Genomic DNA, 144,179 nt, shown 5'->3' with positions numbered 1-144,179 from the left:
ATCTTACATGACTAATGTCTTGATAAGAAGAGGAAATTTGGACGCAGACATAAGCACACACAGAGGAAAGGTCATGTGTAGACAGAGGGGAAAGACAACCATTTGCAAGCTCAAGAGAGGCCTCAGAAGAAACCAATCCTGCTGACACCTTCACCTTGGACTTCTAGCTTCCAGAACGTGAGAAAATAAATTGCTGTTATTTAAGCTACCCAGTTTGTGGTACTTTGTTATGGTAACCCTAGCAAACCAATACACTCCATTTTATAGATCAGGAAACTGTAGTTTAGAGAGGTTAAACAGCCTGTCAAAAACTCATAGTTCGGTTAATCATTTACAGTAAATTATTACACTAGTAATTCCAATACTTCAATCCAGGCTGCCTCTCGCCCTGTATTACCTTCCTCATGAATTAATTACAAAATGCTCTGCAATTGTGCTATATTATTGTCATGTGAGAATATTCATGAGACTATGTGTATAAACTTCTTCAGAGTTAAGCAGTGCATCCGTGGGCTTACGCCACCAGGTTGTAGCTGCCCCAGGCCATTTCCAGATGCCCACGTCCCTTCTCCCTCCACCCCATCTGCTGCCTTTCCACTCCTTTCACACCTCCTGTCAATTTCCTGAATTGCAAGCCCATTCAGAAGATTGTGCAAAGAGGGGAAAAGATGATGGGAGTAGCCTAGAGCAACAAGTGAGCTGCACTGGAGTACTTGGAGGTGCATAAGGGAGAGGATGCTACTGCAAGTATTAAGTTCCTGAAATGTGGCCATGCTGGAAAGACTAAGGAAACAGTGAAAGCAACAAAAATGTTCAATTTTGTTCTCAGTTCAAGTACCAAAGATTGAAATTGTACAGTGCAGTAGGGTTAAAAGACTAGCTGGAAATGAGGAAATTTGGTTACAGTCTCTCAGATTTGTGGATTCCCTATCAGAAAATGGACAAATTACTTTAATTACTGGGCTTACCAACAAAATGACTGTGATAGTCAACATTCCTCTAGCTCTAACATTTACCGAGATTTTTAGCTGACACTGTAATTCTGTGCTTTTTCATGGGAGTATAAAATTGTACCCCATGCTTCAGCGGCCATTTGAACCTCAGTGTCAAGTTTTGATGCTCAGGGGGAGTGAGTTTTTAAAAATAAAAAATGATCCCAACTGTAAAAGTGTTAATCTTATTTCAATTTCTATAAGCTAGGGGAAATTTGATTTGTTTACTTATTTAGCTGTAGCCATAGCAAGTTCCATTCATTTATTCATTGGTTAACCAACATTGAAAGAACACCTACTATGGGCTAAATACTTACTAACTATGCCTACCCTTAGGAACTCCTGGTCTTTCTGGGATACAAAAACTATACAGCATGAAAAATGCTAGGGGTTGTGTTAGAATACAGGTAAATTCACAGTGGCATGGGGCCTATGAAAGGGCAAAAAGGACACCTAGCCCAATCATTGTAAGGAAAATGAATTGGATTCTATTAAGACAAAAGGAGTAATTTTCACAATGTCCCAGAGAAGGTTAAATATACTTAAGGAATCATAAAAAAAACAGGAACTCAGTTTACCAAAAGGGCTGGGTGTGTTGACCACTAAATCGTAAAAGACTCTCCTATACTGCTTATAAATGAGCCCAAACACAGAAAGCAAATTCCATTGGGTTTTTTTGTTACTGTTATGAAGATTTGTAAGAGGTGTGAAGCCTGTATATAAATCCCTAGTACTTACTATATCCTACCTTGTTTGAAATCAAACATTCCTAGAATCACAAAAAAATTAAATATTGAAAGAACCTGATAAATCAGCTGGTTCAACTGATTACTCTTAGGTCTCACAACAGCAGAGCCAAATCTAGATCCTAAATATCTGGACTCCCATTTCAATGTGTTGTTGCTTTTTCCTTCTGAACCTGCCTGTACTTCCCGCCAGTCTATACATAAACTGTAGGGAGTGAAGTCAAATGTTCTCTGTCATACAGTTAATCAAGCAATCAATCATTTAGGAGGCTTGCCAGACCTCTGAATGGCTTGGAATCAAGCATCAGTATATGCAAGTTGTGCTGCTGTATATATTTAGCTTCTTATTCCTTACTCTGAAATACCCCTTCTGTTAGAATTGTCTGGCCTGGAAAGAGCCGTGAATGGGCACAGTGGATGGACATTGCAATAATTTCCCCAGAGCCAAGAGAGGAAGTAGACAGTGGCTGGTGACACCTTCCATTGATTCATGGCTCATTCAGCAAACATTTCATGAGCATCTAATACATGCCAGGCACCGTCCTAAGCAGCATCAATGAAAAATTGAATAACGGAAATAAGAGCAGGTCTTGGTCCAATGGTGCTTATCTATTGAGCAAAACAGACAATAAGCAAAGAAACAAATATACGAAATATACGTAATTGAAATGTCAAACACTAATAAGTACATGACAAAGGTTCAAAATGCTGGAAGTGAATGAATTCTGAAGGAACAGAAAGTGCAGTAGGAAGAAACTGTAATGACTCACTTCCAGAAAAGAAAGCTATGTGAATATATTGAAACTTTCACATTCACCTTCCCCTGCCATGGAGTCATTCTTAGAAACGTGGTGGGAAGAAGAAGGCACTCTGAAATTTCTTCTGGAGTGTCAAGAACTGCCCTATTAACTCTTATCAGACTGGTTTTTAGAGACATCAAGCACTCTTTCCCCGAGCACCCACCACTTTCTTCCCCAAACATAAGATGTCCCATGCGTTTTCATACTACTGGGCAGTATTCATTTAGCATTCCTGGAAGAGTTCACAGTTCCCTGTGAATACATGATTTAAATTAGAGACCATCCCTTCCCCAAACACCCAAAATACCACATAGAAAATGTTGCATTAAATGTCAGGGATTCGTTGAAGACCATCAGTGATCATTTTCCTGGAAACTCCTCTGAAAAAATAGTATTTTTCAGTATGAAGAGGCATAGGTTCTAAATGGCTTAGGCATGGGGACCGCAATACAAGAGTTCTCCAGTTTAAGCACTGCCCAAGTTCAGAGACCTCCTGGCCAAAGAGCTTTAGGTAACCAGGCTGCACTGCTTAGGGAACAAAATTCACATGTGTAACCAGAAGCACTGTGTGTTTTTTATTGTTATTATTAGAATTTATTGGGGGTGATGTTGGTTACTAAAAGTATATATGTTTCAGGGATAGAGTTCTATAATGCATCATCTGTACATTGTTTGTATATTCACCACCCCAAGTCAAGTCTCCTTCCATCACCATTTATCCCCCTTGACCCTCTCTTACTTCCCCCATCCCTTTTCCCTTAACCAGCAGTACTGTTGACTGCTGGTTATTAAAGACCAAATAAAAGTTCAATCCTGTTTATTTATAAAATAATTTTAAATGTACATGTGAAATTTGTTGCACCTAAAATGCACAGAATTAATACAATGAAATCCTTAAAACATTATGTTTTATCAAAATATAATTATACTAGTAGCCCGTTTGCACGAAGATTCCTGCAATAGACCTTCATTCACCTGGCTGCCTGCACCAGTTTTCTGCCGGCACCAGGGACCCAGGCCTTGGCTGTGGCCACCGCCTTCTGCCTTTTTCAGGGTCGGGGCTTGGCCCCGGGCGGTGGCCTTGGGCTCGCCGCACCCAGCGTCCCTGCTACCCATCACAGGAGCCGACCCCCAGTGGTTTCCTGCGATCGGTGCAGGCTCCCCGCTGGTGCCCAAGGCCCGAAAGCCTCAGCCCCTGGGACCCCCCGGAGCGGCGGGAGGGGCGGGAGGGGCCCGGCCAAGCCCCCCCAGGTGGCCGATCGACCCGGAACCCCCGGGAGCGGCAGCATGAGCCCGGCCACGCCCCCCCGGGGTGCCCGTGGGCCCGGCCACGTCCCCCGGGGTGCCGATGGCCCCAGGCACCCCCGGGAGCGGCGGCATGGGCCCGGCCACGCCCCCCCCTGGGGTGCTGATCGCCCCAGGCACACCCGGGAGCGGCGACATGGGCCCGGCCACGCCCCCCCGGGGTGCCGATCGCCCCAGGCACCCCTGGGAGCGGCGGCATGGGCCCAGCCACTGGGCACCGCCATCTTGATCTTCTCAACGGCGGATATGCCACCCGGAGTCCCACCCCCAGCCTCCTGTCGGCCCAATCGTGGGCATAGCAGAGGTGTGGTCAATTTGCATGTTTCTCTATTATAAGGTAAGATATTATACATCCTATCTAATAAAGAGGGACTATGCAAATTGACCATCACATCATCACAAAGCTGGCGGCGCCCATAGCCACAAGATGGTGGTGCCCAGTCCCCTCAGCCCAGCCGGAGTCCCCCAGTCTTTTCAGCCCCGCTGAGAGGGGGGAGGTGGCAGGCGCGTGGTGTGGCCAGACCCGCTCTCAGCCCCCCAGCTGCCCAGGGCTGGCCCAAGGCTCAGGCAAGCCTTGGATGGCGGCTGCCACCAGAGTCCCACAGTCCTTTCAGCCCAGCCGGGGGGTGGGGGTGGGGGGCGCCAGGCATACAGTGCGGCTGGACCAGCTCTCAGCCCCCCAGCCACCCAGGGCCAGCCCAAGGCACAGGCAAGCCTTGGATGGCGGCTGTCTAGCCAATGCCCAAGGCACAGGCAAGCCTCGGATGGCGGCTGCCCAGCCGCCCAGGGCTGCCCGAAGCTCAGGTAACCAGGGCCAGCCGAGGCTTGTGCTGCCGGCAGTGGCAGCAGCAGAGGTGTGATGGGGGCATCACTTTCCCCTGATCACTGGGTCACCTTCCGCCCCTGAGGGCTCCTGGACTGTGAGGGGGGCAGGTCGGACTGAGGGACCCCCCCCTCCAGTGCATGAATTTTCATGCAATGGGCCTCTAGTATAGCTCATAATTATGAAAGCCTACCCACATATTAGAATCACTTGGAGAGTTTTTAAAAACACGCTCAGGCCCATATCAGACCAATTAAATCAGAATTTCTCAGGGTGGGGCCCAGGAATTGGTGATGTTTAGAGTCTCCCCAAATAATTCCAATAAAGAACCTGGTTGCCACTCACTGATTTAGAAGGGCTCACTGATCTTCATTTATTGCAAATCTGGTTTTACTGAATTAAGAAGAAAGATACTTAAAACTAAACCCAGTTCATGATAGAGTTGTTTATCTGAACTCAAAGTCCAATAATTCTAATGGTTTTTAATAGACCTAACATTTCACAGAATATATGAAATATAAGAAAACGTATCAATAAGTAGATCATTTGTTTCCTTAGGTAGATCAACATAAATATAAATACCTGTGAGCAAAGATTCTTTCTACTCCTTCTTGGAATTCCAGTACCTAGCATAGAGCTTGGCACATAGGATGACTTAATGAATGTTTGCTGAGTTAACCACACCATTTTGATCCTTCCTTCATCCATCGAACATTATAGGGAAGAAAATGTCATGATCACTCAGTAGGTGTCTAATGGGGCATTTAACTGCTCCCTAGAGAAGCAATGTGGTTGAAGTCATTCTCTCATTAAAATATTATCTACCATGTGCCAAATAGTATAGTTGGTGCTGGGAATGATAGTGATAATGATAATTTAATCCTTTCAAAATCATTTTTGACATCTTCTTTTAGACAATTATTGGAACTTAGTTCCAGGAAGATTCAGAGATATTCAAGATCACAGAGTTAGAGTATGTATGGCAAAGGGTAAAAATAAGCTGGAATGCCCATCTTCTAATTCCCAATGTGGTGGAGAGCAAAGTGTGTCACTTTTATTATGTGTAAATTTAAAGTAATGAGACTAATTTTAAGAGCAAGTAATTGTGTAAGAAAGAGTTCACAATAGGTGTAAACCTCCATAGAGGACCTTTCCAGTTCTCTCAGTTTTGTATAAGCAACTGTGGGATTAGAAGCAAATTTTCTTTCATGTTTGGGTTGAGATAAATTTTGTATTTAGAGCAAATAATATCATATTCTGTGCAAATGTAAAGAAAATTGCCTCTGAGACTCTAGGAGAATAAGTGAGGTAAGTAAGGCAAAGAGTGATTTGAGACTGGCACACAGATTTAAGGAAAATAGAGAGAATATGTTGATTTCAAAACTTAGTCTCTTCTCATATAGATTATTATAAGAATGTAAAAAATTTGGGAAGGGGGCGCCTTGTAATTGCAGATACTAATCACTTCTGTGACCTCATCTCCTATTATTCTTCCTCTCATTGGGTATTCTCCAACATCTCTAACCTTCCAACCACCCCTTAGGAGAGCCAAGGTTGACCCTTCATTTCTACATGAATTGTCTTTGCCCAACTTTTCATAGGGGCATTTCTTCCCTCTCAATCTCTGCTTGTTAGTCCCTTGGTATTCCCTCCCAGAAAGGACTTTTCTGCCCACTTTCTCTGAAACTGAGTTCCTGGACCCCAGCCTCCCTTATGCTCCTAGCTCCTACACTGCTCTATGAGTTTCTTCTGAGCACATACCACTCCTAGGAACTATTTTATTTCCTTGTTTACATAGTGTGTATGCTCTGTGAAGGCAGAATTCTGCCTCTTTTTTTATTGCTGTGTTCTTTTTTTTTTTTAATCCTTACTGGAGGACATCTTTAAAGGGAGGGAAAGAGAGAGAGAGAGATGTGAGAGAGTAACATCGATCAGTTGTCTTCCATGTGTTCCCCAATTGGGGATCAAACCCACAACCCAGGTATGTGCCCTGACCTGGAATCGAACCAACAACCTTTTGGTGCATGGGACAATGCTCAACCAATTGAGCCACTCCCACCAGGCATCATCACAGTGTTCTTTTTTTTTTTTTTCATATATTTTATTGATTTTTTTACAGATAGGAAGGGAGAGGGATAGAGAGTCAGAAACATCGATGGGAGAGAAACATCTATCAGCTGCCTCTTGCACACCTCCTACTGGGGATGTGCCCGCAACCAAGGTACATGCACTTGACCGGAATCGAACCTGGGACCTTTCAGTCCACAGGCCAACGCTCTATCCACTGAGCCAAACCGGTCAGGGCAAACACAGTGTTCTTGTCACTAGAACAATGCCTGCTTCACGGCATTCAATACTATTTTAATATTTATAGTTGGTGTTAGGAGGGAACGAAGGCAGAAAGGCACACAGATTCAATGGCCAACATATAACACTAACGTTCACGCAAAGGTACCATGACTTTCCCAGCTGATTGGTATAAAATAAAGATTAATAAAACCTGACCTAGTCAGTTTTGCACAATGGTTAGAGCAGTGGTCGGCAAACTGCGGCTCGCGAGCCACATGCCGTTTGCGGTTTGCCGCTCTGTTGACTAATGAGTTTGCCGACCACTGCTAGGGAAAAACACTTTAAAAACATTTTATTAATGTACTAATGTCTTTAACCTGAAATCAAAACTTCTGGGTAAGGCTAATGCCTTACAGCAGTGGTCAGCAAACTCATTAGTCAACAGAGCGGCAAACCGCGGCTCGCGAGCCGCAGTTTGCCGACCACTGAGTTAGATTGTCAGCCTGCAGAATGAAGGATCTCCGGTTTAATTCCAGTCAAGGGCATGTATGTTGCAGGCTTGATTCCTGGCCCTGGTCAGGGTGCTTGCAGGATGTTTCTCTTCCACCCTCTTGCTTTCATTCTCTCTAAAAATCAATGGAAAAAATATGTTAAGGTAGGATTAAAGAAAACAATAAAAAAATTAATAAAACCTACAATTGTCAAGGGCTTAAAAAGAAGATTAATAAAATCTACTATTGTCGGACTCTAAATTGGTGCAACCCTTTGAAAGATGGGATTTGGCAGTGTGCAACAAATTTTTAATATGCATACTTTTGACCCATAAATTTATTTTTTCATATATTATCTTGTTAATATAAATAACATAAACCAATAATAAAATGTACATCGATGTTTATAGTAGATTACATGTAATAGAGGAAAACTTTGAAAAGTTTTTAAATGCCCATCAATGGTTAAATAAATTATAATACATAGAAATAGGAAATACTGAGTAATTGTTAAAAAGAATGAGAAAAATCTAAGTGGACTATTATAAGATAATATCTGTGATATATTGTTAATTATTATAAGTGATATATGGAACTCTATATCTATTAGTGCATAGAAAATATTTGTAAGAATACTATCCAACTGTCAACTATGTTTACTTCTTGGTAGCAGGACTGTGGCATGAAGGTGGCAATGATGGAGGAATTTACACATTTTTGCAATATCAATTTATGTTGTTTTAATTTTTAATTTATTACAATTTGTTTTAAATAAAAGATTGATGGCCCTCCAAAAATATCCTTATCTTGTGTTTCTTGAGAAAACATAGCTTACCTTGGTATCAGATAATTTTTGTCAAAATATAATTGTTAGATTGGAAGCTTCATGAGGACAGAAAGCCTATGGCCCAGGAAGGCTGCTCAGGCTCCAGATACTAGTCATGAATTCCATTTATCAGGAGGAAGACAGTGGGAAGAACAGTATGCCTATACCCTTTAATAACATTTCTAAGATATTATAACTATAGTCTTATACCCATTGGTTAGAATTTAGCAAATGGCAACATGAGATGGGAGGATAATTTATGTTTTCCCAAGGTAAAAATCAGAATTCATATCTATAATAATAAAAGTGTAATATGCTAATTAGACCGGACGACCTTCCGGATGAAGCTGGGGCTGTGAGGGAAGCGAGGGTCCCGGGTGCCAGAGGGAAGCCAGTGCCGGCAGCCCAGGGAAGGAAGGCCTACTCTTGCATGAATTTTGTGCATCAGGCCTCTAGTCATTAAATAAAAGGAGAAATAATATTAGGAAACAATTAACAGTCTTTATCAAAGGTATTTAAATAAATATCCAGTAAATAATTCACTAATACTTTGAAGTTTTCCATCCATTAAATGTTTATTTTTGGATTTTTCACTAATATTTATATTTAGATATGTCAGAGGTACAATTATAGGCTGAGAGCAACATAGAAAAAAATCAGAAAAAAAAACAAAAAATTTATGGAAAAGATGTAAATTGCTAAAAATATACTTGCAAAGCCTCTCTCAAATGCTCAAAAATATGATTACATAAAATGGTATATACGATAAAATTTCATTTTAATGCAATTTTTCTTTGTTGTGAGCCAATTTTATTTTGACCAAATGACACATTAATGTGTAATCCTGCATGACTGTGTGTTCAGACACTGAATGTGATTCACTGGATTTTATGTCTACTTTATAAACAAAGTGTACACCTACAATTAAATTAAAAAAATAAAAGGACAAACATCCTAATAGAAAAATGGACAAAAGACTCTACCAGGTACTGCACAAAAAGGGATATCCAGATGGCAGATAAACTTATGAAAATATGCACAGCATCATTAGTAATCAGAGAAATGATGCATATTAAAACCACAAGGAGATACCACAACATACCCACCAGAATGGTTAAGTTTACAAAGATGGAAAATCAAGTGTTGACAAAGTGGTTGAGGAAGTGAACAGGAATGCTACTAGGGGCATAAACTGATACAACCACTACAGAAAACAGTTTGGTGGTATCAGCTGAAGCTGAATATGGGCACAGTCTTTGACCTAACAGCAATTCACAGCCATAAATGCATGCACATGCTCATCAAAAGACATGCACAAGACTGTTTATAAACCCCTATGCATAATAGCTAAAACCTAGAAACAAATGTGCATCAATGGGAAATAGATAGTCATTGTGGCACATTCATACAAATGCATATTATATAGCAATAAACAAATTGTTGTTAAATCAAAAAATGTGAATGAATTGCATAAACATAATATTGAGAATTTTTTTAAAGCAGGAACAAAAGTTTTTATTTTTAAAAAAATTTTATTGGTTGATTTGAGAGAGAGAGAGAGAGAGAGAGAGAGAAACATCGATTTTGTTGTTCAACTTATTTATACATTCATTGCTGGAATCCTGTATGTGCTCTGACTGGGGATTGAACTCGCATCCTTAGCTTGGGAATTGGGACAACTCTCTAACCAACTGTGCTACCTGGCCAGGACAGAAGTTTTTTTCTTCTTTTAATATATTTTTATTGATTTCAGAGAGGAAGGGAGAGGGAGAGATAGAAACATCAATGATGAGAATCATTGATCGGCTGCCTCCTGCACGCCCCCTACTGGGGATTGAGCCCCAAAACCAGGCATGTGCCCCTGACCAGAATCGAACCTGGGACCCTTCAGTCCACAGGCTGACGCTCTATCCACTGAGCCAAACCAGCTAGGGCAGAAGTTTTTTCTATGGTGGGATTCAAGTTATGTAAAGTTCAATACCAGGACAAATTAATCAATGGTGTTGGAAAGCAGATTAGGGTTATCTTTTTCAGGGAATAGTGACTGGAGGAGGAAGAGGGAAGTTTCTAAGGAGCTAGTATTCTTTATTATTTCTTAATCTGAAAACTGACTATACAGGTGTGTTTACTTTGTGCCAATCCATCAAGTTGTAAATTTACCATTTGCGTGCACAATTCCGTATGACTGTTTATACGTCAATAAAAGATTTTTAAAATAAAAGGTTTCCACACTTTATTTGTAGCAACAATCTCATTGCCTTAGGCATTATACCAAAAGGTTGTGTGTATATAAATTACATATCCTTTTACTAGCACAGGAAACTATTAAAATCAATATTTTTATATTACACCTTAGAGAATTAAGAGGTAAAATTACACAGTGATTTATTCAGAGGTACAAATGGGAACAATAATAAATGTTTATTGATTTTAAAATTATGAAGGCTTGAGAATTTAAATCAGAGTTTCAGTATGCAAAAGCAATTTATTTGTTCAAATGACCTTGATATTTATGATTAGCTGGGAATTTGATTAAGCAGGGTTATGTGTATGTCATTATCTTGCAATGTGAAAGTGTTTCCCCTATCTGCCCCCCCCCCCCCCCCCCACCCGCTTGGTGTATGTGTCCCGGGTGTTCTGGGCATGTCCTTAACATTATAAACTTATTTGGAAAACTATGCAATGCTTAAAATCCAACTAAGTGGGTTACATCTCCATCAAAACAATCAGAGGAAGAACCAGAATTAAGTGTTAAGAATCTGTCTAGGCCAAGAGACAAAATCTGCACTGCCTGAGTTCTGGAGAAATCTTTTTCAGAGGATAAAATGTTTTTTTGTTTGTTTGTTTGTTTTGTTAACCCCCCTCCTTTCTACCCCCCCCCCCCCCCCAAAAAAAAAAAAAAACTAAAAACAATCCTTAGGACTTCAAGGTCTAGAACAAAATGTTTTGTTAGGTCTTCTGGGTTTCAGCATGTTTACTCAGTAATTAGATTTAAATTTAAATCTACATCGGTCACAGCTTTGAAGGATAACAGAAGCCACACAGTGCAAAGAGCAGCATGCATCGAGGCACCTTGGAGGGGAGGGAAGGGAAGGGAAGGGAAGGGAAGGGAAGGGAAGGGGAGGGGAGGGGAGGGGAGGGGAGGGGAGGGGATTCCTTAGACCTGAGTCCAGTAGGCTGCTGTAACAAAATACACAGGCTGGATGACTTATAAACAACAGACTTCTATTTCTCATCATTCTGGAGGCTGGAAGTCCAGGAGCCAAAAGATTCCGTGTCTGGTGAGAACTTGCTTCCTGGGTCACGGATGTTCTTCCGCTCTCCGTGTCCTCACATGGCAGAAGGGGCAAGGGGCTCTCTGGGGCCTCTTTCGTAAGAGCACTATCTCAGCCGGGAAGGCTCCACCTTTGTGATTTAATCACCGCCCAAAGCCCCCCCCCCCCCCCCCCCCCGCCCCCCCAATGCCATTATATTGGGGATTAGGTTTCAGCAGATGAATTTTGTCTTGGGGGCGTGTAGGGAAACACAAACATTTAATCTATTGTACTTGCCATACTTTTTCAAATTTAATGATATATGTGATACTTCTGGTCAATTACCCCTGACATGATAAAAACCCACAAAGTCACAACTAAAAGGCCCACCACCCAATTTCTTCAAAATGGCACTAATGTTTTGAATGACCGTACTATTTCACCATCTCCTCCCTCAGGGAGTCCAGGCCTCTCCTTAGGTCCCACACTTTAGACACACACACAAACACACACACACACACACACACACACACACACACATGTGCACGCATGCAGAGAAGGTATATGAATCAGACTACAAATAGAAGTGGTTATCACTGAACTGATGGACTATTATCTGACTTACTGCCAACCAGCTTTTTACCTTTGCAAAGTCCAGGCCAAGATTTAAAAAGAAAAAAAAAAAAAAAGGAGACCTATATACATATGTCTAAATATTTAAATGTTATAAATCAACCTAAAAAATGTTTTGTCTTCCCATTTTTACAAATATTACTATCACAGTATATATTTTGGGCTCACGTGCCTGCGGGTGGGCTGGGGAACTCTGGCTCAGGAGCCTGGCCATGAGCCCCTGGGACCACCCACCACGCCGGTGGAACAGCACTGGGCAGCATGTCCTTCCTGGTGATGCAGACGCACAGGGAGCAAGCCCAGCCTTGCAAGCACATTTCAACCCTCTGCTTGTACCATCTTAGCTAACTTCCCATTGGTTAAAGCAAGTCATACAGCCAAGTCAAGAAGGCAAAGAGCACATTCTGTCTAACACAAGGCCACGGTAAAGGAATTAATAGATTTTTTTACTAGTGCAAGGGAAGATTTTAAATCAGTTATTCTATCCACCTCACTCAAAGGCACACTTCTTCCTATTCTATCGCATTACATTGGCCTTGGAAATTGTGCCTAGGCTATTTTCATGGCATGTCCTGGCTCTTTTAAAATTTGTTGCTTGGGAAAAGGAGTAATCTTACAAAAACCCATTGCAAAATAATGTGTCACCTTTTGCAAAATGATAAATAAGTACCAAACAAATGTTTGGAAGATGAAAAATGAATACACTTCAGCTTGCAGTCTATCATGAAATAATGTTTCCTACTAATAGATGTCTACTATCTGACTCAACAGTAAAGGGCAAACCCACAAATAATGGTAAAATAGCTAAGAATGTGTAGAGTTGAGCAATATAAGCTAGGAGGATAAAGAAATCACAGCAAATATTCCACTTCTTTTTTTAATTTTTATTTTTATTTTTGAGAGAGAGAAAAAAAATTGATGTGAAACCAAAACTTCAATCAGTTGCCTTCTGTATGGTCCTCTACCTGGGATTGAGCCCACAACCCAAGCATATGCCCTGACAGGAATCGAACCAGCAACCTTTCAGTGCATGGGACGACGCCCGCCCAACTGAGCCACACCGGCCAGGGCAAATGTTCCATTTTTAAATCCACATTTCAGGCAAGCATATATTTTGTAGTAAGATTTTTTTTTTCCAAATAATTTCCAGGAAATTTGTGAAAATCTAGATGTCTTGCCATGCTCTGCAGACAAAAATTTTTTAGAAAGAAAAATTTTAATATTAACATTTTTAATTAATCACCAAGCAAAAGTTATTTACAATGAAATTCCTTACATGAATAATATTTTTTCAATTTAATTCAAGTTTAATTCTGAGTATGAGTTTGGTTGTTGTTTTTTTTTGACACAAGGTAGTATCTGGCATCATAGAGTTTAGAATCCAATAGACAGGTTAAAACACACCATAGCTGGAACACAGGCATAAAACTAACTGACCATGTTGCTTATGAGAAGTGATGAGACAGTTTGTAGTATGTGTCAAACTATTGTCTTCCACTACATTGGGGAGATTACACCTTCCACCTCTTGTAATATCGGACATAGCTATGTGACCAACAGTGCCCACCCTGTGGTTGAATTATACAACCCCGCCCTATTGGCTTCAGGCATGACCATATCATTTGACAAATACCTTCTGGCAGGAAAAGTGGTATGTCCCTGTGTTGATAAACTCACTGCCAAGGTGGAGATTTGGGTGCCATTGTGTGTGGTTCTACTGTGCTGTTTTCTCTCTACGGTGAGACTGCTCACATCTCCCATCAATACTGCTTCCTCAGTTTTGGTCATAAGATGTTGTAGAACAGATGTTGGCTGACCTTTGATAAACCTGTAATGAGAGTGAGGAAAAAATCCTTCTTGTTTTAAACAATTGCTTAAGCAGCATAACAGCAGCACAGTATAGCCTAACCTTACTGCTCTAGAAGTAAGTTTCTTATTGATCCCAAAGTGAAATGAGGTACTACCAGAACAAAACTCAAAACACGTGGTATTAGCTTCACTGCCTGGGTATGGATAGCAAGGAATCTTGTTTGCAGTGAGAAAATGACCCTGGTTATGTAGTGGCAAACTGAAATAACCTGGAAAAAAGATGATGTACCAAATGAGCTTGTGCCTTTAAGTGAAGATATAATGGTAGTACAATGCCTTGGTTGCTATTGGTTGTGTTTGATAAGTTACTACAAGAAAGACATGAACTCAGAAAATAATAGCATAAAAGCAAGAGTAATAGGAAATAGAGTACAGAAATTTTGGGACTTATAGTGTTGAAAGATGCAACTGTTTCTCCAACTGGTAAAAGATTGAGCCAAAAGAGAGAGCTTTGGCTGAAAAAGACCAATTAAAAAGGAAACTCCAGTCTGACCAGTATGTCTCAGTGGCTGAAAGTTGACCTATGAACCCGGAGGTTGCAATTTGATTCCTGCCCTTGGGGGGTGGGAGGGGAGCAAACAGGAGGCAGCCGATCAATGATTCTGTCTCATCATTGATGTTTCTATCTCTTCCACTCTTTCCCCTTGCTCTCTGAAATCAATGAAAATCTATACTTTTAAAAAAGGAAACTCCATGGGAAGGATAAAATCAAGGATATGACCATAAAACTCATTTTAAAACTTCTGAATCAATTTAGAGAGCAAACAAAATTCCTTGCAGTTGGCCTAATAGCAGAGGAAGAATGGACTAAAGGTGTGGCTCCCCTATGAAAATCTGATAGGCTTAAAGTGTCCACAATTAACTTTAGAGAAAGAAGCAGGCATCCAAAATAAATGTTGGTGTGGGTATTGGTATAAGGAACTAAATGAAATCAACTAGATAAGAATAAGCCATGTCAGTTTTTAGAGAGTTGTACTCCAAAAGATCACTCAGTCTGGACTAAAAAAGAATGATCATTTGAGACATACATGACTTGTAGCCCTTAGCTTTCAATGGACAGTGTATCAGTTGAGATTAATTCAGGAAACCAGAACCTCTATAAGTATTATAAGGAATAAGAGATTTAATATAGTAATTTGAACTTACCTAAATGTGGTTGGAGCTTGGAAGTAGGACTTGAGGGGTCAGAGAAATAGTCACTAATGAGTGTATCCTGAAGCACTGGATAGAAGAACAAGTTAGGACTTGCAGGAAATACAAGAAGCCTGTGCATCTCACTGCCAGAGAGAGACTAGAGGACCTGCAGAGGAGGGGCTGAGGGAGAGTTCTGGGCCAGCCTCTGTGGGCCTATATTCGGAATTGGTGGACTTGAGGCAGCTATTGGCCAGTATAGCTAGCAATCAAGATGAGCTGGAGCAAGAGCAGAGCACAGGAGGCCCACCAAACATCTCTCATGTCTGACCATCAAAACCCTCCAACAGTAGTGTCCTCTGCTCTCTTCTGCTTTCCAAATCTCATAGAAGTTCATCTAACTGGCCAACTTTCTCCTATGCCATACACAGAAGGGGACTCTGAGAAATTAGTTTCCAACCTTAAAGAAGAGTCCAGGTGCTAAGGCAACAATAGACAATTTAGCACAGAAGGAAGCAGGCTGAGAGGTTTCTTAGCCCCAAGGAGATCATATTCAGATATGCCCAAGGATGATAATGGAAAAGGTAGGAAGAAGATAGAGCTAAAGGTTGGAGAACACGACAGACTAAGAATCTACTTACAGGAACAGAAACTAGGGTGTACACATGGAACAGTGCCCCCTCCAGAGAAAGAAGAGCATCTTGCTCAATGGTATTACAAAATGTCTATGGACCAGTAATTGCTCTGTGCCTCCCATTGTTCTCCTTTCCTGATAGCAGGGATTACTCTTGTTGTCCTACCCCTATTCTTTTAACTGGTTAGTGTTCAACTGGTCTCATACATTTCTTTCAATTTGTCAGGTGTTAGCAAACTATAATATACAAATTTAATGTAAAAATATAATATAACATATATAAAACAAATATATACTATATTACATGATATAAATAATGCCATAAATAAATATTAAATTTTATATATGTAAAGTATATATTTTCCTATATAATAAAAGCCTAATATGCAAATTGACCAAATGGCAGAACGACCTCCAGAACAACCTGTTGCTATGACACACACTGACCATCAGGGGGCAGACGCTCAATGCAGGAGCTGTTCCCAGCCCACAGGCCCCAGGCCAGCCAAGGGAAGTGCCAGTGGGGGCCCCCCCAATCGCCCCGCCAGTCGTCCCACAGATCAGCCCTGATTCCCGGCCAGGCCTAGGGAGCCTACCCGTGCACAAATTTCATGCAATGGGCCTCTAGTATAAATATATTTAATGATCCTTAATCTCAAATCTAAAATATATAAATGTTACGTAAATTATATATAACTTATGTATTTAAATTTAATTTATTGTATAAGATTTATTTATAATAAATGATGACAGATTTGTTTTGTGTCTTCTGCCTATCTCCTTAGTTCCAACTGAAAATTTGAACATGAGAGTTTTCAATTTGAATGGAGTCAAACTAGAATGTGTGCAAAAATCACTACAAAACCATTTCTGGTGAAACAAAATAGATTTTAAGTACCTATTCACTGAATGAACATAATAAATGATATGCTTATGTCAATAGTGTCAATGTTGCCTATCAAGGATGCCACATTTAATTAAATATCCAGAGATTTACTGAGAGGATTTTATAACTGAAATCAAACGATACAGTAAGCTTTGTGTATTCATTTTTTCTTATATGCAAAGCTAATTACAAGTAAAAACTTTATCCAGCTTTGGGTAGAGTCACTTAGAATTCAGAATCAAGAAACAAATTTAGGGAGCTTCATGTGTATTGTCAGCAAATGCCTTGATGAATTGGAATTTTTAGAACACAAAAAGTGGATATAGAAGTTTAAAATGGTACTTGTATGGAAAAAAGTCAAACATATTTCTTGGGGTGGTGAACACAAAATACAATATACAGATGATGTATTATAGAATTGTACACCTGAAACCTATATAATGTTATTAACCAATGCCACCTCAGTAAATTCAATTAAAAAATAATAAAAATTTAAAAAATGCCAAACATATTTCTGTTTGCCATATACTTCAGCAATTTTTAGATTTCAGGTAGACTCCAAGTTTAGATTAAGGTTAAAAGTCATAGTTTTAATGACTAAATCTTAAGTCACCTCTGAATTATAAGGGGACAGGGCCCACCACATGAGGAAAGCAGTTTCAGTCACAAGGAAATCTTCCTTAGGTTTCCTTCTCCGAACACTCTTCTACTTTTAGTACATATATACAGTTAAGCACTGGTAGTCTGTAATATTTAAATATAAATTGTTTAATAAACTCTTAGCTCTTTGAGCTCAGAGATCCTTACTACATTTTCATTGTACCATCCACAAAACCTAATAAAGGGCAGAGAACAATGTGCTGTTCAATACATGTGGAATATTAACTTAGATTTGTGAGTCTTATAAAGTATTATGTGCACTAAAATAACAGCTGGGAAATTTAATCTAGAAACAAAGATTCAAATGGTTTTTTAATGGAGTTTCTTAGGTCCAGGAATCATATCTTTCTCTTCATAGTGTTGTAGGAGTCCAGCACAGCACAGGGATAAACAAATACACAGTAAATACATTTTAAATAAATGAATGAAGTCAGATCAGTTCTCTGCTATTTGTTTAGAATATGCTGAACCTCAGGAGAGACCTTCCCCACTGTTACGCATCAAGGAAGGCAGGCTTGTTCCAGGCACCTTCTCCCTGCCGGCACAAGCACAGATCTCGGGTTCTGTCCTCTCTCCTTCTCCAACGTCTGCCACCTTTGCAAATCTGGTAGCTGATGAGTTTTCAGTGAACCTTTCCAAAGACACTTGAATTGTCAAAATCCTTTCTATAATCCAAGTAGAGGATGTGAATGGTAGACTTTAAGCACCAAACAAACAGGTGGTCATATTGTGGGGTGTACACACATAGGTAAGAAAATCCATTTAAAATTCTGTCTCCAAACCTGAATGAGATAGGGGCCATTGTCTCCATTTCCAAGGTGAGAACACGTAGAATTTATTGTGAGTTTCTCAAAGTGTCCTAGACTGGTAGTGTTACCATCACCTGGAAACTTGTTAGGCAAATTCTTGGGTCCAAACCGGACCTGTTGAATCAGACTCTGGAGAGGGGCCCAGCACTCCGTGTTTGAATAAGGGTGCTAAAGTTTGAGCACCACCACTTCAGAGAGTCTAAATGATTTGGTTTGCCCAGGGTCACACACAGATGGGAAAGGCAGAGCTGGGATTTGAATCCAGACATCCAGTGCCAGTCTCACCTCTATTGCATCCCACTTCCTCATGTCAGAGAGTCCTCTCCCACCGCCTCAAAAGGCCATCCCTATCCTAGAGTTGAAATTCAATGAGGAAAAAATAACTCCAGTTCAAAATGAGCCGCGCAATCTCAGAATTTCAAAGAATCAGTTTATACATAAAGCCCAAAGAAGTAAATATACAATTTTCCTGATTAAAATAAAGCACATATAATGTTTTTTTTCCTCAAAAAATATAGAGATCAAAGTAGAGCCTTACCACGCATTTTATTCAGTGCTTTATTTAAAATTTCTCTTCATGGGTCTCAAATATAACTTTTTTCTCTTTATCTGATCTGATCCTGATAATGCATAGATACTTAAGAAATACTGTAGTTTATAGAGTTCATGGTTTAGATACATGTAATTTGTCTCCTAGTTAACCATTTTTCCTTCCTTGACTTGAACATACCTATATAATCCTCTAAGAAGAGAATGAAAATTTAAAAAAACTCTGAACTGGCTTTGTTGGAAGTAGCATAGCACATTGATTGATTGGAGACCCTGAATTTGGCATGAGAGTCACCTGGGTTTGATCCAACTTTGACAATTTATTATGTCGGACAATTTATTTAAGTTCCCTATACCTCAGATATTCATCTAAAGTGGAAATAAAAACTGCACCTCCCTCACAGAGTGGCTGCAAGAATTTTATAACACAATGAAACACTTAACACAGTTCCAGAACATAATAAAAGCTCAATAAATGCTGGCTTATAATTATTAATATTATTAGCCATGTGAGAATGCTACAACTGAGCTTTAGGTCTGTCATTTGCACATATATTTAATTATTCAGGGTGTTTCCTTTCTTTATGTCATGCTTTACAATGTTCTGTAGAGCTGTTTTGATTTTCAGTAGCTATTTCTTCAACATGTGTTTCATCTCCCTGATTATACAAACCCAAATACTCATACACCCACTTATTCCCATGACTCAGGTTGTAATAGTCATGGTCCATAGTAGGGACCTCTTTACCAAAGCTGATCATAGGAGTGATGATTACTTTGGAGGACCCTATTTCTGAAAGTATCGTTGCCACCCATCACAGGAATTCTGTCATTTTTAGTGCTCATTTTATTGTATTAGATCAGTTCTTCTCTCTCTATATTCCACCTTTCACACAAAATGCTACTGTAAATAGATAACTTACTAACCATCAGTGTGAATAAATTATCAAACTGGATGACAGAAGTGAGGTCCTGAGTGCATTGCATTCTGCTGGGAAAGAGAGTGACTTGAGGTGGGAAAAGCAAACCTGTGCCTTAGACATGAGTCTGTAAAAGGTGGCAAAGGCCTTTACCTTTGCATTAAAATCAACAGAAAGTTGCAGAAGTATTTTTTAATGTATCTTTTAATTTTTCAATTACAATCGTTATACAATATAATATTAGTTTCAGGTATTCAACATAGTGACAGAAGTGTCTTTCTATATACACAATTTAATTTGAAAAATGTTAGCTCCATGACCTACCCAGGATTAGGGTAAAAATATTGAACACATATATCTTCAATCATATACATAACAGTATCATACAGGTAACCTATAATTAGCTTAGGCAAACCCCAAAATACATACATGCATACATACATACATACATATATAAATGAAAGAAAGATGGATATGGATAAATAGATGGCTAGATGATGATAGATGGTAGATGATAGCTAAATAGATAGATAATTTCACATACAATGTACCTCCATGAAATCTTTAAGCAGAACCAAACACACAAAGATTAGAAAATTAAAATTAAGAAACGCATTACCAACCTTTTCCCCTACACATATTAATCCAATAACTCGGTCTGGTTGGCACCATAAAGGTACAGAATTTAGGTAAAAGTTCAATGCTAACTATGAGATAAACAATGGTGATGGTCAATCTCAGTAGAGTCTCTTTTGACAGTAAGGAGTCTGCATCCTCATTAAATTAGCTGACTTACCATCCCAAAGTTGCAAAGTTAGCATCTCTACCCTCCCAAAGCCATCCCTATGTAGCATGGCCAATTACACTCAACAAGCATCAGCATGCGTGGGCTTTAAATGCTACACTCAGTTACTGTAGATGAGTTGGGCACGTTTCCAATGCCGTCCTAAGAATGAAAATAAACATATATTCAAATGAGGATAAACAATGACCTAATGGGAAACTTTCAGTCAAGCGTCTGGCAACCAGTTCAGACTGGCACCTTGATCCCTTTCAGTTTCATCTGTCCCTCCCAGTCAGTGGAATGAGGAGACACCAGTAAAGAGCTGAGGAGGGGAGGGGAGTGGTGGGCCTTGCAGAAGTCCAGGTGTTTTGCCTAAATACTGATTATGACAAGTACCCAACAGTGGCAGGCATTCTATCTGCAAAAGCGTGATAGCTCTATCACACCCTGCTTGTTCAAGCAACTCCAGAGGCCCCCTTTTCATCCTCAGCTTGAGGCAGATCTCAATGGGCTGAAGGAGTATGAGAAACTGAGATAAGTGTTAACTACAATTATAGAGATAGGTTTGAGCTGCTGTAATTAGGGTTGTCAGCGCTTCTATTAACCTTTGCATTGCCAGCATTTTCCCACTTGGCATTCCAAGGGAGCAACAGCATAGCATTTAAATTAGAAAGGAACTTAAGCTGCTGAGTTACAGGCTCATGAAAAGAGTACAAATGGCCAGCAGTAGATAGGGGCAGTCTCTCCTGAGCTGCTAAGCGAGTAGAGCAGGGAACAGGAAGGTTGGCGAGAGTGGCTCCCACACCACGGGTGCTTGTGTTCTTGGATGTTGAAATGGTTTCTGGTGATGAGGTGGACTTATAACTGTGTCACCTCAGAGAATTCAGGCACTGGGAGGATCTCAAGAATTCCTGGGGGACTTGGCTTGGTCTGAGTTAGGTTCCCTGACCAAATATTTTTTGGTTCCCTGACCAAATATTTTTTTTAAACAGTGTGGAATCATGATTTTCAGGCCATTTTGAAAACAAAATATACAGAATTTGTTTTTTTTATTATCAGTGGAGTTTAAGAACTCTTTGAGTTTGTACTCATTATCTCATTTAACCATCACAGTCATCTATAAAATACATAGAATATGTATTGTTAGTGAAGTTTCTTTGACAGAGATTGAAAATGAAAAGCATAGTAAGTTAATTCCAAGACCAACCCAAACCTAGCATATTGAGTAATATCCAGGACAGATCACATTAGTCCTTACCACTAAGGCCTGAAAAACTAAAGTACCTTTCCTTCCCTGTACCACAAGCAGCCCTTTGCTGCTTAATCAAAAACATAAAAGAAAAAGCTCTGGGTTTAAGAAAGCTTAACATAATCACCATTAAGAAATATGTATCAGGTATTTTATATGTAAAACAGATCTTTTTCTTTACTAACCTGTCCTAGTGCAGTATCTGAAAATTTTTTCACTAAAATTCTTGGTTACTCCTATGCTATCCAGCCTGAAATTCTGTTAAAACTAAAAAACAAACAAACAAACACACACCAGTAATATTTCTCCAAAAAACAAGATTCTGTAATTCCTACGTACTTGAATTGCTTCAAATACTCAGGCATAAAAGTAAAATGAATACTACTGCCACTATCTTTTCACTTCCCCGTCTGATTCTCTTCTCTCAAAAGCATTTTGAAATGGCACCAATTTGAGTTCAGTTGTTTTTCTTTTCACTAATATGTTAAAAAATAATTATGTTCAATTTTTGTTCATCTAAATCTGTTCAGAATGTTTTCCCATCAAAATTTAAGGCCAATTTCAAGTCCATCTGTCCCAGTTACCTGACTGAGGTTTGCAGCTCTGCATCAAACCAGCATAGATTGGGCAAGTCTGAATTGATTATCAAGAAACCCAACGCTAGCCCTGGGCAGTGTTACTCAATGGTTGGAGGGTTGGCCTGCACACCAAAGGGTCTTGGGTTTGATTCCGGGTCAAGGGCACATACCTGGGTTGCAGGTTTGATCCTTGGCCAGGTCATGAAGCATGCAGGAGGCAATAAATCGATGTATCTCTTTCACCTCTCTCTCTCTCTCTCTCTCTCTCTCTCTCTCTCTCTCTCTCTCTCTCTCTCTCCCCGCTATCTCTATCCCCCCCTTCCTCCTTCCCTTTCCATTCTCTCTAAAAAAATCAGTGGAAAAATTATCCTCGGTTGAGGATTAACAAACAAAACAAAACAAAAGAAATCCAAGGCTAAATTTTAAATGGCTTTGGGCTAAATTAGTGATTCCCAAACTTGCTGATGATAAACATAACCTTGTGATATTGTTAAAAATATAGATTTTAAGATTTTTTCTGGAATTCCTAGTTGTAAGAAGTTTTCCAGGTGAATATTATGCTCAGTTAATTTGAGAAACAATTGTACTAAATATTCCTTTAAAGTGTAAAACAAACATAAAGCAGACATCTTGGTTGACTTTTATTTTAAGATCTTAGGGGTTCATCTTAATTCAAGAAATTGAAATTAATTTATGTCCATGGAACTTAAGAAAATAAGAATATTATGAAATATGGCTATTATCCACTGTGCAACATACTTTATAAAACTTGGGTTATAATTATCTCTGTGGGCATCAGTGCTTTTTAAAATTTGTATGTCACAAGCAGCTAAGCCAGGTATGGCACTGTGCTTGGCATACAGTACTTAATAAATATTTTTAAAATGAAGGGAGAAAATGACTCAAGTCCCCACCCCTCCATAAAGTCCTCACCCATCTTTTCCAACAACCTGCAATATTATTTTCCTTTCCTCATATGCCTATTATAAATATAGCTTGCTCCACCGCACAATGTACTTGATCCAATTATATTCTATTGTTCCTGTAAGGCAGCACAATGTAGTAAAAAGAAATGTGTATTTAGATTCAGACACACATGGACACATTTCTTATCTTCTAGCTTGCAAAATGAGGATATGCTAAGTATCTCACCAGTTGTTGAGAGGATTAAAAAATAACATCCCAATTATATGGTGATGGACGATGATTTGACTGTAGGTGGTGGTCACACAATGCAATATACAGACCATGTATCATAGAAATGTACACTTAAAACATATATGATCTTATTAAACAATGTCACCCCAATAAATTTAATTTAAAAAGGAAACAGAAGGGAAAAAAAGAGTAATATCTGCCAAATACTAGATTGTAATCTATTTGAAGGCTTGAATCTTTCTCTTCACAGCACTTAATACAATGCCAAGGTCAATGTAAGAGCTTAGTTTCCACCTTCTTTCCTTAAATAATCTACAAATCCCTCAAAATTATGGACCAAGTCTTACACTTGTTTATATTCCCTTGCCCTATCTACTTCATCAGTTATACTGAGCACATAATATACACTCAAATAATTATTGAGTTAGAAAGAACAAAAATAAATGGCACAGGAAAATAAGAGACAAGGAAGAGAGACAGAGCACTGAAGAAAAACAGAAAAATACTTTTTTAAAAACTACATATGCTAGAAAGGGTTGCCTTATTCTCAATAATCCTCCCAGGCACCACGAAATGAGCCCTCAGTGCAGATCAGAATTCTCATCCTGATTGCCAAGCAGGAGCTGTTTCTCATATCAACAATTATTTGCAATTTTGTTCACGTCTAATAGCTCAGGTTTCAGAACCAAACTAAATGTTTGATTTTACCTACACTGCACATTGTTCTCTCTGAAATGCAGTTTTGCTAACAAGCCATCTTTGCTTGTTAGCAAAGTTCAAGGTTTCTTTCAAATATAATTCATATATTTTTAATCTTTAAAGTTAAATGGAAAATAAAAGTAAGAATTATATACTATATGTGGACCAGAATTGTCCACATTCTTAGTCCAAAGAAATGTAGAAACTGAAAACAAGTGGGAAAAGGTTTCTCAGGTGGCTTTCATTAATTAATCTCAGTATTTTAGAACTAAAAAGCCATTAAATGTCACTGGGAGTGGCTTCATCCTTTACAGATGAGAACCCCAAACTGACACCCAAAGAAATGAAGTGACTCATCTAAGAACATATGAGTCAAAAATTCAAAGCAGGATGATTAATTTATATTTCTAGAAATGTTATTGATTTTATTCATTTTATATTCATAAGTGATCTTAGAAACTCCCAAGTCCAACATCTCACTCCCAGATAGAAATACCCAATACAACATTCTTGATGGTGCTACCTGAATAGCACCTATGAGAGCTAATCACTCCCTCACAGCCATCTCATTCAACTTGTGAAAATTCATTTTTATATCAAGCCATACTTTCCCTTCTTCTACCTGTTGTTCCTAGTTCTAATCTGTGAAAAATGGATTAATTCTACTCCCCTTTCTCTTTTTATTTTCACTGTTCTTTCAAGCATTTATTATATTCCAAACTTACAAATATTTCATGACCTTGGACCCCCCCAGATATTCTTTAGTCCATATTGATGTTGATGAGAATGATGGTGATAATGAAGGTGAAAATAATAATGAGAGCAACATATATTTATTGGTGCTTTTTATATCTCAGACATTTAGAAAAATTTAGCATTTCTTATCTCTGTTTCGCTCAGTGCTATACCAACAACACCTAGAACAGTGCCTGGCATATATCAGACATTCAATAAATATTGGTGGACTAAAGGAAATATCATCAAAATTTTTTGAAGTAGGCATGATTATTATATAAATTCAAGTAACTGTTTTCTTTATCATTATTCCATCTGATTAACCAAGAAACAGCTTGATTTTCTTTGCAGAACCCTAAAGAGGCTCAGAAACTAGTGATACCTGGTACCCCTTTAACAGAATGTGAATGTGGGGCTGAAAAAAGGAAAATGTATTGAAAATATTATTAGAATTCAACTCTTTATCCTGCTCAGATAGGTGATGGAAGAGGAATGCAGCTTTATTGGTGGCGATGGTGAGCCAGAAGAATACTGGACTGGAAGACATTGGGCATGGGGAGCCATGCCATTCCTCAGTCTAAAATGAGAAAGTATTGTGTCTTCTATTTCCAACACGATTCAGATGAACATTTCAAAAACATTTTTAGAGTATTAGCATGTGGAATATAGACCTGGTTAAGCAGCTTAGTAAAAAAAAAATTAATGAAAATGACAAGTCTGCATTAAAAAATAAACTGCTTAATGACTAATTTTTTAATTGGTTCTAGCCTGAGACCTTGTGTAACAAGTTTCAGCCTGGAGAAAATTTTTATGCTGCAGTTATGAACCTCTAATAATAGAAGATTTAATGAAATTTCAAATAGGCCATTTATTGTAACATGCCAATATAATAGCAAGAAGATTAAAATATGCCTAGCCTAAACTAAATAAGTTCAAAACAGCTTAAGTACTTTGTTTGAAATTAAACTTTCCTAAGTATATATTTTGATATGAAATCTTGAAAAGTTAAATACTGAGACAGATAGCAAAAGAGTTTCGTGACAAATTATGGAAATATGCCTGAAAAGCTTACTTCAAATATAACAACTTTGCAGCCATATGAATTAGAAATTAGATCAAACATAAAATAAATTGGGGATAAGACAGTTGTAGTATGTGTATATTTTCAATTTCTTAATGCTTTTTGAAAGAAATTTTTGTGGAAATGTGATTTCTTCAGATAAATTTGGAGATGTTTGTGACTTTAAATTTATTTTCCACAAAAATAAGGTTACAAAACAAGAAAAGGTATTAGAGTGTTGTTATTGAGAGTACTGAGTGTGTAAACCTTTGGAAAAGCAGGTGGTGTATAGAGGGAGCTCATTCTGAGGAGATAAGAAAGGATATGGGTGGTAATAGCTGCTGTGTTGTTTTGCTTAGGGGGGCACAGTGCTGCCGGAGAGAATAATATCAATTCCAGCCGTATTGTGGGGTTGGTATCAAAAAGGCTTGCTGGTGGGCCCTGGCCAGTTTGGCTCAGTGGATAGAGTGTCAGCCTGCGAACTGAAGGGTCCAGAGTTCTATTTAAATCAAGGGCACATGCCCGGGTTTCGGGCTTGATCCACAGTAGGGGGCGTGCAGGAGGCAGTTGATCAATGATTCTCTCTCATCACTGATGTTTCTACCTCTCCCTCTCCCTTTCTCTCTGAAATCAATATATATATAAAAAGGCTTTCTGGTGGGCTAGATGTGAGAGGTGAGAGGACAGGGAGAAATGAAAGATGATGAAGAAGTTTCTGGCTTGAGCAACTGACAAAAGATGATGCGATTTACTGAAAGCAGATTGGGTAGGGTGAACAGGTTTGTGGGGTGTGGAATCACCTGTTCTGTTTGGGACTTCCTAAGTTTGAGAAGCTTGTGAGTCATCCAACTGGTGAAATCCAGTAGGATGTTGAATGCCCAAGCCTGGAGTCATCGCCACTAAATCAACAGCAGTGAACACGGCGTTGGCCAGGGTCAACATGACCTGTACACAGAGTGAGTGGCCACCCTGAAAAAGGTGTGGCATAGTAAGAAAAGTCTTGAAAAAAAGTAAGGAAATTTAGATTCTTTTTTCTCCCCTTCCATTATTTAGACATGATATTCATTCTGTCTAGAGCTCACAATGCTGCAATTGTTTATAATATCCAGTCTGAATTCAGAATTCCGGGGTCACTTCTTAACTAGCTGCATAACTTTAGAAAAGTATCTAACTTCTCTGTGTTTTGATCTCACCTAAAGAAAGGGATGTCGAGTGCAGGCAGATTGTCAGGGCTGGGGGCAGGTTCAGTGCAGGCTTCTCCCTGAAGCTGGCTTGCCCTGTTAGAAACAGCTGCTAGGCTCTGGTTTTGTTTCTGTTTTCTTCCTCTTCCTCTTCCTCTTCTTCTTCTTCTTCTTCTTCTTCTTCTTCTTCTTCTTCTTCTTCTTCTTCTTCTTCTTCTTCTTCTTCTTCTTCTCCTTCTTCTCCTTGTCCTTCTCCTTCTCCTTCTCCTTCTCCTTCTCCTTCTCCTTCTCCTTCTCCTTCTCCTTCTCCTTGCCTTCTCCTTCTCCTTCTCCTCCTCCTCCTCCTCCTCCTCCTCCTCCTCCTCCTCCTCCTCCTCCACCACCTCCTCCTCCACCACCTCCTCCTCCTCCTCCTCTTTCTTCTTTTGAACACAGTTAGCCAACAGGGGCTCTTTCTTGGTACGTGTCTTCTTTCTCAGGGTCCACACATCTTTGCTTTCAAATTCAGTGTAGGTATCTACCGTGTCAGTAACCAACTTTGAAACTTCTGTTCTTCCCTTTTTCACTGGATTTTAGCTTACACTTTAAAGTTCCTGTTTTTCACCACCAATTCACATCACCACTAGAAAATGTAATTCTAAATTATTGCTTTTCTCATAGATAAAAGAATTTCATGGAAAGCATTAATTTTTAATACTTTGATATTATTTAACCATCAAAACATTGAATATAAGAAATAAAAATTTAAATTACTTGGATGGCCAATAATATAAGCTTAGGCAAATTATGATAAAATAGTATTCCCCAATTAAAAATAAATAAATAAAAAGGGGGTGTCATTAAACTATTTCACAGAGTTGTTTTGAGAATTAAATTAATGTTTGCACACACACACACACACACAAACATCACTTAATTTTATACCTCAGTTATAAATGCTATTTAAGTGTTTGTTGTCATTATTATTATTATAAGAAAAATTAGTCCACAATAACAATTTTAAACTTTATCTATTGATAAAATCTTTGTGCAAAATAATATGCAGAAACCTAATATGTAAAAAAAATAGTAATAAATAAAGACAGAATGGCTGTAGCTGGAAGATAGGATCTGGACTAGTCTGCCCACCCCCCACTTCCAGGTTAGCACTCTTCCTTCCCTTTTCCACCATAGCATTCACTGAGGAAGATCTGTGGAACTTCTGAACACCAACTAGAGATTCTTTCAAAACTGTGAGAAAAATAAAGATATTTTCAAATATACAGGGAATAAAGACTCTACCGTTCATAAATCCTCACTAAAAGAACTCTGGGCTTTGGCAATAAGAAAAGTGAAGCTGGGAAGTCAGTCTATCTTACAAGAGTGATGCTTCTTGAAAACAACCAAGATGGCGGCATAGGGAAACACCTGTACTTGCTGCCTCTCACAACCACATCAAAACTTCAACTAAAAGACAAAACAATTATCATCCAGAACCACAGGAAATCTGGTTGATTGGAAGTTTTACAACTAGGAGGAAAGAAAAAAGAACATTGAGACTGGTAGGAGGTGCAGAGGTGCGGAAGTGTGGCTGGCAACTGTGTGCACTGTTGTTTTTTTCAATCGGGAGGGAGATACAAGCTCCTGACTGCTCTGAATTCCAGTTCCAGGTGAGACTCTAGGGACCCAAACGCATACGGGGAGAAACTGGACTGTCTGGCATTGGGCCAGAACACGAGGGCAGCTTTCTCACAGAGGTGCTCGCAGCGATCATTGTTCTTGCACGGGGCCCTGGGACACAGAGACCCAGGGACTTCTCCGGGGCAGGGAGGACTGGCAGCCATTGCTGTTTGCTCTGCCCTGGTGATTCCCTGAGACCCCTCCCCACCCAATTTACAACTCCACTCAAGCTGTGCCCAACGGCTTTTGCATATGAATGGCCTGCCTTTTGCAACCTAAAACCTAACAAACTGCAGCTGGGTCAGAGAGCTCCAAAGCTTCCAAAAGAAGGCCTAAGGCCCTGCAGCAGCAGCCTGCATTGCTTCACAGCTGGGCCTCATCTGGGCACTTCCAAACCCCAAACAAAGAGGAGGAATCTGCAGATCTCTCTGTAGCTCCTGCTGGGTGGCCCCAGGCAGTGGCTGACTTTGCACCTCCTTGGAGATCCAAGAGCCAGTGTACACAGTGGTCAGTGTGAGACCATACCAGACTACAACTCTTCACATCCATAAGTGACACACTCAAGGGGAAGACTCAGTGAGCACCAAAGCCCCACTGAAGCAAGTCTTGCCCCAGAAGAGTGTCTCCTGGACAGCAGCACTTCCATTGTAGACACAACTGGTCCTCACAGCCAATTGGCCTGGAGATCAATTCCTCCCAGTGATACCAACAGCAATCAAGGCTTAACTATATTACAAGACTGTGCTCACAGCCCACGAAGGGGTGCACCAAGAGTATCCACCTCAGGTAATTGGGGAGGCTGAACCACTGGGCCCTATCGGACACATAGCACACAAAGCCACTCTATCAACTCAGGGAAGCAACCAAAATGCGGAGACAAAGAAACAGGTCACAAATGAAAGAAATGGAGGAAAGCAAAATACTGGATATAGAGTTCAAAACCACGATTATAAGGTTACTCAAGAATCTTCTAGAAACCTCCGAGAAATTTAGTGAGACCCTCAAGGATATGAAAAAGGACCAATCAGAAATTAAGCATACACTAACTGAAATAAAGAATAATATACAGAGATCCAACAGCAGATTAGAGGATCCCAAGAATCAAGTCAAAGATTTGAAATACAAAGAAGCAAAAAACACTCAACCAGTAAACCAAAAAGAAAAAAGGATCCCAAAATATGAAGAGAGTGTAAGGAGCCTCTGGGACAACTTCAAGTGTACCAACATCTGAATTATGGGTGTGCCAGAAGAAGAGAGAGAGCAAGATATTGAAAAACTATTTGAAGAAATAATGACAGAAAACTTCCCCTACCTGGTGAAAGAAATAGACTTACAAGTCCAGGAAGTGCAGAGAACCCCAAATAAGAGGAATCCAAAGAGGACCACACCAAGACACATCATAATTAAAATGCCAAGGGCAAAAGACAAAGAGAGAATCTTAAAAACAGCAAGAGAAAAACAGTTAGTTACCTACAAGGGAGTATCCATAAGACTGTCAGCTGATTTCTCAACAGAAACTATGCAGGCCAGAAGGGAGTGGCAGGAAATATTCAAAGTGATGAACAGCAAGAACCTACAACCAAGATTACTCTAGCCAGCAATGCTATCATTTAAAATTGAAGGGCAGATAAAGAGCTTCACAGATAAGAAAAAGCTAAAGGAGTTCATCACCACCAAACCAGTGTTATATGAAATGCTGAAGGGTATTCTTTAAGAAGAGGAAGAAGAAGAAAAAGGTAAAGATAAAAATTATGAACACCAAAGTGACAACAAATACATATCTATCCACAAGTGAATCTAAAAATCAAGTGAATAAAAAATCTGATGAATAGAATAAACTGGTGAATGTAATAGAATCAGGGGCATAGAAAGGGAGTGGACTGACAATTCTTGGGGGGAAGGGGCGTGGGAAGAGATTGGACAAAAGTCTTACACCTATAGATGAGGACAGTGGGGGAGGGGAGTAAGGGCATGGGGTGGGGTGGGAACCGGTGGAGAGGTGCTATGGGGGGGGGGGGGGGGAAAGAGGAACAGCTGTAATAATCTGAACAATAAAGATTTATTTTAAAAATAATAAAATAAATTCAAATAACAACAACAACAAAAAAAAAGAGTGATGCTTTTTCTCCACTCCTTATGTTTTATACCATCTGGAGGGTCCTCCACATGAATACCAATCTTGGCCTTCCTCACCCCACGCGCAGCTCATTCATTCCTCTGAGGAAAAGGAAGTTAAGGTGACTGGAAATTTTGCAAGGAGACACTCGGCTTAATTAAGTAGTCCAGCCCCTTCTTCTCCCTTTCTGCTTGGGATATAGGCTGTATGTAGAGAAGTAGCTTATGGGGCAAATGGGGGCCAAGGGCGGGGCGGTCTGCCTTGTCCAGCACTGCCTATGACGTGGTTAGTATGACGTCTAAAACTGCTATTAGGAAGCCCACTTGTCCACCAATGGGAAATTTTTCCAATATCAGCTCTATTGGTAACAAAGATCATATTTCGGTCCCCATATGCCTTATAATTTTGTTTTATTTCTCAACTGGTTCCTTACTTAGCTGAGGAAGAAGTATGCTATTTAGAAGACCTCTTTGACAAAGTGTGGGACAAAAGCAACAACTGTGAATTCAGAAAAGGAACACATACATTGGCAAATCCTTGAGCTAAGAAAGATCCAAATCACAAAAACAAATGTGTTTATCCTAAGGAAATTGGATTTTATCCTATGTTAAATAACAATTCAACCAATTACATTTGAAGATCTAATTGGCTTTACTGAATGATTCATGAATCAGGCAGCATCCCATGTAGCAGATAGAAGGGGTTCTGAGGAGTTTTACAAAATGGGAGGTTTTTATAGGCAAAAGGAAGGCGAGACAAGGAGGTTAAAAGAGTGGATTATTTCAGGCAAGGTCACCTTTTTTTAGGGTATGGCAGGGGGTCTTATTACTTCACTAATGTTGATTAAGAAATTCTAGACCGATTGGTTTAAAGTGTCACTTCTGGGAGAGACCGAAACTGAAATTAGGTTAAGTATTAAGTCTTGGTGGGGCTTACCACAAGTGACTCCATTTGGGGTCTGTTGTTTCTTTTTAACTGCAAGGAGATAAAGGCCACTTTCAATCTAAAGTAGCATGACTAAATTAGTATTTTGATTATCCTCTTAGTTGGGATCAGCTAGAAGGAAGAAGAGAGCACTGAAAATAGGATCAGGTTAGAAAGAGAAAATGACATTTTCTGAAGATCGAATTCTTCTGCTTATTTTTTTCTTCTTTTTTTTTTTAAAAAAAAATTGTTCAATTAGTCCTAGCCTGTTTGGCTTAGTGGATAGAGCGTCGGCCTATAGAATGAAGGGTGCTAGGTTTGATTCTGATCAAGGGCACATACCTCGTTCGCAGGCTCAATCCCCTGCCCTGGTTAGGACACATGTGGGCAGCAGCAACCAATCGATGTGTCTCTCTCATATAGATGTTTCTCTCTTTGTGTTTCTTCCCCTCCCTTCCACTCTCTCTACAAATCAATGGAAAAATATCCTTGGGGGAGGACTAACAACAACAAAAAATTGTTCAATTAAAGTTGACATTCAATATTATTTTATATTAGTTTCAGATGTACAGCATAGTGGCTAGACATTTATATAATTTACGAAGGGATTCCCCCAATTAGTCTAGTACCCACCTGGCACCATACATAGTTATTACAATATTATTGACTATTTCCCCTATGCTGGACTTTACATCCCCATGACTATTTTGTAACTACCAATTTGTACTTCTTTATCCCTTCATTTTTTTCACCCAGACCCTCAACCCCTCCTCCCATCTGGAAATTCTCCTGCTGTATAACCTTGTCAAAGTCTGTCTCAAATGATGATGTCATGTTTTTCCAACCTATTGTCTAATTTTGAATAACTGGCCAAGCAATCAGATAAGCAAATCTTGAACTGTGTTAGGGATCTTTATCACAATATTTCAAAATATTCTTTGCAACTTTTCATTAAAAAAAAAAAAAAAGTATGAGGGCTGGCCGGCGTGGCTCAGTGATTGAACATTGACCCATGAACTAGGATTTTATGAGTTCAATTTCTGGTCAGGGCACATGCGGGCTGGATCCCCAGTGTGGATCAATGATTCAGCTGATCAATGATTCTCTCTCAACATTGATGTTTCTATCTCTCTCTCTCCCTCTTCCTTCCTCTCTGAAATCAATAAAAATGTATATATATGTACATATATATTAAAAAAGAATGAAGTACTGTTTCTCTCAGAACTCCAACGTTTACATTTTCATGGAATACCCATGATACATCATTCAGAAGTTTAAAAGGCAAAATATTATTAGTCACAAAGTGATGGCTTAAAAATTAAAATTTGTGGCTATAAAATAGACCATTTGTTATTCACAAAATCAGCACAATTATTATATTTTGATACAAGACAGATACATACTACACTGTGCAGTTTTTTTTCCCTCTCTCTGGAGACAATTTTTTAGCAATGTCAGAGTAGGTCAAGAGCTAATGATACCTCTAGGCTATAAGCTGACACTTGGTTCCTAACCTTTCTGAGTCTTCTATTATGTCATTCCTCTGAGCAAGACACTTCTATCAGACCTAAGTCAACTGATTTTGAGCCTAAGATAAAGTTACTAGTTTCTGCCACAAACATATATTCAGTTCCATGGTCATCTAGCACTGTACCAAGCATTGGGTATTCAGTAAGTCCTCACTTAATATCATCGGTGAGCTCTGTAACTTTTAGTGAAATGGCTTCTAACAAAATCAATTTTACCATAGGTTAATTCAGTGATTTTTAACCGGTGTGCTGCAAGAATTTTTAAAACATGCAATGCCTGACTATTTAAATAACAATAGCCAACACAACAATAGCCATCTGGTATGAGTGAATCACAATTATACCTAAATTTTTGTCAGATTAACAAAAAATATGTTATATTTTTATGTGCCACAGAGTTTTAATAATTAGTTTATGTGTGCCATAATATGAAAAAGGCTAATTGCTAAAAGCAAGAATTAAGTTCCTATAGCATCTCATCAACATTATAGTGAAATGCCATTGAACGAAAAGACATTATCTCAGGGTCTGCTGTACTGGGATGAGCAAGCAATACATGATACAATCCATGTTTCCAAAGAGCTTTCAGTCTCCTGCAAAGATCAAAAGCACAGAAACAGTTGTTATAACAACACCCCCATTCTCACTTCCTAATGGTTCTCTCCATCAAAAAATCCCCGACATTTTCCTCTACCTCAGGAGAAACTTAGTTGGGAAGAAACAGAGCAAAGGATACTCACATAGCTAGGAAAATCAGACAAATCAACTGGGACAATAACTGTCATCATCAAATTGCCCGACCTCCAGGCAGGGTCACTGGGATTTCAGTTCTTCACCACTTTTGTTATTGTTTGTTCTGCTGTGTTTTTTCCATTCATCTGCTAAGTGTTCCCCTTCTTTGTTGACTACATTCATCTTCCCAACAGGGTCCTCTTTTCCAAAGTCTAGCTATTTCCAAAGTCTAGGTATTCCCCTCCCCACAATCTCTAGGAAGCATACTATATTAATAAGGAAATTCTTTCAGCAATCCTACTAGGAATAGTTGAAACAAACAAAAATTTGTCTAAATTTCTAACTAGAAAGTTCAAACAATGAACTTCAGGCATGGCTAAATCATAGTGCTCAAATTATATCCTCAAGGGTTTGACTTTGTCTCTGTTTTGCTCTGGGCAAATTCTCCTAACAAAGTGGCAAAGAAAGCCACAGGAGCGCGGGGATTACATCATTTTTGCAGTTAATAATTCTCATCTCCTTCCCCCACCCCATCCCCATCATCTTTTTACTCAAAACTATAGCAAAAGTACCAGTCAGATGCTAGGCAGAAAAAAAAATACATGGCCACTTTACACAGAACTCCTTTAATATTTTTTAAATATATATATTTTTTTACTAGAGAGAAACAAAATATGATCAAATTACTATGACAAAAATCTGTGTAGCTTAATACTACTCTTTGTGGACTTCTTTCTGGAGCTCATGGAAATGTAAACTGAATTAAGCCAGTTATTTCTTAGATCCTTTCACTGACTCATTTCCCATTGTACTGCCCAGAAACATCTTCACCCAACTCCTTTATTTAGGTGTTTGTTTCTGGGATGATGCTCATGAGTTTCCCCAAATTCATTGTTGGCATCCTTTTTCCAATTCATAGACCCAATACCAGAATAGAACTATGTAACTGCTAGTTATAGATAATAGATTCAGAGAGAGACAGGTAAGATTTATTTTCATCTCAGAAGAAAAAAAATCTATGTTGTCTATCTAGATGATATCTTCTTACTTGGCATAGGAAAGTCAATTTATTTCATTTCTTGATGCATGGCCTATTCTTTACTCCAATATTCTTTAACAATGGTTGCCAAAAATAGCTAGATGGCTGTCTCTTTGAGACTAGAACATAGCAATGTGGTGCCAAGCTCTGAGAAACCCTCATGAGAAGAACAGAGTCCAGGCACTCTAATGAAGATGAAGATTGTACACATTTCCATCAGTTGAGTTGGCCCCTTGCTTCTACCATTCCCCCAGGGGGCTACAGAAAAGGGGATATAACATAAAATACTCAGCCCACCACCTGTAGATGTGAGAAAAACAGGTCTTCCTCATATGGTAGGAAGAAGGCATTAACACTGTATCACTGGAGTATTACCAAAGCATGATCAAGGTGAAAATAATGACATGCCAAAACAAATATTTAACGCAAAGTAAAAGAACCCAACTTAGAAGAAAATATAGCTTAAAATGAAAAGGAAATATCTCACAATTGCTTCAAGCTATGATATAGTTAATGAGTATAAATTCATATTTTAAATGACTCAATAATTGATCAATGAAACAACAGTATAAGATGCAGAGTAAATTTGCCAATCTGAGATAAATAATTTAGGAAGGATAACATTTTTCTTGGGCTGTAAAATCCTTTGCTTCTTCTCTCTTCCTTTAAATAAAATAGAGCTGATGAACTCAGGAAATGAAGTAGACTCATTGTTTGAGGAGATTCCCTAGAATACCACTTGTTTCCTGTTTTAAAGAGTATACCCTTCCCTCAAGATTGGAAAGATCAAGGCTTCATGAAGACACTGGTGAAAACTTGACAAATGTGCACATGCCCACATACATGTGCACATACATATGCAAGCATCAGTGGAAAAGAGTAAATATTTGAGACTTATTGAAGAGTTAATATCTCTGTGATCCTTTAAGAAAGTAATATAAATTGACAAATATGTATTGGCTATTCTTATTGGCTAACTTCCAACCACTATCACTCCCATTCTCTGCCCCACTTTGGTTCAGGGGGAGCTGACCCCAGAGACCTATCAACCTTGCTACCATGGCTGGGGTTTTCAAGTGGGCAGACAGTATCAGGTGGGAGCAGCAAGAAGCCTAGGTATTTTTCCCCCTATCTCCCTGCTTCCATACATCCCTCTGGCAATATAACTGATTCTCCACTTAGTCTCTCTCTCTCTCTCCCTATCGTAACCTTTTAAGCATATAGGGTGAATCATGTTTCCTGCCAGGATCTTGACTTGTAATAACGGAAACTGACATTGGTCAAACTGAAATAAATAATTAAATAAATTCAAAAGAGCAAAGAAAATTTTATAAAGCTCTGCTGAATATGGTATTACCCTCATAGAGGAAAGGCTATAAATAATAATAAATGTAGGAGAAGAAGGAGGAGGAGGAGGAGGAGGAGGAGAAAGAGAAGAAGAAGATAAAGAAGGAAGAGGAGGAGAAAAACCTAAAAGATTAGAGAGAAGCTCTAGATATGAAAGATTGATAAAAATGATCTGACATAAAAATACTGGGTTATAAAAAAAACCAATAAAGCAATAAAACATATTTGAAAATATAAAACAAGAAAATTTTCCCTGAAATGAAGAAAATAAATGCTGTCAACTGAAGGAACATGCTGTGTTTGAAGTAAACTTGTTGCAGAGCAGTCAACATCAATTTATATTAGTTATGCTATTCTCATCATACTAGTTATGCTATTGTCAAAAATAGAAAAATATTCAAGCATAGGACAGAGAAAACCAGTAACTATTATGGGGGAAGAAGTCAGGCTGGCCTCAGATTCCTTTACAAAGGAGCTTAGTTCTTCAAAGTTTGGAGGAATAGAGAATCATCATTATAATACACTAGAGGCCCGGTGCATGAAATTTGTGCACATGGGGGGGGGTCCCCTCAGCCCAGCCTGCACCCTCTCCAATCCAGGACCCCAGCAGTCAGACACCCCTCCCACAATCTGGGACCACTGGCTCCTAACTGCTCACCTGCCTGCCTGCCTGCCTGATCACCCCTAACTGACCCCTGCTGGGCTGGTCACCCCAACTGTCCCCCCTGACAGCCTGGTCACCCCCAACTGCCCTTCCCTGCTAGCCTGGTTTCCCCCAGTTGCCCTCTCTTGCTGGCCCATTCACCCTTAATTGCCCTCCCTTGCCAGCCTGGTCACCCCCAACTGCCCTTCCCTGTAGGCCTGGTCCCCCACAACTGCCCTCCCCTGCAGGCCAGGTCACCCCTAACTTCCCTCCCTTGCCAGCCTGGTCACCCCTAACTGCCCTCTCCTGCTGGCCCAATTGCCCCTAACTGCCCTCCCCTTCAGGCCTAGTCACCCCCAACTGCCCTCCCCTGCTGGCCCGGTCACCCCTAACTTCCCGCCCTTGCCAGCCTGGTCACCCTTAACTGCCCTCCCCTGCAGGCCTGATTGCCTCTAACTGACCTCCCCTGCAGGCCTGGTCCCCCCCCAACTGTCCTCCCCTACAGGCCTGGTCCCCCCAACTGCCCTCCCCTGCAGGCTTTGTCCTCCCCAACTGCCCTCCCCCAGGCCTGATCACCCCCAACTTCTCTCCCTTGCAGGCCTGGTCTCTCCCAACTGCCCTCCCCTGCTTGCCTGATCGCCCACAACTGCCCTCCCCTACTGGCCATCTTGTGGCGGCCATCTTGTGTCCACATGGGGGTGGCCATCTTTAACCATATGGGGTCGGCCATCTTGTGTGTTGAAGTGATGGTCAATTTGCATATTACCTCTTTATTATATAGAATATACTTTTTATAAAATATCTGCCACAATAAGGTTGGTTAATACATACTTCTCCCCATAATTACCATTTTGTGGTTGTTGTTACATTGAGAACCTTAAGGCTCTACTCTCATAGCATCTTTCAAGTATATAACAAAGTACTGATAACTAGAGTCACCATGCTGTACATTAGCTTCCCAGAATTTATTCATCTAATAAATGAAAGTTTGTACCCTTCAATCAACATCTCTCAATTTATCCCACCACTCAGCCCTTGATGACCACCATTCTACTCTCTGTTTCTATGAATTCAATGATTTTAGATTCCACATATAAGTGAGGTAATACAGTATTGGTCTTTCTCTGTCTGATGGGAGGGTAACTCATTTCATCTTTATACAATCTTATAAGGTAGATAACAAATTTTCACTTTACTGTTGGGAAATTTAGAGATATAAGAGGTGAAATAAATATTGAAGGTGAACTCATGGTAGTTAATAGAACTTAACTAGCTAAGTTATTTCTCCAGATATCAAGCACAAACTTGTTATGAAATTAGTATGTGGTTAGCATTGTTTACCAGCTTTAAAAGAGCTTTTCTCTTTTCTTTTGACAAAATTAGGGCTTATAAACTCACCAATGAACTGGAGGGAGTGTTAAGGGAGACTGAATACACCTGTTTCCTGTTTTAAGTCCAATAATTTCCTTTAATTATGAAAGATCAAGATCTCTTAATGATGCTGGTAGAGTCTTGGTAATTGCAAACCAACACACACACAAGCCTGTACACATACACACACATATCCTTAGAAAGGAGTAAATATTTTATATCTATATAATGATGTAAAGTGTTAAAAATTCTGTATAATCCTTTAAGAAGCAAACACAGTTGAGAAGAGGTGCAAATATTTGTTTTTAGTCAGGGAACTATAGTTGCAACAATAAAGTCCAGCTCTAGAAAACTTGGAAAATAAAAGGACTTCATAGAAGGATGTGAGGTGACTCACAAAACCAAAGGAGAAACTGAACAAGTGTGCTCAGCAAAGAGCTCCAAGGACTCAGGGAGCAAGAAGCAGCTATCAGGAACCAGTCAGGAACCAGTTCCCCTCTGGGGTGACAAATAGGACCTATTTTTTTTCTATCTTCTATCCCTCCTTGCAAGAGTCAAATCTTGGGAAAGAACATCCAATTAGTTCATGCATTCATCCCTTAACCAGGTGAGAGTAGGGACTTTGGTTAACAGTTAATAAGATTGCAAACAGTAGATGAGAAATAATTTTTAAGAGAAAACTATGGTGCTACAATCAGAAGAAGAAAAGGATGCTGGACTGCTAAAAATGAAATGAAACAAAATATCACAATGTTTTATTTATATTTATGAAACTTTATAGGGAAAAAGTTTGCTTCAGGTAAACCCAATAAATTAAACTGATTTAAGATTATCCCATTTAGAGACTTCAAGTCAAGGTGGAAGCATAGGCAAATGTAGGTCACCTCTTCCCGCAACCACATCAAATTCACAAAACAACCATCATTCAGAACTGGCTGAAGAGAAATCCTACAACTAAGAAATTAAAGGAGCCGCGTGGAGACTGGTAGGAGGGTGGAGACAGAACAGGCTGGTCCCACACCCATGTATGGCAGATAAAAGTTGGGAGGGTTATCTCAGTGTGGGGGTCCCTCAGTGGAGCAGAGGTCCAAGACCCACACCAGGACCCCCAGCCCAGGAGTCCAGTGTCAGTAAGAGAAGTCTTATAATTTCTAGCTGTAAAAACCAGCAGAGATTGAGGCTGAAAGAGAGAGGGCTGCTGGAGTCTCAGGGAGTTCCTCTTAAAGGGCCAACTCATGGACTTACTCAGACTCACTCCCTCTGAGCTCCAGTGTTGGGACTGCAGCTGAAAGGTACCAGAGACATAAGGGGAGAGGAACTGAATTGTCCAGCATCAGGTGGAGAGCTGGGGGTGCAGCTTTCTCCCAGAAAAAAGTGCTGGCAGAGGCCATTGTTCCTTTGATGAGCCCTACCCCCACAGAGCCCACAGGCACGTGCCATATCTGACACTCCATCAACCTGCCTAACACTGTTTGCCCCATCCAATTTTCAGGCTCACCCAAGCTATTTTCAGTGTCTTTTCTATACAAATGGTCTATCATGGCCCATGCATCAGGTTTTCCTAAAATCTCTCAAACAAGCAACATCTGACCTCAACATGCCCCAGACCTCTTCATAAGTGGCCCCAGGCCTGGCACTAGCAGCAGCAAACATTGGTTCACAACTTGGCCTCTCTTGGGCACCTCTAAGCCCAGCACAAGTAACAGCCATCTGCAGATTGCTTTGTAGCTCATGTTTAGTGGCTCTTGGCAGAACAGAGGCAGCAGCTGACCTTGGCCTGCGCCTCTCAGGAGGCCTCAGAGCCAGTGCACCCAGTGGACAGGCTTATAACACAATGAAGCATCACCACCCAACCACTTCCACAACCAACACACTCAAGGAGTGGACTGAGAGGGAAGCAGAACCCTGCTGAAGTAAGTCCTGCTCCATGGGGTAGGCCTCTGCATAGCTAATCCTCCATGGTGGTCAGGGGCAGTGGTAGGTGGTTGCACCCAGTCCTTGCATCTGATGGCCCTGGGGGTAAATTCCTCCCATTGATGGGTCAACAGCAACCAAGGTACAGCTACAACAGGGTGGTGCACACAGCCAACACTGGGGTTGGGGAGGGGAGCAGCTATACCTCGAGTGCCCAACTTGGGTAATTGGGGAGGCTGTGCCACTGGACCCTACAAAACACCTACTATATTAGGCCACTCTACCAAGTCTGGAAGACATAGCAGCTCTACCTAATACATTGAAACAAACATAGAAAGGCTTCCAAAATGAGGAGAAAAATAAACATGTCCCATATGAAAGAAGAGAATAAAACTCCATAAAAAGAACTAAACAAAACGGAGATAAGCAATCTACTAGATACAGAGTTCAAAACACTAGTTATAAGAATGCTCAATGAACTAAGTAAGAACATCAACAACATAAAAAAGAATCACTCAGAAATGATGGAAACACATACTGAAATGAAGAATAATTCACAGAGAATCAACAGTAGAGTAGATGAAGGCTAAAATGAAATCGGTGATTTGGAATATAAGGAAACAAAAAACACCCAATCAGAACAGCAAAAAGAAAAAAGAATTCAAAATAATGAGGGTAGTATAAGGAGCCTCTGGGACAACTTCAAGCATGCCAACATTTGCCTCCTAGGGTTGCCAGAAGGAGGAGAGAGAGCGAGCAAGAAATCAAAGGCCTATTTGAAAAAATAATGATAGAAAATTTTCCTAACTTGGTGAAGGGAATAGACAGACAAGTCCAGGAAGCACAGATTCCCAAACAGGATGAGCCCAGAAGCCCACACCAGGACACATCAAAATTAAAATGCAAAAGTTTAAAGACAAAGAGATCATTTTAAAAGCAGCAAGAGAAAAGCAGTTTCCTAAAAGGGAGCTCCCATAAGACTGTCACCTGATTTCTCAACAGGAACTTTGCAGGCCAGAGGGAGTGGCAAGAAATATTCAAAGTGATGAGAAGCAAGGACCTACAACCAAGATTATTCTACCCAGCAAAACTATTATTTAGAATCAAAGGATAAAGAGCTTCACAGATAAGAAAATGCTAAAGGAGTTTACCACCACCAAACCAGTATTATATAAAATGTTAAAGGTTCTTCTTTAAGAGGAAGAAAAAAATTTTTTTGAACAATAAAATGACAATAAATACATATCTACCAATGATTAAATCTAGAAAACAAAATAAATGAAAAAGCAGAACAGAGACAGACTCATGGATACAGCAGACATTTTGACAGTTGTCAAATGGAGGGATTTGGGGGAAATGGGGAAAAAAAGGTGAAGGGATTAAGAAGTACAAATTGGTTGCTAACGAATAGTCATGGGATGTAAAGTACAGCATAGAGAATATAGTCAATAATTTTCTAATAACTATGTATGATATGAAATGGGTACAATGTTTATTAGGATGATCACTTAATGAGTTAGGCAATGTCTAATCACTGAGGTGTACACCTGAAACTAATATAGTTGAACCTCAGTTCTCAAACTTAATTTGTTCCAGAAGGCTGTTTGAAAACCGAAGCATTTGTTCCCCATTAGAAATAATGTAAATTGAATTAATCCATTCCAGACCCCCAAATGATTCCATGTTTTAACCTTTCTTATATACTATACATGTTTAATAAACTCTTTAATCTATAAATAAACAGTTTAAAAACAAAGGGGACATGAAATGTAAATGAAAATTTAACAAAAAATAAATTAAAGGTACAGTAAAAAATGAAAATTTAATAATAACAAGCAGCGACAAAAGCAAAAAATCATGAAAATATTTACAGCACAAGTTCCTGAAATGTTAATAGCAGTAACTTGACTCATACTCTCATGTTCTCTCCTTCATTTGGTGCCTGGGAGACACATGACTGATCATAAGGATATCAGCATGAAAGGGTTGTTGGGTTGAGAAGCGAATTGTTCAAGATGGGAGATGTTCGATAACCAAGATTTGACTGTATAATAATGTATATAAACTGTAATTGAAAAATGAAAATAACTTAAAATAAATAAATAAATAAATATCACTTAAGTCACAAACAAAATTATCTCATTTGATGATTACAGAGACTTATTCTAGAAAGTCCTTAGTACCGAAAGTTAGATGTAGCTTTATATTATTCTCTTAGTATGTTAGTTATGGTTACCTTTTTTATTGTTATTAAATTCATTTGAAAACATAAGCAGCACAATATTGCTCATTCTAAACTACACTTTCTTTCATCACATAATTACATTAGAAAACACTGAGCCTTCTGCTACAATGAGATAATATAATTTCTGGATGTTCAAAGACACATGGCAAACATTGCCTAAAAGGGGAATGTTATCTGACACTAAAATATGCCTACCTCTGAAGGCTTTGTTTTACCACTGCTAATGTGCTTCTGGAATTTTGACAGAGATGTACCTATAGGATGCCATTGACTGACAAATCATTACATACAGAACACTCAGAGGGGAAATAAAATGACACCGAGAATTCAAAATAAGACAGTGAGTGCATTTTGAAAGGAATTTTGAAAAGCATATTACAGGCAAGTTAAAACCTTCTTTTTTTCAAACTGCCATGACTGTTTTTCTTGTTACAATGAGGCATTTGCTAGAATTAAGAATTTGCTATCTATAAATTATTTAAAAATGGAATAAAGAGCAATAGTTATTGGTGTGTGATGGGTTGGTTGCCCCTGAATTTACTCAGGGAATGAGGAACAGAGATATGATTCTATGAGTTTTACAGCAAATAAGACAGTTTTTCACAAGGATAGATAAGAACTCTGTGTGAACTCAGTGTTTTAGAACTTTGAGGACTTAGAATTAGAGAGAGAGCTTAGAAATCATTCAGTACAGACCTTTCATGTAACAGTTCCTCTTGCTGTTATTCATGGGGTTTAAATGGCTTGTTCAAAGTTAATAGCAATCCTAGTCATATCAACTCTGATTCATTCTTATATTATCCACAGTAGGAAGAAAAATTTTATCAGTATATCTGGAAAGGGTTTCAAATTGCTCAACCCCACCACAAAGTCTCTGGGTTAAAAGAAGTAGAAAATATGAGCCAGTTCTCTCTCTTTTGAGTACATTAAAAATACTCAAAGAATCTGCAAGTTGGTAGGGACCTAACAGATTATTTGTTTAGACATTACTGCTTTATTTTTTACTAGTGACCCGGTGCATAAAATTCATGCACATTAAAAGGGGATTAATTAGAAGAAATAATTTAATATTGCTATTTGCCCTTTCTCTATAATAGAAGAGTCAGAGATGAAAGAAAATAAGTAAAATGTATATGAAAACCTTCCTCCTGTCAGAGTCTGGGGCATACCACAGGACCCAGAGTCAAGTCCCTGCCCACCCACATGCACCTCAAAATCACGTGAGACCCAGACCCAGCCAGCCCCCCCTCATTGGGCTAGATCCAGACCTGGCCAGTCCCATCCTTGTCAAGCCCTGCCGGGCATGGGGTGTAGCCTCAGGTCCCCTGGCCCGGTGCCAGGATGAGGGGCGTGGCCTGAGATCCCCCAGCCCAGACCAGGGCGGAGGGCGTACCTTGAGGTCCTCCATAAAGCCCTGCCAGGTGGGGGACACAGTCTGAGATCCCCTGTCAAGCCCAGCACCGAGAGGGGGGCGCAGCCTCAGGTCCCCAGTCAAGCCCCACTGGGCGGGGGTGTGGCCTGAGTTCCTCCAACCCAGCACTGGGGGTGCACCTTGAGGTCCCCCATCAAGCTCCGCTGGGTGGGGGGCATGGCCTGAGGTCCCCTGTCAAGTCCAGCCAGGCAGGGGTGTGCAGCCTCAGGTCCCCTGGCCCGGCACTGGGGCGGGGGGCATGGCCTGAGGTCCCCTATCAAGCCCCGCCGGGCGGAGAGTGCGGTCTGAGGTCCCCCGGCCTGGTGCTGGGGTGGGGGCATGGTCTGAAGTTCCCTGTCAATCCCCACCTGGTGGGGGGCGTGGCCTGAGGTCCCCCGGCCTGGCGCTGGGGTGGGGGGAGCAGCCTGAGGTCCCCTAGCCCAGAACCAGGATGGGAAGGGCATCTTGAGGTCCCCTGTCAAGCCCTGCTGGGTGTGGGGCGCAGCCTGAGATCCCCTGTCAAGCCCCACGGGGGCGGGGGAGGGTGTAGCCTCAGGTCCCTGCTGATTGCTTGTTAAGGCTCCTTATGGGAACGTGGCCTCAGCTGTGGGTGCAGCCATCTTTGTGACAGAGTGATGGTCAATTAGCATATTCCCTCTTTATTAGATAGGGTAATAACGTATAGTGGTTTTAGAAGTCAAGTAGCAAAACCTTATTCCCCAGAGAGGAAATCTGTGCAAAGTCTCTACAGGCAGGAACATGATGACTCGTGTTTTCTTTTGTATTTCAATGACAAAATACACATTTATTCACAAGCAGGGTTCCCATGACTTGATAAAGCTAGTTGTTAGGAAAATCTCCCTTACATGGACTTATATCCTCCTTTCTATAATGTACACTTTGTTTGACTTAATTCAATCCACTTTTAGGACTTTTTTAAGGTCATAATTTGTCCATAAACTTCCCCCAAAAAGCTACAATTTTTTCTTCTATCAATCAGCATTAGAATCACCTGCTGTGCAAAGCCATAGACTCCACTCCAAACCTAATGAATCTGAATCTCTGGAGATAAGACCCGAGAGAATCTACATTTTAATCAGCAACTTTTGATGCTTACATAGACTACAATCTGAGAAGCAGTGCCTAAGTAATAGGAATAGAAAGTGAATTCAACCACCTTCAAACTTACTCTCAGAAAATCTTCTCATTCTACAAGGAAAAAAAAATCAAAGTTATCTGAAAGCTCTAAAGTCCTACAAAGCACTACATTTACATAGATGTAGGAATCAAGAACATGGCCACTACTCAGTCTGCTGGGGATATTTGTGCAAAGGGTTGTAGTTTGCATGGAGCAAGTGCACAAAGATAATAAGGAACAAGTTAGCATCAGATCCGGGAAGTTGGGGGTGGAGGCAGCCCTGTGAAATGTTGCCTCATCTTCTCCCATGAATATGAACAACACCCCCGTACATCTCAAATTGGAGACAAGCTTGTTTTATGATAAAACTTTGAATTCTTTGGTGCCTTTATAATATGCTGGCTTCGGTAGCCCACCTTAGAGTTAAACTAGTTATAAGAGCCTTAAACCAGTATTCATGTTGGTAAGGATATCATAAGACTGAGTTCTAAACTAATCTACTAAATGTATCTGAGGGCCTAATTCTTGGAACTCTTTTATTTCTCTATCTACATTCACTCTCTTGGTATTCTCATGGCTTTAATTATAATCAAACTCTGATGACCACTAAATTATCTAGTCCAATTCTCTTCTCTAAATTCAAGATTTATATTCAACTGTCTATTTGAAATCACTGCTTGGATATCTAAGAGACATATCAAACAAAGCATTTCCAAAACTGAACTGTTCGTCTCCCTCCAAACTGCTCCTTGCTCTCCAAACCTGCTTCTCTTGTAGCCTTTGCTGTCTTAGTTAAATGCAACCCTACATTTCCAATTGCTCAAGCTAGAAAACCTTGGAGTCATCTCTAATTTTTCTCTTTTTCACCCCAAATCCAATCCTTCAGTAAATCCTCTTGGCTCCACCTTCAAAATATTCAGAATTCAATCTCTTTTTGACTATTTCTACCCTTCTCATCTGATTTGAGCCACCATCTTCTCTTATCTGGATTATTGCAACAGTCTCCTAACAATTGGTTTCCCAGGCTCTAATCTGGCCTCACTCTAATCCATTTTCAACACACAAAAAACAGAGTAATCCATTTAAAAACTAAGCCCAAAGATATTACTTGCACTGCTAAAAATTCTCCAATATCTCCTTATCTCACACACTCAGAGTAAAACCAAAGTCCTCCTTGCCCTTGCCTACAAGGCCCTACATAGATCTGGTTTCCCATGACCTCTAAGATCTCTTATCTCACTACTCTGCACCTTGCTCATTCTGCCCCAGCCACCTGGTCCTGGCTCCCAAAGATGTCATCATGTTCCTGCCTATAGAGGCTTTGCACAGGCTTTCCCCACATACTCTCATTGCTTACTCCTTCACCTCCATTATGTTATTGCTCAAAAACATCACCTTGTCAATAAATACCTCCCTGACCACCCTATTTAAAATTTACTCAGTGCTCCCAGAACTATTCCTTAGCTTCCTTTTCTGCTGCTATGGTTCGACTGTCTGTGCCCATCTTCCACCCCACCCCAAATTCAAATGTCAAAATCTTAGCCCTGACCGCTGTAGCTCAGTTGGGCATAGTCCCATCCATGGAAAGGTTGCTGGTCCAATTCCGGTCAGGGCACATGGCAGGGTTGTGGGCTTGATTCCCGGTAGGAAGCATGCATGAGGCAGCCAATCAATGTTTCATTCTCACATCAATGTCTCTCTCTCTCTCTTTCTCTCTCTCTCTCTCTCTGATCCTCTCTCTCTCCTTCCCCTTTCTCTCTCTCTCTCTAAAACCCAATAAAAATATTTTTAAAAGGAAAAAGAAATAAAATCCTAATGCCCAATGTGATGTACAAAAAGAAGAAGCCTTTGGGAGGTCCTTAGATCGTGAGGGGCGTCCTCATGAATAGAGTTAGTACTCATAAATAAACACATGTGAAGACACAGTGAGAAGACACCAACCATGAACCAGAAGGAGGGCCTTCACCATATGACCCTGCTGGTACTTTGATCTTGGACTTCCAGTCTCTAGAATTGTGAGAAATAAATTTCTGTTATTTTTAAGCTATTCAGTCTGTGGTATTTTGTTTTAGCAACCCAAGAAGACTAAAGACGCCTGCTTTATTTTTCTCTCATGTGTTGTCACAATTTGATATACTCTATAATTTACTTTTTTATTTTTAGTTACTATTTGTCTTCTTCCACTAGAATATGAACTCTATTGAAGCAATAATTTTTGTCTTTTTTTCCCCAGTGCTATATTTCCAGTGCCCAGAATAGTTCCTGGAACAAAGTAAGTTTTCAAACAAATGTTTTTTGAGTGAATCAGTTAATGAATAAAGAAGCCTAACTGGCTCCGTAGCTCTGATAGAGCAGGTCATTCAAGTTCACATCCTCTCTCCTCATTTGTGAAATGTGATTCCTGATCCTTATTAAGATCCCTTCCATGTTCTAAAATTAAAGTCAGGATCATAGATCCATAGATATGGCAGAAAGCTCCACGAAGCAGAGTCTCACTATTGAACACTGTGGTAAGACCAAGCTGGAGTGGCTGTGAGAAAGGCACCTGTGGTCTCGTGATGAGCAGTTTCATCCTAACTTGGTGTCCAGGTGGATTTGAGGTTGCACGATCCTATCTCAAAGAGTCATTGAAAAAAATCTGTCTGCTGATGTTGTCCTCCTATCTTTTTTGCTACTTTGAGCAACCCAGACAGTGTTCACTGCCTCCACTCAGCATGATTTTGTAAATGCTAGCCACACTGCAAGGTTTCAAGGGATAAAATCTCTAATTAAAATAAGATTTCTGGTGGGGATAGCTTTCACAGAATAAGGATTTGACTAGACAATATTTAGCAAAAAAAAAATGTCTGAAACTAGCAGTCAGGGGAACTTGATCCTAAATCTGTCACTATTTGTGTGACATCAGTGAAAACACTTAGCCTTTATACCTCAGTTTCCTTATTTGTCAAAGAAGGATTTGCCATACCTCACAGGTTAATTGAGGGAATTGCAGAAGATAACAAACATAAGTATTTTAAAGTTTATAAATGTCCTACACCTACGTATGTTAAGGAATTGTTTTCATCTTTTCAAAGCACCAACAATGTGTTAAGTGCTGAAAATGACAGAGAATTAAATGTAACCTTTCCTCATAAAATTATGAGATGTATTCCTATAGGCTCAAAATCTACCTAACAGGATATGACATGAACACTGGGAGATACTCCAGAAAAGACGCTGATGACAGAGTGGAAAAGTCAGGCATGTGCAATTATAATGTTGAATCCAATCATCATCATGAGTTCAAGGTAGATATTTAAGGATCATCCTGGGGATCAGAAGGAACCTGACATTCTGGGTAGGTAGTAGAGACAGGATTTTCATGAGGAAGGCGAAGTTATCAAAGACAAAGCCACTTCCAACTCAGGAATTAAATGCTTGACAAGTTGTACAGCTAATCTATTTTAAAAGCCCTAGCATTTCCTGCATGGAGAAATTGAGTTGGGTTGCTATGAGACCACAGTAGATGTTCTGAGCACCACACTTGGTACCAGCACAGCTGTAATTAGGACAGATTGCAATCAGGACACTTTTCTCTGGCTCTATAGATACTGACAAAATCCATGTTTTCTTTTTCCAGGCCCCAGCTCAGAAATCAGTGCTGATCAAACAAAGCACACATTCCCTTTGGCACCACATTTGACTTGGCAGAGTCTGTATGGGGATCCTGGCAAGCAGGAGATTCATTTTTCTAAGCCCTGGCCAGTCCCTGGAAGCAAATCTAATCTTAACATGGTGTTCCAAGAAGAAAAGTGAGAAATTTTCAGAAATGGGCAGAAGGGGAGAGATAAGAATAACCATAACAAGATCCTTAGGGGAGAGAGCTATATTGGATCAATCTTTATATGCCCTATAGCAGCTATACAGTGCCCAAGTAACCCCCTTAAAAAACTAGCTACATATGTTAATTGAGAGGATGCATGCCTTGTCAGGATAGGCTTAGTCTGTACGGTTGTATCATTTGGTTCAGAAGCAAAACATTCAGCCTTTAGAAGCACTGGGGACTGGCTCACCACTGTATGGAGATACAACTGTTATATCTGAATGCCATTTATGTGGCACTGCCACCAAAATCAAGTACCATTTGGAAGAAGAAGCACATGTGTGCTCTGTGCTGGTTTGGCCAAGGTCACACAAATAGATTCACAAAGGAAGCATTATTGCCATTGTCATTGAAGCACAAACCAGCTTTTGGAAGATAAATGCCAATTGAAAATCAAAGTGAATTTAAACCTGGGCAAACAAAAAGAGATTATTCTTCTTTTTCTTTAAATATTTATTGTTGAAAGTATTACATATGCCCCCTTTTTCCCCCATTGACCCTTCTAGCCCTCGCCCCCACCCCCACCCCCTGCCCCAGGCCTTCACCACCCTATTGTCTGTCCATGTATTATGCATATATGCATACAAGTTCTTTGGTTGATCACTTCTCACCCACCCACCCTTCCTCGCCTTCCCTCTGAGATTTCACAGTCTGTTCTATGCTTCTATACCTCTGGATCTATTTTGTTCATCCATTTTGTTCATTAGATTCCACATATGAGTGAGATCATGTGATACTTGTCTTTCTCTGACTGGCTTATTTTGCTTAGCATAATACTCTACAGATCCCTCCATGCTTCTTTTTTTTATTTTAATTTTTTCAAGTTTTATTGAAATATAATTGACAACATTATGTAAATGTAAGGAAGGTGTACACCGTGATGATTGATATATGTATACATGGTGAAACAATTACCACAATAAAGTTAAAAACATTCTTCACATCACATAGTTATCATTCTATGCATATGTGTGTTAAAAAAATCTATTGTCTTAGCACATTTTAAGTATACAATACAAAATTGTTAATACAGTCCCCATGCCATACATTAAATCCCCAGAACTTATTCATCTTATAGTTAACTAGAGGCCTGGTGCATGACATTCGTGCACTGGTGGGGAGGAGGGTTCCTCAGCCCAACCTGTGCCCTTTAGCAGTCCGGGAACCCTCGGGGGATGTCTGACTGACAACTTAGGCAGCATGGGGAGCAGGCCTAAGCCCCAGGCCTAAGCCATCAGTCAGACATCCTTGGTGCTGCTGCCACTGCCACTGCGCTTGCCAGCCGTTAGCCGGTTTCTGGCGCACTGACTACCAGCTCCTGCATCCAGCATCTGCCCCCTGGTGATCAGTGCGCGTCATAGCAACCAGTCATTCCACCATTCGGTCAATTTGCATATTAGCCTTTTATTATATAGGATTAGAGGCCTGGTGCATGAAATTCATGCAGGGGGGGTGTCCCTCAGCCCAGCCTGCACCCTCTCTAATCTGGGAACCTTTGAGGGATGTCTGACCGATGTGATGGTCAATTTGCATATTACTCTTTTATTAGATAGGATGCCCTCTTCTACCTTTCTCTGCCAATCTTTCAACCTTTAAAGTTCCCAAAACCTTTCTGCTTTATATTCTTGACTAGAGGCCCAGTACACAAATTCATGCACAGGTGGGGTCCAACCAGCCCTCCCCAATCGGAGCCAATAGGGCTGGGCCAGCTGTGAGGGAGTGGCCATGGGCAGATGGCTGGCTGGCCCCACCCCTGATTTGGGTGGGGGGCTGATCAGGGGTGGGGCCAACTGGGGGGAGGGGCCACAGGCAGTTGGCCAGCCAGCCCTGCCCCCTGGTTGAACTCCCGGTTGAACTCCTGGTGGAGGGGACAATTTGCATATTACCTTTTAATATATAGGATTATGGTCCCTTCGATGACGTTAGTTTCTCTTTAGCACTGTACATAGGAACTTCTCTTATGTGATACAGTCAGTTAATGCAATAGCCACACCCTACAGATATTCTGGTTACTTATATGGATATACCATATAAGGTTCCCAACAGATTTCCAACAATAATAATACACAGTCATGCTATAAATCATCTTTATCATTACACTAGAGGCCCGGTGCATGAAAATTCATGCACTGGAGGGGGTAGTCCCTCAGCCCAGCCTGCCCTCTTTCACAATCTGGGAAGGAGGTGACCCGACAATCAAGGGAAGGCGATGCCTCCATCACACCTCTGCTGCTGCTACTGCCGGCAGCTTGCCTGTACCTCAGGCTGGCCCTGGGCAGCTGCTATCTGAGGCTTGCCTGTGCCTCGGCCACCTCTGCTTGCCTGAGCCTCAGTCAGTGGGGGATGCAGGAGGACCTGAGACTCCAGCAGGGCTGAGGGGACTCTGGCGGCAGGCATGTGGAGCAGCCGGCCCGGGCTGAGGAATGGAGGATACTCTCAATGACATGAGTTATAACTTCCAATTTGTTAGATACCCCAGTCAGTCTTTAGCTTTGGGGGAAGGAGGAAGAGAGGGATGGGCAGCTCATTAGAGGAGCCTGGGCGAGCTGTCAGTCAGTGGGGGGAGAAGGAGGACTCAAGGCCTTGGGCGGGGCTGAGGGGACTGCGGCAGCGGGCGCACAGAGTGGCCAGCCCTGCCCCCCCACCCCGCTATGGGTGCCACCATCTTATGATGGCGTGATGATAAATTTGCATATTACCTCTTTATAATATATGATTATGTTATCCTATATAATTTGCATATTACCTCTTTATAATATAGGATTATGTTATCCTATATAATAAAGAGGTAATATGCAAATTGACCTTCATGCCCTCGCACATGATGGCCGCCCCCATGCAGTCAACCATAAGATGGCTGGCAGGGGAGGGTAGTTGTGGGCAATCATTCCAGCAGGGGAGGGCAATTAGGGGTGACTGGGCTGGCAAGGGAGGGCAGTTAGGGGCAACTGGGCTGGCAGGGGAGGTTAGTTGGGGGCGACTGGGCCTGCAGGGGAGGGCAGTTGGGGGCAACCAGGCCATCAGGGAAGGGCAGTTGGGAGTTACCGGGCCAGCAGGGGAGGGCAGTTGGGGGTGATCAGGCCAACAGGGGAGCAGTTAGGCATCGATCAGGCTGGCAGAGGAGTGGTTAGGGGGTGATCAGGCTGGCAGGCAGGTGAGCGGTTGGGAACCAGCAGTCCTGGATTGTGAAAGGGTTTTCTGACTGCCGGTTTAGGCTCCATTCCAAGGGGTCCCAGATTGGAGAGGGTGCAGGCTGGGCTGAGGGACACCCCCCCAAGTGCACAAATTTCATGCACCGGGCCTCTAGTATTCTATTATAATCATATAACTATATCTCTGCTGGATGTAGTGTAATCTTCTCTTGGTGACTCATAAAACACTTTAGGATCCTGGTGTGTTTAGTTATATTTGTGTTCACAACAAGCCAAACAACTGTGCCAAAGTGCTGGTGAGTACAGCATTATGTTTAATGGCTTCCTGGTAAGCACAACTACATCTTTGCTCTAAAACTATTTGGTATGCAGATAGCTGTTAGTATCCTTGGGCATTTCCTATCTATATACTTACCAAGATTAGCTCTACTTAGTTTCCCAGATCAAACAAGGTCAGATGTGCTCTATTTAGTATGTTTTTTAATATTTGGTTGTAATTATATTCATTTGTGCTCCAAGTTTTTTTTCCATAATAGTGCCCTCATGTTTTCATTGAAGATTCTCTTCAGGTTCAAATATTTTATTTTCCATGGTAATTTCTTCCCTTGGATGTTTATTTTAAGGCTATGTACAATGAGTCCTCCCAAAAGTTGGCTCACCAACTGTGCTTACTGGCTACACCTTACATAGCAAAAGTAATCAATATATTATTAAGTAAATAAGCAAAGTGTTCTTGGAACTAATATAGATTTATGGTTTTCCTGGCTTGTTCTGAGGAGCTCTAAAATTCTACAGATGTACTCCACTGACCACCATCATAAGAAGAGAAAGCTAAACTCACTTGCATCTCATACTCCTGAACCTGAGCAATCCTTTCCTTATCTGTTTCATATATGGGGATTCCACATAAAATCATTTGTTAAGATGGAGTCCATTAAAGTAGTTTGACAATAAGTAATGTTGCCCCAACTATTTATTGATTGTGAATATTTCATTTGGTTGATCTAGTTGCTTGTTGACAAAGCTATTGAGTAGCAATAATGCAGACCAGCCCTTTCTTTGGTGTAGAAATATTTTTAAATGCCAAGGGTTCAAAGCTGAATAAAGCCCAATGCTCACTGTCCAAAGTAGAGTTATGTGCAACACTTAATAGCTTCCACCCTACAATTCTAAAATCTAAGCAACAATATGTGTTGTTGCTTTGAAGATTTGGATTAGAAATTATTGGAGAAGCACGTTCGCATGCATTTGACTCCTTTCCATATTGGAGTAATTACCCCAGCATTGTAGCTGGAATCAAGGGATTTTGAACATAGTAATGAACTGCAGCAAACTTTCCAAGAAATACAGAACCATATGTCTCAGGGACTTGGTTGGAAGCTGAAGCTGTAGATAAGGATATGGGAAGGGATTGCTAGTACTTCTAAAGCCAACTGGGGAAGGTTATGAATTGAAATTTGTTGCTAATGTGGATGAAGCTGGAATGCATTTTTCCCATGCTGTTTAGGGTGGAATTTGTCATAGTAGTAAGTAGCAAATTGGATGCTAAACTTTATAATTTGCTTTCTAATGATTAAAGAACAGAATGTCCAGATTCTTAGAATTTTCATACTAGAAGTTCAAATTTATGTATAGTTTATATTATCTGAATGGCTATAATGAGGAACTCTTAGAATCTTAGGCAAGATCAGAAAAAGGTCAAAATATGAGACTGAATGTAATGAGAATTAAAACACACAGTTCAGTATTCTCCCCTTATCCTTGGTTTTGCTTTCAACTGTTTCAGTTACTTATGGTCAATGGTTGTCTGAAAATATTAAATGGAAAATTCCAGAAATAATTTATAAGTTTTAAATTGCAAGCTGTTCTGAATAGCCTAATGAAATCTGTGCCATCCCATTCAGGGTGTGAATTGTCCCTTTGTTCAGTGTCTCTGTGCTGTGTACATTCCCTGCCGATTAGTCACTTAGTAGTCCTTTAGGTTATCAGATCAACTGTCACGGTATCGCTTGTGCTCAAGTAACCCTTATTTTACTTAATAATGTTTTATCCATCTTACTTCATCTCATCACATTGGCATTTTATCATCTCACATTATCCCAAGAAGACCAAGGGTGAGTACCATACAAAAAGATATTTTAGAGGTAGAGAGGCCACATTCACATAAGTTTTATTATAGTATATTGTTTAATTGTTCTATTTTATTGTCATTGTTGTTAATATATTATTGTGCCTACTTTCTTTTTTATTTTAAATTTTTATTCATTGATTTTAGAGAGTGGGAGGGGGAGAGAAAGAGAGGGAGGGAGGGAGGGAGGGAGAGAGAAAAACATCAATTTGTTGTTTTACTTGTCCTGACTGGGGATTGAACCCGAAACCTTGGCATATCAGAATGATGCTCTAACCAACTAAGCAACCCAGCCAGGGCTTTCTTACTGTGCCTAATTTATAAATTAAACTTTATCATGAGTATGGACACATAAGAAAAAATAGTATGTATAAGGTTTGTTACTATCCTTGGTTTCAGGCATCCTCTGGGGGTCTTGGAACATAAACCCCATGGATAAGAGGAGACTACAGTACATGAAAGTAGCCAGCTGTAGAAGTTCCATATTCATGAGATCTTTTCTTTTTCCTGAGGAGATAAAAAAATGCAGGCAAGGAACCAAATGTAAATAAAAGAAAGCAGTAAGTTAATTATATCCATTTATTATCTGTAGAAAGGCTGGGATGTGTTCATGGAAGCACAGTGATTCAAACTGAGACTAGAAAGAAAGGGAACCAAAAGTAAAGGTTCATAGCAAGTTATTCAACAGTATCTAAGAAAAAGAGATAGTGTGTTTAAGTCACCTGGGGTGTACACTCATTGAATAAGGATGGCTCATCAAGCTTTTCTTGTAGCCTTTAGACAACTTTTAGAATCTCAAGAAAGAATAGAGAAAGTAGACATTTATAATCAGTTAAATTTAAGTAAAATAGATTATTTTAGATATGCCGGGTAGGCTTGATCCAATCAGTGGAAAGGCTTTAAGAGCAGAACTGAGGTTTCTGGAGGAAGTAAAGCATTCCACTTGTGGACTGCAGCATCAGCCTGTATCTGAGACTTCCAACCCGCCTTTCCTGACAGCCTACCCTATGGATTTCAGACTTGCCTATTCAGCTCCCACATCACATAAACCCTTTCCTTGCAAAAATCCCTTAGTGTCTATCTCCCATGGGTTCTGTTTTGTCTGGTTCAACCCTGACATACTCTCATAAAACCTTTCTCAAGCAACTACCAGAGAATATGCTTCAGCAAAAACAAAAAAGAGGAAGACTAGGATCAAGCAAACTGTGAATTCATTTTAAAAGAGAGATGAAGGCAGTCCCAGGATGACAGTGACTAAAATTTCCAGCATAGCAGCTGTGGACCATGTTGGATAGGATGTCTAACATCCGTAAGGGAAACAGAAACATTCAGAAGGTAAAAATTACTCATATGTATCAGATTGGAAGCCTGAAAGGAAGACAAAAGCCAGACAGATTTCAAAAAAATATTATCAACAGGAGTTCTTAGTGACCAAGATAAAAACATACAAGTTGCCTGACTATTCATTTGCATAAACACATAAGTTTGTAGTTCATTGTGAGCACAGGAAATAGGGACACCAAGAACACTTTCCAGTGCCTTAGATGTGCCATAATTATACCTTTTCCTGAGATTATCATCAACTTTATATTCTGTGTTCAGAAAAAGAATCTAATCTCCATTACAAAGGACATACTTAAAATAAAAATTCTGAGCAATGAATTCTTTGCTATGATTTGGTATATTAGAGAAAATGAAGATTTATTTCTGAATAAGGTTGAAGAAATGATCTGGGCCAGATGCCAGAAATGATTTCTAGGAGGCCAAGGAGAATTAAATCTTGTGTTGATAGAAGAATGCTTTTAGTAGATGGGAAGAAACTCAGCACTACTAAAGTTCTGATGTGGGAAATAAAACTCCAGTGCGAGAGGAACAACTTGGATATCTCTCAGCTACCAGAACCTATAAAATCAAATCATATTAGTTAGATATCAGCATCATGGGTTTTGCTTAACTGAGTCAAAGACTAAATATAAATCAACTTTAGGAATTAATTGGGTTGTTAGGAGAAGGAATGCCTTGTGAAGTTCTGGGGAGTCCAGAAATCATCATGAAATGGAATTCTGAGAAGTGATTTCTATCAGCCTCGGGTAGATATAGGAAGTGTCATTCAGGCATGTCATAGATCCCGAAGTGGATGGACAGGTTATAAATAGTAACTATGGTTCTCTAGAGTCGATTGAGAAGTCACATCAAGGGTTTCCAAGTAGCTTCAAGACTACCTTCTTCCACATCAGAATCTGAGGACAGGGAAAGTTAGAGATACAGTGCCTTCATCTTTAGTGAGTGTATCTTAAGATAATGGAACACATGCATTTATATGTGCATGTTAGGAAAAATGTCATAGTATCATAAACTGGGTAGACTGAAACATGAGACATCCCAGTACCTTAGCAACATGTATAACCAAGAAATGATGAGAAGCTGATAGTGTGAAGAGCAGGGCATGAGGATATCAACCAGTCTTGAGCAGCTAGCTTCTTGGGGAGTAGCCAGAAAGTCAAACACCCCAAAGCCAAAGGACATGGCGGCCTCAAGGTTGAGTAACTAAGGGTCGCCATCCGTCAGGCGGAGAACAACAACAGGAATCCATATCTGACGTTGATTATCACTCCCTCACAGCAAACCTCTTGCCAGGAGCCAGGGTCCACAGGAAAGAGACGTGGGGCTAGTCAAATTGGGAGTTGGAGTCAGCGAAGTGAGCTCCAGCCCAGAGAGAATCTCAAGTCCAACAAAGAAAGCAGAGTAAACTCATGACTCATGATTGTATTAATACAGTGAGTAATGAGGGGGAAAAACCTGCAACAAAATGTTCTTACGCTCCAATCCAAGAGTTTTCTACATTCATGCCAATTACAAAGCAGGAAGAATAGTTCTAGGTTCTATTGATAGGTGGTGCGAACAAAACTGCTCTGATCTCCTGACCTGACCAGGCTCCGCTAGATAACTGCGGTCAGCCGGGTCCGGCCTGAGGACATTATTGTCTCCAGTTGGGAGAAACTGAGGACAACAAAAATAGGGAAAATGAGATCATTAGGGACAACAGGTACACCTCTGTAGCTAAATGAAAAGAAATGACACTTGAGTCTTATTTCAAAGCTGTTCTATATGCTGAGAATCCAAGGAACCCTTGTCAGCGACAAATCCGTTTTTAATGAACAGGGTTATAGGAGTTCTATGCTATATATTTCTAAAAACTGTGCTCCTGAGCTGGCCAATGAAAGAAACGTCTGCACTGTATTCGGGCAGATACTCGTTCAGAGCGGTAACAGGAATTATGTTTTGATCTCAGTAATAGTTTATGAAGCTGACTGGAGAGTCATGGAAAGAATGATCAAAGCAAGGACAAAAATAATGTACACTTTCTTTTTCTCACAGAGCATGAAAAGTCTTTTCTACCCACCTTTCATTATCCTTTGAAATAAGTTGTAGGAGAATAAAAGCAGATGTCTGGAGAAGTCATCAAGAAAAACCACAAATCAAAAAGAGATTTCAAACAGAAATGTTTTTAATGAACTGGCTGAAGGTTTTGTGTGTTTTTCCCCGTTCCATCCCAATTGATCTGAATGTTAGTGGGAGGGTGTTCTATCAATCAGTACTTTTCCAAATCTAAATGTGCTGTCCTTCTACTAGTACTTTCTTTCAGAAGAGAAGACTTTCTTCTGCAATCCAGGCCTACTGCTTTTCTTTTAGTCCACAGTGCAGCAACCTGGAGCTGGAAAACTTGGAATAAATCCTTGGCCATCCTTCTGTTACATTTGTAAGGAAAAAATATGGCGTTGTGCCTTTAAAGAGCTGTCTTAACTCACAAAACATTAACTCCTTGGCTGTTCTTTCCTTTCTTTTCCTTCCTTCCTTCCTTCCTTCCTTCCTTCCTTCCTTCCTTCCTTCCTTCCTTCCTTCTTTCCTTCCTTCCTTCCTTCTCTTTTCCTTCCTTCCTTCCTTCCTTCCTTCCTTCCTTCCTTCCTTCCTTCCTTCCTTCCTTCCTTCCTTCCTTCCTTTCTTTCTTTCTTTCTTTCTTTCTTTCTTTCTTTCTTTCTTTCTTTCTTTCTTTCTTTCTTTCTTTCTTTCTTTCTTCTCTTTCCTGGAGTCATAGTATTTAACAACGAAATTGAAAAGATCTTTTGGTGGTTTTGATACTTTTTTAAAATTTCTTTTTAGAAGGATAGGTTTTTTGTTTTTGTTTTTAATCTAGCTAGGGGTTTCAGATAAATAGACATATTATTTCTGGATAAATAGATCTCTACCCAAAAAAAGGACAAGTCATTTCTACAACTTTCAATTCTTAATATGAGTGACCCTGATTCTAAGTCAGCCAATGGTTTTAGTGTTAGAAGGGACCTGAAGCCTGGCCAGCCTGGCTCAGTGGTTGAGCACGATGGTTCCATTCCCAGCCAGGGCACATTCTCAATGATTTTCTCTCATCATTGATATTTTCTCTCATCAATATAACTTTCGCTATCATTTCTGTCTCTCTCTCTTCCTCTCCCTTCCTCTCTGAAATCAATAAAAATATAGTTTAAAAAAAAAGAAAGAACCTGAAGATATCATCTTGCCCTATCTTCTGTGTTCTAACCAATAAGATGTAGTTATGTCCATGTCTTAATTTTATGGAGTGAAGTTCAATGTTATGCTGAGGTCTCACTGATATTCAGAGGGCATGAGGTTCAGGAAAACTGCCTCTCATGGAGGGCCTTGATCTAGCACCACATTGTGCTGTTTCTCTTCTGGAACAGTGGCTGATTTAAGCCATATTATTATAAACTAGGTCATGGACATTAATTTAGTAATTCAGTTCTGTGACATTTGCAAGCTAGATGACGATGATTAAAGAGTATCTTCACAATAATAACTTCATAATTAAAACAAACAATGGTTTCATAGAATATTGTGGGCAATAAAACACATTTTTTTCTTTTAAGAAAACAGTAAATAATGTTAAGAAGCATTATATATATTGGTAATTATTAGATGCTCATACCAATGCATATAATTATAGAATTCCTTTGTGTCATAGTGAATATATTCTAATCTGAGATAAAATTCTAGAATCAAGAATTGTAAACAAAGAAATAGAAAAATGAAACAGCATACAGAAAGATGTGGTAGCACATGCTGGTGCACATGGGAAAAATTTGCTGTGGTCCCTGTATCCCTTGTTGAATGGGTCTAGAAGGGGTGAATAAAGAAGAATATGGGAAAGCTATGATTAAACACATCCAAATGGGGATGATGGGCTTTACACTATTGTTAGTTACCCTTGCTGCAGATAATGCCATCACTCTTCATTAAGCATAGCTCAGTCAAAACCCTGGTTTTCCAAGGGAGCATATAACCACACAGCATGCACCAAGAAGAGGGAAGTGGTATGTTCACAAATACTCTCAAGAAGGTTGGGTGGCCATCTCCAACTAGCTTTTAAGAAATCTTCATATCCAGTGGAAAATGCGAATATGAAAAATACAGTTTACTATTATAAAACTACATCTTGTTACAAAACATTAAATTAATTAAAGAATATATTTCTATATTATGGGTTAAACATTATTTATAAAACTGGAGATTTGATTATTTGCATGAACAGTGTAGACAAAGACCTCTGTCTGGTAAATTAACACTACCAGCTCCCTGTGCATGTGACCATGTGTATTTCTTTTTTGTTTTAGAATAAAATCTTTGGTTTTCATATTTTTTTGTAAAAATGCAGACATATAAAATATAAGATCTAACCTGGCCAGGTTGGCTCAGTGATTGAGCATCGACCTATGAACTAGGAGGTCACAGTTCGATTCCTGGTCAGGACACATGCCTCCGTTGCAGGCTCAATCCCCAGTGGGGGTTGTGCAGGAGGCAGCCAATCGATGATTCTCTCTCATCATTGATGTTTCTATCTCTCCCTCTCCCTTCCTCTCTAAAACCAATAAAAATGCTTAATAAATAAATAAATACATAAATAAGATCCAAAAATTGATATTTTTAAACACTGTGGTTATGATATTTTACTTATTTTTTAAAATATATTTTATTGATTTTTTTACAGAGAGAAAGGGAGAGGGATAGAGAGTTAGAAACATTGATGAAAGAGAAACATTAATCAGCCACCTCCTGCACATCCCCCACTGGGAATGTGCCCACAACCAAGGTACATGCCCTTGACTGGAATCGAACCTGGGACCCTTCAGTCCGCAAGCCGACACTCTATCCACTGAGCCAAACCGGTCAGAGCTGTGGTTATGATATTTTAAAACAAATAAATATAAATTCTATATGATTGCTAAAATTAAGAAATTATTTTTATTTTTTAAAAGCAATAGTTTTTAAATTTTATACTTACAGGTGAGAATATTTCTGGGCAGCGTGTACAGAATATACATACATGCTATATATATGTGTGTGTGTGTATATATATATATATATATATATATATATATATAGTCATTTTACACATTGCTTTGTTCCTAAAAGAATGTAGGGGAGAACAAAAATATATAAATAAACCAAATGAATCTGCTTTTAGATTTTATATTGAAATTCAAGGTTATATTATACAGTAGATAGTTGTATTTGTAAGTATAGGCTAGATTATGCTTTGTTTAAAAATATAAAAAAACACAACCCTGAATCTTAGTAGCTTAACAACAAAAAATTTGTTTCTCTTTAATATGTCTGTTACGAATCAAGGTTGTTTCTCAGGCAAATTGAGGGTGCTTCAACCATCTTCTAGTGTTTTTCAGAGCATATTAATTTTACTTTTATGAAAATCATTTAAGTGAGAACACTCTTTAAATCTGTATAGGATTCTATCAACGTAATTTTTATGCTAAGCTATAGTGTCTATTTATATAATGTTAGGATAGGGTGTTTTTTTTTTTCTTTTCACTATCTACAATATTTAATTTGCTACATTGCTTTTTAAAGTGATATTTGAAAGGCTTATTTACATGATTATTTTTCAATTATAAGGTCATACCCTCTCCTTCCCCCCAAAAAAGCCCCTAAACTAAACTATTTACATTATTGTGCTTTCTTCCCCCCCCCCCCCACACACCTTTTTCCTTTAAAACAGTTCAAATGACCTGTATAAGCATTTAAAACTAGCATTGATTTTGGCTATTTCAGTTTGTGTTCTCCAAACAATATTTGTTTAAAATAAAATAATTTCAAAAACTCTCTTAAATATGAAAGAATTATAAGAATCTGAATGTAAGACAATATCCTTTTATTCTGAGGCATACTTTGTGTAAAATATTAAGAACTTCTTATATTGTAGGTATTATGCTAAGTACTAAAATAAAGATAACACAAAGGGTCAGAGGAGAAATGGAAACTGGGGGTATGGGTAGAGGTGTGTGTGCCATTTTGACCCTGATGGGAGGGGGCGGCCTCTCTCCTGATGTGACATGCATGCTGATGGCCAACTGAGGGAGAAATAAATGGGGAAGGACATTCCAGTCAGAAGGAATGTTAAGCACAAAGCACAAAAGCCATAGACACAACCAAGTTCAGCTTGTTCAAGGGTCCGAAAGAAGATTATTCTCTAGACAGAACAATAGGAGATGAGTTCAAAGAAGTAAGTGAGGTGTGCAGTTTAGATTTAAATGTTCTGAGAGTAGCCCTTGGGGTATTTTGAGTAGGGTTGTAGTATGATGTGATTCATATTTTATCAAGGCCACTGTGTCTTATAGAGAAAGAATAGTATCCAAGAGGCAGGAATAAAAGCAGAGATTTGGTAGGCTTGGTGGGAGCTGATGGAGCCTTGGTCCAGCAGTGGAGTTGGAGAGAAATAGACAGAAATCCATAAGGAAATTCCAAAGATATACAATGAACTGGAAAAACATTTGCACTCAGTAAGGGTTGATTTTCTACAGCTCAATAAGAAAAAGACTGATAACCTGGAAGAAATGCAGTTTTCAGAAAAGGAAATAAAAAAGGCTTCTATACATATGTTAAGATTGTCAACTTTACTCCTAATTAAGATAAATTAAAATTACACTGAAATGCTTGTTTAACTAGAAGATTAGAGTTAATTAAAACAGACTTTAGGAGGGTATGAAGAAGTAAACACTCACACATTTTTGGTATGAATGTAAATTTATATACTCTATGTGATGGACAATTTGAAGAGGTCTATTGAAATTACAAATGTACTTGTCCTTAGACCCTGCAATTCTGTCCTACAGATAAACCTTTATTCTACATCCTGTCAGTACCTTGCCCATATCCCTCAGATACATAGTCCTCCATCAATAACTCTCAGATTGCCGAAACCGGTTTGGCTCAGTGGATAGAGCGTCGGCCTTCAGACTCAAGGGTCCCAGGTTCGATTCCGGTCAAGGGCATGTACCTTGGTTGCGGGCACATCCCCAGTAGGGGGTGTGCAGGAGGCAGCTGATCAATGTTTCTCTCTCATCGATGTTTCTAACTCTCTATCTCTCTTCCTCTCTGTAAAAATCAATAAAATATATTTTAAAAAATAAATAAATAAAAATAAATAAAATAAATAACTCTCAGATGTTGTGTATTTACCTTAGCTCTTTCACCCTTGAGATTGTGAAGAGTGTGTTTTGTTCTTTTCTTAGGTTTCCCCATTTTTTATTCCCACAAGGTTTTGCTCCAGTTACCCACCCTTGGTTGACTCCTTTTCCAAAGATCATTTTCCTCTTCCTTCACTAGTTTCCCCAGCACCTCAGTATAAACTACTACCAATCAATGCTGCTTTCTCTAGGAACCCAACTAAGATAATCCTCAGTCTCTTCTCTCAATGTGCTTTCCACCTTTAGCTTCCTAGTGTGTATTCTATTTCCATTTGTCCCTCCCTTTTGGGACTTTTATCACATCCCTCTTACCTGAACACTAATTCTCTATAGCTCTCCAGTTCCTAGTCATTGTGACAACCAAAAACTTAGTCTATGCATTTCTACATGGCCCTATCTCTTCCCTGGAAAACAGCTTCCCCTGTATTCCTCACAAGTGGAGTCCATTTCTTCTCTCAGGTGCCTCATAACACTGGGCCTGGTGGGGACTTAAGTGTCTTCCTTACTGTTCTTTATGGCTTCTAGATATTTTTTTAAATTTTGCCTTTTTTACCCAAAAGTTCAGCTTTGAATCTCATATCTCCCACCATAATACCACTATCCCTCATTGTAGGGGTACTCCTTGAAGATTCCTCCTTATTCCATGTAAATTCCCAATGGGAAATACCTTTGTTGCTAAATTTTAAAATTACATGTTTCAAAAAAAGTAACTAGTCTTAGTTACTATTTTTAAATAATAACCTCTTACATTCTTACTGTTTTATCATTTACAAAATCCTTTCATGTGCTCTATTCCCATTTGTTACTCATAGCTCTGATGAAGTCATTTTTTTCCTGGTTTACTATCAAAGGCACTGGTGTGCAGGAAGAGGCTCAGTGATTCAAGCAAGGTCACACAGGTTCAAATTCTGGATGGGAAATCTAGTGACTTTGTTGCTATCCTACAGTTGTGATATTCTTATTAAGAACATTATATAAAAATGGATTTGAATTTTTTTAAGTAAATTATTGTGCATCTGTGGGATATGACTAGAGAAGACAGATGCCATTTGCTCTAAGGATGAAGAGTGGGAGAGGGCAGGTCATGGGTTGGATATTATGGGAGTAGGAAGCAAGTATGGGAGGTAAGGAGCAGAAAGAATAATGACAGTTAAGTCATATGGAGGAACATAGATTCCTAAGTTTAAAGTGACTACTTCCCTGTGAAAATCATTCCTTCCCCTTTAAACAGGAAAAGACCCTTATGAAAATATAAAATGGACAAATGTACTGAGTCCAACCAGAAAAACAGAAACCACACTCATTCCTTGCAACAGAGAATTTGAGAGAAGGAATCTATTGCACAGGGGATGGGAACACTGAGAAGAATCTAGGTTTCAGCAACGACAGGAAGCCATTACACTTTTAACGAGGCTGAAGGGAGGAGGTGATACTGCCAGGGTTTAGGGCTGATTCCCTGCAGGAGATGGGGCCTGAGAGCAGACACAGCTGCTACTGTAGATGGTGCCTAAAGCAGAAAGAGAGCAGAAGAAATAAATACACTGGCTTTTCCCTCCCTTCACCTTCCAGGTTCCAGACAGTGCTTTCTACTAGCCTGGCCCAGCTGGAGTCCAGAAAATAGCCTGTAGGAGCTGGCTGAGATGTGAAGCAGAGGAGAAGGCAGGGGATGGATCTGAAGGCAAACAGGCTCAGAACCATCACATGCCCTGGGGCAGTGGTCGGCAAACTCATTAGTCAACAAAGCCAAATATCAACAGTACAACGATTGAAATTTCTTTTGAGAGCCAAATTTTTTAAACTTAAACTTCTTCTAACGCCACTTCTTCAAAGCCCAGGCCGTGGTATTTTGTGGAAGAGCCACACTCAAGGGGCCAAAGAGCCGCATGTGGCTCATGAGCCGCAGTTTGCTGACCATGGCCCTGGGGCATTATGCTAATAATGGAAGGACATTGTGAATTAGCTCAAAGCATCAAGTGAATATTCCAGGATTTAAATCAAAGAAAACATGTCTTAAGTCTATCCTGGACCAAACAAATAAGTAAAATAGCCTTGATCCAGTAGCTCAGTTGGTTAGAGCATTGTCCTTATACCCCAAGGTTGCGGGTTTGATCCTATCAGGGCATATACAAGAATCAACCAATGAATGCATAAATAAGTGGAACAACAAATCAATGTTTCTCTTTCTCCCTCCATTACTCTCTCTAAACTCAATAATTAATTAATTAATTAAATAAATAAAAATAAAACTCAGAAGAGAGAAGAAATTTAACAAACGAAGCACAATGATACATTGTGTAAGTATCCAGACCTTTGCCTGGCCAGCATGGCTCAGTGGTTGAGAGTCTACCTATGAACCAGGAGGTCACAGTTCGACCTGGTCAGGGCACATGCCTGGGTTGTGGGCTCAATCTCCAGTGTCGGGTGTGCAGGAGGCAGTCAATCAATGATTCTCTCTCATTATTGATGTTGCTCACCCTCTCTCCCTCTCCCTTCCTCTCTGAAATCAATAAAAATATATTTTAAAAAATATCCAGACCTTTTATGATTAAGTGATTACAACTGAGAGAAATAAGATAGAAAAGAGAGAAAACAGCTCTAATAGATATTCAGAAAGGAAGTTGAAGTTTGTCACATGCTTTGCACACAATAGGCTCCACATTCAAAATAGAAGCAAATTCTTGCTGAGCTCTTGACAACATAAAAATAATTTTAAAAATAATTTTAAAAACTTCACAAACATTCATTACCTTTTCTCTCAAAACTGTAGACTGTAGCCTGGCTGGCGAGGCTCAGGAGGTCATGAACCAGGAGGTTAAAAAAACTGTAGACTGTAGCAGAACACAATTTTTAAAAAGCTTGCCTAATTTTCTTTCTGGGGAAAAAAAAATGAAAAGGGAGACAAAGAGACAATAACATATTGCTATAGACTCTCCCTCTTAACTGGCTCACTCTGTGCTCTGAATATGCATAATTCATTTTTAAAAAGTATTTTGAAATTGTAGAACCACTAGTGTAAAAACTGGTAATCCTGGAAAGTAAAAGCCAAACTTCCAATGGTTCTTTCAGCTAAGTAATGGTTAATATTTAGAAGAGAAATAATCTGGGGTAATTTCTGGGACATTTTTGTTTCCTTGTGTATATCCAATTTGCATAATAAGTGATCAGGAGAACCTCCAGAGCAGTGTATCAGTGATGCTATATGTAACTGAGGCTTAAAGGGCCTCCTTTACAGAAGGAGACACCCAAAGCACAGAGAAATGTGAGCAGGCACTTAAGTAGGAAAATGTAAAGTGTGACTTCTGGCAGCTATCCTGCTTCAGACACAAGTGAGCTTTGTGGGTCAGTCCCAGCAGATAAGGTAAGAATGAAGCATCCAAAATACAGTATTGGACCTGAGTGGGAGGTGGTGTGGGGGATGGGTGGAGAGCTTTCTGCAGCTGCAGACTTACCAGAGCCCAGTGTGTGGAGCACATCATGATACCTACAGGGTCAAGCAAACAAATACCTTAGTCCAAAGCTGCAGTCTCCTGGCAAAAAGAGGCTTGAAGGCAATAACCCTTTAATCTTTATAAGGCACAGGTTTTCACTATAGGCACAGCGCCAAGGCCCGTAAGCTTTCCCAGGTTTTATCAAATTGCTTGAAAAGAAAACATCTTGGCTCTCAAATACAAAGAAAACTGTAAAATGAAACTAATAAATATTTCAAGAGAAAAGATTATATAAACCTTTCATTTTACATAACAAAGCATTGTATTTTTCATGTGGAATATGGTTACATTTTCCAATGTTTGTTAGTATGTGAGATGAGGCCCCATATCCAGGGTTTATATGGCCTTGAGTTGGCCCTTCTCCAGCCTGGAATAGTTCAGACAGAGAAGGTCAAGAGTGTGCTAAAACTTTGGCAAGGATGGGCAGGTCAGGAGGGGAAGCCAAAACCCAAATCGCCAAGGACAGCAATGTGAGGGAGGGAGAAGGAGGCTTGGGGGATGGGTGCCAGAGGTTGGGCTTTACCAGGTGCTAGGAGGTGCAGAGGCAGTGTCCCTAGAGATGGCACAGTCCCGTTTCTAATTTTGGAAATGGCCATACCAGGGTTTCCAATCCAGCAGGCGCGCTGGCAGCAAAGGGCTCTGAGTAGCAGAGAGAACCATCTGGAGACAGGTGGCCCCTCAGCGTTGTGTTGGGGTATGAGTGCGGAACTGGCAACAGCGAGACAGCAGGGCTTAGTTTCCAAAGCCAGGAAGTGGCAGAAAGGGAGGGAGGGCTGAGCGGGAGAACTCAGTTCTTCTGAGGCAGCAGAGTGGGAAGTCAGGGAGATAAGGTCCCCTAAGGCACAGAGGTTCCAAGACTCCCAGGTTCACTCAGTATCTGATTGGCTGCAGGGCCATCCCAGGAACACCATAGGAGTTTACCCAGATTGCTGGTCTGAGAGCAAGGGCCCAGTCTATATGCCTCCCCGTGGGGAGGAGAGGTGTCTTAGTCTGAGTGAAACAGGTCATCTGTTATGCTGCAGGCATATGTGACCAGAGAAAACAGCCACCGAGTTGCCATTTCTTTTTTTTTTTTTCTTTTCTTTTTTTTTTCTTTTTTTTAAACATGAACTCATTTTATTTATTTTAGTCCTCATCCAAGGATAGAGAGAGAAAAAAATTGATGTGAGAGAGCCACATTAACTGGTTGCCTCCCACACGTACCTGGACTGGGGCCAGGGATGGAACCTGCAACATGTGCCCTTGACCGGAAATCGAACCCGAGACCCTTAGGTCCAAGGGCCAACGCTCTAAACCACTGAGCCAAACCAGCCAGGGTGGAGTTGCCATTTCTTGAGTCAGGGTCAGAGGGGAGTGGAATGGAGTGACACCAATTTTTAGGGAGAAGAAGGATAAAGAGACAGGTAACCATCCTGTGGGCTTGTAAGGTCAGATCTTTGAATTAAATCCTCTGGCCAGAAATTGCCCTGCTAGGCAGAGGGTGTGTCTCTCTGGGAGGGGATCAAAACCCCTGACCCAGAGACATTGTGATGACTGAGCAGAGATAAAAGAGGAGGAGACTGAGCAGCTGCACCTCCAGAACCCTGTGGGGCTGCTGCAGAGGCTGGTGACCTCTGGCTGAAGAACACAGTGGAGAGCTCTAGACTTTCCCTGGGACTCTTTCCAGGGTCCAGAATCAGCAGAAATGGCTCGGGTTACCTGAGAACACTGAAGGGGCAGGGCCAGGGCACCAGTGGAGAGAGCTAGCTGGCCAAGCTAAAGTAGAGGTCATCAGAGACTACTAGATCATGGCAACAGTGGCCGCCTGGATCCTGGCACAGTAAAAGATTTCCAGCAACTGTAAGTGACCTTGAATGAGAGTTCTCAGGGCACGGCTGGAGAGATGCTGCAGGAGCTTTGGATAGTCTTGTAGAAGAGATCATTTTTGTGGTTTTCTCCTATTATCTATACATATAAAAGCCCAGCGACCGAACGGCAGAATGACCAGAACAACAAGTCAACCAGTTGCTATGATGTGCACTGACCACCAGGGGGTAGATGCTCAATGCAGGAGCTGCCCCCTGGTGGTCAATGAGTTCCCACAGTGGGAGTGCCGCTCGGCTGACCAGAATGAGTGGCGTTCCCACAGCAGGCCGATCCCTGCAGGCCACACCCTCCACCAGTGCATGAATCCATGCACTGGGCCTCTAGTAGTATAAGTAAAGGACCTACAGGTGGGGTGACCAAGATTTTCCCAAGATGTTATATTGCCTAGGTAGAGGTATTGCTATTTCCCGTACATTGGACATTATTGATCCAAAATCTAGGGTTTACTCCAAAGTATTAAGGGCCTCAAATGTTTCAAACCTGATTAAAATTAATATTTGATTGAAAGGCTATAAAATTTTATCAGTACACCAACTAGTGACCTACAACTCAACCCTTACTCTTTACATGGTGATAGAAGAAAAACAGCAAAAATCACCTCTCCCATAGTTGACGCTATAGATTATCCTAAGGATCAAAGCATTAAATATATGAATGTTTATTTAATTTGAAACAAGGGAGCATCCTGAAATATTTGACATAATGTGGCTGCAGACATGAAAATAAGAGTATCAATGAAGGACCTATATATTGATTTCAGAGAGGAAGAGAAAGATAGAAACATCAATGATAAGAGAGAATCATTGATTGGTTGCCTCCTGCATACCCCTTGTTGGGGATCGAGCCTGCAACCCGGGCATGTACCCTGACTGGGAATTGAACTGTGACCTTCTGGTTCATAGATTGACATTCAACCGCAGAGCCACATCAGCGAGGCAGGAATGATTTCTGAATGATAAGTCTATCAAACTTACTGGCCCTTTGTTTGTTATAGGCATTACTACACAAGGGTTGTAGGGATGTTCTGACGTTTTTGGATTCTTAAACAGTATCATCTAATGCAAAAGAACTACAAAATTGGAATTCACAAGCAAGGTGGAAAGCTAGATATAAAGAAATGGAGACATGGGAAGAGAAAATGAAATTATGTGTAAGATAACTTACAAGTTATTAAAAAAGGGTTTTAGTGTTCTTTTCCAGATAAAAGGCCTAGTAATTAAAACAGTGAAAAATAATTAGTAATTCCTTTCTTTTCACATAAATTCCAAAAGCTAAATGTTATTTTAAATACCTGATCACAAGTGTTAGTGTATGGAAGTAAGGCCTGAGTTTGGTTCCCTTGAAGAAAATTTAAGATAAAAGGCTAGAAAAATATGGGAAGCCAGCTCATTAGGGGAGGAAGAGCTTGGTGAACCACACTAAATAGAGTATGGGATGAACAAAATGTCCAGGGAAGCTCACAGAGTCATCACTTAGGATTCATGAAGTATATCATATTTACTAACAAGCATATCACTTCTGTTTTTATCCTCTAAACAAAAGATAATAGTGTATTTGCAGATTGTTTGCCACGTCCATTGTGTGTACCCAGCCAACCTGTGATGTTTTATTATTTATTTTCCCACTAGTTCATTCCATTATTTGGAAAATATTAAACATAAGTGTAGTAAGTTGAATAATGGCTACCCCAAAATACAAAGCCCTACTCCCTGGAACTTGTAAATGTTACTCTGTTTTAGGAAAGGGTCTTCGCAGATGTCATTAAGCATTCTGAGATGAGGAGATTCCTTTGGATTATGTGAGTGGGCCCTAAATCCATCACCAGTGTTCTTATAAGAGACAAAGGAAAATAATAGACATAGAGGAGAAGGTCATGTGAAGACAACAGAGAGATGTAGTCACGGGTGAAAGGATGCTGACAGCCACCTGGAACTAGAAGAGACAAGAGATTCTTCCATAGAGCCTCCAGAAGTGCCACCCGGCTGACACCTCAATTTTGAACTTCTGGCCTGTTCTGATAAGCCATCCAATTTTGGGTAATTTGTCACAGCAGCCCCAGGAAACTAATACACATGACTAGGCTTGTCTGATGTTTGAGGACCCAGAACCTGGATTAAAAGATGTGATTGGTCCCTCAAGTATATCTCTGACTAGAAATTGGTAACAAAAATTACAAAATTTTGCCCTACCCTGTTTGGATCAGTGGAAAGAGTGTTGGCCTGTGGGCTGAAGGGTTCCAGGTTTGATTCAGGTCAAGGGCATGTAGCTGGGTTGTAGGTTAGATCCCCGGCTCTGGTCGGGGCATGTGCAGAGGCAACCAATCGATGTTTCTCTCTCACATCAATGTTTCTGTCTGTCTCTCTCTCCCTTCCACTCTCTCTAAAAATCAACGGAAAAATATCGTCAGATGAGGATTAATAACAACAACAAAAATTACAAAATTCGGAAGTTAAGAAATGTACATCCCAATAACCCAATGGAAAGTAGAAATTATTTTGAACTGAATGAAAATATTAATATTTGTGGTGTGCTTAAAGCCATACTTAAAAAAGGGAAGTTTATAACCTTAAATGCATATCTTAGAAAGTAGAAAGGCTAGCCCAGCTGCCATGGCTCCATGATTGAATGTTGACCTATGAACCAGGAGGTCACGGTTTGATTCCTGGTCAGGGCACATGCCTGGTTTGCAAGCTTGATCCCTATTGTGGGGCATGCAGGAGGCAGCCAATCAATGATTCTCTCTTATCATTGATGTTTCTATCTCTCTCCCTACACCTTCCTCTCTGAAATCAATAAAAGTATATTTAAAACAAGAAAATAGAAAGGCTAAAAATGAATTAGCTATATAACATTCTTAAGAAACCACAATAATAACCTCAAATTAAATTCAAATAATAAGAAGAAAATAATAGCAGGAATTAATGGAAATATAACATGCAAAAAATGTATTAAAGCAGTTATTTTAAAAGAAAAAAAATTTGCACCCTAGCTATATCAGTGGATAGAGCATCGGCCTGCGGACTGAAGAGTCCTGGGTTCGATTCTGGTCAAGGGCACATGCCCAGGTTGTGGGCTCCATCCCCAGTAGGGGGCATGCAGGAGGCAGCCAATCAAGGATTCTCTCTCATCATTGATATTTCTCTCTCTCTCTCCCTCTCCCTTCCTTGCTGAAATCAATAAAAATATGTATTAAAAAATTGCTAGAGTCTTGATGAGAATGATCAAGGGGGGAAAATGGCAAAACCAATGTTAGGAATGAAGAAGAGTCACTATGATTATAATTATTAAAGAGATAAGACATTTTGAATGAATAAAATGTAAGTGAAATAAATTCATTGGAAAAACACAACTTACCAAAATGAAGGAAAATTGGGCCCTGGCTGGTGTAGCACAGTGATTAGAGTGTCAGCCCTTGCTCCAAAGGTTTGATTTCTGGTCCCCAGTCAAGGGCACATACCTGGGTTGCAGGTTTGATCCCTGGTCCCCGTTGGGTGCATGCAGGAGCCAACCAATCAATGTGTGTGTCTCATATCAATGCTGCTCTCTCTCCCTCTCTCCACATCCCTCCATTCAACTCTCTAAAAAAAAAATCAGTGGAGAGTTCTGGGTCAAGGAATACAGAGGGTTTTGTGGCATGCAGGCCATCAGAGCAGAGGAAAGCTCTGCAGTGGTCTGAAGTATGGATGAGAGTCAGCCCGTGATGTTTTGGAAAAGAAGAATAAGATGCTGCAGTCCCTAAATATCAAAATGGGATGGTCTGTTGGCTCTTCAGACAGAGCCTCATAGGGTTGAGTCAAGAAGATCCAAAGTGTGGTCCTCATCAGTGCTCGTTAAGCTCAGAGAATGGCTCTTCTGATCTTTACTAACTGCCAACCCATTAATTACAATAAGTAAAACTCCCTAGTCAGCCACATACATTGAGGAGTCTGAATGATTTCCTATAGAAATTTGACAAAGGAGCAGCAAAATGAGTATTATAGTTTCTTGATGTCTAAGGAGTTAGTTGGGTGATTGTAATGGCTAATGCCTTAAGCGATGTAAGCCTGATAAGGACAAGTGGAAGTACACTATGCTGTACACCAGTGATAAAACTCTTATTTTTATAGCAGCCATAAACTAAAGCCTATTATAATAGTCTAGTTTATTGAACCTCTCCCTGACTAGAACTTAGTCAAGTGTCAAGGGTCATCAGTACCACTCATTTCTTAACTCCCAATTGGAAATCTACTTAAAGGTTTATGATAGTTTGATTCCTTGAGCGTTTTACATTTACTAGTGCCTAATGGTTGACCAGTGGGAGAGAGGGCAGGGTATAATGTTAAGGGGTTGAAATAATTAAAAGGCCTAGGCAAAAATTACATGTACTAATTTTCACTGTTTCTGTCACATATCATGATGTTAACAAAGGCCCACATGAGCATAGCAAATAACTTTAATTGTTCTTTCTTCATGTTTGGAGAATGTGAATTTTTACACTAATATTTTTCTCTCCCCATCAAGTCACCAGCATGCCAGTGCTCACTTCCATTTCTGTTTTTAAACTCTTGGCCTAAGACAACTTTGACCTCTATGGCTGATCGTATCTTTACCTGCTATTTTTATTTATTTTTTAAAAATATATTTTTATTGATTTCAGAGAGGGAGGGAGAGATAGAAACATCAATGAAGAGAGAGAATAATTGATTGGCTGCTTCCTGAACTGCCCCCCACTGGGGATCGAGCCCACGATGCGGGCATGTGCCCTGACCAGGAATTGAACTGTAACCTCCCGGTTCACAGGTGGACCCTCAACCATTGAACAACACTGGCAGGGCATTTTTCTGCTATTTTTAAACACACGTTTTGTATATTAAATGTATAAGATTGCCAATGTAGTATTAATTTGAGCGATGGAGATCTTCAAATTTCAGTAAACTTGGGATTGTTACTGACGAAATGAGGAGACCTCGGTTCTTGTCTTCTTGAGGAAAAGATTTCAATCAAGAGACAAAGTGTAGAAAAGAAAGCAATAATTTATTGACCACAGCAAAAATATACTGAGGACCATGAAACAAGCAAGGGCATAGAAGTAGCAAGAGCCTAGGCTGAGCTGCTTTGGCTCCCTGGGAAGTTGGAGAAAAGGGGGCCTTGGAGACAGGTTCAGAGGGTTAGTCTACTACTAGTTGTCGCTGCTCTTTGCTCCCAGGGTTGTAAGTCTCCTAGGGTGCCTTAGAGGTGGGGGAAGGAGTGGGGGATGGGAATGGCACTTGCCTGCTGAGATGTGCTGGGATCTTCATTTTCAGGAGTTTTAAAGGCTGGGCCTTTAGGAGAGAATCAATAGAACATTCATCAGCTTTATGCTGATTTACCAAAATGAGACTTATTCTCTTAACTTGTCTGTCCTTGGTTGGCAAATGGCACCTAATTAGATTTCTGTTATCTGTCTCCCTGAGTAGGGTGATTTAGGCTATTTACCCTTGGTTGGGGAGGAGAAATGCAAACCATTTACTCTTAAATGTCCTTGGTTTAGGGAAGACAGGATTTAGTAGGTGGCTGCAAACTGCTGTTTAACTGTCTGTCTTAGTTTCCCTATTCCATTTGTCCTGGAATTTCCTTAACTTTTTATGATTCCACAACAGGATGAGTTATTCTTTCTGCTTCTCAGTTGCTTGAACTGTTAGATGAGAATGATTTCTACCAGGAAGTTGTAAAGTTGAGGGGATTAAAAAAGATCATACAAGTCTGCTTACAGTGCTCAATACGTAGTCAAATAGTACGTGCTTCCCCCCCCCCCCCTTTCCCCCCATTCTCTTCTTGGAAACCCACATAAGCAATCAGTTGAGTGATGCCCAGTTGCGGTGGAATGACTTGGGGGTCCTTAAATGATAATCATGCCTGCTCTGGCAAGTCCCTCAGACCTCTTTAATGAGAATCTTCTAGGCAATTGGATCAAGAATCCTTTGCCCATTGTTTGCTGAATAAAGTTGTCCTTTATCACCCATTTCTTTAAACTCCAGGTTGGTAAAGAAAACTTGAAGCAAAAGTCTGAAGAGATGAGGTTGGTCAAGTTTTCTTCACCGATGTCCCATCTTGGGAGGCCGCCCGCTCCTGCGCTGCCCCTCGGCGGAGCCCTCCCCTCCTGCCATCGGAGCTCATCTCCAAACAAAACTCATTCCGCCGAGGCGCTGATTTCTCTCCTTGGAGACCGCACACCCCTGTTTTTGTTTCAGCAGTTTCTATAGTTCTGAGCTCGCAACTGGGGCTTTCTCTCCGGGCAGCCCCAAGGAAATGGTGCGCAGAAACTGTTTTTGCCTTTCGTACCCTACGTGGGTCAGCCAGAGCAGTCAGGAGGTTTTAAGGAAGGAAAGGTTTAGGCTGGGCCGAAGCGGGGTGCCGCAGGGCCAGGTCCGTCCGCCTCCTCTTCCAGGCGGCCCGCCCGCCGGGAACCCGGTGCCCGCCCGCGGCCGCGGCTACTTTCAAAACCCGGCGGGAGATCCGGGCTGGCCCGGAAGTGGCGGGGGGGGCGGCGGCTACTTCCAAAACCCGGCGGTAGATCCGGGCTGGACCGGAAGTCCCGGCGCGGGGAGGAGGGAGGAAGAGCCTCGCGAGCCCCACCGTCGACGCCGCCGCCGCGCGCACGCGCCCTCGCGGGCTGGGCTGGGACGGGAATCGCAACTCGGAAGCCAGAGCCCGGACGGGCCCGGGGCGGGGGGTGGGGGGGCGGCGGGGGCGGGAGCGGCGGAGGCGGCCGCCCCTGGCGGCGGGTTTGTTTATCCCAAGGAAGAAGTTTAGGACCGGGAGATAGGGAAGGAGGGCGGGCCGGGAGGAGGGATGCGGTTCGGCGGAGGCGGCCGCCACAGGGACTCGCCGCCATCACCTTTGCCTCCACGGCCGCCGCAGCCGCCGCCGCCGCCTCAGCGGAGAGGAGCCGCCGCCGGGACTGCCCGCCGCCGCCCCGCACGCCCGGGTAGGTGCCCCTCCCCCGCCGGGGTCCCCGCCGCGGCCCTGGCCGCTCGCCCGCGGACTCGCCGGCGCTGGAGCCGGCCTCCTCCTCCGCCCCTCACCGCGCCCCTTCCCATTGGTCGGGGACCCCGCTTCTGCGGCCTGCCTCCCCCCCCGCTTCTGCGGCCTGCCTCCCCCTTCCTCGGGCTTGTCTTCCTCCCCCGCCCCTCGGCCCCACCCTCCGCCCCCCAGACCGCCCTCCCCGGGGCGAGTCTCCACTTCCCCTGGGACTCTCCCCCCCCCTCTCCGCCCCCGCCTACCGGGAGCCCCCAGACTTTCCTCCGCTGGCCTGGCCCCTTTCCGTCCCCCGTCTCCATCCTCCTCCGAACCCGTGTGCCTCCGCGCCCGTCCGTTTCTACCTGTCTCTTCCCACCCCGCCAGCGTCCACCTCTGTGCTTCCTCATCTCCACGATAGACACCCGAAATTGTCACCCTGTCACCCATCTTAGGGTGAATGCCCCCTGCCCAGCCAGCACCCCCCCCCCCCCCCCCCCGCCAGCGGTCGTGCCCTCCGCCTCCTCACCGCCCAGCACACAGCCCTGCCCTCCGGTTCTCCGTTCACCGAGGCGCAGGCTAACTCTGCGGCTCGGGGCCAAGCCTTGACTTTTCCTCATTCCATTCCCTTCTGCTATCCTTCCTCCCAATTCCCCCTCAAGGGAAGGGGATGGTAGGATTTCCTCCCTCAAAGCAGCAGATCCCATAGAAATAAGATTCACGTTTGTTCGCCACAACTCTTGGGCTTCTTTCTCGGTGAACAGTGTCCTTCTGCCGCACTTTGGGGTCCTCTGATGCTTTGTCTCCATCGGAGTAACCCCGGGCCTCGATGGCTCCATTGTAATACTCATCCTGCCCGTTTTAACGTACAGTTGAATCCACTGTGTCTTAGACTGGAAACTTAAGTAGTAAAAGGTTCATGCCTTGAAAAAAAAATTACATCTCTCCTGCCATAATGGGAAAGGTGGAGTATTTCAGATTCCCCTGTTGTTCCTGAGAGAAGTGGTGCCCGGTGGTTAAGACCTCAGGCTCTCGCTAAACTGCCAGAATCTAAACCTCTGCCTCGCCGTCATCTACCAGCGCCGGCCTCGGACAAGGCATTTCCTCTCTCTGTGCCTCAGTGTTCTCGCAGCTGTAAAAGGGGGAGAGTGATCTGCTTCGTAAGAAGGTGGTGGTTAACGCATGACTTAATGCAGGCAAAGTGCAACCGTGCTTGGCGCACGGTAGGCCTCCAACAATGTTCTTGATTATTGTCTCTTGACTTGGTTTTACTATTGGTAACTTAACTTTGAGAGAGGAAGGTAGGAATCGAAAAGCTGGCTTTTTGCTCTTTTTCGTTTAATACCCTTTATGGTATAGCTAGGATTCATATTTTGTTCCTGTATAAAATAAATCCTTCTGGTGTGAAAAATAATATGAGTTTTCGCTCCCTAGTTTCAGGTAAGTTACCAGGCTACCGGCAGGTCAGTCCCAATTTCAGATACCTGCTTAGAAATTGTAAAATTTTACCTTTGAGAGTAAATGAAGTTGAACTATTTGGCAGAGATATCGTAGTGGAAAATGAGGATTTTATAGATAAGAATTTTAGTACTACAAATTAAATACTCAAAATTGGTGGGATTCTTCACATCCATCTGTCCTTTATGTTGACTTGCTACTCATAGAGCTTTGGCTTCATTCAGAAGACTGGTGGCTTTTCTCTTTTAACATGTTATGCTCATTCACATGACCATTCCTTGATGTTTCCCAAATTTTACTCTTTAAAACCCTGACAATTTTTGTGCTATTTGCTTACCTCCTGTGTATTATTTTCTTAATACATTTTTTGAAACAACTCACTTAAAAAATATCAAATAGGTCCTGTTTAGTGTTATAAATAGTAAAATTTTGAAATCTCAAATTGCTGTTCTAATTACACATAAAATTATGTGCATATGCAACTGCCAGCAAAAAGATGTTTGCCCATGTGTAGCTTAATATCACTTTTGTGTCAAGTGGAATGTACTCCAAACTTTAGGTGACACTGCCTTTGCTTAAGCTATTTCCTGGCCTAGAATAACCTTTGCCCTTTCCCTGCATATCCAAATTCTACCCACCTTTTACCTCTTACTATTTCCACGTGGTTCCTGCCAACATTGGTTTTTTTCTTGGCTTTTCTACTTTCTGTATTTTGTATTTTTGGCTTTGAATAATACCAGCAGGTCTCATTCAAGAAAAAATGACTCTTCTGGAATCAGACATTTAAAGTTTATGGGAACTTTGAAGGCATTTGCATCTACTCTGTGCTAAGCACTATTCTTTTGGTTTTGTAAATATTTAGTCTTGCCAAAAATATTTAATGAGCACCTTCTTCATGCCAGACATTGGGGATACACAAGAGCAGCCCTTCCCAACCAGGGTTTCAGTGAATATCAAGCCCTAATGCTTTAAGGCATCCAAACTATATAATGCAGTAACTCCTTTCCTATGCACCTAAAATGGTACTAGCTGTATACCATACTTGAGCGAAAGAACTGAGGAAATAGTTACTTAATTCATTTTCTGTAGGGTTTAATTCTTACAGAACCTTGGTTGACAAAAGCTTCGTCAGAGAATAATAATACAGGGAATACCGGTTATATTAAAGATAATGATAATCTCTAACATTGATAAAACACTATGCCAAGCCCTGTTTCAAATATTTATATATATTAACTTGTTTAAACATCATAACAATCCTTTGAAGAAGGCTTTATTATATCTCTGTCTCACACATGAGGAATTGAGAAACAGAGAGATTACTTAATTTCCACAAAATCATACAGCTAAGTCAGCAGCAGAGCCAGGAAACATGGCTGTAGAGCCTATCACCTCTCAGACCTTCCAATTCCATGTTGGTTACTTTAGACAGGGTTCATATTTCTGAAAAATCTTTTTTCTTTTTTATTATTTTGCATTTTTTTTATAGGTTTCTCTGTATTTTTAGATTGTTTAGGAAACTAAAAAAGATTTAACGTTTGTAAAGCACCTAAGTCTTATATATGACTAGATATTGAAAGCATTTTACCTTTGGTGGTCCTGCTCACTGTTTTGTTTCCTGACTTGGGATTTATTCACTTAGCAAGAGTTTATTGAACAACTGATTTTGTGCCAGGCTCTGGTGACACATGCAAATGGAGTGTACCTGTATTCATGGAGGCAAAAGTCTGTTGGGGAATAAAGAAACTAAACAAATAATTACAAAAATTACAATTACAGTTAAGATAACTGCCACAAAGGAAAATTGTTATAAACAGTGAAAGCCTGCTAATGTATCAAGGAAAGCTTCTCTGAAGAAAGGACTTTTAGACTGAAACCTGAAGAATCAACTGGACTTACCCAAGTATTGCTGGTGATTTCAGCTCTCTAGAACTGAAGAGTCCTGTTGGGGCTGGACCTTAGCACGTGAGGCTGGGTGATGTGAAATGAGACTGGAACAGGTCACACTGGTCAGTTATTGCTAAGCATTTTGTACTTAAGAGAAATGGGAAGCACTGGAGAATGTTAAACAGCTGAGTAAGTTACTTAGATTTTCATTTTAAAAACACTTGGCTCCTCTGTGTAGGACAGATTGGAGAGGCAACTGTAAAAACCAAGACCAATTGGGCCAGTGCTACTCAAAATTATCTGGTTAAGGACCTGTTTTGTTTTGTTTTGGTTTCTAATACGTACTGGTACTTTAGTAACAATAAAATGAATGTTGTGGCAGTGTCAAATTACTATAAAAATTTCTAAATGCTCCCTCTTAGTTTTTACCTTGTAATAATAGTTCGTGAAACAGTGTTGGTCCATAGACCACTTTGAGTAGAATTGAGTTTGGCTTTATAGCAGTTTGGGCAAGAGATGATGGAATCTTGGTCCAGTATAGCGGTGATAGAGATAAAGTAGCTAGATTTGGCAAATATTTGCCAAGTAATATTGATAGGATTTGATGATGGTTTAGATTTGGGGTCTAGGGAGAGGAGAAGGCTGATTTCTGGGTAAGCGGTTCTTCTGTCTAACATAGGGAATATTGGGAAAATACCAGTTTTTTGTTTGTTAGTTTCTGGGAAGGGGTGGGTATTGATCATAATACAGTTGGGAATAGTCAGTATAGCTTATAATTGATGTTATAGTGTGGGAGGTGGGGGGTAAGATTGCCTAAGAGGAAAGTACACAGAGAGAAGATACAGGGAAATAGTCCCCTATGAATCTTTAATATTTAAACATGGGGAAAAAGAAATGGAGCAAAGGAGACTGAGAAAGTGTAGCAGAGGTTGGGGGAAATTTTCCTTGGCATCACTAAGGCCAAGGCAATAGACTGTTTGAAAAAGGAGGGAGTGGCTAATCAACCATGTTGAATGAAGCTGAGAAATCAATTAAGTTGGGAACTAAAACATACACATTGTATTTAGCAACATAAACAAAATTATGTATTTCTTAGTAGTCCATCTATAAACTATTTGATGATGAATTTTGTTTTAATCTGCCAAAGCAACAGTCCTAAATTTAGAACTAACTGAAATCTATAGCATCATCGGTACCTTCCTGAGCTCAGACTAATTTTTATTTATCAACATCTGGATATACTTATATGCATCTCAACTCATTCAAGACATATTCAAACAGAATATGTATTTTAAGTACTATTTATCAGGCATTGAATACTAGACTTTTAGGAATATCATTAGAGCTCGGAGACTAGGAGCAATGAACAATTAAATATTGTTATTATAGTGTGATCAAAGCTGTCATAGCAGTTTACTCAGGTTGCCTTGGAAGTACAGAGAAAAGGTGCATTAGGGAAGGTTTTCTAAAGAAAGTGACATTTCCACAGAGTGTTTCCAAAGGACTAATGGAGAGATGGAGACAGCAGTGTAGTGGTAGAAGAGTTTAAAAAAATTATGTTCTAGGTATTTTGAAAGCATGCAAATGCAAGGAAATGTGGCTATAGCATATGGATGGTATATGAGTGAGGTTGGCCATGCCATTCAAAAGTTTTTCTCTTGAACTTGTACCTCATTTCTATTTTAATTAATATTATCACCACTCATAGTCACCCAACATGGAGATATCTTTTGAATATCTTCAAAAATTAAAGATTACCTTTGTTGTGGTATTTGTTGTCTAAGGTGGTATTTTATTTTGGCTGGTTAGCTTTATATTTTATATATTACACCTATACTTATAAAATTATTGAGTAACCAATAGTATTACTTAAATAGTATTTCAGTTATGCTTCAGTGATATTTTTTTTTAAATGGGAGAAATCTTATGCATATAATTTTTTCTCCAATTTAGAGAGTTAAATGAGAGCCTTGGTAAGAGTTGACTGCTAAACTTCAGATATATGGTCAGTGATGGTGCTTTGAGGCTCAGTAGTATAATAATAGTCCCTTGATACCTTAAATGCTATTTTAGTTAGTTGTCGCAACATCTCAACATCCTTAGAATTATCTTCCACCATAGTGGAAAACAATTCATCTGTAGGGATTACTTTCTGAAGAAAACTATAATTGGCAAAACATTAATTGGCAAGATCAAAGTCTCATAAAAATAGTGTGTTAGAAGGGAAAATGATAGTAAAATGGATTTTGAAAACACAGTAAATAAAGGTTCTAGGAGACATCTGCTTTAAAATAAAAGGGGGTAGGTTATAACAAAACTTCGGATATACCTTTCTTGTGTTATTTTAGAAACATCTACTAAGGCAGTCTTCCTTAAATTTTATACTAAGAAAATTATAACTTTCAAAATTTATTTTTATTAGTTCTTACTGGCTTTAATATTTTTTTTTACTCTTGCTTTCTCCCTGGTTTTTAGTTTTTTAAATATAACTAAGTTCTTCTGTAAGAACTCTATGCTTTTTATATATTACTAGTGGCCCAGTGCACGGATTTGTGTACATTGAAAGGAAAATAATTAGAAGAAATCTATAATAATAAAAGGGTAATATGCTAATTAGACTGGAGGTCTTCCAGACGTCATTCCAGATGTCCTTCCTGACGAAGCTGGGGCCGGAGGGAAGCCAGCCCGGGTCCCCGGTGCCTGCCGGCAGCTGGAGGAGGGAAGCCAGGGTCCCCAGTGCTGGAGGGAAGCCGGTGCCAGCAGCCAGGAGAAGGAAGGCCTACTCTTGCACGAATTTTCATGCATTGGGCCTCTAGTATTTTAATTCTGCTATTTGCCCTTTCTCTGTAATGGACGCTGGTCACCATCTGTGGGGAGATAGGCAGGGCGATTGGGCCCCGCTCTGCTCCCTCAGTGCCTGGGAGCTGGGCGGCAGCCCCGCCCCCCACCGCCACCTCTGGTTGCCGTCTGCAGGGCTATTGGGCCCAACTTGCACCCGCCTTAGCCTGGCACCGCCCACTCACCTGCTCTACCATCCCACTGTGGTCCTGCTCTTGTCAGGGCCCATCGGGGCCGGCAGTGCCTCCATTGCCGCCCGCTGCCAGTGCTGTGTTGCTGACGCCCACCATGTTCTGCACCACCTCTTGGTGATCAGCACACATCATAGCGAGTGGGCGAACTCCCAGTAGAGGGGATAATTTGCATATTAGGCTCTTATTATATAGGATTATGGATTTTAAAAACAGGCTTCCTTTTCCATAATAATTATTAGCATATATTCTGAACAGAACTTTACATAGGTAAAGATAGATTTAAAATTTTATCTACAAATATAAAATTCCATTACCTTCAAACTATGGTTGGGATAGGTTGTTTATATACCTGAAGCAAAAGTATGGTGGGAATACTGTAATTCATTTGTGCAATATGAATGTGCTTAGAAGATACTCCACACAGACATGCACAGACTCCTTTGGAGTTTTCATATTTGCTTTCATCCTTTATTAGATATAGGAGTAAATATAATTGGAAATAACAATTCAAAATGAAAAAAGAAGGGTTTCACTCATGTATTAGTAATGCAAGATTTCAAAGGTTGTAGTAAAACTGAAAATTAGTATGATGCTTTTTAAATATTATTTGAGATTTCTTAACTAGGAAAAAATTGTTTTCTGTTTGGATATGGTTTCTTTTTTTAAAATATATTTTTATTGATTTCAGAGAAGGGAGAGGGGAGAGAAATAGAAATATCAATGATGAGAGAGAATCATTGTTGGCTGCCTCCTGCGCGCCCCCTACTGGGGACCAGTGCGCAACCTGGGCATGTGCCCTTGACCAGAATCGAACGTGGGACCCTTTATTCCGCAGGCTGACACTCTATCCCTAAGCCAAACCAGCTAGGTCTGTGTATGGTTTCTGAGACAAATTTAAGTTTTTTCTTGTGCAAAATATACTTGTATTCCTCCTTCCCTGTATTGTCTCTGCCAATCAGATAATTGATTTTTAAGGTAAAGAGTGCAGTTGTCTCAAGGCATTTTTTTCCCCCCATTGTGATTTGGATACCATTTTTGGTGTTTTGCAGTGGGAAACTCCCCTAAAAGTAAATAGTTTTCATCCTATAATACAAAAACAAAATCAAACACAAAATTTAATATAAATTCATCCTGAAATTATCAAGACAAATATCAATACAAGAAGCTATCAAATACTTAAATTGAATTTTATTTTTTAAAATATATTTTTATTGATTTCAGAGAGGAAGGAAGAGGGAGAGAGAGAGAAATATCAATGATGAGAGAGAATCATTGATTGGCTGAGGGGATCGAGCCCATAACCCTGACTGGGAATCGAACTATGACCTCTGGTTCATAGATCAACACTCAACCATTGAGCAACACTGGCCGGGCTAAATTGGATTTTATTTAGTTAATTATTTTTTTGTTGGCAACTCTTTGGATCGGTTTGAACCTTTATTAACCAGTTATTCGACATGGCAGTTCCATTATGTCTAGTTTTGCTAGAGAAGCTCAAGTGGCATATAGGCGCTCACTAAACAGATTTGGTCATTTCTGATGGTATTCCAAGTGTATTTTTGAAAACATGAAAACATTCTTTCATGTAAATATTTTATCAATGGCATTTGAGAACTGGCTTGAACCAAGTGATATTTTGGGATATCTTGATTTATGCTTCACTGTTGATTATTTTATTTCCTCAGGTATTTTATTTCCATTGTCCTTTTGTCTATCTGCCTCGCTCCCCCCCCCCCCCCAAAATCCTTTATAAAAATTTTTTTTTCTTCATCAAATTGTGTAATGAAACCAGTATTTTTTCCTATCAGAATATAACCAGGATTATTTAAACATGGACCTGAGTAACTGACAACTTACTCTCGTGTAAAATAGCTTTAATAGAATTTCCTCATAGGTCATTTTGGTTTAAAGGGATGAACTACCCTTTTTAAGGCACTTATACCAGACAGTATCAAGTACCTTAGTTTTATTTTATTTCATTTACTTCTTATTACTAACCCATGAGGTGTAGGTAATATAAATTTTCAATGGTACTTGTCATTAATTACCATATGCTCCATTATTTTATGTACCCCAAAGAGAGAGGGCACTATCAATTACAATTGTAAAATGCCATCAATTTCAGAAATGTTAAAATATGGAACATAAAACGGGATTCTTAGAATTAAAGAAATGTGGCATTAGTGCTGCATCGTTTTATGGTTATCACCCAAGGTCATCAAAATAGCTAACCACCCAACATCAAGTCAGAATAAATTTTGTTCTGCTTTATTTCAGAGCTCTCCAGACAGCATAACATAGAGGCTAAGAGTATGTATCCATCTACTATTTAAAGCTTTAGTTTTGTGATTTTAGGCAAGTTACTTAGCATTTCTACCTCAGTGTACTCATTTGTAAAATGGAAATGACAGCAGTGTCTATCTAAAGCTGTTCTAAGAACTGAATGAGTTATATTTACAGTTAGAGTAGTGTTTTCCACGTAGTTTAATGCTTTGTCTAAATGTTGGTTAATGAAAAATAGTAATGCTATGTCTGATCTAAGATATATCAGCAAATGATGTGCTTAAAGTGGAGGGGAAAAGGGCCTTATCAAATCATTCATTGATATTTTGTGCACAAAATGAATATTAAAGTATTTCATTGATTTGTCTTTGAAAACTACTGTAAGATTGCAGTCTTGACAATTTTGATATCTAAATTGCATTTCTATTTTCATAAAAAATACTTATGAAGGTTCAGCTGAAATCTGCTTTTCTTTCATCTCTGTTATGACATATTTAGTCAGAATATTGATGTGCTGTGATGAATGTCTTAAAAATAACTGTAATATACTTATGATTCCTGTCAACTTCATAAAGAATTCATTCAGAAATATTTTAAAGAGTTTCAATATTAAAGAAACATGTTTTAATTTTAGTTAAAACATCCCACTTTTCTATTGTGAAGTATATGGAAGAAAAGTAATACTGAGGCAGTTTTTGTTTATTTTAATGGTTTAATTGTATATAATTTTGAGGCTTTGTCTTAAGATTTAAAAATCTTGTTATATACCCTGATAACAAAAATAGGTTGTGACCTTTTGAACTTGCTTTTTTTCCTCATTCCCACGTTTGCCTTGTTTTTTTTCCTGTTTTAAGCTCACATCGTTCATTTACTCCACAAATAGTTATTGACCTAACTATTAAATGCCAGGTTTTGTGTCTACAATGATGAATTAGAAATAGAATTGGAAGACTTACTATTTGGGGTTTATTAATCCGTCTGATCATTGAGTGCTTAGGCTCAGTGTTGAAATCTTTATATACATATTCTTTAAAAAATTTTTTTTATTGATTGATTTTAGAGGTGGGGGGGGAGAGAGAGAGAGAGTCATTCCACTTATTTATGTATTCACTGGTTGATTCCTGTATGTGCCCTGACGGATATTGAATACACAGCCTTGGCATATAGGGACGATGCTCTAACCAACTGGGCTACACTACGGGGGCCTGATGCTGCGGGGGCCAAACATGGCGGGGATCTCCCCTTTTCGCATCCCGCGCGGAAAGAGAGATGAACGAACCAGTTCTAAATGGAGGCGGCCAGGGATTGAGAAATATTAGAAATAAAGAAAACAAGACTCAGAAATAGATTCATGGAGCTGGGTGGATCTTTCTGTGCCTTGCTGAGGCCACAGAACAGATCCAGACTGCAAAGCTGGTGCTTTATTTATAACCAGGGACAAAGTAATCTACAATGTTGTTGTAAGTTTCACTTGTTTTGGCAGCACTTGCTGCCCCTCCCACAGCCCACTAGCTACCCAGGAAAGATATAGGGAGCAGTTACAAGATCAAGCTTAATTATGCTTAGAGGACTGAGCCCTCCAAGCTGGGACTTGTTTGCGACTTTGCCAGCAGGTCAGTCCAAGGCTTAACCCTATAACCGCTTCCTACACTACACTTTTTTTTTTTTTTTTTAATCCTCATAACTACCCTGTTAGGGTAGGCCATTACTTTTCAAATGTAACTACTAAATATCAGGTGTACTGGTTCATAATGAGGATTTTTTTCAATAGATGGAGTTACACATATGTTGATATATATGCCATTTGATATGTAGGCTATTTTGTTGTATTGACAGCAAGCTTCAAAACTTCACATGTCAAATTTTCTGAAGGTATTAACATCATAGATACTTTTACGCTTAAAAATGTTGAATTTCGTGCCAAAAAAAGAGCATTTGCGGGAAGTTTTAATTCATTACTTTATTTTGAAGAAAAGTGCTGCTGAAAGTTATCATATACTTCAGAAAGCTTATGATGAACATGCTCCATCTCAAGATACTTGTGAACATTGGTTTAAACGCTTTAAAAGTGATGATTTTGATGTGAAAGACAAAGAATGTCCAGGTCAACCGAAAAAGTTTAAAGACCAACAATTACAAGCATTATTGCAGGGATCCTCAAACTTTTTAAACAGGGGGCCAGTTCACTGTCCCTCAGAGAGAAGGAGGGGAGTCGGAGAGTGCGGCGCACATTCCACACATGCGCACTGTGGGCCCAGGACGAGTCGGCTGTGAAGCAGGACAGGCAGTGGCGGCAAAAACACCCAGCGGGCCGGATAAATGTCCTCGGTGGGCCGCAGTTTGAGGACCCCTGCATTATTGGATGAAGATGCGTGTCAAACTCAAAAACAACTTGCAGAAAGATTAAGCGTTGCTCAGCAAACAATTTCTGATCCTTTACAAGCAATGGGAAAGATTTTAAAGGAAGGAAAATGGGTGCCACATCAACTGAACGAAAGACAAATGAAAAACTGAAAAATCATCAGTAAAATGTTGCTTCAATGGCACGAAAAAAAGCCTTTTTTGCATCGAATTGTGAAAAGTGGATTTATTTTGAGAATCCCAAACGCACAAAATCATGGGTTGATCCAGGTCAACCATCAACATCGACTGCAAGGCCAAGCTGCTTCGGAAAGAAGACAATGCTCTGCGTTTGGTGGGATCAGGAAGGTGTGGTGCATTATGACCTTCTAAAACCAGGTGAAACTGTTAATACTGATCACTACCGACAACAAATAATCCATTGGAACCACGCTTTGGTCATGAAATGACCAGAATGTGCCAGAAGACACGGCAAAGTAATTTTGCTTCATTATGACACACCATCACACACTTCAAAACCAGTTAAAGACATGTTAAAAGATTTTGCCTGGGAAGTATTAACCTATCCGCTGTATTCACCAGACCTTGCTCCTTCAGATTACCACTTGTTCCAATCGATGGCGCATGTACTTTCTGAGCAGCACTTCAAAACGTACGAAGAACTGGAAAATTGGGTCTCTGAATGGGTTGCCTCAGAACCAGAAAAGTTCTATTGGGACAGTATCCACAAATTACCTGAAAGATGGGGGAAATGTGTAGCTAGCGATGAACATAATTTTGAATAAAGCACTTTTGATGTTTCTCTTGAAATTATCGTGTTTTCTTTGATTACAAAATCCTCATTATTAACTGGTACACCTGGTAAATGGCAGAAAAGAATAACCTTGACAGATGGAAAGAAAATGAAGATCAAATGTGATCAAGGTAGTGGTGGAGAGAGAGTACTTAGGTGTTAAAATTTTTTCAAATTAGTGTTTTCTTCTAAAGAGGATTTGACTCTTACATTCTGTTACCTTAATGTAGCATTCTTTGTTTTAACCCTTTGCACTCGCTCGCTTTTTTCTTGATTCTTTTATTCTAATGCTAACCGTGTCGAGTCACACTCGACATCCGAGTGCAAAAGGTTAATATAAAAATGTTTTAAATTAGCATGAGGGGAGATTAAAAAAAGTGTCCTTTCCCAAATTTAAGATGATGAGAACAGCATTGGGAGCAGGATTTTTATTATGAATTAGAGGCCTGGTGCATGGATTCGTGCACTGGTGGGTTCTCTCGGCCTGCGCCCTCTTGGGGGCTGTCAGATAGCTGGTTTCGGCCCGATCCCCGCAGGCCCAATCCAGACAGGAGGGAGCCCGATCCAGACAGGAGGGGGGCCGATCCAGGCAGGAGGGAGCCCGATCCTGTGCGTTGAGCGTCTGTCCCCTGGTAGTCAGTGCGCATCATAGCAACTGGTCTACCGGTCGTTCGGTCACTTAGGCTTTTATATATAGACTAGAGGCCCGGTGCACAAAATTAGTGCATGGGGCGGGGGGGGGGGGGTTCCCTCAGCCCAGCCTGCGCCCTCTCCAATCCAGGACCTCTTGGGGGATGTCCGACTGCTAGTTTAGGCCCGATCCCTGGAATCGGGCCTAAACCGGCAGTCAGACATCCTCTCATAATCCAGGACCACTGGCTCCTAACTGCTCACCTGCCTGCCAGCCTGATCACCCCAACTGTCCCCCCTGCTGGCCTGGTCACCCCCAAGTGACCCCACTGCTGGCCTAGTTGTCCCAACTCCCCCCCCCCCCCCCGCTGGCCTAGTTGCCCCAACTGCCCCCCCCCACCGGCCTAGCCGCCCCAACTGCCCCCCCACCGGCCTAGCCGCCCCCAACTGCCCCCCACCTGCCAGCCTAGTCGCCCCCAGCTGCCCCCCCCCCTCCGCCGGCCTGGTCGCCCCCAACTGCCCCCCCTGCAGGCCTGGTTGCCCATGCAGCCTGCTGCTCGGTCGTTTGGTCGCCTCTCACTAACCCTGCTGCCGGCCTAGTCGCCCCATGCAGCCTGTTTGGTCGTCCGATCGGTTGCGATGGTCGCTTAGGCTTTTATATATATATATATATATATGTATACACACACACATACATACACACACACACATACATATACATACATATATATAGATATATAGATATATAGATATCTATCTATCTTGGCATAAAGATTGCCTATTTATTTATTAAATATTTGTTTGCTTTTTAATTTTAAGTAAACTTTTATTGAAGTATAACGTACATTCAGAAACATGCATACAGTCCCATACACCATGTACACCCTTTTATCTGGTTTCTTACCATAAACATTTATTTTGATGTTATCCATGCATGTAGTGTGTAGTAGTAGCTTATTCATTCTCGTTGTTCTGTAGCATTCTATTCCATTGTATGACTGTATATACTATATTTTATCCATTCTACTGCTGATGAACATCTAGGTTTCCAGTTTTGAGCCGCAATAAATAGTGCCCCTATTGAATATTCTTGTACATATTTTTTGGTGCACATGTATATATTTCTTTAGGACATGTAACTTGTAGTGGAATTGTTGGGCTGTAGCATGTGTTTATGTTTAGATTTAGTATATATTATCCAGTACTTTCCAAAGTGGTTGTACCAATTTATGTAGTCTCATTAGTAGGGAATCAGAGTTCTATTTGTTCCATCTACTCTGCAACATTTGCTTAATATTGTCTCATTAATTTAGCTATCCTGGTGAGTGTAAAGGCTATTGCATTGTGGATAGGCTAGTTTTTAAAAATAAATATAATTCCTTTCTCCACTCATACCCATCACATGTGCTCACCAAGGGAAAGTAATAGAGACACGTTTATTTTTACAAAACCGATTGGATAATTCTGGTTTCCTTGTCACTGTGTAGTTCATTGGCTTTCTGACAAATGGTGCATTTCTGCCTAACTATTGCTAAACATGGAAAAGGATTTAAGATTTTGCAAGCTGGGGAAAAGTTTTATAGGCTCTTTTATTGAGTGAGTTTGCAACATTGATCTGAAGCTTTAATTACACAATGCTGAAATGTACTTGCTTTTACTTGAGTCTCTACCTAGATTGTAATTTGTATTCATTCATTATTCTGTGAGGTTTGCTACTGCTTAAATGAGGGAAATACTGTATACGTAGTACAGCTTACTCAGTTTTCAGAACTTGAAAGTAAATTTGAGAAAATTTTACCATAAGTATGCCCACAGCATGCAGTGATTTTGTATTTAATTTCTTGTTACTTACAGATTTTTTCCTTGTGTCACAGAGGCAGTGTTGCTAATATGTGTTTCTCAGATCAAATTGTGTAGTGAAAACAAGAATGCAAAAAAACATTTGTGCTTGTGTATTCTTTTCAGTGTTAGGATTTTGGTTATTAGTCTCTTCACATTCCTCAATGAATGTAAATTGTTAGAATCATATATAGGGCATCACCATTCTTGTACCTTTTGGGCATCATAATTAAGTTGTTGATTTCATCTGTTAAAACACACATATAGACTCATAACTGCAGATAAGCCCATAGTTTTTCCTTTTCAATATTTTATATGCCTTTTTGTAGCTAATACTTTTATATCTGACTTCATTTCTTACTGCTGCAAAGTACTATTTCAAGGTAGAACGGCTGTTTGATAAATACTTGTGTTCTGTATATTCATATTAATTTACTGATTATTGCTACTCATAAGAATCTTGGAATTATTACTTTTGTTAATTTATCTTTTTTGTTGAAAGTATTACAGATGTCCCCTTAGAATATTGGAATTATTAACTCATCAACACAGGACCTGAGATGGCATTCATGTCCTTAAAAAGTTTCTGTGAGGTACAAGAACAATTCATTTTGTTTTGCAAAGCATTTCTTTGTGAGAGAGATAGGGCTGGTAGTTAGATGGCAATAGCTTCCTTTTATTAAGTCTAGTTTGACTATGTGTTACTTCATTTTAGAAAAGGTTGGATTAAAATCCAGGGTCCCCTTACACATTGCTCTTCCTGGATCATATGGCTTCGTTGCTTTCTTTTTCTCTTTTCATTTCTTTGTCTTTCTTTTTTTCTGTAAACTATGCAGCTATATGGCAAAATTTTTTCTTTAGGAAAAATGAAGCCATTTTAATGGTAATGATATAGGCATATAGATTGATTTCCTACTACTGTTTACCCTAAGGCATGCTATTTGTCAATTTTTTCCCTTAGATTTTGTAATTTAAAGGTGGAAAATGTAGTAGTTCCTGTTATCTTTTTTAAGCATAATGGTTTATCCTGCTTTTGCCTAGGATAAGTCCTAGTTTATGTCTGTTTTCCAATAACCTTTTTTTGATTTAGCATTTGTAATAGACTTTCTTTAAGCTTATTTATTTTTTTTTTAGAGAAAGGAAGGCAGAGGGAGAAAGGGAAACATTGATGTGAGAGCGAAACATCGATCGGCTGCACTGCATGCCCCTACCAGGGATCAAGCCTGCAACTGGGTATATGCCCTGACCAGGCAATCAGCCGGCAACCTTTTATGCACTGGATGACACCCAACTAACCTAGCCACACTGGCCAGGATTATAATAGATAATTTAGAAAAAGACAACACTATTATTAATAGTTGCATTAAAATGAGGCTGGGTAGTTTGGTAGATTTTTATGTCCAGCTGCTGTCATGCTATAGTCTAGCAATAGGTGAGATACAAGTGCATTAATGAGTTTCTTTTTTTTTTTTTGCTTTTGTTTTTGTTGGTTTTTTGGTGCACCGATCATGGAAGTACTGTAATACCAGGTCGATGTGTGGAATGGAGGAAGCAAGCTTCTATTCCATCTCCTAGTTCCAAAAATCCATGTAAAATATTTTCCTCGGATAGAGGACGTATCAGATATTAAACTAATAACAGATACTACACTCGATCTTAGCCAAAAGGCTGAAAAGTGGTAAGTTCTATCTTTAAGAAGTGGTAAAATCTGAAAGGAACTGAAGTACACCTCTCTTTCCAACACTTTCCTTTAATGACAGTATTGGGATTCAAAGTGGGCCAGGACACAAATGATTAGGGGCAACTAACTTCTTTGGTCTTAAGTGATGGTAAGAGATAGATTTGATGCCACTGCTCTTATTGTCCACTTTGGTACCAGCCTATTGTTTCATGTTAATGCTGCAGCTTGCAAAATTCATGAATTCACAAAGATGGCAGTAGGTGGTGTCAGTGGGAAAATAGAGGTTATGTGAGCTGAAATGTGTCTGAGCAGGCCTGCCATATAATGTGTAGAGCAGCACTATCTAATAAATAAAGCTTTGTGCATTGATGGAAATGTCTTATAATCTCCACTTTCTATTATGGTAGCCATTAGCCGCTTGTGTTTATGTAGCATTTAAAATGAGTCTGGTACAACTGAGAAACTGAATTTCTAATTTAATTTATTTGGTAGGACTTGTTTTGCAACAAACCCCTTGTTAAAAAACAAAAGTATGTATTTAATGAAAGTATGCACTTAAGAAGAAGTTGCTATGTTGATTTTTTAAGGGTTTTCTACAACATTGCTCAGCAATGAAAATAAAGGAGCAGACAGTGGGTAATTACATTGATGAAGAGTGAAGGGTTTACAGAATGGTTGTGGTAAAAAAAAAAAAAAGAGTGAAATGTTAAGCATACTTGCTAGAGAGTATTTGAAATGATGCATTTTGGGTTTTGAGATTGATATGGAAGTGAAGCCATAATGGGGATAATGACTTAAGAAGAATGGAAGCCCTGGCCAGTATGGCTCCTTGGCCTGCACACTGAAGGATCTCGATTTGATTTCTAGTCAAGGGCATGTACCTGGGTTGCAGATTCAATCCCTGGCCCCAGTTGGGGTATATGCAGAAGGCAATCAATTGATGTGTCTCTCTCACATAGATGTTTTTCTTTCCCTTCCACTGTCTCTAAAATCAATGGAGAAAATATCCTCGGGTGAGGATTAACTGCCCCCTCCTCCCCAAAAAAAAGAAAAAAAAAGAAAGAGAAGAAGAATGGGAAAGACTCAGGGAAGTGTTGGTAATAGAGATATTAGGGATTAAATTGATAACATCAGGAATTAGTTATGTTATAAAATGAGGTTTATTTTCATAGTGGGTCAAACTATTCCAGGTAATGAGTTCCAAGTCATAATCTTTGAAAAAAGATTGCTAATATGTTAAGTGGATGAGATCGATCATTCACAAAGGTCAAGGAACTGTGCTGGTATGGTAGGTCAGAAGTCCGCGAGAGTGAAATTATACAAGGTGATGGATAGTAGGAATAGTGAAGAAGACAACGGAGCAAGTGCTGAAGTCCTCCTTAAGGGAGCCTAACTGGAAGAGAGGGTAGGTGAAAGCAAAGGGAAGACATGAAGAGAATATAACATTGGACTCATACAGTTGCCAAATGGATGGAAAAGTGATCTGGAAGAACAGTGTAAAGAATAGAATATTATTTTAGTAATTCTACTTTTTCTGCTTTGGTTAGGTATTTGCCTCTCTGAGCTTTGCTTTGTTTGTCTAGTGCCTAACCTGTGTAGATACCTAATAAATGTTTGTTCAGTAAATGCTAGACAAATGTGAAATTGTTCCAGTGTTCTGGAATTTTAGAACAAGATTATTGCTTAAATACTATAAAAAAGTGATTTGAGCCCTGGCTGGTGTGCTCAGTGGTTAGAGTGTCTAACCACACACTGAAGGGCCATGGGTTCAATTCCTGGTCATGGGCTGCAGGTTTGATCCCCGGCATGGGGGAAGCAACCAGTCAATGTCTCTGATTCTGTCTCTCTCCCTTCCCCCTTCCACTCTCTAAAAATCAGTGGAAAAATATCCTTGGGTGAGGATTAAAAAAAAAAGTGATTTGAAAATTAGTAAAATGAACTGTTACTTTAATACAATTGTGTTTTCAAAGTATGGATTTAATTACCCAAATTTTAATGTATTTCAAAGGGTAATATAGGAAATGAACTATATAACCTTTAACATAAATTGGTAGATGATCATTTCTTAATGGGTTATTTAAGGTAACTAGGATATTTGGGGGACTATTCTTGATTCTTAGAGGCTATTGAGGGTAATGCAAAAATGATAGATATCTTTCAGACTTTTCAGTGATTATTACAACTCTAATCTCTGGCAACTTTTAAAAAAAATTTTTTTTAAGTATATTTTTATTGATTTCAGAGAGGAAGGGAGAGGGAGAGAGAGATAAAAACATCAGTATTGAGAGAGAATCATTGATCGGTTGCCTCCTGCCTGGCCCTCACCAGGGATTGAGCTCGTAACCCGGATATGTGCCCTGACCAGGAATTGAACCTGCGACCTCTTAGTGATGGGTGGACACTCAACCAGTGAGCCATATTGGCCAGGCTGGCAACTAGTTATTTTGCTTTTTCCTTTCATTAGCACATTAGGCTTTTGAGGAAGGAATTGTAGCAGGTTAACTTTGGGCAGGATAGGTAAAGAAGTCTTCGGTGATTTAAGGTAAAAATTTCTAGATATTGCTAAATGAGCAGGAGGAGAAGAGTGAAAGCAAAATATTTGATTTTGGTAAAACAAAAACAAAAAACTTATGGGGGCAAAAGTTTTAAACAAATGTTAGCCATACTTTTCTAAAACAAAAGTGGTTGGAAAAGGGAGAGGGAGAGAATACAGCTTTTATTTTGGGTGAATGTTTTAGGACTCAGGTGAATTTGGAAAAATGCCTAGGATTAATATTAGTGGATCCAGAATTGGCAGCAGCTAACTATGCAGACACTATAAGTATGTTACAGACCTTATCTCCTTTAAACTCACTATAATTTTGTTATTTTTTGTTAATCCTCACCCGAGGATATTTTTCTCATTGATTTTTTTTTTTTCCTTAGAGAATAGAAGGGAGGGGGAAAGACACAAAGAGAGAAACATCAATGTGAGAGAGAGACATTGATTGCCTCCAGCATGTGCCTCATTTGGGGCCAGGACCAAGCCTACAACCGAGGTACGAGGTGCCCTTACCAGAATTAAACCCGAGATCATTCAGTCTGCAGGCCAACGCTCTAACCACTGAGCAAAACGCCTAGCAGTGATGGCAAACCTATGACACGCGTAGCCATTTCTGATGACACGCGGCCGCATGCCGAGGATGAAACATTTGCTGCTCCTGAGGATGAAACATTTGCGACTAGAGTCTTGGAGTTAGTTTTTTCCTCAAAGTGACACCCTACCCGAGTTATGCTCAGTTTTTTGGCGAAGTTTGACACACCAAGCTCAAAAGGTTGCTCATCACTGGTAGGGCTACTCACTATAATCTTTTCTTTTTTCAAATAAAAGCAAAAGTTTATTTAATTTAGAAAGTCAAAGGTAGAAAAAGTGAGCCAGCTAGGCTGCATGGGCTCAGGAAACAAGTTACAAAGGCAAAAGAAGGCCCTTGGAACTTAGGAGAAAGAAAGCAAGGATATACTGGGCCTAGAGAAAGAAGATTGGGAAAGGCTGGGGCGTGCTTCAAAGAGAGAGAGAAAATGCTGAGGAAAGAAGGAAGTGGGGAGAGGCATGGGCCTACTCCAGAGAGGGAGGGAGAGAGAACAAATGCCTCACTATAATCTTTTTGAGTAAGGAATTATTCCCTTTTTAAGGATGAGGAAGCTAAGGGCCAGGAAAGGAAATTAACTTGTTCAAGAGTTATAAAACCTAAAAAATAAAATAACTTTGCATTGTTTTATACACAAAACTTACATTTCAATGGTTTTAACAGATGTATTCACCCATGTAACAACAGCTCAATCAAGATATAGATCATTTCCATTATTCCAGAAAGTTCCCTTGAAGGTTATACAAGTCCTAAGAGACATTTTGGACATCAGTCTGTCTTTTTCCAACTACACCTCTACATTATTTGCATGAAAAAGGAGATGGAATCTGTTAGAGATAAGCAATCTGTGAGCAACAGAGCTAATAGCTGATGTGTAATAACTGATGCAAAGCCAAGTTTTCAAGGTTGAAAAAGTAAAACCTCAAAAGACATATTTAGGCAGATTTAACTTCGTTCTCCTTCATAGTTCATTGAGATTATTACTGCATTGTAAACTAGTTTTATCTTTGAATTTTATTTTAATACTCATACATATTAAAACAGTTTATTGAGTGCTTTCTATGTACCACACATTATGATCGGTGTCTTCCATACATTCCCATTTAATATATCAGTTATTTGGGATAATTCCCTTTATTATTCTCATTTTACAAATAAGAAAACTAAGTCCCAGAGAGCTCACACAGCTTCAGGATTTGAACCTATGTGTAATATTAGAAACGAAATTCTTAATCTGATGATTTTTTCTGGATCATTTTGTAATACTAAATTATACTTGGTACTTTGATTTTTAGAAGGCAATACATTTACTATCTAGTAAATATGTAATATTTTTTCAGCTGTTGACTTCAAACGCAGTCATTATGTCTTTGCTTACTATCTGCCAAGTTCTGTACTAGGCAGTGGTTACATAAAGATGAAAATAACCCAGCCGGTGTTGCTCAGTGGTTGAGCTTCGACCTGTGAACCACTAGGTCAGGGTTTGATTCCCAGTCAGGGCACATGCCCCGGTTGTGGGCTCAGTCCCCAGTGTGGGGTATGCAGGAGTCAGCCAGTCAATGATTGTTTCTCATCATTGGTGTTTCTATCTCTCCCTTTCCCTTCCTCTCTGAAATCAATGAAGATTTTTTTAAAAAAAAGACGAAAATATAATAATCTCAAGGAGATTTGATGAATTGGAAAACTAATAGTATTTTCTTTTGACATTTAATATTGTTTATTAAATTCAGGTATACAGCATAGTGGTTAGGTAATTATGTAATTTACAAAATGATCCCCTCAATAATTCAAGTATTCATGTGGCAGCATACATAGTTATTAAAATATTATTGACTATATTCCCTGTGTTGAACTTTACATCCCTGTGACTATTCTGTAACTACCAATTTATACTTTTTAATCCCTTCACTTTTTTCACCTATTCCTCAAACTCCTCTGACAGCCTTCAGTTTGTTCTCTGTATCTATAAGTCTGTCTCTGTTTTGTTCTTCAGATTTCACATATAAATGGCATTTATCTTTCTCTTTTTGACTTATTTCACCTTAGCACAATGCCCTCTGGGTCCATTCATGTTGTCACAGATAGTAAGATTTTATTCTTTTTTCTTAATCATCATCCAAGGATATATTTATTGATTAGAGAGAGAGAGAAATATAGATTGGTTGCCTCCTGTACATTCCCTGACCAGGACTGAACCCAAAACCTAGGCATGTGTCCTAATAGGGAATCAAACCTGCAGCCTTTTAGTGTATAAGACAATGCTCCAACCAACTGAGCCACCTGGGCAAGGCAAGATTTCTTTCTTTTTTTTTATGGCTGTATACTATTCTATTGTATATATATGCCACAAAGTTTTATCCACTCGTCTATTAATGGGCACTGGTGTTGCTTTCATATCTTGGCTATCTATATATATAAAAGACTAAACAACTGTTGGACCATTCGACTGGTAGCTATGATGCGCACTGACCACCAGGGGGCAGACGCTCAACACACAGGCATGGAAACATGGAACAGACTGATGAATCTCAGAGGGAAGCGGGGAGGGTGGGAAGAGATTAACTAAAGATCTAAATGTGCATACTAGAGGCCTGGTGCACAGATTCATGCACCGGAGGGGTCCCTTGGCCTGGCCTGCGCCCTCTCGCAATCTGGGACTCCTCAGGGGATGTCAGAGAGCCAGTTTCGGCCTGGCCTGTGGGGATCGGGCCAAAACCAGCCCGGTGCACGGATTTGTGCACTGGTGGGGTCCCTTGGCCTGGCCTGTGGGGTTCGGCAGTCTGACATCTCCCAAGGGGTCCCGGATTGCAAGAGGGTGCACGCCAGGCCAAGGGACCCCACTGGTGCACTAATCTGTGCACTGGGCCTCTAGTTGTAAATAATGCTGCATTGAACATAGGGGTGTATATGTCTTTTGGAATTAATGTTTTCAGTTTCTTCGAATATATACCCAGAAGTGGAATGCTGGGTCATAAGGCAGTTTCATTTTTAATTTTTTGAGGAACATTCTTAATGTTTTTCATAGTGACTATACCAATTTGCATTCCTACTAACAGTGCACAAGGGCTCCTTTTTCTCCAGAAAAATAATAGAATTTTCAGTTAAATCCTGGGTTCAATATATGAATCCTTGCTGGTGTTTTTTTGTCTGTTTGCTTGTTTTTTAACTTCTGTGACCTTAGAGCACATTGCTTCAGTGTTTCAGTTTCTCTATCTGTAAAATAGAAGTAACAACTTACTTTACAGGGTAATTTAGAGGATCAAGTGAGATAATATGTATAAAAGTAAAGCTCTAAAGTATGAAGTAAGATTTACAGATTATTATACTAATAACTACAATGAATTTGATTAATTCTATGTGAGAGGCATTTATGATAAAAGTGCTTAGGTAGCTAGGGAATAATTCAGTGATTTTACTATGGAAAATGGTATGGGGGGAACATAGGTTGGTTACTAAAAGTTTTATGAAAAGGATGACATTTAAGATGGACAGATTCAAGTTCTCCTCAAGATGGCAGAGTAGGTCAATGCTGAATTGGCTCCTCCCATGATCATATTAAAATTAAAACTGAATTACAGAACAACCACCCTTGAAAACTAACTGAAGACTAGCTGAACAGAAGTCTTATTCTAAGTATATAGATATGAAGCTACATTGAGATGGGTAAAAGGGGCAGAGACACAGATGGGCAGCTTAACCCACACTCACCTGTGGTGGTTAAGAATTGGGAGGGCCCAGCCAGCATGGCTCAGTGGTTTATTAGCATTGATCTATGAACCAGGAGGTCAGGGTTTGATTCCTGGTCAGGGCACATGCCTGGGTTATGGGCTCGATCCCCAGTGGGAGGTGTGCAGGAGGCAGCCCATCAATGATTCTCATCATTGATGTTTCTATCTCTCTCGTCTCTGAAATCAATAAAAATATTTTTTAAAAAAAATAGAATCAGGAGGGATATTTTGGCTATGGAGATCCTCTCTAAGGAGCAAGGGGTTCAGTCCCACCCCAGGCTCCCTAGTCTGGAGCAGCATTGCTGGAAAGAGGAGTCCTCATAATAAATGTCTCTGAAAATTAGCAGGAACTCAGTCTGGGTGAGACAGAGGACTGCAGAAGCAGGCATCCTCTTAAAGGACAGCCCTCTGTGCATAGACTCACTTGCTCAGAAACACTCACCCTAAGCTGCAGTGAAGAGACAGCAGCTGGAAAAGTGCCTGGGACATAAAGGGAGGAAGTGAAAGTGCAGAGTTCCAAACAAGATGAACCCAAAGAGGCCCAGACATTACAATTAAAATGCCAAAGGTTAAAGACAAAGAATCTTAACCTTTTGCACTCGGATGTCGAGTGTGACTCGACAAGGTTAGCATTAGAATAAAGGAATCGAGAAAAAAGCAAGCGAGTGCAAAGGGTTAAAAAGCAGCAAGAGAAAAGTAGTTAATTACCTAATAACTTAATAGGTGCTCTCATAAGACTGTTAACTCATTTCTCTACAGAAACTTTGTAGGCCAAAGGAATTGGCACAAAATATTCAAATTTTGATGAAAAGCAAGGACCTACAACCAAGATTACCCAGCAAGGCTGTCATTTAGAATCGCAGGAGAGATAAAGAGCTTCCCAGGCAGGAAAAAGCTGAAGGAGTTCATCACCATCAAAACAGTATTTCTAGCCCTAGCTGGTTTGGCTCAGTAGATAGGGTGTCGGCCTGCAGACTGAAGAGTCCTGAGTTTGATTCCGGTCAAGGGCATTTGCCCGGGTTGCGGGCTCATTCCCAGTGGGGGGCGTGCAGGAGGCAGCAGATAAATGATTCTCATCATTGATATTTCTCTCTCTCTTTCTCCCTCTCCCTCCCTCTCTGAAATAAATAAAAATATATTTTTTAAAAAGACAAAACAAAAACCAGTATTACTAGAGATATTAAAGAGACTTCTTTAAGAGAAGAGAAGAAAAAATTTACTGACAAAGGCAGTCAACTAACACACAAAAGTGAAAAGGAAAAATTAAGATCATGTGTAATTACAACAATAAATTAAGGGTTATACACAAACACACAGAAGAAGTAAAAAGTAGTGACAAAAACAAATGTGGAAGGGATGAATAAAAATGGTAGTGATTTTAAGGGTTGGAACTTAAGTGATTGTCAACTTAATATAGACTGCTATAAACATAGCTTTTTGTATATGAAGCGCCTGGTAACCACAAACCAAAAGTCTACAAGAGCTATACAAGAAAGCCAGAGAAGAATCCAAACACAACACTACAAAATGTTATCACCATACAAGAGAAGAGAGAAAGAGAGGAAGAGATAAGAAAAGGAACAGAGAATTACAAAAATAATTAGCAAACGATAAAATGGCAATTGTTATATAACTATCAATAATAATTTCTTTGTTGTTAATCCTCACCCAAGGGTGTTTTTCCATTGATTTTTTTAGAGAGACTGGAAGGGGAGGGGGAGAGACAGATAAGAGAAACATCAATGTGAGAGAGAGAGAGAGAGAGAGAGAGAAAGAGAGATCGATTGGTTGCCTCCTGCACATGCCCCAGAGCCTGCAACTGAGGAATGTGCCCTTGACCAGAATTGAACCTGGGAACCCTCTGGGGGCCAATGCTCTATCCACAGAAACAAAACGGCTAGGGCAATAATCACTTAAATGTAAATGGATTAAATGTTTTAGTTAAAAGATGAATTGATGAAGAACTGGTACATATTTACAGTGGAATATTACTAGGCCATAAAAAGGAATAAAACCTAAACTATTTGTGACAAAATGGATGGACCTAGAGGGTATTATGCTGGTGAAATAAGTCAGAGAAAGAAAAATACCATATGATTTCACTTTTATGTGGAATCTAAAAAACAAAAGAAAAAACAGAAGAGAAACAAACTCAGATACAGAGAACAAACTTACAGTTGCCAGATGGGAGGAGAGGTTAGGGGACTGGATGAAAAAGGTGAAGGGATTATACTAAGTACAAATTGGCAGTTACAAAATCGTCACGGGGATGTATAGTATTAGCGTAGGGAATATGGTCAACAATCCTATCTAATAAAAGAGTAATATGCAAATTGACTGTCACTCCAACACACAAGATGGCTGCCCCCATGTGGCCAAAGATGACTGCCCCCATGTAGACACAAGATGGCCAGCAGGGGAGGACAGTTGGGAGGGACCAGGCCTACAAGGGAGGGCAGTTGGGGGCGATCAAACCTGCAGGGGAGGGCAGTTAGGGGTGACTAGGCTGGCAGAGGAGGGAAGTTGGGGGTGACCGGGCCTGCAGGGAAGGGCAGTTGGGGGTGACCAGGCCTGCAGGGGAGGGCAGTTAGGGGTGACCAGGCCTGCATGGGAGGGCAGTTAGGGGTGACCAGGCCTGCAAGGGAGGGCAGTTAGGGGTGACCAGGCCTGCAGGGGAGGGCAGTTAGGGACAAACAGGCTGGCAGGGGAGCAGTTAGGGAGTGATCAGGCTGGCAGGCAGAAGTGGTTAGGGGCAATCAGGAAGGCAGGCAGGCGAGCAGTTGGGAGCCAGCAGTCCTGGATGGTAAGAGGGATGTCCCAGATTGGAGAGGGTGCAGGCTGGGCTGAGGGACATCCCCTCCCCCGTGCACGAATTTCGTACACGGGACCTCTAGTATTGTAATAACTATATGTGGTGTCAGGTGGGTACATGACTTTGTCTAACCAATGTTGTTCACCTGAAATTAATATAATCCTATCTAATAAAGAGGGAATATGCAAATTGACCACCACGCCGTAACAAATGCTGCGCCCACAACAGAGGTGGGATCCGTAACACAAGATGACTGCTGCTCCCACAGCAGAGGCTGAGTTCCCATAACAAGCCTTAATGAGCAATCAGCAGGGACCTGAGTCTGCGTGGCACTGGGCCAGGGCAAGGGACCTGAGGCTGCGCCCCCCGCCTGGTGGGACTTGATCGGTGACCTCAGGCCACGCACCCAGGCCCGGGCCGTGGGACCTCTGGCTGCCCCCGCCCCGGTGCCGGGACAGGCGACCTGAGGCTGTGGCCCCTACCCGGAGGGGCTTGATGGGGGTGGGGCCAGCTGGGTCTGGATCTAGCCCAACGGGGCTGGGGCCGGCTGGGTCTGGGTCTCACGCGATTTCAAGGCGCACGTGGGTGGGTGGGGACTTGACTCTGGTTCCCGTGGTGCGCCCCAGACTCTGACAGGAGGAAGATTTTCATATACATTTTACTAATTTTCTTTCATCTCTGACACATCTATTATAGAGAAAGGGTAAATAGCAATATTAAAATATTTCCTCTAATTAATTCCCTTTTAATGTGCATGAATTTTGTGCACCTGGCCACTAGTATTGAATGTGAACTATAGTTGAATAATTTTTTTAAAAAAAAGATGGGCAGATTCCAATACAGTGTTGGTGTTTAAAGAAGGAATAAGATTAAATTATGATTTTTTAGTTGAGATAACTTACTTCTCTGATTTGGATAAGGGTGTTACCTTATTTATAAACTAGAGGCCTGGTGCACGAATTCGTGAATGGATGGGGTCTGGCCGGCCCGCTCTGATCGGGGCCTATCGGACCCAGGTGTGTCAACGGGGGGGAGGGGATGCGGGAGGTTGGCCAGCTGGCCCTGCCCCTGATCGGGGTATGGGGGGCGATCAGGGGTGGGGCTGGCCGGGGGCAGGGCCACGGGCAGTTGGTGGGCTGGCCTCGCCCCCAATCGGGGTGAGGGGGCCGATCTGCAGTGGGGCTTGCCAGTGGGAGGGGCCACGGGCAGTTGGCTAGCTGGCCCTGTCCCCTGGTCGAACTCCCATTCAAACTCCCGGTTCAGGGGACAATTTGCATATTAGCCTTTTATTATATAGGATTAGAGCTTGACGAGGGGCTGGTTTCAGCTATTTGAAATTTTTACCAAAAAAGGTATCAAGCTTTTGCTATTGTTTATTCTCTTAAGCACATTTGAAGTTATAGACGACTAGGGGCTCAGTGCACGAATTTGTGCACCTTGAAAGGAACCACGGGCTGCAGTGGGCACAGGGGCGGGTTTTGGCCCATCCTCTGTGCCCCCACTTGGCCCCTCCTACTACGGCCCCCGGCCTCCTGTCTGCCAGCAGCCCCGCTCCTGCTGCTGCCGCTCCCATACGCTGACAGCACCAGCCCCGCTCACACCCGCTGACTGCGCGAAGCAATTGGGGCCAGCACCAGCACCAGATACGAGTGGCGGCTCCGGTGCCGGCAGCAGGTGGGAGCTTGTGGGAGCAAAGAATTTTCAGTAACCACCAGATGCTCGCCCTGATGACAGCGACCGGCGCCACTCCTTGGTCTGGTGCCCTCGCTCATCTGCTCCACCATCCTGCCATAGCCAATGTCCGCCATTTTCCACGCTCTGCTGCCTGATGCGGATGCCTGCCATGGTCTGCACTCACCCCCTGGTGGTTAGCGCACATCAGAGCGACCGGTTGTTCGGTTGTTCTGCCGTTGGGTCTATTTGCATATTAGCCTTTTATTCCATAGGATTTTATCCACAGGACCTCTGAGATCTAGTTCAAATTATGAGATCAGGTGTTGCCTTTCTGTTGTCCTTCTTTGTTTTCACAAGTCCTGCCTCAGTCTAGGTTCCCCCAAAATATTTCAGATGGGTCAGTGAATAAGAGAGAAAGAAAGAAAATAACTGAAAGAATGAATGAATGGTTAAAAAGAAAGAAAGAACCAGAGAGGTCTTGAAACTTGTCCACAGTGAGTAATCTCCTGACTGCTATAGTCTCTCCCCTTTTTAATTCACCACAGTTTATACATTACTATAACTTAAAATCTTATCTAGTGAGATTTATTAACCATAGTTATAAACTGTCATACCAACTAAAGCTGATTTTTCAAAAATCCCTATACTGTCCTTATAAGATTTCTGTAAACAGCCTCCTTTAAAATGTGAAATGTTTGCTTTATATATTTTAAGTAGGTATGGCTGTTAATATAGATTCAGATAGGCTTATATTTGTTTTATTGGACCTTGTATATAAGTTATTAATACGTAATGAGAATTAACAAGAATCCTTTCTTGTTTTCTGACCTTTTTTTAAAGCATCTTATTGTTGTTTTATTCAAATATACTTTAAGTATACCATTTTGACCCTTAATTGTCTCTATTTCTACCAGGGTTACTTGAATTGGTTTATTTTATTTTCTTTGGCTCTTTTCCCAAATATCTGTTGCCTTTGGTTTTCCATTAATATTTTGAGATGAAGAATTAAGTTAATAACTAATGGTATCTGGCTGGCTTGGTTTTCTCTAAAGTTAAGTAGACCTGGGGCAGGTCTGTCCCCTAAAAGGGAAGGGGCTATGGATGCATTCAGTGTAAGTGGGCAGTATTTCAATGTAGTGCTCTTTCACTGTAGGTTGGGAACCTCCACACATGCCAAAGTAAAGAGGGCATTATTTTGTGTAGATTTAATATATAATTTCTGTTAGGAATGATCTCTTCTCACCATCTTATCCCTATATGTTATGATATTCAGAGATAGTCCAGTCTAAATCCTATTTGTCTCTCAGGCACTGACACTTTTATAAGGAATGTACCCAGACAGATAGCCCAGTTCCTTAGAGGACAATTCTTCGGCTTTGGTATGATGGTAAAAACCACAACTGCCAGCCTGGGGAAAGGGAAAGGCCCCTACTTTTCACAGATAGCCCAGATGCTGTTTCTAAAATTATTAACCTGATGATCGCCACTTGCCCTTTTTCTGCTGTTTATATTTGATGAAGAGGTGGTTCTTCTTTGGGCCTCCATGAAAAAACTGTGGATACATACCTATAGTATCATGGATTGTGATTTTCTTTCTTAATTTCTCTGCTAATTTGCTCACATCTGATTGATTTCTCTGCTAGTTTGTTTCCATATATCTGCCTTGAATTTCTCACTTTCTGATCACCAATATCATTTTTTCTTATATTCCAACCCTTTTATGCCTTCATTCTTTTAAAAAAATATAATTTTACTGATTTCAGAGAGGAAGGGAGGAAGATGAGAGAGAATCATTGATTGGCTGCCTCCTGCACGCCTCACACTGAGGATCAAGCCCGCAACCCTGGCATGTGCCCTGACTGAGAATTGAACTATGACCTGGTTCATAGATCGATGCTCAGCCACTAAGCCATGCTGGCTGGGCACCTTCATTCTTTTGTACATGTTCGTTGTCATCTCATTGTTATGTTGGGAAATAAAAGAAACAGATAAGTGTTCTCACTTCACTGCCTTGAGCAATGGACTGTTTTCAAAGTTCCATCTTGGGTACAATATCTGATCCAGTTTTATATATATATATATATATATATACACACACACACATATATATATTTGTTTGTGTCATGAGTTTAGAAGAGTGAATGATCCCCCTTGTTATAAATTTTTTTAAATGAGATGTTTTGTGTGTGTTTTTGGCCAGGGGGGTTACTAACGTACTGGAAAGGGTATCTTTAATAACATACATGTCTTTAGTGTAAGCTTAGGCTGAAATCCCGGCAGGCATTGCCATATTTTAGTGTTATAATCTTGGGCAGGTTACATAGCCTTTTGTACTCTGGTTTACGCATCTATAGTATTGGCAGAAGCACTTATAACCTTCTTCATAGAGTTATTTTGGGAATCAAATTATACTTAAGCCTGGCATATAGAAAGTCTTTAAAACATATCTACTCTTGGTCTTATTAAATTGCTTCTATTCAGAAAAAGGTTAGTTATACATTTTAGATAGCTCTTTCCTTACAGAACAGCTAAGTGTCTGCAATATTGGCTATGCAGTAGCTTATTATAAAATAAAATTTTATGTTTTACAAGTTGGGAAATTTCTTATCGTTAATATCACTAAGTTCAAAATATTTTCTGGTTCCCATGTGATTTCATTTTTTACCCAAGATTATTAAGTAAGCTATTGTTTAGTTTCTGGGGACTTGGGTACTCACTGTATGTATTGCTTAAGAAATATTTGCCTACTCCAGAATTATAAAGACAGATGGCCCAGTTCCTTTAGAGGACAATTCTTGGGCTTTGGTATGATGGTAAAAGCCACAGCTGCCATGCTTGGGGGAGGGGAGAGGAGGGCCCTACTTTTCTCAGGTAGCCCAAATGCTGTTTTTAAAATTATTAACCTGGTGATCACCACTTGCTCTTTTTCTGCTGTTTGTATTTGTAGAGATTGGTTCTGTTTTGGGGACACTCCTTCAACTCTTAGGCCAGTTACAGTTTTGCCCATTAGTCTTCACTTTCTGTTTGCTTGGTATTTTAATGGTCAGCCAGGTTGATAGTTTAGGATCTTCTCACATATTTTTCAAGCATGTGATGGGTCCAAGGTATGCACAAAGCCTTCTAGTTTTTCTAGTATGGGAACTTTTCAAATCCCCTTTTCCCCAAATATATTTCTCAGCTTCTTTCTTCCCAGGCTTTCCTGTTTGGCTATTGCTAGTCCCAACTCTTACGCCTTGTGCTAATACATTTGCCTTTAAATGCTTTTGACAAATACTGCTGTCCAGAAGTGCTTCGCCCCTGGGGAAGCTCCAGGGAAGGTGAAACAAAGCTAAGACCTTGAACTGAATCTTTAGGGACTTACCAGACTAGAAAAAGCACACAACCACACTGTTCTTTTTGAATAGGTCTAATATGTATGTAGTTCCCTCTGGTACCAGCAATCGGCACCAGGCCGATGTCTTCATGACTGCTGCCGAATTGGGGAGGGGAGTATGGTAAGTGAGTATGTTAAAATACCAGTTTTCCCCTAAAAATCTGCAGCTGCATTCTTCATTAAGCAATACCCAGATTGTAAGTATTGATTTGATTCCAGAGTTCCAAAAAACTGATTCTGATAGTTACTGTCAGCTTATTCATTGCTTTTGTGAAAGGATGGAGTTTTAGAATTCCCCACTTTGCCATTTTTATTGACTTCTATGTGCATATCTATATAATCCTACATAATAAAAAGGCAATATGCAAATTGCATCACTCCGCTACGCCCACGATTGGGCCGGCTGGAGGCGCGGGGGGCGGGACTCAGGGTGGCCGATTGGCTGGCGGTAGGAGCGGGGGTTGGGGACTCGCGAGTCCCCGCCCCCCGCTCCTACCGCCAGCCTAAACGGCCAATGCTGCGGAAGGACCCATGCGGCCGGCGGAAGACGCTGGTGGCGGAACTCGGGGTGGCCAATTGCGTAGCTGCCGGCACCAGTTTTCCGCCAGCAGCAGTTTTCCACTGGCCACCCGCCATCAGGGCGGGGCGGGGCGCGGTGGAGCGGGGCGGGGCGGGGCGCGGCGGGGCGGAGCAAGGTGGGCGGCAGTGGCGCGCGGGTGCAGGTGTGGTGGCCCCAAGGCTGCGGCAGCGGCAGTGCACGCGGCTGAAGCGGCCGCTTGCAGGATTGAATCCTGCAAATGGGCTACTAGTCTATATAATAAAAGCCTAATATGCAAATCAACCAAACTGCAGAATGACCTGTGGAACCACCGATTGCTATGACGTGGACTGACCACCAGGGGGCAGATGCTCAACACAGGAGCTGCCCCCAGCCCACAGGCCCCAGGCCAGCCAAGGTGTGTGCCAGCAGAGGGCCCCCAACTGCCCTGCTGGTCACCTCGCAGAGGGAGGTGACTGTCGGCAGCAGCAGGTTGATTGGGGGTTGGGGCCTGCCAGCGAGGGGGCCAGCCCTGGCCCCAGATCACCCCGCCGGAGCAGGTGGCGCCAGGCGGGCCAAGGCTGGTGCCAGTGGACCCTCCACCCCATCGCCCCGCTGGTCACCTGACAAATTGGCCCTGATTGCCAGCCAGGCCTAGGACCCCTACCCATGCACAAATTTTGTGCATAAGGCCTCTAATACTTTATAACATATCTGTGAACTTCTTTCTCTACAGTGTAGGATTCACAGAAAAATAATAAGAATGTGAAGGAATTCATTGAGATTATTACCACCCCATCTCATAGAGTTGCTGAAGAATAAACAGTGTTGGTACATAATGTCATTGGTGTAACAAATTCAGGATACAGATAACTTGTGGTAGGGGAGAAGACTTGATGATAGTGGCGGGGATGGATACACAAAGATGGTGAAAAGATGGTTGTTTGACATGATTCTTTATATGTTTTCTGACTATTTGAAATTCTTATAATTTCTGTAGCGATGGATGTGTCTATGATGTGCTTATAGAACATTAATTCTGACATGCAAATATTTTGTTAAAATAAAAAATTACATGGAAGAATCCTTTACTTATGTGGTAATTGGTGTAGATCGCTTGTTTTATATCCTCTAGATCTTATTTTGGTTGTTCTCTCTCTTTCTGCAAGCTTTTCTGCAGGAACAAGAATAGGAAGTCCTGAGCATCCTCAATGTAGTGGATATTCTTATTTTATATATATCTTATTTTATTATATATCTTTTTTTTTTCCTTTTGAAGAGAAGAAAAAAATAGAATACTGGAAATAGCACTGAAATGAATATTGGGACATCTTTTTCTCCTAATTATCTAAGTGTAAGCATAGACAGTTTATTTTTCTAGTCTAACCTATTTTTCATCTTGGTCCTCATTTGTTAATTAAGAGTGGCACCAGATAGTTAAGGGCTATTTTAGCTCTATAATATCAGGAGGTTTATTAACATGATTCTGTGGAAAGAGTATAGAGTTTGGAGCCAGATAAATTTGTGTTCAGTTACTTTCTGGTTACTTAAAAGTGTAAAGTAAGCTATCTAGCCAATCTAATAATTTTCTAATGGTTAAGATGAGATTATTACCACCCCATCTCATAGAGATGCTGAAGAATAAACAGTGTTGGTACATAATGTCTTGTAAGTGCTAACCAATGCAGTCTGCTCACCAGTGTAATCCATGTCTCCATCCCATAACTATATCATTTGAAGGAGTAGCTGGAATGAAAACAATTTTTTTTTACCTTTTATTTAGTTTGCTCTTATATATGAACTAGGGGCCCAGTGCACAAATTCGTGCACCTTGAAAGGAACTGTGGGCCATAGGCTGTGGTGGGCACAGGGGCGGGTCTCAGCCCATCCTCCGCACGACCACTCAGCCCCTCCTGCCGCGGCCCCCAGTCACCTGTCTGCTGGCAGCCCTGCTTCTGCCGCCACAGATCCCACGTGCTGATGGCGCCGGCCCCGCTCGCACCTGTTGATGGCACGGAGCAATTGGGGTTGGCGCCAGCAGTGGGTGTGAGCGGGGCCAGCACCAGCAGCAGTTGTGAGTGCTGGGTGGGACCACGGCACGCAGGAACAAAGAATTCAGTAACCAGCAGAGGCTTGCCCCAATGATAGCGACCAGCGCCCACCTCGGTCTGGCGCCCTCGCTCACCTGCTCCACCATCCTGCCGCGGCCGACACCCGCCATTTATTTGTGCTCTGCCACCTGCTGCTGACACCAACCATGTTCCGTGTGCGCCCCCGGGTGGTCAGTGCACATCATAGCGACCGGTTATTCAGTTGTTCAGTTGTTCTGCCGTTTGGTCTATTTGCATATTAGCCTTTTCTTATATAGGATTAGAGGTCCAGTGCATGAAATTCATGCACTTGGGGGGGAGGGTCCCTCAGCCTGGCCTGCACCCTCTAGCAGTCTGGGAGCCCTGGGAGGATGTCTGACTGACGGCTTAGTGGGCCTAAGCCATCAGTCGGACATCCTTAGCATTACCACGGAGGTGGGAGAGGCTCCCACCACCACCCCTGCGCTTGCCAGCCATGAGCCTGGCTTCTGGCTGAGCGGCGCTTCCCCTGTGGGAGCACACTGACCACCAGGGGGCAGCTCCTATGTTGAGCGTCTGCCCCTGGTGGTCAGTGTGCGTCATAGTGACTGGTCATTCTGCCGTGTGGTCAATTTGCATATTAGCCTTTTATTATATAGATAGAATGAATTTGCTTAAGAGAAATATCCAACTCATATTTCTACTCCTATTTTCATCCCCAGCACAGTTTTACCAGCCTGGGGCTAGGCAGGAAAACCAAGTATCTTTGCTGCCAGATAGGTGAATTGGATTTGGGTCTGCTGATGGGGAACCTATGGCTTTGTCAGCTAAAAGTAGCAAACCGGATCTGAAGGAAAGGGGACAGACAGCCAGCAGCTTTGCTGACCAGGCAAGACCTCTTTGCTTGTCTTGGAGCTTTGGCCTGAGGGGCAGGCCTTATGTTTGGCACAAGTCTAGTGTCCTAAATAGCTGCTCTCAAGGATTATAGGCTCCGCACACCTTTTGGTGTTCTCCCTCTGCCTTGCTCCAGAAAAAAAAATCTTTTATATGCATCTGTAGCCCTTATTTTTGCAACTGCCACCAGGGGACACCTCCAGATCACCTGGCTCTGATGGGTAGCAGGTTCCCACAGACTATATATTTGCATACTTTTAAAAGCTGCTTTCTGAGAGCTTGGCTGCCAATCATCCTGTATCTAGGTGCTTACATCCTCCCATTTGGGACACTGACAAGTATTGGCATATGCTTAACTACTGGGAACTATCTATAATAATAAAAGCATAATATGCTAATTAGACTGGATGATCTTCCCAACGAAGCCGGAGCTGCAAGGGAAGCCCGGGTCCCAGGTGCCAGAGGGAAGCTGGTGCCGGCAGCCAGGGGCAGGAAGGCCTACTCTTGCATCGGGCCTCTAGTTAAAAAATACTAGGCTCCTTGGACAAGCACAAAGGTTTGAGAGACATCAAGAGATTGGGCAGGGTTCAACAAGGTTCATCTGCTAAACGAGGCCACAACTTCAAGTCTAATGCATATTTTTAACTCCATTTGTAGTTTAAAATGTTTTCATACCTTTTATAGGTCTTTTTAGTTATATATGTATATATATGTGTGTGTGTGTGTGTGTGTGTACACACACACACACACACACACACATTTATTGATTGATTGATTTCAGAGAGAGGAAGGGAGAGAAAGAAATATCAATGATGAGAGAGAATCATTGATTGGCTGCCTTCTGCATAGCCCCCACTGGAGATCAAGCCCACAACCCAGGCATGTACCCTGACCGGGAATTGAACCATGACCTCCTGGTTCATATGTTGACACTCAACAACTGAGCCAGCCAGCTGATTCTATGTATATTTCAGTTGGCTTTCTTCAATCTTTGTTTTCTCATTTTACACTGTTATTTCATTGGGTATAGACATATAGCAAATATTTTCTTCTCCAGTTTGGTTGAAATTTTCCCCTTTCCCCCCCAAATAGTTTCTTTTTATAGGACTCATGAGGTTTTCTTTCCTTATTAATTATTCTTAAATGAAAAGAGGGTTCTCCAGATTTGAGTTTCTATGCTGGAATGTAATTCTCACACCACCACCACCACCACCTTTACCACTGCAAAGCTACATATGCAGCTCTTTCATAGACTTTCCAAGTTACAAAGCATAATCATCTAGACATTAATGTCCTGAATCATCTAGACATTAATGTCCTGGCCATTAAAAAATTGATAGGGATGGAGTTTTATTCTGAAATAAAATTAGACTTTTGTGGAAATCTATGTATTTCTTACTGCACAGCATTACAGTTAGGTCCCATCTGTGTTTCATTGGTCAAAATTTTGGGATCTACCAGATGAGTGACCAATATTTGTAATTTCCAAAGCTCTTCTGGCTTTAGAACTCTTTGGATTTTTGCAAATATGTCAATAAAAAGATGAAGGAAGGTGAATCAAATATTATTTCCATATTATTTTCTGATTTTGTGTTTATGATCGTACTATTAAGCTATATAATTTTTGATTCATGATATTTTGGTAAGTCTACCTTTATAAAATAACTAGAGGCCCGTTGTAGGAAGATTCCTGCAAGAATAGTGCTTCCTGCGGCCGGAGCGAAGCAGAGAAGGGAACGCTCCTGTCTCCGCTGCCCTGCTTGCTTCCCTCCCGTCTCCGCCGCCCCACTTGCCTCTCCGCAGCTTTCCTCCCTTTTGCAGCGCTTGGCTTCCTTCTATGCTGTCTTCAGTCTTCGCTCTGTGCCTGTGTATGCAACTTTACCGCCATCTTTGTTGGGTTAATTTGCATACTCGCTCTGATTGGCTGGTGGGCATAGCGGAGGGATGGTCAATTTGCATGTTTCTCTTTTATTAGTGTAGATGTCTTATCTACAAGTATTAGGTTTGTTTATGTTTCTAGTGTTATATTAAAATCATAAAAATAATGAAATACATGTTCCCATATAATTGTTTTATGATTGTTTAAATATTTCTTCCCTGAATTTAGTAAGTTAAGCTTTTTGATCAGTAAATGAAACTTTTTTTCTTTGTAGTAAAGTACTCAACTGTATGGGATAGTGCATAAATCTTGGAAGACTGCAATAAAGCAGCAATGTCTCGGGAACCCACCCCACCTCTCCCTGGAGATATGTCTACTGCTCCTATAGCAGAAAGCTGGTGTTATACACAGGTACATGTTGTAGAAAAGCCTCACTTTATGTTATTTACAAATTTTACAGTATTTTGAGACTATTATGAAGTACTTTGGTATAGTTATTAGAAATGTTAAAAGACTAGGTCATAGGATGTTTAACATGTGACAGGTTAAAAGCATAAAGTTCATTATCAAAGTGTTTTTTTTAATCTCTTAGGTTAAAGTTGTAAAATTTTCCTACATGTGGACCATTAATAACTTCAGTTTTTGTCGAGAAGAAATGGGTGAAGTGTTAAAAAGTTCAACGTTCTCATCTAGCCCAAGTGACAAAATGAAATGGTAAGATTTTTGTTTGCTTAGAGTTTACATGTTATCATTGGCTACTTTATTGTTTTGTAGTTACTGTTCCTGAACAGATATTAGTCTATTTTATCTTAGATTTCTAAGAATAGTATAGAGAATTGTAAAGAACTGTGGGGGTATTGATGGGATATTAACAAATGATTTCAGTATTGCCTTTCTTTTCTGAATGTTTCAAGTATTATATTCCTCCATGTGAGCCTGTTGTTTTATTTTAGGTGCCTGAGGGTAAATCCAAAAGGATTAGATGATGAAAGTAAAGACTACTTGTCCTTATATTTGCTTTTAGTCAGCTGCCCCAAAAGTGAAGTTCGAGCAAAATTCAAATTTTCCCTTCTGAACGCTAAAAGGGAAGAAACAAAAGCAATGGGTAAGTGATTTGCAAACTGAATGAATACTCTGTAACTACCTGCTGTGACTTCTGCATGTTTGCCTACAAAACTTAGGATATTTTTTCCCACTAAAGTCTGCTTAACCTGAAACATTTAATTTGGCTATTAATTAATTTTAAACACCAGTGTAGAGCTGTAGTTTTTGTAGTAAGTTTTAGACTTCATAGACATGTAAAATTACTTAAAATAATATTAAAATTTAATTTTCTCATGTTCTAAAATGACATTCACTTGTCACTTGGAAACACAGTTGCTGGTCCCATGCCTGGCATATGTAATAGGTGCTCAGGAAATAGTTCTCTTCTCCCTTGCTATTCTTGTTGGATAAAATCTGAAGAATATTGGAAAGATTTTTAATGTCTTGCTATTTTGTCTCTAGAATTTTTTTTTTTTTAATAATAACCAGAACATTGACTGAAAGGAAGTCAGTTTTTCTTAGCCTTAAGACTTGTTCCCATATGTAACCTGCTGAAATCATGTACCTGGAGTTTCAAAAGAAGATGTATAATGTGCATAGTAGGACAACATATCATAACTGCCTCATTAAATTTTAAGTGTTTTCACAGAATCAAGTTAACATCACGAGATAACCTCCTCTAAATACATACTATTTAATAATATCTTTTATTGCCAAAGTAATACAGTTTCACATGTATTTTCACATTATCTGGCATTTAAGACAGTGGGAGTGTCTTAGTCCAGGCTGCCATGACAAAGTACCACAGACTGGATGGCTTATAAACAACAGAAATTTATTTCTTACTGATCTAGAGGCTGGGAAGTCCAAAATCAGGGTGCCACCATGGTCAGATTCTGATGAAGATCCCTTTTTGAGTTGTGGACTACTCAGGTTTTCACATGGTGGAAGGAGTTAGGGAGCTTTGTGAGGTCTTTTTATAAGAGCAGCATTCCCATTCATGAGGACTCCACCCTCATGAACTTATCTAGTCCTAATCACTGACCTCTTAAGATCATCATATTGGGAGGTATTGTTATAGGCACCTCTCACCAACTCCAGAGAGGTGTTCCCAGACAGCACCCTGAGTCAGTGGGAGAGGGCTGTTCCCAACCTCAATCCTTGTCGTCTCATATAAATGAATTTATACGAGAGACCTTGACTGTATTGTGAAAAGCCCATTTATTAAAGCATGCACCTTTATTAAAGAAGCAAAGCAAGCAAACATCTGGTTATGAAGCACCGATGGGCTCTCAGCTATTCTGAAGAGCGAGTTGGGAGGGGGTCCGAGGCTTTATATACCTTCTTTTCTATAGGTTTCAAAATTCGTTTGCTGAATATTTTGGTACAGGTTAATTCTCATGGTCCCTTTTTTTTTTTTTTACTTTATTGTGGCCTTCCTAGAAATCATGAGAAGCACCTGGCAACTTTGTCTTGCCAAGCCTTCAGACTGCTTGCTGGCTTCTCTACTTAGGGAGTAAAACTGCTCTTTTTTCCTTTCCCTTTTCCCCATTCCCTTTCTGCATTCGCTCCTTAGGGAGGTTTTTTTTTTTTAACCATTTGTTCTCCTGTCCTTGGCTGGGGAAGATAATGGCTTGTTAGTTACAAGCTGGCTGCAAAATTGGCCTTGTTTTAACTTTTCTCTCTCAGTTTCCCTATTCTTCCTGCCCTGGAATCATGTAACAGTATGGTTTCAACATAAGAATTTTGATGTGATACACACATTAAGTCCATAACATAATGTGTTTCAATTAGATTTACTACTGGTTCCACCTCCAATTAATTTTTTGTGTAACAGACAGTGAATACTTAACTGTAGAGGATCTTGTTTATTTCATAGTATACAGTTGTTATATACTATTATGATAGGCATTTGAAACATTTACTTCAGACATTTATTTATTAAATTAAATTATACTAAAAACCGTCTTTTAGACTTTTATGAAAACTGTTTTTAGGGGATTATGTCTAAAGACCTGGGAATGATAAATGACATTATTTAGCTTTTCACCAGTTAATGGGTGTCTTCTGGTTCAGTAAACTTAAGTCAGTGGGATGGATGTCCCAGGAAAGCTTAAGCTTAAAAGGATTTCCTGATGACTTAGAGCATCTGCTTTTAAAGGGAGAAGAAGGAAATGAGAGTTGTGTTTGTAATCAGGTGCTGATGGTAGATGATGAACAATATGCCCATGCCAGTGTATTTTGATCTTACTTTATTATTATAGGGCCTAGATCTTTCTTATCCATGAGATTTGATCGGCATTTTCTTCTACCTAGAGATTCAGGAATCTGAAAGTGAGCTCATTTGATGGCCAAAATTTGAGTAGAGCTGAGGAATGATTTGGCTGTACCTGATATAACTCTGATGACACATTTTATTTATGAACACAAATATCTGTACTTCTTACTATTTTTTCATATTTACTTAACTGTGTTATCATTTACAAAAATGTCTCTTGGATACTTGTTTTATTTAAACTTCTGTTCTGTTTCCCACCAGAAAGCCAAAGAGCATATCGATTTGTACAAGGAAAGGACTGGGGTTTTAAAAAATTCATTCGAAGGGATTTTTTGCTTGATGAAGCTAATGGTCTTTTACCAGATGACAAGCTTACATTATTTTGTGAGGTGGGTACATTTTTTATTTCAAGGAACTTTGTGGTTATATTTAGCGATGAAGCAAAATTATAAACCACAACAATATTGGGTATAGTATAAAAAATAATAACGGATAATTCTTAAGGTTTCATTTGAAAATATTTTATCAGTAAAAGCTGACTAGATTGTCTTAGAAATTAGCCCACTATGAAAAAATTTGGTCATATCTCTTCTTGTAAGTTATATATGCAGTTACACTAACGCATACTAAACATTTCTTTCTTATAGGAAGACTATGGGTGTATATATCTTTATTTGAAAAATGTAAATATTTTCATCACTCTGAATAATTCTGACGTAGATGCTGAATATTTTTTGCCATATTCAGATTGGACATATTAAACATTAAAACATTATTAGTAGTTTATCAGTTTGAAACCATACTTGAACAGTAAACTGCTTGAAAAAGATTGGGAAGCTTTTTATTCATTCAAGTAGTTGGGTTCATTTAATAAAATAATGTTTTTATCAATAGCTTCTCAAATTTTTAAGTATGCCCATGTCTGCATGTTATCATTATGTAGTTTTATATATACAAATTATTGAGATTTGGAGTGAATTCAAGAATTATATTATGTTACCAGTAGAGTTTATAAAGAATATGCATTGGTTAAATAATTTTATTGAAAAATTTTAAAGTAGTTGATAATTTTCAAAGAAGTGCCAGTTAATAGGTTATAATCAGGCAAACTCAGTGTTAAATATATTTTAATAGGTTATTGTAGACAGATAAGTGTTTTGGAAACTTAGTAACTTCCTTAACTACTACTAAGTTAGCTTTAATTTCTTCATAGAAAATGTGTACAATTTCTTGGCAAGATTACAAACTAATTGTATGCCATTATGCTATTAGAAGAGTAATTGAAACATGGCCCCAGAGACGATATAGTGCAAATATAGTACATCTTATTTTTACTTAGACAAGTTAAATGAACTGTGTGATGAGTTTGTTATGAATACAATTATTTGGTTGATAAAGTACATACCACAAATGTCTTGAGCAGAAATGATTATTAAATAATTTTTAAAAATAACTAAACATTTGTTATCAATAGAGATTTTAAGAAGAATTTTAAATAAATGTCATATTATTTTAAAATTGTAGCATTCTTAATATAAAATTTCCAAGTATTTTAGTAGTTATCTTAAATTTTAGCATATTAATTTTTTTTAAATCTTGTAATCTTAGAGTTTAAAAAACCTTAAAAGCTGTGTAATCCAATTAAAAACTACTGTAGCTAGGAGTCTTTTTGTAAAGACTTTTACTATTAAATTTTAATATTAACTTTTTAAGGTAATATTTCTTTTTTTAGAATTGAAATATTATTTACAGTATTGTTCTTAAGCATGTTTTGTTGGAACCTAGACAAACAAGAAATTCAGAATAAAGGCTGAAATTAAAAATATACTTTTTTGAGGTATACTTTTAATTTGCTAGATTGTGCACGCTAGTGACCTTAAAATAGAACCCACTGCAACATACATTGTGCGTGCTAGTGACCTTAAAATAGAACCCACAGTGACTTACATTTTAAGTTGGCATTGATCAGATTCAGTTTGGATACTGTAATTAAGTACGCTTTTATCAATGTAGACATTTATACCCTGGGCACCATATTAGGCATAGGAAGGCAAAAAGTACTTTGAACAAACATTCCTCATGCCCTCCACCATTTCTTTACACATCTCATTGATGCCCTTCCTTCTACAGCATCTCCAGCACTGCTTGCAGAAGAGGAGGAAGCATTGCACTGCCCTACGTAAAGAACTGCCTCCTCCCCCTCCCCTGCAAGTGGTGCTGTAGACAGGTAAGGCAGTTTGGTGCTACTTTTTTTGTGCAAGACATAACTTAATCTTGCAAGTTCCATACTGTAAATCAAGTAGCCAGGGGTAGAAATTCCTAGCTGTGTAACAGCTCTGTGCCTTCTCTCCCAAAGTGATACCATGGGCAGGAATTGAGGAACAAGTAGAAAAATAGGAAATATAAAATATTGTTTAGGTTAATTCATCTTTTTAAATCCAAAAGATTTTAAATAAACTTGTAGTCTACAGACCCATGCCATTCTATGATATATATTCGGGGGTGAGGGTAGGCTATAGATAAATGATTGATTGATGATAGATAGATAGATAGATAGATAGATATAGATATACACACACACATAAATATTTTTCTGTTGCCAAGATATTCTTTCAGTTTTAAAATACTTGTAACATGGCTTTTATTCTCTAAAAAGCTCTTTCATAGCAAAATGAAAAGTTGACAACATTGTTTCTGTCACCCAGATTTTAAAAAAGGATAGGATACCACCTATTTAGGAAAATCAAAAAATCTAAGACCCACTATTCTATAAGATGTTGTGAAATCACACTGTTAAAACTTTCTTACTTTGGAACCAGTATAAGGGATGGTTAGGTAGTTAACTCGAGCAGCAAAATTTGTAGTCCTATACACCTTTGTAAATTCCTAGCTCTCCGAATTAATTTAGAGAATTGAGATTTTTTTAAAAATTGGAACCAGCCATCACCTAATTCCACACTTGAGGAAACCCAGATTTTCAGAGTACTTGTAGTTGAGAAGAGCCTGCACATGTTTCTTCCTAGTCTGAATAGTAGTCTCAGAGTTGAGCCAAAAGCAAATTTGGAAAAGAACTGTCAAATGAGTTTGAGGTTTTGCTTTGCAGCAGTAGTGAATTTTGAGTATTGTGCATTTGCCCTTTTATTTTGAAAGAACAACAATTTAACCTCAGGAAAGAATTTCAGCCTTTTTTCTGAATTTTTTATTCTAGGTTCCATTCAATAAGAATGTTTTATTACCCATATTTGAATATGTACCAAAGACAAACTAAAATTTTAACCAACTTCTTAATATAGGTATCAAGAAAATAATTATCAAAATGTAACGCGTATCATTTTTTAATTAGATTATTAACTTCTGCTCCATAAATAGTCCTTTGAATACCCTTTGAAGAATGGAATGTCTTAATTAAAATTTGTGGTTGCTCTGACAATAGATGTGTATGTCAATAATATAAATTCTTTTGAATTATAATTACATATGCAAAATACAAATGTAATATCACGTTCTAGCCTGATAATAATGGCTTTATTTTTTGATGCTTTTATTTCTTCTGTTACCAGATTTTTGCCAGATCTTTACATTAAATGTGCTGTTTTGAGTTAGGATAATAGGCAATGTATAGAATTTAAGAAATCCGTTCCTAAATTAAATATCATTACATTTTTATAACTCCACTGCATACTTTATGCAAGTAATTGAACTAATGCAGTTCCTGCTGTCTAGAAATCTCAAAGAAATGTTTTCTATGAACAAATAAATACTGTGATAAAAAACTGATCCCTAACTAAATCCTGAGTATTAGCACCAACATATTTGGTTTATGTATCATTAAGTTAATGGTGTAACAGGGCAATCAAGTAAAGATTGATTATCCTTTTTTCTATTTTGTAGTTATTAGAATTTTAGAAACTATTTGGATAATTAAAAACTTAATAGACTAGGAGAATCTTATACACAATATTTTGGCACTTGTATTTAGGAAAGCATCTCATAAGACTGTTGTGATAAATCCTTTTTTGAATCATAATTGCACTAAAGTAGTACGACTAATTTAAAAAACATATATCTAAAGAAATATTGTGCAGTGTAAAGTGTGCTGAAAAAATGGAATCTGGGAATATAGGTCTACTCTCCCTCTGATACTGACTAGCAGTGTGATTTAGGACACTTTGGTTACCTTCTCTTGCTCTCACTTTGAAAACTTTTACCAAATAAGGTGATTGATTAGATGTTTTCTATGACACATGATTCCAAAAGGTTAATAATGCAAGTTGGAAAGACAAAATGATTAATTAAAAATACCTCAATAAAATTTTTCTTTACAAGTGCCCATTCACCTAAGTGAGATACATGTTTATACATCTAGATCAGGGGTCCTCAAACTTTTTAAACAGGGGGCCAGTTCACTGTCCCTCAGACCGTTGGAGGGCCGGACTATAGTTTAAAAAAAACTATGAACAAATTCCTATGCACACTGCACATACCTTATTTTGAAGTAAAAAAAACAAAACGGCAAAAACACCCGCATGTGGCCCGCGGGCCGTGGTTTGAGGACACCTGATCTAGATGAATAAGAACTTCTGAGATTTAATATTCTCCAGATATCTTATACTGAATTATTATTATACTTTATGTGTTAGCATGTTAGTAGTTTGGTCCAATTTACCTATTTGTAATTTACATTTTCTACATAGTTTACTGTATTTATATGTGTCCTTATTTATTATACCTATTCTTATTTAATAAAAGCCACATGAAATGTTTTCAAATAAACATAGGTATCTATTGCTGCATAAGAAATGATCACAGCTCTGGCCGGTCGCTCAGTGGTTAGAGTGTTGGCCCGTAGACAGAAGGGTCATAGGAGGTTCAATTTCCGGCCAAGGGTACATACCTCAGTTGCAGGATCCCAGCCCCAGTAAGGGGCATGTGGGGGAGGCAGCCAATCAATGTGTTTCTCTTACATTGATGTTTCTCTCTTTGTCTTCCCTCCCTTTCATCTCTCTCTCTGGAAATCAATGGAAAAAATATCCTCGGGTGAGGATTTAAAAAAAAAAAGAAATGACCACAAAACTTAGAAGTTTAAAAACAATGGCTAACTAACATAGCACTTTTGTAAAAAATGATTTATTTACTCTAAAACATATTCTTTACTTGTTGAGGTAGTATTTTCTTCAATTTATTAAATGTAATTTGAAATTTCTTATAGTAGAATTCTTTTAAAGTGGGGTATAAGACTTAATAGTGTTTTAAGATTATATTCAGTAGACAGTGGTCATCTTCATTGAGAAATAATTTAATCCATATTTTATATTTGAGTTTGTATAAAAGCAATATTGAAATTATATCCGTTTTTATTGATTAGTTAATTAGGTAAATAAAAGGTCTGAAAATCAAACTAAATCATATTTGTATTCTTAATGTTGATTTTTTTAAAATAAAAGATCCCATGAACTTTTAATAACTACAGTTGCTTTTGTGAGAATTCTTATACTTTAAAATTTAAATCAATTTAACTATATATTTAAATCAGTTTTACCAGAGTTGAAACATGTAGGAATAGCACTTAAAATACTTCCCAAATTGCATATCCTAGACTGTAGTTTTACAACCTTTAAACTGTATCCTTAAATTCAATTATCAGGTATTAGCATCTTTAGCAGGAATGCATTTACTTATTCAAATAATTTTAATGATAAGAAATTTAAGTATAGTCTTAGTAACTAATTATTGATATTAAATTGTAAAAGTGTTTTTCTTACTGTCCCTTTTTTATTAGGTGAGTGTGGTCCAAGATTCAGTAAATATATCAGGGCATACTAATACAAATACTTTGAAGGTTCCTGAATGTCGACTAGCAGAAGATTTAGGTAATCTCTGGGAAAACACAAGATTTACAGATTGCAGTTTTTTTGTGAGAGGACACGAATTTAGAGCTCATAAATCTGTACTTGCAGGTACTTTCTACTTTTGGGTAATATAGTACATTTCTCTTATAAATGTGTGCATTAAATAATGATGCTTAATCTTGTTACAGCTCGATCCCCAGTTTTTAATGCAATGTTTGAACATGAAATGGAAGAAAGCAAAAAGGTAACCATAGTTTAAGGGTTAACAATAAATTGGTGCAAAAGTAGAATAGTGGACTGTATATTTTAAAAGTAACAGTGCATGTTCTCAATTGTTATACTATGATTTTAGTAAAAAAATAGAAAAATGGGAAAAATGGGTTCTCTAGCAGAACAGTCAATGTAACCTCAAGTGGATGAATATTCCAAATAATAGCTATTTGGGTGCCCATTTGGTAGAAAAATAAGTAGGTAGTTCTTATCCAAAAGGGTAGTTATCAAAGGACTGTTCTTGGCCATAGCTATTTGGGAGTTCTCTGGTTAAGAAGTATATTTCTTGCCCAGCCGGTGTGGGTCAGTGATTGAGCATCAGTCCATGAACCAAGAGGTTCCTGGTTCAATTCCTGGTCAGGGCACATGCCTAGGTTGTGGGCTAGACCCCCAGTAGGGGATGGGCAGGAGGCAGCCAATCAACGTCTCTCTCTCTCTCATCAATGTTTCTATTTCTCTATCTCCCTCTCTCTCTAAAAAGCAATAAAAACATATTTAAAAAAAGAAGTATATTTCTCCTTTCTAGATTTTATGGGTTGCTTTTGGAATTTGTTTTCTAGAGCAAAAATAATGCCTACGTTTTAACCACTAAAATAAGTTGCTATTTATTAGATTTACAAAAAATGGCATAAATTACATTATTATAAATTAGCTGTACTCAAAATAATACCTATTTGGTTTTTCCCAGGTGTTTCTCTGTCACCTGTCATCTTGAAATGCCAGATTAAAGATCAGAGGTTGATTGTATGCTGGTTGCATTACATGTGAATGATCCTTAGTGCTCCAGTTGGACAACTCCAGGGTTTATGTGGGCTCAGCTTTATTCTTTCTGTAGAACTAGAGGCTGCAACAAAATAGCTGCTTTCTTTCCTTTGATTGTTGGTCTGGGCAGGTACTATGATCAACTTTCTGATCACTTCCAAGTAAGCTACATCAATGATGTGTCAAGTGCTATTGTCAGCAAAGGTTCAGAAAAGTTTACTATTGTTTACTGTTTGATATTTAGCTTGATTAATCCCAGGAGAGAAACCAAATTTACAAAGATACAGGAATAAAAAAAGGGACTAGTCCTCTTTGGACTTGAGCATGTGTTAAGCAAAGTGGTGAGGTGCCAGTAGATAATAGTACATGCCATTTTGCAAAAGGGAGAGTTCTGAGGTGTAATGGGTGCTCTGGAATTATCTCATACTAGAGGCCCGTTGCACGAAGAGATTTGTGCAATAGGCCTTCCTTCCCTTGGCTTCCAGCACCGGTTTTCCTCCGGCTCCCAGGACCCAGGCCTTCGCTCCGGCCAGAGTCTGCCTTCTTCATCTTTGCTGCAGACTCAGGCCAGAGTCTGCCATCTTCATCTTCGCTGCAGACTCCGGCTGGTTCGTCTTTGCTGCTTCGCTGTAGACTTCGGCCGGAGTCTGCCATCTTCGCTGCAGACTGCCGTCTTCATCTTTGCTGCAGACTCTCCGGCTGGAGTGTGCCATCTTCGTCTTCACTGCAGACTCCGACCAGAGTCTGCCGTCTTCGCTGCAGACTCTGGCCAGAGTCTGTCATCTTCATCTTCTTGTCTTCACTTTGGCACTCTGCTCCTGTAGATCCCTTCGCCCCCCCCTCACCCCCCACCCCCGCCCTCCCGCCTGGCCACTCTGCGCCTGGAGCAGCTGGGCAGGCGCCATCTTTGGCCTTCTAATTTGCATACTCACTCTGATTGGCTGTGGGCATAGTGGAGGTGCAGTCAATTTACATGTTTGTCTATTATTAGGTAAGATACCTGGCCATTCTTTTGCTTAAAGGTGGTTACAGGATTTTAGGCATTGTATTACAATTAGGAATTCTGCAAAGAAAAACTTAATAGACATCTTTTTCTAAGATAGAGGTCAGAAACTGCATGCAGATGTATTTTGTTTGGCCTCCAGATTTTTGTTTTACTCTTTTAAATTAAGAAATTAGATTTATATTTCTACATGGTAGTCTTTGGTTCATATACTTTCCTCTTAGATCTGCGTGCTTCACTTTGCCTGTGTAGCTTACTGAAGATAAATTTTAAAATAATCTATATTTGAGTTGTACAGATTTGGGGCTTTTAAATTACTGTCAGAGTTTCTGCTTGGTTTGTTTGCGTGTCTGTGTTCTTTAAGTATAACTCTTTTGTTTTGTTTTCAATAACAGAATCGAGTGGAAATAAACGATGTAGACCCCGAGGTTTTTAAAGAAATGATGAGATTCATTTACACAGGGAAAGCACCAAACCTTGACAAAATGGCTGACAACTTGTTGGCAGCTGCAGACAAAGTAAGTAATTAGGTCTTAAAGAGCTGAAAAATGTCCTCAAGCTTCAGATATATCTAGACACTTTCATCAAATGAAACCCCCAAATAATTTGAAATACTGGATTAATTTATACTATTTGTAGGTGGCTCTTGAGCGTATTAAAAAATAGCATACAATGGGATAAATAGGGAAGAGAGATTTTTTTTAATCAATAAGACAAAAATATCTTTATATGGAAGGAAGTAAATTTTTTATGGGAGATTAAATTATAAACTCAATAGTTTTAGTGTATCTTTACTGTTTTATAAGAACACACACAATAGCATATATAATTAAAAAATTTTTATATTGACTAATTCAATTCTCTGTATTTATAGGTTGATTTTTTAATTTAATAGTGTAGTAAGAGAAAATAATGATAATTTTATGCTCTTTTATGATGGTGATTTTTTTAATGTAGGGAAACAGTGCAAAAATGCCAAAAAATCTTAAAGCCAGTAGTTTTCAATCCTCAGTGCACATTAGGAGCTTTCTCCAAAAGTATTGTCATGCGACTTTCATCCATGTATATGCATATATGAATGTATATGTGTGTGTGTGTGTGTGTGTGTGTGTGTGTATTTATATATATATGTAAAGTATTATTATACTTGTTTTGTGGAATGTTAACATTGAGGGGAACTGAGCCAAATGTATATAGAATCTATTATGTCGTATAACTGAACGTGAATCTATAACTATCTCAATAAAAATTTAAATTAAAAATGCTATTTACATTAGCATTAACTATATTAAATACATAGGCATAAATAAATACATAGACAAAAAATGTTCAAGATATGTATACAGAAAATTACAATTAATTTCTAAGTTAAGTGCAGGCAGGCCAAAATCCTCTCTAATAAAATGGTAATATGCAAATTAACCATCACTCTGCTACATAAGCCACGCCCACCAGCCAATCAGGGCGAGTATGCAAATTAACCCCAATCCAAGATGGCTACAGCCACAGAGAGCAAGGTTTCCCAGGTAACAGAGTAAGCCAAGCTTTCCATAGCCGTTGCAGGCCTAAGCCTCCACTCAAGCTACAAAGTTTCAATTATAGAAGGTAAACAAATTCAAACAGAAATGGCGGTAGAATGGAGCTTGAGAGAGCAGGCCAGGGTTGCCGGCGGCAACAGGGGAAGCAAACCTTTCCGCACACCCTGGCCGGACTCACCCGCTTAAGGCTACAAAGTTTCCATTGTAGAAGGTGAATTAACTGCCACAGAAATGGCTGCCGCCCCAGAGGGAACAGCACGCTTGGCTCTGCTCCAGGCTACAAAGTTTCAATTGTAGAAGGAAAATAAATTCCAGATACCAGGGCCTCTATCCTATCTAATAAAAGACTAATATACAGATTGATCATCACTGCAACACACAATATAGCTGCCCCCATGTGGTCAAAGATCCTGCCCCCATGTGGACACAAGATGGCCAGCAGGAGAGGGCAGTTGGGAGGCACCCGGCCTGCAAGGGAGGGCAGTTGTGAGGGACCAGGCCTGCAAGGGAGGGAAGTTGAGAGGGACCAGGCTTGCAAGGGAGGGCAGTTGGAGGTGATCAACCCTGCAGGAGAGGGCAGTTAGGGGTGACCAGGCTGGCAGAGGAGGGAATTTGGGGGCAAACAGGCTGGCAGCGGAGTGGTTAGGGGGTGATCAGGCTGGCAGGCAGAAGCGGTTAGGGGCAATCAGGAAGGCAGGCATGCAAGCAATTGGGAGCCAGCAGTCCTGGATTGTGAGAGGGATGTCCGACTGCCCGTTTAGGCCCGATCCCACCAGACATCCCTCCAGGAGTCCCAGATTGGAGAGGGTACAGGCTGGGCTGAGGGACAACCCCCCGCTGTGCACGAATTTCGTGCACCGGGCTTCTAGTAAATAGATAAATCTTGTTTATGGACCGGAAGTCTGAATATTATTAAAATTTCTGGCACTGGCCCCGCTTGCACCCGCTGCTGTCACTGGAGCCGCTGCTCGCACCTGCTGCCAGCGCCTGGCACCAGGCCCAATCACTCAGCGCCATCAGTGGGAGTGAGTGGCAGCTGCAGGCCCCGATCACCCCTCAGGGCTTCTCCACCTCCCCCTGCTCCTGAGGGGCGATCAGGGCCAGCAGCCACCTCTCGCACCCACTGCCAGTGCCAGCCCCACTCGCACCTGCAGCCAGCGCTAGCCCCAAGCACTGCGCGCCGTCAATGGGTGTGAGTGGGGCTGGCGCCATCAGCACATGGGAGCGGTGGCAGTGGGAGCAGAGCTGCCAGCAGACAGGGGACTTGGGGCCATGGCAGGAGGGGCCGGGCGGGGGCGGGGAGGATGCACTGAGACCCACCCTTGTGCCCACCGCAGCCTCGCGGCCCACAGTTCCTTTCAAGGTGCATGAATTCGTGCACTGGGCTCCTAGTACTACATAAAATAAAAATTTGATAATTGGACTTCAATACAATTTAAAACTTCTTTCTGCAAAAGTCACAGGAAAACAAAAAGACTAGTAAAAGATTGCGAGAAAATATTTGCACAGTATATATTTGATGAATGACTTTTATTCAGAAGATATCTGATAAAGGACTTTCATTTCAGATTATATAAAGAACTCTTAAAACTCAGTTTTAAAAAAAGCAATGTTATTTCTAAAAATAGAAAATATTTGAACAGCCTTTTTCCAAAATAATGTCAATCAATGTCAGAAATGCTCAACATCATTAGCCATTAGAGAAATGTAAATTAAAATTATCACAAGATTCTTTTACACACATATCATAATAACTAGAAATTACACAGACCAAAGCTGTGGAAGAATTAGGACTGTCATACACTGCTGATGGGAATATAAAGTGGTACAACCATTTTGAAAGACTGGCTGTTTCTTAAAACATTTTACACTTGCCATATGACCCAATGAACCCACTTTCAGGTTTTTATCCAAGAGAAAAGAAAGCATATGCCCATATAATGACATATATGAAGGTTTATAGAAGCTTTCTTTGTAATAGCTAAAAACTGGAAGCACCCAAATGTTCATTAACAGATGAATGGATAAACAAATTGTGGTGTGTTTATATACAATGGAATATTATTCAGCAATAAAAAGCATTAACCTTTTGATGCACAGGCAACAACACGCGTGAATCTCAAAATAATTATACTTAGTGGACGAAATTTTAGCAGTAGAAAGCATATGAGGTGTTGGCTTGAGATGGGGTGAAAGAGAAGGATTACAAAGGTGTAGGAGGAAACTTGGGATGATTAATATGTTCACTATCTTGATTTAATGGTGATTATATGTCTACAAACTTATCAAAGTATAAACTTTAATAAGTGTAGTTTATTGTATGTTAATTAGTCCTCAGTAAAGCTACTAAAGATGTTATAACATATACACTAAAGATTTTTAGTGGTTATGAATATGATTTCTTTAGCTTTGTAATTCATTCTTTAAGATTGGATTGTGACACATGCAGTGAGTATACTGGTTGGTACACTCATGTTCATAATAATAGAGAAGAGAACTGTACTCATTAGAAGTATTGAGTAATAAGGTGTGTTTTTTAAGAATAAAACCCTATTTTTAAAATATTTACTATTTTACACTTATAGAAATTGAAATTTCCTAAAGAAAATTGGTCTTTCTCTTTAATATATTCATTAATATTTTCTTCATATTAGGTTAAAAATAATTTAGAGACTTTTAAAATACCCTTAGTTCAAAGTATAATGTGTTTTAACTTTATTTCCTAAATCCAACTATCATGTATTTAAAACTTACTATTTTCAATAAATGTTTAATGGTTATGTTTTCCTTTTGAATAGTATGCACTGGAACGGCTGAAGGTCCTGTGTGAAGAAGCTTTGTGTAGTAACCTCTCAGTGGAAAATGTTGCTGATACCCTTGTCCTTGCAGATTTGCACAGTGCAGAACAGTTGAAAGCACAAGCCATAGACTTTATTAATAGGTAAGCTATGCTTGTATTTCAGCGGCTTGACACCTTCAACGTTTTTCACCGGACCTTTTTAAGTGTGTTTAAATCTTCAATGCAGGTGCAGTGTACTTCGACAGCTTGGGTGTAAAGATGGGAAAAACTGGAACAGCAAGTAAGATGACATCACTTTCTGACTTAAAGTTGATCTGCCTACATAGAATTGTTTGCATAGGCCTTTTGTTCATCTACAATAAGTAGGAATCCAGATATTAGTTATATGGAGTAAACTGGTTATTTAAAAAAAAAAAATTGACTAACTTAGTGGATTCTTGAGGCTATGTCCCCTTGAAGATCAGCTGCTAATGTGAACTGAGATGAATGCCCTAATTTCTTAAGCACATATGTTCACATAGAATGTAGCTGAGTCCAGGTATTTCAGTGGCTACTGGAGATCCTTTTCCTGTCCCTTCAGAAAGCATTTGTAAGAATATGGAAAATGTTCACTTTATTCTCTGAGGAATGTACCCTTCATATTTGCCCTAATTATCTTCACATTTGAATGCTAACCCATTGCTTCTTAGGTTAGCCAAGTACATTGCATTGAATGCTTTATTAAGCCAGCTGCCTAATATTCTAAAAATGGGAGTAATTTGATCTTTACTTTTCCTGGTAAAACTGTAAGAGGTAGCATAGTTCTTATATCTTTTCTAAGCCCAGACTTTCTGAATATTAGAACTTATTATTCCTTTCTTTGTTTTCTTCTCTCATTTTTAGGGAGCATTTTTTATTCTTTATAATTATTCAAAATAAAAAAGGATAAAGAGTTGATAGGTTGAAAGTTGCATCGTTTGATTCGTTTTTGCTTGTAAACCCTTAAATTCCATTTTTGCAAGTTATCAAAAGTTGATATAAGTATGTCAAAAAAGACAAGTGGATAAAAGAAAGTCGGAGAAGTCAGTGTTAGAGACAATAAAATGAATGTTTTTTTACTTAACTATTTCCTATTGTTTTAATTTGTTTTGCTATGTGTGAAGTTAACTGAATTTCTATCAGTTTGTGAGTTCTCTTATCTGAAAGTAAAAATAAGTGATTACTTTTAGTTTATTGGTTTTTCTGAATATTGATCAATGTGATAATATGTTATCATTATGGTATGTGATCTAGACAAAAATCAGTTTAAATTTAAAACATAATGTATATGCAACAAATGACAATTTTATGATCCTTTGTACTTAGCCACTTACAAACTCTAGTTTATTCTGCTAAGAAAATATTTTACATTGTATAACTTTTTCAATGTCAAAAAATACCAGAGTATTTTAATATCCCCTGAAGAAGCTGTTGTATGTACAGACCTTCAGTAAATATTTGTTAATTAAGTGAAAATGTCAGGTATATTAAGAGATATCTGTGTGATTCTAAACAACTATAGTTGAAATTATAAACACATTGATACTCTGATGTCAGGCAAATAAGGTAGTTTTATTATTACCTACTGTTTAGTTTAACATACATGTACCTTGTATCTATTATGACTCAAACACCATGCTAATGTACTGCCTTTAAAAACAGTTATGAGGAAAAGTCCCTATTCTTGAGAAATTTGTCTAATAAAAGAAATATATGAATATGTCATTTATATTTAGATGGAAATTTAATGAAAGAAACAAATACATGAATATGTTATCTATATAATAAAAGTCTAAGCAACCATTATGGCGGAAAGACTAGAATAAACGGTCGCTATGATGCGCACTGACCACCAGGGGGTAGACACTCAATGCAGGAGCTGCCCCCTGGTGGTCAGTGCGCTCCCACAGGGGACCGCCGCTCAGCCAGAAGCCGGGCTCACAGCTGGTGAGCGCAGCGGCAGTGGTGGAAGCCTCTCCTGCCTCTGCAGCAGTGCTAAGGAGCAGCGAGCCCGGCTTCCGGCTAGCGAGCGCAGTGGCAGTGGCAGGAGCCTTTCCCACCTCCTCTGCAGGCAGGTGGTAAGGAGCGAGGGGTCCCAGACTCTGAGAGCCCTGGACTGCGAGAGGGATGTTTGACTGCCAGCTTAGGCCCGATGGGGATCGGGCCAAAGTTGTTAGGCGGATATCCCCACTAGGGGTCCTGGACTGCGAGAGAGCTCAGGCCAGGCTGAAGGACACCCCCCCTACCCCCCCCGCACGAATTTCGTGCACTGGGCCTCTAGTTTTTTTATAATATCGTAAGCAGTGTGATAAAAGAAGGCATGTGCTGGAAGTTTAGGGATGGCTTACTGGAGATTTCAGATGTGCCTTAAAATATGAAAAGGAATTAGAGGAACTAAAAAGGAAATAACAGGCATTGCAGACAGAAAGGATAACTTATAGTACCGAAGCCTAAAGGCAGTAATCATTCATTTTATAGGTATTTATATTTATTCAGTAAATATGGCCCAAGGCACTGTGCTCAATATCAAGAATATGATAAATGTTTTCCCTGCTTCCCAGTCTGTGGTTTAGCAGGAGATAAATGGTAATTAAACAAGTATTTGAAATAAAGTGTGATGATAGGTAAAGTATAGCGTACCCATCCGAGCATATAGCAAAAGAACCTAACCTAATCTAGGTGTCAGAGAAAGCCTTCAAGGAATTGTATAAATAAAGACCTAAAGCATTAGTAGGAGGTACCTTGGTAAAAAAGAGGGAAGAGGTGGAAAAGTGTATCCCAGAAAAAGGGAATCAGGTATGCAAAGATTAGGTGATAAGAAACAACAGTATAGAGTGAGAGAGAGGTTATGAGAAGAAGCTGGAGAAAGCAGGCAGGGATAAGATCCTGGGAAGCCATATAAATTAACATTAAGGGCTTTTTAAGACATTACTCAAAGATTAATCCAGTAAAAGATTTCAGCCTAGGGCAGGGCCCGATCCAGGTTTGTGTTTTTATTAATCATCAGAGCTTTGATGATTGATTGGAAAGGAAAGGGTCTAGGATGATAACCAGGTTTCTGACTTGAATCACTGGATGATGGTGGAAGCATTAGCTGACTGGAAATGACAGAGGAAGAATTTGGGGTTAGGGGAGATATGTTGAGTTCTTATCTAACAATGCTGAATTTATAGAACTTGAAACACATCCAAGTAAAGAGAACAAGTGGTTGGGAATGAACCTTGTAGGAGACTTGGGATCTAGCAAATCAGTAGTTGTCACCATTGAATATGATAGCTAAAATTGTGAAGAATGGATGAGATAGGATGGATAATGAATGTTAAAAGAGTAGACGGTAAAAGTTGCAACTCTAGAAAAAAACTTGAGTGTAAGCCAGAGAAAGAGCTCTTGGAAAGAGCCACTTCAGAAATGGTAACAATGGGAATGAAACTATGGGGACAAGTGACACATGTTTCAGGATAATAGAATTTCCAGAAAATTCGAATAGTTTCAGTTGTTACAGAAATACTACTATGGTATTTTGTGAATGATATTTTAATGAATTCAAGTGGTTTAAATACATACAGAGACAGAGTATTCAAAACATTTTGAAATCCGTAAATTAAAAAAATGGACAATACAACAATGCATTTTGAAAAGTATTCTTTAACAAACATCTCTTAATTTTATTTTTCAGCCAAGCAACGGACATAATGGAAACATCAGGGTGGAAGTCCATGATTCAGTCTCACCCTCATTTAGTAGCAGAAGCCTTCCGAGCACTAGCATCTGCACAGTGTCCACAGTTTGGCATTCCACGCAAAAGGCTAAAACAGTCCTGAAATCTTCCATGAACTGTAGAAAAATGGAATTGACTTTTATTCCTCCAGGTCCAGAAGGATTCTAATAGACAAACCATAAGCAAGAGTTGTTTCTGTTGTCTTGTCCACAGAACAGAAGCTGAAAAAGCGTATGGCTTGCATTTCAGGTGGATAATTTATGGTTTATTCTTCAGCTTTAAATTAGACTGACTATACTCTAATTCACTTCAAGGCCTTAAATTATCTCCAGTGACTTCTCTTGTTCATATGATACTTTAATTTTTTTATTGTGCCTTGTCATTTTGACCAAGGCTATGCAGGATTGCACTAGCTCCATAATGCAGTAATATTGACAACTGAAGATATTAAGTTTCAAAAGGATCTTCCATTAGCTTCAGAAAAGCAAAATTAATTTTCTAGGGTTTGTGCTATGCTATCTCAAAGTTTAAGACTAGTTTCTTAAAAGCACTTGTATTGGAGATAACTGTTATTGTCTCCAGTCTGAGTTCTATAAATACAGGAGAACCTGCTTACCTTCAAGGTAAGTTATGGCAATACACTGCTTCAGTTCTAATTTATTTTCATTTCAGGGGCAATTATGCAATGAGTTGGCCCAGATTTTTAGTAGAATTTGTGTGATGTTTATATGTTAACTGTCTAGAAAACTAAGAAGCATAACAAACCTTTGCTTGTGTTTCTTTGTGGGTTTATCCAAGTTTACAATTATTGAAAACTGATTGAGGATAAGATTTCAATAAGAAGAAAGCATGTTTTGTGCTGAATTAATTTTTTTTTTAATTTATAGTGGCCTACATTTATATGAAGAATTCTGTACATGTTAAAAGTAAGGATGACCAAATGTAAATTCAATGAGTGGGCCAATTAAGAGAGAGATATATGCACTTTTAATGTGTAACTTTTGTATGCTGAATGGTACATATATTTTTTTGCTTTTGAGGGAATTAATAAGGTATAGTTAATTGTGTCTTAACTTTTGAAATAATTTTTTAAGACAGATGGAGGTAACTGGCTGTTTGTGATATAATAGATAAAGATATCCTTCATTATAGTTAAATTGGTTTCCATTTCAGTTAATCATCATTAAATTCACTCTTTTTTTTATCACACATTGGAGAAGGCATCTGAACAATACGTGAATCCTGGACGGTCTGCTCTCCTAAAAACAACAAACTGATATTATTTGCAGACTAAAGGAGAGAACCCTCAGAAACTTGTCAGGCCACATTCTGAACCTTCCCCATCCCCTTAGTGTTTTCCTTTCTGTTTCAGTTACTGTACTAACATTGTGGATGATACTGAAATTCTGAATAATGTGAACAGGATAAACTATTTATAAACTGCTTTTCATGGGCCAGTTCTTTATTATAAATGAATTTCAGCTTTAAACACATACACATGCTCAGTGTTGGATAGCTGTTCACAGTGGAGGTCTGTTCTACATCTGGTTTCCTGAAATAGGGACAGCATGCTTCTTAGGCAAGATTGATGTTGGACCACAAGGGGAAAAGTGTGTCACTGGAAAAAAATGCACATACCTGTATATTTGCATACATAACTATTCTCCAGATTAAAATTTGTATAATTTGTTTATTTAGTTTTTTAATGTAGTACAAAAGGAAAATAATTAAGCCTGAGGTCTTAAAATAGTTTTTTTTTGTTATTTCTTTGTTAGATTCTCACTGAGCAATTCTAATATATCAAGAGTGATTCACATTTACATTGAACAACACTTTCAAATACGCATTTGTTGTCCATAACTAACGAGTTTGAAAGATCTTATTTCTTCAGATATCTTCATTTTGCTCTTTGTAATTTCATTGAGTCTTTGTTATGTTAACTTAAGTTTTAAATTGGAAGAATACCTTGGGATAGAAGAAAGATTCTTACATATTAATGGACTCCATCACTGCTAGAGTAAGCAGAAATTCACTTTCTTAACTTCGCCATAAGATTGAATTCATTAAATTTGCAATGTACAATTTAAAAAAATACATGCCCACATACATATATACTAAGATTTTAATTTAAATTTTGCCTGGGTCTTATAAAAAAAAAAAAAAAAACTCCTTCCTCAGGCTATAGAATTTTGTTGTCATATATAAAAAAAAAAATGCTGGTATACCCATGTATATCAAATGCACAAAGGCACATTGTGAATTAATTCACTGCTTGAATCTACATTTCTAACTATAGTGACTTCACTAATACCATATAATGAACATTTCAGATTTCCCTCACTTGTTTTCATGTTTATTGCAAATCTTAAGGTTTTTATTATAAGTATTATTTTAGTTTGGTAGTACATTTTGTACCAGAAACGTCAAACACTGTGCTGTAAGAAGATCCATGTTTGTAGAAATGTCCACTTTTCAGATAATATAATGCCTACCTTTATACTAACAGAACCATATGGTAGCTGATTTATTTTTTTTATTTATTATGTATATTTTTGGTATTGTGTGGGTTCTTGAGGCTGTGATAGAAAACTGTTAATGTATTCTGAAATAAGTGCTCTAATAGCCTTTTTTTGTTATTAAAATTCGTTGTTTTCAGTAGGCACTGATTCTGTCCAGAGCAGTCTTGCCTTTTGATTATCAGCCTGCTCCTGTTTCTCTTTTGTCATCTAAACAGAACTTTTTTTAAAAAATAGTGACTGGTTTTAAACATTACATAAATACAAAAGTAAACATTGGAAAACTGTTCTTTAGCTTCAGATAGGGAAACACTATATTTGTGCCTTTTTTGTTTTTGAATTTTAATGTGTATTGGTATTTGGAGCACAAATATGAAGGTGCCATAATATTATGGCTGCCATTGTTACCTCCTTGAATATTCGTGTGTCATTGTCTTAAAATAGTAATTGGAGAACCTTGCATGTATTATGTGGTTATTTAGGCATCTGTGTGCACGCTTGCGTGCATGTGTGTGCGTGAGTGTACATGTACTTGTTTTCACTTGGACTTGTGTGTGATATATTCAAAAGAGTGAATTTCTAAAAATAGGACTCAGTTAAACATTGAAAGTTCAAGTTAGTTGAAATATATCATTTAAATGTGCTTTACTTGGGACAGTTGATTGATAGAGGAAATTATAATTCTCAAAAGTGTGACTAATTTATTGCATGACAAACAGTGCCTTTTTAGGACATCATTAATTCTAAAATTAAGTTTAAAATATTAATGATCTCTTAAAATGTTGTCATGAACATTATTGGCTTTTAAAAAACTATACCTAAGTTAGAGCTTAAATTGCCAAAAGTATAATTACTAATTTACTTACCCATTTAAGTTTTGTGCATAAATTTTAAAACCTAAGCAGAATTCTTTATAAAATTGTGAATCATAGATGCTACCCAGTGTTACTAAAATATAACACTGGGGACTTCAGTAAGTTGTTTCGTTAAATTCACAAGCTTTTTTCATAGCCAAGTATACTTCAAGTATTGAATTATTCCAAGTTGGACTTCCATGCTCTTTGTTGAATAAAATAAAAATATTCAATATATTCTTGCAAAATAAGGTGGGCGGGTGGGTTTTAGTGTTTTCAGATTATAAAGACAGCACTTTCACACAAGAGTATTTTGCAAACCTCTTTTATACAGATTATGAGCTCTACTTTATTTAAGTGTTCATGAAATGATGTAAATTTTAGGTCCATTTGAATAAATATAGAGTGCCTACCATATGCAAGACTTCCTTTTCACTAGGAATTAAATCATCACACCATGTTTTCTGCTTGCAGTATGTGGACTTAATGTTTGAAAAGGAATTCTTATATTTAAATTTTTTCTGTTAGAGTTTATCATTGTATACTGTAACCCACTTAATTGTGCATTCAGGTTTTTAGAATGAAGATAAAACTTAAGTGAGTCCCACTTTTGAAGATAAAATTCTGCTAAAGTTATTTAAATATTAGTTCTGAGGGAAATTGATTTTCAAGTTTCAAATGTATAAAGACTTATATCGAACTTTTCAGCCTCATTTTTAATCAGCTCATGTTGATGAGATACATACTTTTGGTATCTTGTTGCTGAAAATATTTTTGGCATTTCAGCACTTTGCGTTAAAATAAAGTTGTTACTACTTATTCAGAATTAATTGGTCTATTTTGTGTTTATTTGAAAATATAAACTTATATTTTGTCATGAAAACTATTGTTTCATGTATTTTGTCTCATGTTTTTTGGTTTCGTTTGATTTTGGTTATTACAAGTGGGTGGATAAATCTAGTGCCTGTAACTGCATCTGGAGAGTATAGCTTTTCTTCTTCTTCTTTTTTTTTAATATATTTTATTGATTTTTTACAGAGAGGAAAGAGAGAGGGATAGAGAGTTAGAAACATCGATGAGAGAGAAACATCGATCAGCTGCCTCTTGCACACCCCCTACTGGGGATGTGCCCGCAACTATGGTACATGCCCTTGACCGGAATCGAACCTGGGACCCTTGAGTCCGCAGGCCGACGCTCTATCCATTGAGCCAAACCGGTCCGGCAGTATAGCTTTTCTTAATCAGAGGTAGCAGGAAGGACTCTGAAATGGCACATTATCAATGTCATTCCTTAGTTATGATGAGAATGGGGAATTTGGCTCAGATCATATATGTAAACAAATATGTATATATTCGTTTCTCAAATCTTAAAAAAATACATGAGGCAAACACTGAAACCTCAAATGGATTTCTTCTAAAAAAATAAAATTTTACTGGGGAATACTCGTAGTGTGGAATGCTAGCCCAAGCTTTGTCCTTACGGAGTTTACAAATTCAAATGTTAACACAGGGATCTGATAGAAGGAAAGTTGCAGAGCAGATATAATATGTGATGAACTGGGGAAATGGCAGTCAGTGTAGTGGTGGGCCTGGTCTAGTCATGCAGATTCAATAGTATAACAGCAAATAAGAGGACCCTAACTTTCTGGCCCAACTTAATGGCACTGTCTGTATCCTAAACTACTACTACCTACCTTAACCAAAGCAGAGCAATCCTATCTAATAAAAGAGTAATATGCAAATTGACCATCACTCCAACACAAGATGGCTGCTACAAGATGGCCAGCAGGGGAGGGCAGTTGGGAGGGACCAGGGCTGCAAGGGAGGGCAATTGGGGGCGATCAAGCTTGCAGGGGAGGGCAGTTAGGGGTGAGGAGGAAAGTTGGGGGTGACTGGGCCTGCAGGGAAGGGCAGTTGGAGGGGACCGAGGCCTGCAAGGGAGGGCAGTTAGGGGTGACCAGACCTGCAAGGGAGGGCCGTTAGGGGTGACCAGGCCTGCAGGGGAGGGCAGTTAGGGACAAACAGGCTGGCAGGGGAGCAGTTAGGCATCAATCAGGCTGGCAGGGGAGTGGTTAGGGAGTGATCAGGCTAGCAGGCAGAAGCGGTTAGGGGCAATCAGGAAGGCAGGCAGGCGAGCAGTTGGGAGCCAGCAGTCCTGGATTGTGAGAGGGATGTCCAACTGCCCGTTAAATGGGCAGTTGGACATCTCTCGAAGGGGTCCCAGATTGGAGAGGGTGTAGGCTGGGGTGAGGGACACAGCCACTCCCCCCCCCATGCATGAATTTCGTGCACCAAGCCTCTAGTATGTAATATTACTAATTAAAGTGGAATTATTAATGTTCATAAGTCCTTTGAAGAGGGCCCATATTCCCCCAAAGGAAGATTAAGCAGGAGATTGCAAAATCATAGATGAGGAAATGAGTCCAATACTCCTGAAGCAGTAAGTATCTCTTCTACAACCTTAGAGACGTGTGTCCACAAAGTTAGCAATAGACACATGTAAAGGATAATGCATCTCTACTGTCTTCCCAGCAAAAGTAGTCCATCACTACAACCTGCTTCTGTTTTGCAATATGCTTTGGTCAATATTTTCTTGTTCTTTTTTAAGAAATTGAGTTTATTGGGTGACAGTGGTTAATATAATTATGGGTTTCCATTGTATCTATATATATAAAAGGCTAATATGCTAAGTGTCCTTCTGACTGCCCGACTGGTCGCTATGATGTGCACTGACCACCGGGGGCAGACGCTCAACACAGGAGCTGCTGTGACTCGCACTGGCAATTTACAAAGAAATGGCACCACAGACCTAGTGCCAACAAAGCAACACTCAGCTTCCCTCCAGTGGGATACAGGCACTGCAACCACCCCGGAGCAACACCCCCCCAAATCGCAGCCAATGCTGCCAATACCCCATGGTGCAAAATGCAGTCTAGCCCAGAAACAGTCACTGTGGGCACCAGGTAGTTGTCACGTAGCAACGCCTGGCTCCCTCTCCCTAGTGACTAGCCTCCTTGGAGTTTCTTCAGCCCAGGAACTTGACTTGCTTTATAGCCAGGTGCGAACATTTTACATTAACCAAATGTCTGTGAAGCATTTTCCCGTGCCTCATTTGATCCTCACAGGAGTCCTGGAGTAAGTAGATAGGAGACCCTATAGAATCCTATTTTCATTAGCCAGAAAATGGAGATTTAGAAAGTTTAGAAACTTGACCTGACTGAATAGAAGTAAGAAATGGTGGACCTTGGAAATTCATGTTTTCTCATTGCACAGAATATAGTCAAACACTGCTGCAGTTAAATATTTTACCCTTTGTTTTCCCTGCGTGACCTACAATAATAATCTGCTTTGTGTTGATATTTACTGCTGTGTTGCTGGCAGTTACCTGTAAGAGAAGTTGGGGTGCTTCATTGGGCTGGAAAAAGTTTAAATCAGAAAGCAGGTCTAATTAAGCAAGTTTGTACTAATAAAAGGGTAATATGCTAATTAGGGTGGACATCTTCTGGACGACCTTCCAGACATCCTTCCAGACAAAGCTGCAGCGGCTGCAAGGGCCCAGGCTCAGGCAGCCAGGGGCGGCCTGGTGCACCCTTGGCCCTTCTCCAAGCAGCTCCAGGCACCCCAAGGTGGGTGGGCGTCCCTCTTGCTCGGCCGAGGGTCCCCAAGGGCCCTGTGGACCCCTCCGCTGCCTCCCATCTCCACCCCGATTCTGGGAGCTCCAGGGCCCACGGGAAGGAAGTGCGCACCTGTGGGCGCTGTAGAGGGGGCAGAAGCAGGTTTGGAGAACCCTGGGGAGGCCTCCTAGCCGCAGATGCCTGAGTCTGTTCTGGACCTAGGGCCGCACTCTCCCCATGAGTGACTAGGAAGCCGCAAATGTCTTACTGCCAGGGAGATGGGAGTGCATCCACCAAAAAGTAGGACCATCGAGCTGTTCACAGTCTCAGTGCAGGCACAGGTCTGTGGCTGAGGGGGTGGATGCCAGACCAAAACAAAACAGCAGAAACACCCTGCCCACCTCGGCGGGTGCAGCTGCAGTCCACACAGGCCTGGGCAGTGTAGAAAGTGCTACCTTCTCCCAGGTCCTGTGCTGGCACCACTGCCTCGCTCACCCTCAAGCCCCCCTGAATCCTGGCAGTGAAGTGTGTAGGGCATCCTGCAGGAGTTGTGCCGTTCTGGGTTCTTTTGCCCAAAGACATCCTTTGGGGTGAATTCAGAGCCACATCTCACTTCCCACGAGACTGGAAGAACCATGTAAAAGGAATTCGACAAAAGCTTTCCACATCTCTGTGTATTCTTTTGAATCCATAAAACGACCTTAGAAAAAGCATTCGGGCCACCTAAGAGAGAATGCACTTTCTGGCCAGAGCATGCAGGATTCTTTTGCCCAACAGGTTAAAGGACGATCAGGCCAGCAGGGGAGGGGCAGTTGGGGCAAGCAGGCCGGCAGGGGGGGCAGTTGGGGGCTAGTAGGCTGGCAGGGAGGGCAGTTGGGGGCAAGCAGGCCAGCAGGGTGGGGGCAGTTGGGGGCGAGCAGGCCGGCGGGGGGGGGGGGCAGTTGAGGGCAAGCAGGCCTGCAGGGGGGCAGTTGGGGGCAAGCAGGCCTGCAGGGGGGCAGTTGGGGGCAAGCAGGCCAGCAGGGGGGAAGTTGGGGGCGATCAGTCCAGTGGGGGTGCATTTGGGGGTGAGCAGGCCGGCAGGGAGGGCAGCAGGGGGGGCAGTTGGGGGCAAGCAGGCCAGCAGGAGGGGCAGTTGGGGGCGAGCAGGCTGGCTGGGTGGCAGTTGGGGGCGAGCAAGCCAGCAGGCAGAGTAGTGAGGGGTGATCAGGCAGGCAGGCAGGTGAGCAGTTAGGAGCCAGCGGTCCCGGATTGCGAGAGGGATGTCCGACTGCAGGTTTAGGCCCGATCCCACAGGGGTCGGACCTAAACCTGCAGTCGGACATCCTCCGAGGGGTCCCAGATTGGAGAGGGTGCAGGCCGGGCTGAGGGACACTTGCCCCCCTCCCTGCATGAATTTCGTGCACTGGGTCACTAGTTGATTATAAGACTGGTCTTTATTTAAAAAGAAATAAAAGAACAGCTTTGTTGAGATATAATTCATATACTGTACATGTCACCTAAAGTGTACAATGAGCTGGTTTTTTAAAGTAAATTCAGAGTGGTGCAACCAGCACCATGCTCAATTTTTAAATATGTTCACGACCCCATATCCTGCAAAAAAAACTTCTACCCACTAGAATCACTTTCCTGATCATCTTCCCCAAAATAGATGGCATTTTAATGATGGGTAATAGATGCCATTTTTAATGGTGGGTAAAGGAAAGTTGAGGGAAGTTAAAATACTGCACAAAGGATATTGTAAAATGACAAAGCCCAAAGTGAAGATCTTGTGTTTTCTTTTTTTAAAAAAAAAAATTTTATTGATTTCATAGAGGAAGAGGGAGGGAGAGAGAGATAGAAACATCAATGATAAGAATCACTGATCAGCTGCCTCCTGCAACCCAGGCATGTGGCCCTGACCAGAATCGAACCTGGGACCCTTCAGTCCACAGGCCGATGCTCTCTCCATCGGCCAGGGCCATGTGTTTTTTTAAGTTCCGTGTGGTTGTAATGGCCCCCAAATCTATACTAATAAAAGGATAATACGCTAATTAGAGTGGACGTCTTCTGGACAACCTTCCTGACAAAGCGGCAACGGCTGCAAGGGCCAAGGCTCAGGCAGCCGCGGGCAGTTGCAAAGGGCCCAGGCTCAGGCCGGCAGTGGCAGCAGCAGCAGGGTAATGGGGGCGGTGCCTTCCCCTGATCCGCCAGATTGCCTCCCGCAGAGGGAGGCCAGACTGGGGGCTAAGGCAGAGGCAGTTAGAGGCGATCAGGCCACCAGGGGGGACAAGGTAGGGTCGATCAGGCTGTCAGGGGGGCAAGTTAGGGGCGATCAGGCTGGCAGGCAGAGGCAGTTAGGGGCCATCAGGCAGGCAGGCAGAGGGGTTAGGGGTGATCAGTCAGGCAGGCTGAGGAGTTAGGGGTGATCAGGCAGGCAGGCAGGCGAGCAGTTAGGAGCCAGCAGTCCAGGATTGTGAGAGGAATGTCCAACGGCCGGTTTAGGCCCAAAAGGTCCCAGATTGGAGAGGGTGCAGGCCGGGCTGAGGACCGCCCCCTCCCATGCACGAATTTCGTGCACCACGCCTCTAGTTCTATATATATAAAAGGCTAAGTTGATTCGTACATGTGCGATACATATAAAGCTCTTGCCTATGCCATTTGCACATGTGTGTTATGATCTGTCATTGTCCATCGTGAATTTGGTTGACACTTGTATTATAGAGAAAGGGTGAATAGCAATATTAAAATATTTCTTCTAATTAATTTCCTTTCAATATGCATGAATCCATGCACTGGGCCATAAAAGGCTAATATGCAAATTGACCAAATGGCAGAACGACCGGTCACTATGATGCACACTGACCACCAGGGGCCAGACGCTCAATTCAGGAACTGCCCCCTGGTGGTCAGTGTGCTTCCACAGAGGGAACACCTCTCAGCCAGAAGCCAGGCTCATGGCTGTCGAGCACAGCGGCAGTGACAGGAGCCTCTCCTGCCTCCGCGGCAGCACTAAGGATGTCCAACTGCCGGCTTAGGACCACTCCCCGTGGGAAGTGGTCCTAAGCCATCAGTTGGACATCCCCCGAAGGCTCCCAGACTGCGAGAGGGCGAAGGCCAGGCTGAGGGACCCCCCTCCCCAGTGCACAAATTTCGTGCACCGGGCCTCTAGTAATTATATAATACATCATCTGTATACTGTATTGTGTGTCCACCACTTGAAGTCAAGTCTCCTTTATTCACAATCTATCCCCACTTTACTCTCTTCTACCTCTCCCCGACCCCACCTGCTTTGATCAATATTCTCTTAATCTAGTAAGAAAGCTAACTGACATCTGGAATGGGAAATTGGTCTTTGAAACCTGTTGATAAAATAAGCTAAAAAAAAGGCATATTTGGAGAGCTGGGATCAATATGTTTAAAATAATTTTTAGGTTTTACATAGCTATGGTTTGGTTTCCAATGTTCTAGAAAGTCAATGGTACCTAAGAACATCATATTAGAAATAGTAATAATATGCAGTTTCAACTGATTATGACTTAGTCATGATGTTCATAAAATTCTGACTCCTGCTGTCACTCAAAAGTAGTCTATACAGGTACAGACCCAGAATATCTGAGTCATATTCTGAAATATATGCTCCTACTAATATTTAGTCTGAATTTCCTTGCCATAAATGACATCAAAAGATATCAACATAATGATCAGATATAAAGTATTAGTGTGGTTTTTTCAATACCTACTAAAAAAATAACAAAAGTATTAATTGTGTGAAGAAAGCCCATCTTGGTTGGGCAGTCCAACCACACTACTCAACAGGAAGATTAGTCTCTTCAACATACTTCATAGCACACATCACTACTTGCATAATAACCACTGACTTTCACTGGGTTTGTGGGTTCATGGGTCTCTAAGAGGTTATGTTTATTACTGAACTGCATTTTTAAAAGATTGTTTCCAAAATATTTTTTTAAAGCCCAACTTAAAAAAAAATTAAAATGAGGTGCCATTTTTCCAAATAGCAAGTTTGGTTAGATAAGTGTTTCTCAACCTGGGGTGTTTTGCTCCTCCCTTTCTCCCAGGGGACAGTTGGCAATGTTTAGAAATGTTTTGGTTGTCAAACTGAGAAGGAGGGTGTTACTGGTATTGGCAGGTAAAGGGAGAGATTCCACTAAACATTTTACAATGTACAGGGTATACCCATACAACAAAGGATTATCCAGTCCCAGACGTCAGTAAACTAAGATTGAGAAATCCTGTTTTAGATGAAGGCTACGTGATGCTATTAAACTTCAGTATAAATTGCAAATGAGAAAAACTTTTGCTGCTAACTTTTAAAATTATATTTGTTCCAAGAAAAAATAACTACTGTTAAACCTTGAGTCTCAAATGTTTCCCATGTGGAACAATTCAGTTCTGGGCCTGACAACCCTTTCATGCTAAAACAGTCTGAAAACAAGCATCCCTCAGGCCACCAAGGAGAGCATGTGCCAGTATGAAACATTTTACCGCTAAACCTGGCATTAACGTCTCAGGAAATTGTGCTGTGAATATTTTGTTTTGTTAATCCTCACCAGAGAATATTTCTCCATTTATTTTTAGAGAGAGTGGAAGGGTAGGGGAGAGATAGAGAAACATCAATGTGAGAGAAACACATTGATTGGTTGTCTCCCACACACACCCCGACAGGGTCCGGGGATAGAGCCTGCAACCGAGGTATGTGCCCTTGACAGGAATTGAACCCATGACCCTTCAGTCCTCAGGCCAATGCTCTAATCACAGAAAAACGTCTAGGGCATGAATATTTTTATTTTTTGCATTTGTTGCTGGTGAAATGGGCTATTAGTACAATTTTAAAACTTAAAGAGTCATTAAGAGTATTATTGTTGTGAAGGGTGTGAAAGAAACAATGATCACAGGCAATTGAAGAGGGAGAGAAACAGTTGTTGATTTGGGGAAAGGAAAAGCAGCTGGTGACAGCATTTTTGGAGGCAGTGATATGTGAAAAAGCAAAGATGCTGCATACTGACCTGAAAGACACCCCTGGAACAAGGGCTGAAAGTTATCTTTTTAAGGCTACTAGGGGGTGGTTAGATAAATTTAAGAAGAGTATATGTTTATAGATTAAACAGTACATTAGACATATCTATAATAATAAAAGGTTAATATGCTAATTAGACTGCACGTCATTCTGGATGAAGCCGAGGCCAGAGGGAAGCCCGGGTCCCAGGTGCCAGAGGGAAGCCGGTGCCGGCAGCCGGGGGAAGGAAGGCCTACTCTTGCACGAATTCCGTGCATCGGGCCTCTAGTACTATATATAAGAAAGATTAAAACAGAATTATTTGGGGGTCTGGAACAAATTAATTCAATTTACATTATTTATAATGGGGGAAATGATTCAGTTTTCAAACAAATCACTTCTCAAACAGCTTTCCAGAATACATTAAGTTTGAGAACCCAGGTTCCACTGTAGTGCTATTTACTATATTTATTTATTTTTAATCCTCACCTTAGGATAGTTTTCTACTGATTTTTAGAGACAGTAGAGAGAGAGAGAAAGACAGTTATCATTTACAAAATCCTTTCATATGTTTTTTTCTTATTTGCTGCTGATAGCTCTGATGAAGTCATCTTTTTTCTCTGTTTTACTGTCAAAGGCACTGTTGTGCAGGAAGAGGCTCGGTAAATCAAGCAAGGTCACACAGATTCAAATTCTGGATGGAAAATCCAGTGACCTTTTTGCTATCCTACAGTTGGGATATTCTTTTGTGTTTTGTTTTATTTTGGGTTAATCCTCATCCAAGGATATTTTTTCCATTTATTTTTAGAGAGAGTGGAAGAGAGGGATGGAGGGAGGGAGAAAGAAAGAGATGTGAAAGAGACACAGCAATTGTTTGCCTCCGCACACACCCCAACTGGGGTCAGGATTGAATCTGCAACCCAGGTACATGCCCTTGACCAAGAATTGAGCCCATGGCCCTTCAATGTCCAGGTGGACACTAGCCACTGAGCAACACTGGCCAGGTCTGTGATATTCTTAAGAACATTATATAAAGAGGGATTTAAAATGTTTTAAAGTAAATTATTGTGCATCTGGAATTTCCTGGAATATGACTCCAGGAGACAGATGTCATTTGCTCTAAGGATGACGAGTGGGAGAGGGGGGAGCATGGGTTGGGCATTATGTAGGTGGGAAGCATGTATGGGAGGTAAGGAGCAGAAAGAACAATGAGATTAGTCAAGTTACATGGAGGAGTCCAGACAGATTCCTAAGTTTAAAGTGACTACTTCCCTGTGAAAATTATTTCTTCCTCTTTAAACAGGATAAGACCTCTATCTATATAAATAAAAGCCAAGCGACTGGAACAACCAGAATGACCAGTCGCTGTGACGCACACTGCGGACAGCCAACCAGCCTGATGGTGGCAGGGCCAGCCAGACAACCTCCTGAGGCCCCTCCCCCCTGTTGGCCCCATCCCTGGCTGGCCCCACCCCTGATTGCCCTCCCCCCCACATACTGATCGGGGGCAGGGCTGTCCTGCTGACCTCCCATGGCCCCACACTCTGGCCAGCCCCAATCGGCCCGATTGGGGCAAGCCGGCCAGACCCCACCTGTGCACTAATTCATGCACCGGGCCTCTAGTGAAAATAAAAAATGGATAAATGTACTGAGTCAAACCAGAAAAATAGAAACCACACTCATTTCTTCCAACAGAGAATTTGATAGAAGGAATCTATTGCAC

The 144,179-nt window shown here is 40.2% G+C and overlaps 1 protein-coding gene across 2 annotated transcripts; it reads left to right on the top strand.

The window, feature by feature from the left end:
* Window positions 1-74,960: 74,960 nt before the first annotated feature.
* On the top strand, window positions 74,961-134,673 carry SPOPL (speckle type BTB/POZ protein like). 2 transcript variants are annotated; one of them, XM_079782593.1, is made up of 11 exons: window positions 74,961-75,105; window positions 111,468-111,604; window positions 111,786-111,907; window positions 112,147-112,298; window positions 114,777-114,904; window positions 120,295-120,385; window positions 120,553-120,608; window positions 122,795-122,917; window positions 126,736-126,878; window positions 126,964-127,017; window positions 130,432-134,673. In XM_079782593.1, the coding sequence occupies exons 2-11, from the start codon at window positions 111,527-111,529 to the stop codon at window positions 130,574-130,576; spliced, it is 1,092 nt and encodes a 363-aa protein (XP_079638719.1). In that variant the 5' UTR covers window positions 74,961-75,105; window positions 111,468-111,526; the 3' UTR covers window positions 130,577-134,673. The 2 variants fall into 2 exon arrangements, with proteins under 2 accessions (XP_079638719.1, XP_079638718.1); XM_079782592.1 differs by having other exon boundaries at window positions 120,295-120,472.
* The last annotated feature ends 9,506 nt before the right edge of the window (window positions 134,674-144,179 follow it).

The sequence above is a fragment of the Cnephaeus nilssonii genome, assembly GCF_951640355.1.
Source record: "Cnephaeus nilssonii genome assembly, chromosome: 10".
In the NCBI taxonomy this organism is placed as follows: domain Eukaryota; kingdom Metazoa; phylum Chordata; class Mammalia; order Chiroptera; family Vespertilionidae; genus Cnephaeus; species Cnephaeus nilssonii.
This window is presented reverse-complemented; position numbering and strand designations above follow the sequence as displayed.

Coding starts and splice junctions, on each gene's coding strand:
- SPOPL (XM_079782592.1), top strand. CDS start 111,527: ATGTCTCGGGAACCCACCCCACCTCTCCCTGGAGATATGTCTACTGCT. Junction 112,299..114,776: donor GGAAGAAACAAAAGCAATGG/GTAAGTGATTTG, acceptor GTTTCCCACCAG/AAAGCCAAAGAGCATATCGA. Junction 126,879..126,963: donor GCCATAGACTTTATTAATAG/GTAAGCTATGCT, acceptor TCTTCAATGCAG/GTGCAGTGTACTTCGACAGC.